The sequence below is a fragment of the Struthio camelus genome, chromosome 7 (assembly GCF_040807025.1).
Source record: "Struthio camelus isolate bStrCam1 chromosome 7, bStrCam1.hap1, whole genome shotgun sequence".
NCBI lineage: Eukaryota > Metazoa > Chordata > Aves > Struthioniformes > Struthionidae > Struthio > Struthio camelus.
The window spans coordinates 43,453,363-43,597,541 of record NC_090948.1 but is presented as its reverse complement, the minus strand read 5'-3'; the positions used below and the strand labels follow the sequence as shown (position 1 = coordinate 43,597,541).

General features: G+C 43.8%; 2 protein-coding genes across 6 annotated transcripts in view; one reads left to right on the top strand and one right to left on the bottom strand.

Moving 5' to 3' along the window:
* Positions 1–13,114, bottom strand: part of LOC104149532 (lipase member M) — a 16,846-nt gene extending 3,732 nt beyond the window's left edge. Inside the window, exons 1-9 of one of the 3 annotated variants that reach the window (XM_068951126.1) lie at positions 9,695–9,836; positions 7,317–7,437; positions 6,527–6,692; positions 4,877–5,075; positions 4,252–4,361; positions 3,620–3,756; positions 2,442–2,585; positions 1,235–1,306; positions 232–378 (exon numbers count right to left, since the gene is read on the bottom strand). In XM_068951126.1, the coding sequence (XP_068807227.1) occupies positions 232–378; positions 1,235–1,306; positions 2,442–2,585; positions 3,620–3,756; positions 4,252–4,361; positions 4,877–5,075; positions 6,527–6,692; positions 7,317–7,421 (1,080 nt within the window). In that variant the 5' untranslated portion in view covers positions 7,422–7,437; positions 9,695–9,836. Of the gene's footprint in view, positions 1–231; positions 379–1,234; positions 1,307–2,441; positions 2,586–3,619; positions 3,757–4,251; positions 4,362–4,876; positions 5,076–6,526; positions 6,693–7,316; positions 7,438–9,694; positions 9,853–13,034 lie in introns of those variants that run through there. The other 2 variants (XM_068951127.1, XM_009683190.2) reach the window with 2 other exon arrangements.
* Positions 13,115–33,149: 20,035 nt separating this feature from the next.
* On the top strand, positions 33,150–125,486 carry RNLS (renalase, FAD dependent amine oxidase). 3 transcript variants are annotated; one of them, XM_068951124.1, is made up of 7 exons: positions 33,150–33,271; positions 33,396–33,507; positions 35,242–35,384; positions 36,576–36,734; positions 98,602–98,775; positions 118,823–118,998; positions 125,200–125,486. In XM_068951124.1, exons 1-7 carry the CDS (start codon positions 33,160–33,162, stop codon positions 125,350–125,352), a joined length of 1,029 nt encoding a protein of 342 aa, XP_068807225.1. In that variant the 5' UTR covers positions 33,150–33,159; the 3' UTR covers positions 125,353–125,486. The 3 variants fall into 3 exon arrangements, with proteins under 3 accessions (XP_068807225.1, XP_068807226.1, XP_068807224.1); XM_068951125.1 differs by having other exon boundaries at positions 33,155–33,246; XM_068951123.1 differs by having other exon boundaries at positions 33,160–33,271; positions 36,573–36,734.
* Positions 125,487–144,179: the final 18,693 nt, after the last annotated feature.

Genomic DNA, 144,179 nt, shown 5'->3' with positions numbered 1-144,179 from the left:
CTAGGCAGGAATAATCCCATGCACCAGTACAGGCTGGGGACTGACCTGTTGGAAAGTAGCTCTGCCGAGAAGGACCTGGGAGTGCTGGTGGACAACAAGTTAAACATGAGCCAGCAGTGTGCCCTTGTGGCCAAGAAGGCCAAGGGGATCCTGGGGTGCATTAGGCAGAGTGTTGCCAGCAGGTCGAGGGAGGTGATCCTGCCCCTCTATTCAGCCCTGGTGAGGCCTCACCTGGAGTCCTGTGTCCAGTTCTGGGCTCCCCAGGACAAGAGAGACATGGCACTCCTGGAGAGAGTCCAGCGGAGGGCTACCAAGATGATTAGAGGGCTGGAGCAGCTCTCCTCTGAAGAAAGGCTGCAAGAGCTGGGCCTGTTCAGCCTGGAGAAGAGAAGACTGAGAGGGGATCTCATCAACGTGTACAAGTATCTGAAGGGGGAGTGTCAAGAGGATGAGGCCAGCCTCTTCTCCGTGGTGCCCAGCAACAGGACAAGAGGCAATGGGCAGAAACTGAACCACAGGAAGTTCCATCTGAACCTGAGAAAAAACTTCTTCACTGTGAGGGTGACAGAGCATTGGAACAGGTTGCCCAGAGGGGTGGTGGAGTCTCCTTCGCTGGAGATATTCAAAACGCGTCTGGATGTGATCCTGGGCAATATGCTCTAGGTGACCCTGCTTGAGCAGGGAGGTTGGACTAGATGATCTCCAGAGGTCCCTTCCAACCTAAACGATTCTGTGATTCTGTGATTCTGTGATTCTGTCTCTCTGCCACCCAAGGTGGTATCCAGACTACAACCAAGAGCTATTTTCAAATAAGGTGTAATTCAGGCCTTTGGGCAAATTTCCCTTGACTGTCATGGTGAATGTCTACAACAGAAGAATATGCATCAATGTATGTTTTCAATGGTTAGTAGCTATTAATAATGACTCTATTGACCCTCAGCTCCTAGCCTTTACTCTAACATCTTGTGTTGGTTTATTTGCAGTCTTTTGCTTCCAGCTCCAGCTCCAGCCAGCTCCAAATACTCTGGGTCATCTTTTGCTGAACGTCATGGTCAAAAGAGCTGCATCTGCACCACCATTTCATGTCAGATTTCCCTTTTCTCTCTAACGGTAATATGCAGAGAGAGCAGTGCAGGAATTATACCTAAGTGTTGAGAAGACATTGTTGGTAGCACGGAGAAGAAAACCTGGGCCCTAGTTGCACTTTATCTTATTCTGCAGCAGGAAATATTACCTGGCGCCAATGTAGCATGGTTTTTAGGGATGTTGAATCTGGGTAGTGGGACAGATAGACATCTATGCGGCTCTGCAAGAACACATTGGAGAGAATTATTCTCTGCATGGAGAAGAATCCCATTTGAACTAAATTTGACCCAATTCAGTAGCCACAAAATGGATCTTTCACTCACATAGGCTAGCTGGATCTTTTATTCACACAAATCACTTCATCTTAGCTCTGTGAAGGCACCACTCAGCCACACTCCATATGAACACAAACTGCAGACAGCCCTTGATATTCCAGTGGGACCGAAAGAAACAGTCTTTCCCCATGTGCATGGTGCCATCCAGGACAGATCCTGAATGATGGAGGATCTCTGTCCTTGGGCCTAGACTCTCCTGGACACAGCCCTGAGCAACCTGCTCTAGCTGCGATGTTGGCCCTACTAGAACTGGGGTCAGATCACAGACTCCCACCAAGGGGTGCCTCCAGCCTGAATTATTCTATGACTCTGTATTCAGTGCAGTGGAGCACAGGAAAAGGCTTATATTTGGGGTTAAATATGTTTTAAGGGATCATAGTCTGAAGAATCTGAGGGCCTACCTCTCTTACCAGTCAACTGAAGGGGGAAATTAATTTCATAATAACTCATTTTGTTATTAAAACATCTCTGAGCTAACAAACTGCTCAGTGAAAAAAAACAAAACCCCACAGAAGTCCCGGGAATACTGAATTAATTCCTGCTCTCTCCCCTTCTGCATCATCCGCTTCAGCAACACAACAAGCTCAGTGAACCCATGACTTTATGTGCGCTTTGGGCTTCCCTCTTCATGTCACTGTGGTGTCAGTGCAAAAGCATTCCAGCCTTTCAGAGCAGGTGTAAAAGGCCAGATTTTTTGCCAGAATGAAAGATGTAAAAGGTCAGGAGAATGCAGCTAATTTACAGCATTGTTTAGCTGCATTTGATGCATTACGTGGTTCAAGTCTTTGAGTCTTTCGCATGACTTACAAACCAATAGGTCCTGGAGCATCCCATCCCATCTCTATTCTGGGATGCCTGCAGTACAAAGTTAGCAACATTGCCAACCCAGAAGTCTGTCCCATTTTTGAAAGTGAATGAGAACAGAATACTTATTCCTTTCCTGAAGTTAATTGCACATCCACATTAGGCTCAAACAATGAGAAACTAGGTCACTTAAGAAGGAATCTAGAGTATACATACCACATTTAAGTTGTTGGTAAACCCACCAGACAAGTAAAGGACCAAGGAGCAAAAGCTTTTAAAGATCGAATAGCTGCACAGATGCGAAGTCACCTGCTGCAAGATCTTCCCCCTTCCGAAGATTACGGTGCGTCCTAAAATGAGCTGTGCAATCCAAAGGCATTATCAGTTTGGTTCATGTAAATCCTTCACGGCACTCAGAGGAGGGCCCACAAAGAGAGGACAAACCTCTGGAGATGGTTTCCCAAGATAGGAACCTAGGCCCTGATGCCATGTGGCTGACCCCGACACAGGCTGTTCTGGGACATGCTGTGAGCCTTGTGGATCAGGAAAGCTGTGGCTGCAGCTCTGTCTACTGGGACATCTCAAACCACCCGAACTCGCCCTGCATCTGCCTTTGATTGGTGTCTGCATGATACGCTGTGCCATTAATGTGTAACACAGAGACAGCTTTGAGCACTGAGTATATATGCTCCCACGCCTGCTGTGTGAGCATGACAGTTGGCCTGGAGGCAAGACTGGCGGCTCCCTCTCCACCCTTTGAATAGACCCGTGCTCTTAGCTTCCAGATGTTTCCCAGTTCTCTGCTCATTCCTGAAAATTTCTGTCTGCCTTCCCATAGCTTTGCCACGCTTCATAATTCTGTCTTTTCTGACTTTTCGAAAATGATCAGGGCCCTGAAAGAGGGTGGTTTATCCTAGCAAGAAGGATCCAGAATTCATATCTAGAAATAGCTCTTTGACCAGGGCTGGACAGCAAGAGGTTTCATATGGTTTAATGCATCATAGTCTCAAGAGTATAGGTACAAATTTAGCCTTTTCAGAACAAATGAACTCAAGCAAAGGGAATACAGAGGGCAAAGAAATGGAAGTGACATATAAATACTGTGCATCTTGGGTGCTGAGACCTTCACGTTCCCACCTTCATCCACTTATTTCATATGCTTCTGCAAACCTTTACTTCTGCTGAGACCTTTCTGGACTGCTAACTCTAGAACTGACCACCAGTCCAAACTTTTAGACCCTTCTGCTTTCTTCTGCCCAAAAGATTCCTGGCAATAAAGGGTAATGCTGTTCTTCATTCTCCTTCACTAATGATCTCCAAGTCATTTCCTGCCTGGCCTTGTACTATAGGCCCAAAGAAGCAGCAGAGTCAGTGAGTGTATGAGGAGGACATACCTTAATCAGTGCCTCAGGAAGGTCAAACACCTTCACCAAGGGTGACTTCACATTTGAATTTGTGGTAATAGGAGCCAGCGCAAAGAACATCTTGATTTTGCGATCCAGCTCAGGAATGGAAGAAAATGCAATGAAACCTACAAGAGTGAGAAGGAGTCAAACCTTGCCCTGTTATTTCTGAGTGGGTTATTGACTCCTAGATGTATGTGCTGATTGGAAGTACCACTGCAGGCTGCCATACTTTGTCAGCGCTACAGCAGATTGGTGATGTGACCTGAAACCTGTGTTGCCAACTCACTTCAGCTCCCAGCTTGATAGTTCACTCCAGCTGCAGCTCCCACAGGCCCTCTTAAACATACCTGATACCAGATATCTGTCAGATACCTGTCAGAAAACAGGTATCTGACAGCAGTGGGTTACGTCAGAAACCTTTGCTGCAATTCCTTTTAAATTGCCTCCATCAAAACTGCTCTGTTAAAGCAAACCAGGATTTTTATCTGCTCTTCTCCCCTCATTGTTATGATGTATTATGATGTTTATCTTCCCCCACTATGTTCTCAGGGAAAATACTCCCATTCATGAGGTGCACGGCTTACACAATTCTGACAGTGCCCTGATTTCCTTATAAATACCTGTGGTGGTGCCTTGAGAGAAAGCCACATAGTATAATTGCTCCTGTCCAGTTTTCTGTAGAATGTAGTTGATTGTTGCTGGAAGGTCGTACATGGCCATTTCATGAAAACTGCAAAGAAGATGGGCACATAAAAAAATCACTCTTGCTGGCCTTGGGTGTTGAGAGCACCACGCACTACATGATAAATAGTGTTGTTGAGCATTCCCACTGGCATGAATATTGGATTTGTGCTTCATCCTCTGGATTGCAAAATCAATCTGCTATTGTCTTAGAAGATTTTCACTGGAAAATTACCATTTACGGTGGAAATTACCATTTGCTTCTGTCATGTGGAGGAACCCTAGAGGCTGGATGAACACCATTTGAACATGAATCTGTATTCTGTTTGCAGGAAAGAGCAAAAATGCTTGTCTATGCACTTCACAGCCTCACTAGGAAGGAATATTTGGGGATTTGTCTAGGGCTCTAGCACATATGGGCGCATATCTTGTCATGGTGATGTAAGTGTATGCCCACCAGTAGATCATATAGCTCCGTCAGTGGTGCTCCAGTCTATGAATGTACTACCTTGTGAAACAAAACAGGCAAATCTACTGGCATTTTTGCAGCTTCCTTGAAAATACCTGTAAGCTGAATATTCCTCCTGGTGAAATGCAAACTCTTTGTGTTTTCTTGACCAGCTGTTCCCTCTGCTGTTTCCTATCCAGACATCATAGCCAGCATCTGCGAGGATGAAGCCGAGGCTGCTATTGGGCAAGTTAATAACCCAGTTGCTTCCCTCCAACATTAGGCCATGCTGCAAGAGCACCACAGTCTTTGGAGCTGAAGAAAGAAGAAATGGATCATTTTCTCTCCTAGGTAACGTAATAGACCATTCACACTCCACATATCACTTTGGCAGCACCCAACTTGGGTTCAACTGCACTGTGCACTCAGCTTCTTCAAAAAGGTATTTTCTTTCTGGTGAATGAGTAGGCTGTTTGGTAATCCCAGGGCAGAAAAAAATGATATGCTGGAGTTGAAAAATAAGGTGGGACTCCACACTGAATGGAGCATGGTGAATCGTGCTCCCAGGAACATAACTGGACATTGAGTGTGCCCCTTCCATGGAAACCTCCTTCCTCATGATGCCTTTTCTCTGACCCAGGTACTCTTGGGTCTGACCAAGAGATATTGAAAAGCCAGCACAATCTAGGCTTGCCTCCCTCATGCATGTTTCTCTCATGACACAACAAACACCCATCCTGCTCCACTGAAAGAGATACAGATCCTGGAGGCATCAAGAACACCTTCTCGAGCCACTTCTGCCCACTTCAAGATTGCAGCACCTCAGGACGAAATTAAGACCTCTTTTTTCACAAAAGACCAAAAAGCCTGATGTGCCATAGGAAGAGAGTGGAAGAGATTTAGTGGTTAGTGGACTGAAGGAGAGAGTGGAGAAAGATTTAGGTTGGAAAGGACCCCTGGAGGTCTGTACTCCAACCCCATACTCAAAGTGTGTCCAAATTCCTAGTTACAGTAGGGTCATCCTAGGGATATCCAAACTCATATGGTAGAGCTACAACCAGGTTGCAGCATGAAAAGATTGGATTAAAAGACCCTTTTTTCTGCTTTTCCTTTGTTCTCTCTGTTTTGTTATTTCTTAGACCCTCAGCTTAAGACTTGCATTTCCACCATGGACAGCTGAAGACAAAAAAGTAACCTGAACAGAAATCTGGATTATTGCACTTACTTATCATGTTCATATGCCAGCCCTCATATTTCACAGGAGAGGGAGGTCCTGCCAGGTATGCATCACTTTCTCCACTCTGAAATAGTGGTTCAATTCAAGAGCCAGAAGCAGTAGAAAGGGCAAGATGGCATTAGATTTGACAGATGATTTATTTTTACTGACAAATGGCTCTTAGCTATTCCACAAGGAATTCCTTACAGATGCATGGGCCCATATTCTAGCTTCCCTTGTACCTTAGGTCATGGATTGGGCTGACTTTGAACAGGTGTAAAATCTGGGGCCAGATTTCTCTGTTAGGTTCACTCTCCTTATCTTCTTCCTCTTGTAAAGAGTATCCTCTTAGAACAACAAAGCTGGTATGATGGGCACATACATTTCTTCTGCTCCTGAGGCTAATCCAACAGGGAAGGATGTCTCCTTGAGTACCCAGTCTCCCCTGGCTCTCTGAATCCCATGATGAAGCAGCCCTGCCAATGGCCTACTCTACCCAAGCAAAGCTTTCAGGGCCCTGGGACCAAGCAGACTTTCTTCTGGCACTTACTGGGGCAGAACATGCTGGAGCCTTGCGACTCTGCTTCATGGGAGGTAGTTGTACTTCCCAGGTTGTCTCTGCCATGAGGAATTCTCTGCACGATGAGGTAATAGCCATCATCTGTCACGACTTCATGTTCCTCGTAGGGGTATCCATGGTAGCGAACAATTTCACCCTGAAGGAAGGAAAGATGAGTAAGACAACCACCAGGCAGGCGGGGGATCTCTATCCTGGGGGCTTTCAGTGCTTGGCTGGGCCAAGCCACAGCCATTCTGCCCCAGTTCTAGTGACTCCTGCTGTGGGCAGGTGGAGTAGGGACCTCCCAAGGTCCCTTTCACCAATGCTTGCTGTGATGTCGTGATTCCAGCTAAAATGATTGGCAGGTGTGAGTTTCCTTCACTCCCTGAGCATAATTCATAAAGAAAAGCACACAGTAGATTTGTATTCTGTGACCAACATTTCTGAAGAGCTGAGCAGCAATGAGAGGCAACCTCCAAGCCTGAGAAGGCTGTTTTGGCCTAACTCTCCCTGGACTCAACTATCCCATAAGCCTCTGCTCCATACATAAGCTCAGGGAGAAAAAAGTTCTAATAAAACCTAAACCAAACCCTGGTAAAGATATGTATGTGGAGACTGTGGGTTTTGGAGACCGTGGGTTTTGCCCAGTGTAGAAAGCTGGTGCTTATATGCTGATACATATTACGGCACCATAAAGAACTTGCATGCCTAGCTTTGAGCTTTTGGGGGAGGATGAGAGGATCACATAACATGAAAAGAATGGGCAGAAAACACGACTTACAACATCCATGAACGCCTCGGGGCTCGCATCTGTCATTCCAATCAGTCCTTCTGACTTTTCAGTACTGCACATTAAACAAGCAATGGTAACAAACAGCCACATCATGGTTCTCTGCAAAACACTGTTAACAGGGTGAGCATTACAGACATTGACTTTACTGACACAGAAGCCAGGAGCTATGTGTATTTCATTTGATATGCATCATGCTTTTATTAATATGTTAGCTGACCATATGACCAGTGGAACAATTTTACATTTGAAATCCTGCAGTTTTTTAAAAATGTGCTCATATTGCTTATTTTGTAAAATGCCAGACTCCGTTACAGTTTAACAACACATTCTCCATCAGATCCTCATATTCAGAAAAAGAATTTATGTGCATATATACATATACGCCCATACCAATACATACACCAATACATCTTCACCGCACCAGCCTGTGCATATTTGTTCTCCAAGGAGGTAATTGCAGAGTATTCATTTAAAGCAATAGCTAGGATAGTCAGAAGAACAGATTATTTGGTTAAACTGTTAGCTGGATGAATCAGAAGTAAATAATCTCAGTTTCATCATCTGGATGTTTGGGGTTTTTTATTCTTAGTATTAAATCAAATAATGCATTTCATTTGGGCTGTCATTATGGTTGAAAGTAAGATTGTAGGGACTCCAGAATGCATCTGAGCTAATTTTGTAAACCAAAGAAAACTTCTGTCCCAGAAGACCTGCTGTTCTTCCTGAGAAGGATTTGTTCTGGCATGTTCCTACCACACCCCCATTATTATCATTATAGGGGTTGGAGATAATCCTGGAAATAAAAATTTGTAGCAGAAATATAGTCAGAGTCTTAATGTGACATGCTTAACTACAACCTTTCTCCACAAATACAGTCCACTTCTTGTTATCCAACTTATCATGTGAGTGGAATAAAGAAGACAAAGAGGGTGGGTTGAACCGCGCCCTTCAGGCGAGACTGCATGGGGGTCCCAGTGCTCCTGGGTTTGGGTGGCTTTTATAGCACAGGCATGATTTCTTTGTATTCAGAGCTGGAAAGGAACTGAGACTATGCCACGGTCAAACTGGGAAGGCACAGAGCCCACAGCCATGAGTCAAATTCCAGCTGCATCCATGTGTCTGTGCTGGTTTGCATGTGAAGCAGTGACCACAGTCAGGTGCCAGTGGCCTGTACTGAAGCCCATGTAGGTAACTTACAACCATCTCTTTGCAACATATCCTCCTGGTGAATGGAAGGAAGACTATAAGTGTATTTCTGTGGTTTCCTAGCTAACCCTAGTTTTCCGCTCTCTCTTCTGTTTGAAGAACCAGCTTTCCTTGCTGTAGGAGGTTGTTTTGAAGCAAGGGAGCAGCAGCAGCTCTGCTGCTCCTGGAGCACACGCATAGAGGATCATACAGTCACTGCAGTGTCGGTGGAAGGGACCTCAGGGAGTCCCTACTCCACCACCCACTTACAGCAGGAATCACTAGCGCTGGGTAAGGGTGACCGTGGCTTGGCCCAGCTAAGCCCTCAAACCCCTCAGGATGGAGATCCTCCACCTCCCTGGAGACTTGTCCAAGGGCTGCTCCACCTCAGGAGGGAAAAGTGTTTTCTCACTTCCAACCTGAACTCCTGAGGCTGCGATCTGTGGCCTTTGCCCCTTGTTATATAGCCTGTCACTGCTGAGAAGGGTTTGGACGCCTGCAGTGCAGGGCGACTCTCCTTTCCCACAGAAAGGATAAGGGGTCATTTTTGTGATACTCCTAAGGAGCACATGAGTCACTGAGACACTCTGGAAGAGAGGGGAGATACAGTGGGGCAGCAGCTCTGTGTGGTGCAGTCAACTCTCAGTGCAGCTTTCCTGCAGCTGCCAGGCCCCAGAAGACTCTAGCCTCTAAGTTTATTCTAAGTCTTTGACTCTTAGCAGAGCAGGACAAGATAGAAAGAGATAAAAAGCATTTTTGTGGTGGAATGTCATGAGAACAGCATGCAAAATCAAGGGACAATTCTTACTTGGGATGACCCTTTCCTCACAACAGCCAACCTGGAAAAATAATCCCTTTGTGAGGTCCCAGGCAATGGATACTCAGCTCAGCAAATTGGCTCATTTAAAGCTCCTGGTGATCTTTTGAGAGTTGCAACAGGTCAAAATCTCTTGCAATAACAGACCATTTCCTGATTCCTGAGCGTTCTCACCCCTCCTGAGAGCAGTAACAAGTTTCCTTCAGACAGTAGGTTCCCCAAAGAAGTCTCACCATCTCATCTGTGGGACTCTTCGACCCATCTACAGCTCTCTCCTAGTATCCCTGGGGACGGCCTGTCTCCAGGCAGCCCATGGAAAGGCAACTCAGATGCTGTGTTGTCACAAAAAAGAGGAAGAGATTACCAGTGGCAGTCCGGCTGCAGCAGCAGAAGGGGTGCAGATGCCTTCCTTCCTAAGGTCCGTGAAGCAGGAAGGAGCCGCGAGAGCACACCACTCGCTCCCACCACGCATCGGGCTGCTATTCCTTATGCTCCACTCATTCCAGAGCGTCACAGATTGCCACTCCCTCTAATCCATTCTCCTGCTAACACGTAATTTACCTGAGGGCTGGCAGAAAGGAGACACCCTTCCTGCCTAGGCTTGCTTGTGAATATTTTTGTGGTGCTACAGAACAGCTGAGAGTCATACAAAATTGGTTATTTCTATCATCTGACGCAGCAGAGAGCGATCTGACATTGCCAGTGACTTCTGTAGGCTGAAGAACGTACTGCATACGGACTGCTCTGCACCTGCCTTGGGGCTGGTGTTGGCACACTGGGGCACCGTGTGGAGCAGGGCTTGTAGTCAGACAGCCTACGTGAGTCACTCCAATGGGCTCATGCCGGAAATCTACCTGTCTCTCTCCTGCTCGTCTCATAGCTTCCCAGTGTGCAACCAACAGCGGCCTGGAAAAGGAAAATGTCTCCTCTAGCAGTGTCCGAAATGACTGTTTGAGTGTATTGCTAGACCTTGTACTAACAAAGAAGGTCTAGTTGGAGAGGTGAAGGTTGGGGGCAGCCTTGGCTGCAGTGACCAGGAGATGGTGGAGTTCAGGATCCTGCAAGGAAGATGCAGGGCAATAAGTAGGATCGTAACCCTGGACTTGAGGAGAGCTGACTTTGGCCTCTTCGGGGACCTACTTAGGGAAATCTCATTGGGTAGGGCCCTAGAAGGAAGAGGGGTCCAAGGAAGCTGGTTAATATTCAAGCATCACCTCCTCCAGGCTCAAAATCGGTGCATCCCTCTGAGTGGGAAGTCCAGCAAAGCGGGCAGGAGACCTGCATGGATGAGCAAGGAACTCCTGGCCAAACTCCAGCAGAAGAAGGAAGTACACAGAATGTGGCAAAGGGCACAGGCCACTTGGGAGGAATACAGGGACGTTGTCAGAGTGTGCAGGGATGCGACAAGGAAGGCTCAGGCCCAGTTGGAATGAAATCTGGCAAGGGATGTCCAGGACAACAAGAAGGCCTTCTTCAAATACATCACTAGCAAAAGGAAGACGAGGGAAAATGTTGGCTTGCTGCTGAATGGGGCGGGTGCCCTGGTGACGAAGGATACAGAGAAGGCAGAGTTATTGAATGCTGCCTTTGCTTCCGTCTTCACTGCTAAGGCCAGTCCTCAGGAATTGCAGACCTTGGAGACAAGAGAGGAAGGCTGGAGAAAGGAAGACTCTCCCTTGGTGGAGGAGGATCAGGTTAGAGATCTTTTGTCCAAACTTGACATCCATAAATCCACGGGCCCCGATGGGATGCACCCACGAGTGCTGAGGGAGCTGGCGGATGTTATCGCTAGGCCACTCTCCATCCTCTTGGCAAGGTCCTGGAGATCAGGAGAGGTGCCTGAGGCCTGGAAGAAAGCCAGTGTCACGCCAGTCTTCCAAAAGGGCAAGAAGGAGGAGCCAGGAAACTCCAGGCCTCTCAGCCTCCCCTCCAGCCCTGGAAAGGTGATGGAACAGCTCCTCCTGGAGGTCCTCACTAAGCATCTGGAGGACAAGAAGGTGATCAGGAGTAGTCAGCATGGATTCACCAAAGGGAAATCATGCTTGACCAAGCTGATAGCCTCCTAGGATGGGATGACTGGCTGGGTAGATGAGGGCAGAGCAGTGCATGTTGTCTCCCTGGACTTGAGCAAGGCTTTGGACACTGTCTCCCATCACATCCTCCTAGGTAAGCTCAGGAAGTGTGGGCTAGATGAGTGGACGGTGAGGTGGCTTGAGAACTGGCTGGATGGCCGAGCGCAGAGGGTTGTGGTGAATGGCGCAGAGTCAAGTTGGAGGCCTGTGGCTAGTGGTGTCCCCCAGGGGTCAGTCCTGGGTCCAGTCTTGTTCAACGTATTCATCAATGACCTGGAGGAAGGGACAGAGTGCACCCTCAGCAAGTTTGCTGATGATCCTAAACTGGGGGGAGAGGCTAACACAGCAGAAGTCTGTGCTGCCATTCAGAGGGACCTGGAGAGGCTGGAGAGGTGGGCCGAGAGGAACCTCCTGGAGTTCAACAAAGGCAAGTGCAAGGTCCTGCACCTAGGCAGGAATAATCCCATGCACCAGGACAGGCTGGGGGTTGACCTGCAGGAAAGTAGCTCTGCAGAGAAGGACCTGGGAGTGCTGGTGGACAACAAGTAAAACACGAGGCAGCAGTGTGCCCTTGTGGCCAAGAAGGCCAATGGTCTCCTGGGGGTGCATTAGGCAGAGTGTTGCCAGCAGGTGGAGGGAGGTGATCCTGCCCCTCTCCTCAGCCCTGGGGAGGCCTCACCTGGAGTCCTGTGTCCAGTTCTGGGCTCCCCAGGACAAGAGAGACATGGCACTCCTGGAGAGAGTCCAGCGGAGGGCTACCAAGATGATTAGAGGGCTGGAGCAGCTCTCCTCTGAAGAAAGGCTGCAAGAGCTGGGCCTGTTCAGCCTGGAGAAGAGAAGACTGAGAGGCGATCTCATCAACGTGTACAAGTATCTGAAGGGAGAGTGTCAAGAGGATGAGGCCAGCCTCTTCTCCGTGGTGCCCAGCAACAGAGAAGAAAGAGGCAACAGGCAGAAACTGAACCACAGGAAGTTCCGCCTAAACCTGAGAAAGAACTTCTTCCCTGTGAGGGTGACAGAGCATTGGACCAGGTTGCCCAGAGAGGTAGTGGAGTCTCCTTCGCTGGAGATATTCAAAAGCCGTCTGGATGTGATCCTGGGCAATATGCTCTAGGTGACCCTGCTTGAGCAGGGAGGTTGGACTAGATGATCTCCAGAGGTCCCTTCCAACCTAAACGATTCTGTGATTCTGTGATTCTTTAAATAGTAAAAAAAAAAAAAAAAAAAAAGCCATCCCCAGGGGATGGAAGAAACTAGGCACAAAACTGTGTTTCACTCTCACCAGTCATGGGGAGCAGTTTCAGTGGAAAGTGGTGTCTTTTCTTACTGCTCATTAAAGATGCCTGTATGGACCACAGCAAGAGGTTACTTTTTCTGCTAGGTGGCTGTACTCAATCAACTTTCAATTACCTCCATCTAGCCAGTTATCTCCAGGTACCTGTATGCAGTTACCACAGCCCCCATTAGTTAATTTTGGCATGCCCCATAGCTCTCTCTTGGACTTCATCATTTTCCCGGTTGGCAATGCTTCTGGCCAAGCACTTGCCACCTGCTCCCCAGTGGCTATGGAGCTCTCTGCTGAGAGGTAGGCAAGTAACGAGCACAGACTGGGTGTATTTTCTGCAGGGTTACCTTTCAAGCCTCCTCTCAGCGCTTTGCAACATGCCCACACACTTGCGAGTTCCTGCAACACAGAGCTTCCTTTGCTGATGCAGCACAATTTGTGCCTTGGTCTGATTCCTGTCTTCTTTCCTGATGTTGATACCTGCCAGGTCTGGCCAAAGCAATGATAGCTAAAAAGCAAATATGGGTTCGAAGTGAGTTGAAGTGAGACCACCTTGATTCAAAGCCATAAATTCTGGCCTTCACCAAAGACTAGCCTGAGGCAGTTAAAGTCCTGGCTCAGGCCTGGCTCACCCTCTCCACATGAGTCCCTCCACATGAGGAGTGACTCAAACCTGAGTCTGACTCTTTCCCTGGTGGGAGAGGAGGAAAGGCAGAAAAAGAGGATTAAATATGGTGAGACAAGAAACCACCCCCCGGTTTTCCCAGCATACACAGACACCAATGTAACTTGCCTTCTATCCAGCTATGGCCACTCCTGGCCTCTTTACATCATGTCTGGGGACATAGTACTTCCCCTCAGCTGCGCTTGATAGAGAGAGGTGCAGAGTAGGAGCTGAGTGTTAGGCGCGCTCTTCTCCAGTGACTTTCAGGCCTCCATGTGCAGCTTGGAGGGGGCTCTTGCTGAAAGGAGGAGACTTTACAGAAAGAATCCAGCACATCTGCAGAGGCTTCATACACTGCTGGGATGAAGCGATTTCTCCTGTCGCCTCAACCTACATCTGCACCAATCTCAGCTGGCATGTCACTATTGCCAGTACTTCAGTCGCATGGATACTCTCTGCCCCTCCCAAAGCACTGATAAAATCAAGTTGGACGGCCCCCAGAATGACCTCAATTCACGATGAACTGTTGCACAGAATATTAAGCCATGAATGAGCCAGTTAAAGCAGCCAGAATCAAATCTCTTGAAGCATCAGCATTTCTGCCTCGGAGGCTTATCTGCCATCAGCTGAAATGAGACATGTGCATGCTGCAACCTGTAGTTCATGGGACATCTGGGCTACATTTGTACCCCCAGCCACTCAGAGTTGCAGAAGAGTTTTATGCTAGCGGACTGCTAGCTTTGGCCAGCATCTGACAGTGAATAGGGATCTGTGGCATTCAGTATGTATCAAATGATGTCCACTGTGATTCTGTGTGATTCTGTGAAATGTCACCTGATAAGGGAGTTGGTGTAGAGGCCTTGCCTTATTGGTCTCACCATCGCACCACAGAATCCACATTTCCAGGCTTAAAAATGAAGATCCTTATTTTCCAACTGGCAGAGGGTAAATTAAGATCTGTTTTTATCTGGGAAGAATGCATCCTATGATTTTTAATTTGGTTTACGAAGAGATGTCTAAATATCTTCAAACAATGACCTTTGCTCTTCTCCAGGTATTAACTGGGAAGCATGAGGGTGAAAATTTACATTTCTATATCTCTCTGATCCCTCATGGCATAGCACCAGGTCTGCCGACGGGGGGTCTCTTAACATCAGGTGAACTATGAGTACTGTCAGGTTACAGGTCAGATTTGCAGTCCCTCCAGCTGTCAAGACTGCTGACAGGAAACATGCAGAGGCTTTAACCCACCAGTTGAGCCCAGTCTTCCTCACAATAGATTGTCAGCATGGCAATGTTCAGCATGCCTAGTCCGTGGGACTCTGCTGTCTTGAATGTTCAATGAAATGTTGTGCTCCTTGAGACAATCTTGTGAGTAACTTCCTGATAAAAAGGCATGGGCTCTGCCCGGACCAGCTGAAGCAGGGAAGAGGACCTGGCCTTGCATACAACCTACCGTCCATGCAGAGGCAAAAGTAAAATGATTCAAACTGTAGCATTGAAATTCAGTCCCACAGTTGTTCCCACATGAGCAAAATTCAGTAAAAAGATGCTGCTGGGATGAATATTCTCTTTTGACAGCTGTGAGTGAGTGAGTATATCCTAAAATGTTCCCTGCACTGGCATTAGGAAGAAGGGACCCACCCAGACATCCGTCTCATAATCTTCACTTTATCCACTCGCTGATATTTTGATTTTTTTCTTTTCCCTTCATTCTCCTAAAAATATTTTACCTTATTTTTCCTATTAGCTGTATTTGTCATTGTAAAAATAATGTATTTTTCTTATCTGTCTGAAAAAAGAAGGAAAAACAATGAAAAAACTCACTTACAAAATTAGAATAAAAATAAAGAATTCTCAGCAAAAAATATTTTTCAAATATTTTTAAAATTATTTTATTTTCCTCTTATAATGACAAAAATACACTGAAGGGGAGAGGGAGGAGGGAATTACTCAGTAGTAACTGCACTACTTTTTATCCACAAAGTATCATTGATGCTAAGGTTGATATTGGATCCCAATAGAACTGGCTTGAACATAGTGCAAGCCGCAGGTGAAAATGTCCCAAACACTTAGATTTTGTCTGCAGATAGTGCCAGAGGATGCAGTTTCTGTCTAGCTGAAGTAGAATAAAAATATTCTTCTACTTTGCAGGCACTCGGAGGTCAAATAAAAGTCTGAAGGTGTTGCTGACCTGCATGATCGTCACAGAGGAAAGATGAACTTTTGGATTTTTCTGAGCTTTGAAATGGAATTTTTGTGGAATTTTAAATTTCTAAAGTTTTATTTTTCAAATTTTCATTTTTTTGAGTTTTTCAAATTTTTGTTGCCATTTAAAATTGTTTTGAATGATTTTTTTGCAAGATGTATGACCTTAGAGGAAACCCCTAATGCCAGGTTCTATTTGTTTTAGCAAAAATCAAGTTGCATCAACAAAACAGCAAATTTAACAAAGCCCTATGCTCTCACAGGAGCTTCCTGCAAAGGCATCAGCACCAGAAAGCAGTAGGGGAGTCACAAGAGTTTGGAGAGGGAAGGGAACCGAGCAGTCTCACTACAGAATGAAGTTGTAAGGCCCAGCTCACAAGTTATAACCACCCAGTGGGCTTTCAAAGTATGATTTTGAGAACATCCTTGGGTGGCTGCACGGCCTTGGACCATTCTCCTGTGGCACATGGCATGGTAGCAGCTGTGTGCCCAGTGACTCCTGCTCACCCCTTTCTGCAGGTCTCCTCAGGCAGCGATAGGCTCCATGCAGGGACCCAAGGGTCTGCCTCGGAGGAGGATGCCTGGTGGAAGCCAAGAGTGCTTCCCTTAATGCTTGTCAGCATCTTTTCCACCATTTACAGCTTCTCCAAGACAGACATGAGAGTGGGGATCCCCTCGGAGCAGCTCTGTCCCTTGATAAGGCACTCCCTTCATGGGCAGGCAGGTGTAGGTCACTGGGGAGCAAGGGAGGTGGTGTGCCCTGCACTCACACCCCAAGCCCCCCCTTCATCCCCACCTGTTTCATACGGGCCATCTCACCTCCCTGCTGCAGCACAGGCTGTTTGTATCCTACTCTCTCCCCTGTTGCGATGAGAGGCTTGCCACCCTCACATGACAGCATCAGTTCAAGCATTTGATAAAGACGGAAGATGGTCTGGGTCGGCAGCAAGAGACTAAGGGTCTGTGATGTGAACAGAGTTCATTTGTGAGAACGTAAAGCCTGGAATGCTATGAAAAGGCGTTTCAGCTCCACATCTGCTCAGGAGGTTATCTGAGAGTAAGGATATTTGATGTAGATGCATGCATTCTTTTCCCTTCTCATCTTCTTGTGACACTGCTACAGCCAGAAGGCTAGCAACTATTGCAATGCAGGGAACAGGCTCCAATTTTAATTGCAGGTACTCTTTCCTAAATTGCTTTGGGTTGCTTGATCTTCAGTTAGCTCCTTTCGGTTATACAAGCATGGACTTCTGAGACAAAATACTGTATGTGGGCCAGTGCTCCCTTTCAAGAAAAAGGGAAAGTCAGGGCAGCAGAGGGTGCTGTGAAAGTATTTGTGAGGTAAAGAATCTCCTGAGCTCTCAAGGTAGCATTTCTATGTATTTAAAAAAGTTGTCCACTTCCCCTCAAATTTGAGGTATAGTTACGTAGCGCTCTACTGACCCTAGCAGAGCTGTGGTCTTTACATCCAGAGCATAACCCTCCGGCACTGGAGCTGAGGCAGTGATGGAGAGCAGCAGTACATGGTCATCTCCTCTGTGGACCATTTGCATTTTGGACATGGATCCCACAGAGAGTGGAGGAGCTCAGAAGCTTGGTGCTCTGGAGACCAGCTCAGACTCCTGAGGAGACTAGGTGCTCTTGGTTATGGCTCCTCCTGGACTTTGTGGAGTCCCAGGGAGTTCCGTGCCTATGTTTGGAGAGTGCCCAGGGACACATCCACCTGCATGAGCAACCACCAGCAGAGTTTGTTCCCCCATGTCTACCGTTCACAGCTGCGATCGAACTGCCAGGGCAGGGGGACACTCAGCACAACGTGCAGTTGTGAGCTAGCTAGGGTCTGTGGAGCCCACAGGAGCACAGCCTACTCTCCACCCTACTGAGGCCCACGGGAGAAGTGGAAGAGAACCAGTGGTTTGGGGAGGCTGACTGCCCCTGCCCACATAGAGGAGTGAACCTCAGGGCAGAAGCACTGCAGTGATGGAGCCTTCTGCTGGAAGAATGGGGAAATGCCAGCTCTGGTTGGGTTCAGCCCTTTCACAATGCAAATTATTAACTGTAACTCCACCGACAGTGTTTATGCTGCTTTGTCTGGGTTCGATGCATTTTCTTTGCATTTATTCCAATGCTCTGATAAGTTATTCTATTGTTTCAATACCATTAACCAGCACTGGGTGCAAATGACTCTACAGGCTCACTTTCCAGGCTCCCATGTAGTAGACTCGGGTTTCACTGGAAAGCCAAGCTCAGCAGAGGTGCATAAGATGTTTCCAGTGGGAGCAAGAAGATTTTTATCTCCAGTGATAAGAAGCCTGCCTACAGCCTTAATTTGCTCTAGGCTTTCTGTTCCAAAAGATCTTCTGTTGCAAGAGACTTTCTAGCTCTAAGGGGAAAATGAGAATTTGAAGCTTCTTCATTTCTAGGCATGTAAGCAGTTCTGTTTCACTCACAGCAGCACAAAACATGAGCACTGTGTGCTAGGAAGCTCTGTGAAGGCTTCATTTATGCTCTGAGCCCTGAGCAACGTGCTGTACCTCTGAAGTTGGCTCTGAAGTGAGCAGGGGGTCAGACAAGAGACCTCCAGAGGTTGCTGCCAACCAGCACTTCCTGTCTACTCAGCAATGGTGAGACCACATCTGGAGTGCTGGGTCAAATTCTGGGTTCCACAGTACAAGAAAGACATAGACCTCTGGAGCAAGTCCAGTGAAGGGCCACAGAGATGATTAAAGGACTGGAGTATCTCACATGAGAAAAGGCTGAGAAAGCTGGGATTGTTTAGCCTAGGGAAAAGAAGGCACGGGGGGGATCTTATCGATACATATAAATATCTGAAGGGAGGCTGTAATGAAGATGCAGGCAGACTCTTTTCAGTGGTGCCCAGTGACAGGATGAGAGGCAATGGGCACAAACTGAAACACAGAAAATTCTGTCTAAATACAAAAGAAAAAGCTTTCCTACTGTGATGGTGACCAAGCACTGGAATAGGTTGCCCAGGGAGGTTGTGGAGTCTCCATCCTTGGAGACAGTCAAAGGCTGTCAATGGCACACAGTCCTGGGTAGCCTACCCTAGGTGATCCTGTTGATTTGGAGGGGTAGACTTAAATTTCAACCATTATGTGATTCCGTGATGCTATGACTGACTGCATTTCTTTGCCACAGGGTTGTGGGGAGGTGGAACAGGGAGAGAGAAGTCTCTCTAACTGGTGTCTCCAGCATGTTTTCTAGCTGGTTATGAAATGTATTGCTGTTCTTTTTCATGTAGATCAGGTGAGATGTTTCTTTTTGCATGTGTGTCAGCTGTTGAGTTTACTTTAGCAAAATTCTTGAGCTCAGATTTTCCCCTTTGTCCTGGGGATGAGTGTAAATTCTGCTACTGATAACCAACGGAGCATGCCTCTGTCTCTGCCTTGCTCTCATCCTTTGTCACCAGGGGAGAAACAAGGTTTTGTGCTTTGTGCACTGAGCTCCATTGTTGCGTTATCATTTTATAGGTAATGTGACTAACCTACCCTTCCCTCCCCTTGAAGCAGGTTTGCAAACCATGGCATGTCAGAAGCAGGGTGGAAACATGGCATTACTTTCACAGGTGCAAGGGCAGGCAATTGTCTGCTGAATGCTGTGCTGCAGAGTGCTAGAGCAGTCTCTTGTCAGGGTCCTGCTTAGATGGCAAGATGTATGGCATGTGGATGTGCTGCACTGGCCAAGGGGCAGGTAGAGCCCTGGTGCTTCATGTTCCCACACTCCATCCTTATGTCACACCACGGCTCTCAACTCTTGCTTGGTAAGAGAAAGTGCACCCCTGGGCTGGGTCTCTGGTCTGACCACAGCTCTAACAGGGCCAACATTGCAGCTACAGCAGATTACTCAAGGTGGTGTCCAGGCGAGTCTGGGCAATCCCTCAAAATAGAGATCCCCCACCCCTCAGGGCCCTACCCCAGGGAAGCACCATGCACATGGAGAAGGACTGTTTCCTTAGGGCCAGCTGGCATTTCCGATGTTGCAGCTTGTGCTGATGCCTCTGGTGCTTTTGCTGTGCCTCTCTGAGCAGAATCTGGCTCCATTGTCTCTGTAACCGCTTTGGGCAGTGGAAGATACAGTTGGATCCCCCTTCACCTTCTTTTCTCCTGGCTGAACAAGCCCAGCTCCCACAGCCTCTCCTCATGCACCCTGGCCTCCAGCCCCACCCTCGCTGTGGCCCTGCACTGGACTCACTCCAGTTTGTGGATGTCTCTCTTGTATGAGGGAACCCAAAACTGGACAGTGTCTTGATTTGGCCTTGCCAGTGCTGAACAGAAGGAATAATCCCTTCCCTGGGCTTGCTGGATGTGGTCTAGCCAGTTTGCCCAGCATCCTTTGAAGATTCACCATGTGTGGCATGGAGGAGGCTAATCAAATTGTCTTGGCTGTCGGCCCAGCTGTTAAATACCTTACACAAGTTCAAGGAAGCAATCTTTCTCTTACTGGGCACCTGAGTAACCCTTGTTGTGGGCTCTCTGTGACTATAGCTGTCTGTTCAGGGTGTGCATTTCCTTCCCTTTTAAAGGAACGGCAGGGCTAGGTGAGGAATCATCCTTCCGTTGGAGCAGATGAGTTTGTCCAGGGAAAGAGTTTAAGGAGGTGGAGCAGAGGCTGAAGAAATAATGGGGTAGGTGTAGGGAGAGCTGCAGGCTCATAGCTTATGCAGCGAGATGCTGAGAGGAGCAGGTATTTCTGAAGAGGACGTGAGAGGAAGCACTTCTGAAGGACACAGGAAGACTAAGCGGGCTTTGCCGCAACTCACAAAGTCACTGAGTTAGCTGAAGGTGAGGCTGGAAGCAAGAACCTGCCTGGGAGGGATCAGTGAGCATGGGCAGAAGTGGGTCTAACTCTTTTTTATCTGCAGCTCTTGGGGTGGACTGTCTTTTCCAGCCCCCTGGTGGAAGCTAGCTCTGCTAAACCTGGAGGCTTTCTTGACAGGTCCCAGTAAGTGAGGTCTCATTGTAGTGCTGCCTCAAAGCTCTGTGCTTAAAACCCTTTTCTAAGGGTTTTAAGAGTCTCTTCTGTCTAAGCCAGTTCTGGTGACAGCAGATAACAGAGGATGGTCTGCAGAGACCTGCAGCTTGAAAGATGTGAGCAGGACTGGGCTAGGGAGAAGCAGGGTTTGGGAGGCAGCCCAAAGAGGTGGTAAGTCTTTCAGGTATAGCTGGATTAGTATCAGACCCTTGAGCTCTGGTGGTGGGAAGCTGAAGGGGAAGACTCTGATGTCACCTCTGCTGGGTGGTGGCTGTTCCTGATGCTGGACATGAAGCAGGAAAGGCAGCTCTGTGTTGGGTCACTGCTGGGAGCAGTGCAGTCGTTAATGATGCGCTGTTCCAGGACTGACAGTGTGCCTAGCAAACCAGACCAGAAAAGCCTCCGAGGAGTCTGGCAGTGGTCTCCGCTGTCCTTTGAAAAGAGTGTACCCCCTTCAAGGGTGAAGGAAGGGGCACTAGAGGTTTGCCACGCAATCCTTGTCCTCGCTGAACCCCTTGAAGTATCTGTATGGCAGTAATGCAATGGACAGCATCACTACTTGTTGCACAGCAGCCATCCCCTCTGTCCCTGCCTGTCCTCTTCCCCCTGGCTGCAGCAGGTCTACCATCTTCCTCCAGGACTGTTTTGGACCCCCTGGGCAGAAACACCCCAGAGGGATGTTTGTGGTTTGTGGGGCTGGGCTGCAGGCCAGGTGTTGCCAGAAGTTGAGTGAGATGGCAAAGGCCAGGTCTGGTGAATGCTTCCTGAAAGCTGCGATGAAGAGTAGGAGGATTTGTTTCCGGGCAGGGACCTGCAGCCAAAGCAGGTACAAATACGTGCACCCAGGACGTGACTGAATGGATGTGACTCACATGGAGTGAGCATTAAAAGTGAAAGCTCAGAGTTTGAGCCTATGTTTAGAGGAGGAAGGTGCATCCTGGCACAGACAATTCCATGGACCAAGAGCTGTGGGACAACTGAAGTAAGCTGGGTCATGGCTGTCTGCTCACACCCAAGTAAAGATGGACAGAAGTTAAACTTAACTTTAATCAGCCAGAAAACACAGAACCCTGGCAGTTTGTGTACTAGCTCAGTGGTTTGTAGCATCTGGTCCTAGTGTGCTTGACCCAACAAGGGCGGCTCTCTGGTGGATCCTCAAACCAGGACCTTTCTAGGACCAGTCAGTCAGTGTAGGACCTCAGCAAGCAAGGTCAGACCGGGTGCCTGGTGCCTTGGTCTATGAACAGTGACCAAAATGTAAAAGATCTTTTCAGCTAATTGGTATGAAGTGGGCAAGGCAATCCCCAGGTCTGAGTCTTTTCTCCTCTCGTTGCTTGTGATGTTTGCCTTAGAGGGAGCAGTGCATCTTTTGGCTCCTGCTGATGCTCCTGACATGCAGTCTTTCATCGCACCACGACCATAGCCCTGTGCCTTTGAGCAACTAATGGTGGCTTGAGTCCATGTCCAATTCTGAGTGTATGGCCAAGAGCAGGCTCAGAAATCTTCAGCCACCACCAGTTGCTAGGAAACGTGCTCAGAGTATTTCCTCTCTTGGGACGCAACCCTCATCCTCTGCTCCAGGAAATATCTAGGGAAGTGGCTTTCCCCCACAGGAAGTGCCAAAGCATGGTGCCAAGAAACCAGCCTGACTCCAGCAGCCGCCAGGACCTCATATTTGTGCATATCGGAGCAAGAAACATCCTATAGTCTGGCACAGTCAGTGTGAGCAAATTCAAGAAGGACAAGATGTCTGACCTGCTATTTGATAATATAACTTATGTTCTGCAGAAAACAGCTCCAGAGTCGTCAGAGGTCATTCTTGTCATGACGGCCAAGTTGCCAAAGGTTACCTGCTCCTTTTAGGTGGGAATTACCAGCTGTGCCTTGCCATCATCTTTTAAGGCTTAACTGGAGAATGAACTGATCCTTTGTAGATACTAAGTCACTGTGATCTGCTTTTTCTTGGATGCTAATTTTGTTCCTTCTGGAATTTTTGTCCCTTCTGGAACAAGAGAAGAAGTAGTCTTTGAACCTGGTGCTACAGTACGTTACTGGGCTAGATGAGTTTTAACACTCCCTCACTGTACCAGTGGGTTACTGAAAAAGGCCTCCCTGCTGTGCACAGGCTTCTGGAGATATCTAAAGGCTGGGCTTCGGACTGAAGTCTAACTCTAGGAAGGCTGTAATATGGATGATGTGCTGGAGGGGAGCGTGTCCCAGAGGACTCATCATTACCGTTGGACTTTGGTGCTAAGATGAAATCTTGCAAGGTTTTTGTCATGAGTCAGAATGGGAGCTGGACTGTGGGCAGAATTCAGGGTGTTTGCTATGTCCTCCAGCCCTGCAGGTGAGGTGATAGCAAAAGCACCGGCATCTCAGTAGCCTGAGCTCTCCATCTCTGAGCGCTTCTGCTGTTTCTCAGTTTCCTCAGGGTCTTTCACAGCCTCCTCAGCCCCGTGGACTGTTAGCTGCCTGGCTCCATGCTGGGCTGATGCTCCTTCAGGGTCCTGCTCTCTCATCAGCCCTGTTTCCTGTCATGCTGCTGCGATCCTTAAGGCCAGGATGACCGTGAGAGAGGTCAAATGCAGGCCTTCAGCAGTTGTGGAAACCTGAATACAGCTGCCAGGCAGATGTGGCTGCTTGGCAGGTTTGGGGGGACCTATGAGGAATAGCTGCCACTCTTGATCCACCTAAAACACCACCGGATGCCTACTCCTCATTGGAGGGTTTGCACAACCACATGCAAACACAGTATTATTCATGTTGCTTATTCGATGGGACCGAAGCCTGAAATTTCTGGAGTTATTTTCCCTGATGCAGAGTACTTTACACTACACAGACACAATGGGGATTAGGTATCATCAGAAAGCCAAGCTCTGCACCAGGGAATCAGTCATCAATGCTGCCTTACAGAGATCTAGCTGTTGATACTATACCTTACAGGAGGCATTGTAAGCTCAGAAGGTCTCAGGAGAAGAGGTAAATGTGAATCCCAGACAGTTCAAAGATAATGCAAGTTATTTCCCCACTCTCCATTTCGCTTAGCAGTTCTTCCTGCTTTGGCTTCATTCTGCCAGGCCTGCTCAAGGAAAAAAACATTCCTGGTCCTATCTTTGCAATTGACAGCCAATAATTAACCAGACCAAACCCACCCCACACTTAGAGCTGTTTTGACCCCTTACTACCAGTGAGGAGTGCTGGGGCACCAGCCGAGGCTTCAGTTCCCTGTGCCAAAAGCTCTGTGGATCACTGGCAGTGTAAGTGAGTGATTTCACCCCATGTGAACCGCTTGTGAAGAGGCCTGGACGTAGAGGATGACATCTGGATAGGGACTGGCTGATCTAGAAGACAGCGGGACGTTTCTGTTAAGCAGGAGGAGTCTGAGGATTTCAGGCACATAGATATTTGCTTAACTGCTGCAGCTGGTGCCTATATATGTGCACCCTCCTTCACAAAAGCCTCTGTTGGATCTGAGTTGCTGTAGGACTCTGCTTTGTGGAGAGTGGGTGGCTTGGAAGAGTAGTCTTTGCTGCCTAGGGTTGTCACAATCCTGCAAAGCTCCTGGTCAAGTCCTTTGTGGAGATTAGTCCCACCAAAGCTTCTGCTCAGGAGACTTCCTCGATGTCCAATGTCTATATTGATCATACAGTCTAAATACGGCATCTTTCTTCCTGTGCTTCTGTTCTTCAGCCTTCCTGAGATAGGCGTGCACTTTAGGTTGAACAGATTCCTGGAAGTCTCTAGTCTCCAGCTAGTCTCAAAGCAGGCTATTTTCCATCTAGATCAGGCTGCTCAGGGCCTTGTCCAGTCCAGTTTTAAGCCATTTCCAAGTATGGAGCTCCCAGCAACAGCCTGGGCATCTGTCCCACTGCTTAACTACCCTTATTGAGATCTTTCTTCCCCTCTAATACCTGCCTGAATTGCTGGATCTTTCAGAAACTGTTGATCTTGTTCTGTGGAAAGTGGACAAGAGATAATGCATTATGTTGGCTTTCACAGGACAGCACTATAGGCGTGTTGAGGCAAGAAATATCATCTCTACAACTCTGTAGGGCAGAGTAGAAGTCATTAGAGTGTCTGCTCTATACAAAAGCAGCTTGCCCAAAGTGAAAAGCTGTTGTGAAATCTTCCCCTGCTTGGCACCCAGTAATATCTTGCATGCCTTCTGCTCTAGCAATTGCATGCCAGTGGCTTTTGCTGCCACTTCTTAACCTTTTACTTGTATTTCACTCTCCATTAGTACCTGTGGTTTATGCTTTCAGTCCAAGGTACAACATCCTGCATAAAAGGAGCCTTGAATCCATTCCTTGGTCAAGTCAATGATTAAATGCCTACTTTACTCAATAGCACCGTTCACTATTGTTTTCCCAGTCTTTTTTGTAGGAAGGCCCACTTTTGCCTTGGGATGTGAGGTCTATGACTGGCACTACCTGAAAGGCCACTCAGAGTTGGGGTCTTTGCATTGGCATTCCCAGCCACTTCCCTGTGTATTTTGCCACCTGTACATAGCTATTTTCCAGACAGCAGAGGCTGTGAGCATGGTTGTCCAGGTAAAGCAGGAGTGCAGTGAACAGCTAGGTAGTTGGTGGAGATGTCTGTAGGCGCTTGAATCAGTGGAAGTCTTTCTGCAAGTTTTGCCCTGCCAAACCGTACAGACAGCTGGAAGTAGCCTCACAATCACAGGCCCTGGTGCTCATGGGAGACTTCAACCACCCTGACATCTGTTGGCAAGACAGCACAGCTAGGCACAAACAGTCAAAGAGGTTCCTGCAAAGCGTTGATGATAATTTCTTGACCCAGGTGGTGGAGACGCCAACGAGGAGAGGTGCAATGCTAGATCTCGTACTAACCAACAAAGAAGGTCTAGTTGGAGATGCGAAGGTTGGGGGCAGCCTTGGCTGCAGTGACCAGGAGATGGTGGAGTTCAGGATCCTACGAGGAGGGAGCAGGGCAATGAGTAGGATTGCAACGAACTTTGGCCTCTTGAGGGACCTACTTAGGGGAATCTCATGGGACAGGGCCCTAGAAGGAAGAGGGGTCCAAGGAAGCTGGTTAATATTCAAGCGTTACCTCCTCCAGGCTCAAGATCGGTGCATCCCTTTGAGTAAGAAGTCCAGCAAAGCGGGCAGGAGACCTGCATGGATGAGCAAGGAACTCCTGGCCAAACTCCAGCAGAAGAAGGAATGGAATGTGGAAAGGGGGACAGGCCACTTGGGAGGAATACAGGGACGTTGTCAGAGTGTGCAGGGATGCGACAAGGAAGGCTAAGGCCCAGCTGGAATGAAATCTGGCAAGGGATGTCCAGGACAACAAGAAGGCCTTCTTCAAATACATCACTAGCAAAAGGAAGACGAGGGAAAATGTTGGCTTGCTGCTGAATGGGGCGGGTGCCCTGGTGACGAAGGATACAGAGAAGGCAGAGTTATTGAATGCTGCCTTTGCTTCCGTCTTCACTGCTAAGGCCAGTCCTCAGGAATTGCAGACCCTGGAGACAAGAGAGGAAGGCTGGAGAAAGGAAGACTCTCCCTTGGTGGAGGAGGATCAGGTTAGAGATCTTTTGTCCAAACTTGACATCCATAAATCCACGGGCCCCGATGGGATGCACCCACGAGTGCTGAGGGAGCTGGCGGATGTTATCGCTAGGCCACTCTCCATCCTCTTGGCAAGGTCCTGGAGATCAGGAGAGGTGCCTGAGGCCTGGAAGAAAGCCAGTGTCACGCCAGTCTTCCAAAAGGGCAAGAAGGAGGAGCCAGGAAACTCCAGGCCTCTCAGCCTCCCCTCCAGCCCTGGAAAGGTGATGGAACAGCTCCTCCTGGAGGTCCTCACTAAGCATCTGGAGGACAAGAAGGTGATCAGGAGTAGTCAGCATGGATTCACCAAAGGGAAATCATGCTTGACCAAGCTGATAGCCTCCTAGGATGGGATGACTGGCTGGGTAGATGAGGGCAGAGCAGTGCATGTTGTCTCCCTGGACTTGAGCAAGGCTTTGGACACTGTCTCCCATCACATCCTCCTAGGTAAGCTCAGGAAGTGTGGGCTAGATGAGTGGACGGTGAGGTGGCTTGAGAACTGGCTGGATGGCCGAGCTCAGAGGGTTGTGGTGAATGGCGCAGAGTCAAGTTGGAGGCCTGTGGCTAGTGGTGTCCCCCAGGGGTCAGTCCTGGGTCCAGTCTTGTTCAACATATTCATCAATGACCTGGAGGAAGGGACAGAGTGCACCCTCAGCAAGTTTGCTGATGATCCTAAACTGGGGGGAGAGGCTAACACACCAGAAGTCTGTGCTGCCATTCAGAGGGGCCTTTTACAGGCTGGAGAGGTGGGCCGAGAGGAACCTCCTGAAGTTCAACAAAGGCAAGTGCAAGGTCCTGCACCTAGGCAGGAATAATCCCATGCACCAGGACAGGCTGGGGGTTGACCTGCAGGAAAGTAGCTCTGCAGAGAAGGACCTGGGAGCCCTGGTGGACAACAAGTTAAACATGAGGCAGCAGTGTGCCCTTGTGGCCAAGAAGGCCAATGGTCTCCTGGGGCTGCATTAGGCAGAGTGTTGCCAGCAGGTGGAGGGAGGTGATCCTGCCCCTCTCCTCAGCCCTGGGGAGGCCTCACCTGGAGTCCTGTGTCCAGTTCTGGGCTCCCCAGGACAAGAGAGACATGGCACTCCTGGAGAGAGTCCAGCGGAGGGCTACCAAGATGATTAGAGGGCTGGAGCAGCTCTCCTCTGAAGAAAGGCTGCAAGAGCTGGGCCTGTTCAGCCTGGAGAAGAGAAGACTGAGAGGCGATCTCATCAACGTGTACAAGTATCTGAAGGGAGAGTGTCAAGAGGATGAGGCCAGCCTCTTCTCCGTGGTGCCCAGCAACAGAGAAGAAAGAGGCAACAGGCAGAAACTGAACCACAGGAAGTTCCACCTAAACCTGAGAAAAAACTTCTTCACTGTGAGGGTGACAGAGCATTGGACCAGGTTGCCCAGAGAGGTAGTGGAGTCTCCTTCGCTGGAGAGATTCAAAAGCCGTCTGGATGTGATCCCGGGAAATATGCTCTAGAGGCCCCTGCTTAAGCAGGGAGGTTGGACTAGATGATCTCCAGAGGTCCCTTCCAACCTAAACGATTCTGTGATTCTGTGAATTCTGGGTGTCTCATAAATAATGTATTCTATTATTCTTATACTTCTTTGGGTTTAATTACATTTTCTTCAGTATCGCAGCTAACTCAAAAAAATCAAAATATTTTTACAGTGGATCCTCTCTACGTGCTTCAGAACATTAAATCTCTGCTGAGTGTGCTTTTTCCACCAAAAGCACTAGAGCTACATACTCTGGTTTGTACAAGCCATCTTCTAACTGATCACTCTGAGAGTTCGGGGACAGGACTACAAGACAAAGTCTGCAGGCAAATAAATGCTGTCCTTTGGATTACTTGAGCTGTACTGTCAGTGCCATGAGCCCTGAATTTGTCTCCTGACATTTGTGCTAAAATAAATGCAAGGTGAGCAGTCAGTGTCACAGCTTCCTAATGAGTTAGAAAACCAGCCTGCTTCCTCCAGGACCTTGGCTAGGTGTGGGGAATGATACTCAAGGGCTTTCTAATTAAGTGAACCTCTTGTAAAGTAGCACTCCCTGCTCTTTCACCGGAACATTTCAGTTTAGGAAAACAACCAAGCTATAATTCTGTCAGTAAAAACCACAGCCCAAACCAGAAATATTTCATGTTACAGAATCACAGAATCGTTCAGGTTGGAAGGGACCTCTGGAGATCATCTAGTCCAACCTCCCTGCTCAAGCAGGGTCACCTAGAGCATATTGCCCAGGATCACATCCAGACGGCTTTTGAATATCTCCAGCGAAGGAGACTCCACTACCTCTCTGGGCAACCTGGTCCAATGCTCTGTCACCCTCACAGGGAAGAAGTTCTTTCTCAGGTTCAGATGGAACTTCCTGTGGTTCAGTTTCTGCCTGTTGCCTCTTGTCCTCTTGCTGGGCACCACGGAGAAGAGGCTGGCCTCATCCTCTTGACACTCTCCCTTCAGATACTTGTACACGTTGATGAGATCCCCTCTCAGTCTTCTCTTCTCCAGGCTGAACAGGCCCAGCTCTTGCAGCCTTTCTTCAGAGGAGAGCTGCTCCAGCCCTCTAATCATCTTGGTAGCCCTCCGCTGGACTCTCTCCAGGAGTGCCATGTCTCTCTTGTCCTGGGGAGCCCAGAACTGGACACAGGACTCCAGGTGAGGCCTCCCCAGGGCTGAGGAGAGGGGCAGGATCACCTCCCTCCACCTGCTGGCAACACTCTGCCTAATGCAGCCCCAGGAGACCATTGGCCTTCTTGGCCACAAGGGCACACTGCTGCCTCGTGTTTTACTTGTTGTCCACCAGCACTCCCAGGTCCTTCTCTGCAGAGCTACTTTCCTGCAGGTCAACCCCCAGCCTGTCCTGGTGCATGGGATTATTCCTGCCTAGGTGCAGGACCTTGCACTTGCCTTTGTTGAACTCCAGGAGGTTCCTCTCGGCCCACCTCTCCAGCCTCTCCAGGTCCCTCTGAATGGCAGCACAGTCTTCTGGTGTGTTAGCCTCTCCCCCCAGTTTAGGATCATCAGCAAACTTGCTGAGGGTGCACTCTGTCCCTTCCTCCAGGTCATTGATGAATATGTTGAACAAGACTGGACCCAGGACTGACCCCTGGGGGACACCACTAGCCACAGGCCTCCAACTTGACTCTGCGCCATTCACCACAACCCTCTGAGCTCGGCCATCCAGCCAGTTCTCAAGCCACCTCACCGTCCACTCATCTAGCCCACACTTCCTGAGCTTACCTAGGAGGATGTGATGGGAGACAGTGTCCAAAGCCTTGCTCAAGTCCAGGGAGACAACATGCACTGCTCTGCCCTCATCTACCCAGCCAGTCATCCCATCCTAGGAGGCTATCAGCTTGGTCAAGCATGATTTCCCTTTGGTGAATCCATGCTGACTACTCCTGATCACCTTCTTGTCCTCCAGATGCTTAGTGAGGACCTCCAGGAGGAGCTGTTCCATCACCTTTCCAGGGCTGGAGGGGAGGCTGAGAGGCCTGGAGTTTCCTGGCTCCTCCTTCTTGCCCTTTTGGAAGACTGGCGTGACACTGGCTTTCTTCCAGGCCTCAGGCACCTCTCCTGATCTCCAGGACCTTGCCAAGAGGATGGAGAGTGGCCTAGCGATAACATCCGCCAGCTCCCTCAGCACTCGTGGGTGCATCCCATCGGGGCCCGTGGATTTATGGATGTCAAGTTTGGACAAAAGATCTCTAACCTGATCCTCCTCCACCAAGGGAGAGTCTTCCTTTCTCCAGCCTTCCTCTCTTGTCTCCAGGGTCTGCAATTCCTGAGGACTGGCCTTAGCAGTGAAGACGGAAGCAAAGGCAGCATTCAATAACTCTGCCTTCTCTGTATCCTTCGTCACCAGGGCACCCGCCCCATTCAGCAGTGGGCCCACATTTTCCCTCGTCTTCCTTTTGCTAGTGATGTATTTGAAGAAGGCCTTCTTGTTGTCCTGGACATCCCTTGCCAGATTTCATTCCAACTGGGCCTTAGCCTTCCTTGTCGCATCCCTGCACACTCTGACAACGTCCCTGTATTCCTCCCAAGTGGCCTGTGCCCTTTGCCACATTCTGTGTACTTCCTTCTTCTGCTGGAGTTTGGCCAGGAGTTCCTTGCTCATCCATGTAGGTCTCCTGCCCGCTTTGCTCGACTTCCCACTCAGAGGGATGCACTGCTCTTGAGCCTGGAGGAGGTGACGCTTGAATATTAACCAGCTTCCTTGGACCCCTCTTCCTTCTAGGGCCCTATCCCATGAGATTCCTCCATGCCCGCTTCCACCTCACTGAGACCCACTTCCAGCTTCTTGTTCATCAGCCTTCTGGCACTTACATTCCTCATCTGGATTATGAAAGCTTGTGTCACTCTTTTTTTTTTTAAGCTTTTTTCTCTGCAGCCAGGTTGGTGCAGTTTCTGGGGTCCCTTCTTTAGAACGTGGTGTTGGTCCTGAGTGGGGTATTCATTACCTTTCGAAATGGTACCTAGAACAACCATGAGTCTTGCAGCAATATTTCTCTCCAGGTTGGATGGTCAGGCTCAGACGGAGGTGGTTAATGGGTCATACTCTGCCTGGAGGCCAGTAATAAGTGGAGTACTACAGGATCTGTCCTGGGATTTGTCCTGTTTAACATCTTTATGAATGACCTAGAGGAGGTGGTGGACTGCGCTCTTGTCAGGTTTGCAGAAGATACTAAATTGGTGGTGGGAGAAGGGGCTTACCAGAAGATACACCTAAGGGCAGGAGGTTGGACTAGAGACCTCCTGAGGTCCCTTCCTACCTGAACAATCCTATGTTCCTACAACCCTATGATCCAGCTCGCATAATTCCTTCTTAGTACCATCTTCCTTCTTTCAATACAGAGCTTCTGCACAGAGCTGCAGGTCAGGTTTTGTATTCAAATCCTCACTAATATCCATGCCTATAATGAATAAACTTCTCTTCTCCCAAGCACCATGGGGAAACATCTTAAATTCTGTTATTTTAGTTCAATTCAAACATATTCAAATATAGACTCTAAGAGAATTAATCATTTCCAGAAAGTCAAAGAAAGTGATTATGCTGCTTGGCATGTGTGAGGCTGTATCTACACTAGTTGATCTAATCTTGGGCCACCCCAGTAAGAGAGAGATCGTGATATACTGAAGGGAGTCCAGCAAAGGGTCAATAAGACAGTCAGGGGGTTGGAGCCCAGGGTATACAAAGCTGAGAGAGCTGGGCCTGTTTAGCTTGGAGAAGGTGAAGTGTAGGGGCGGTTTAATTGCAACTTTCATTATCTGAAGGGGGTATTACAGGGATAAAGAAGCCAAACGCTTCTCAGTGAACGCACCAGAGGCACCAGCACAATTTGCAGCAAGGGAAATCCTACCTGGCCCTAAGGGAACAGTTCTTCAGCACATGAGCAGTGCTGCTGGGAGGCAGGGCCCCAAGCGGTGGGGGATCTCCACGCTCGGGGATTGCCCAGACTCACCTGGACACGGCCCTGAGCAATCTGCTGCGTCCGTGATGTTGGCTCTGGTGTGAGCTGCGGTCGGACTGGAGACCTCCAGGGTGCTGCCAAGCCTGAGCTTGGCTGTGATTTTGTGACTCTGGTTAAGGGCATCCTCTACTTCAAGTCTTTCTCTAGCCATCACAGCATCAGTTGATCCAATAGTCAGGTATTATACCTGTTATCTTCTGTATATCTTTTATACTTTTATGGTCATAACCTAATTTTTATTATTTTAAAAATTTATTTCTGGACCCATACCTATAACATACAATAGAACTATCCTAGGTACTTTTAAATACGCTTTTTTAACTAAGAAAATCCACCACATCATTAGAAACCTATCAAGTCTCTGCATAAATTTCATTGATTGAATGATCTGTTTTTTAAAACACAAGCACCCAACCCTTTCTTGAAATAAACTACTTGGAAGCAATCATACGGCCAAGCTACCATTGGAAAGGTATGATGAAGTGTAGTCCTGCAGTACTACCTTACCTGTTACCTCCCTTACTTACCTTTAAAGGCCTGGGACTTTGCAGTTCTCAGATATTTCCTCCTCTTCTGCACAGCAGGACTGGTGCAGTTTGTAATCTGCTGGCCCCACCTTGTGGAGGACTTCATCTGAAGTGAGCTACATGAAGGGCAAAATTATAAACCTGGCAGCTTCATGAAAACTTGGCTTCCAGAGGGTCTCATTTTGAACCCACAGGTCACCTGCTTCCCACGTAGCCAGGCAACTTTCTCACGCAGACTGAAGACACGTTCACGGCCTGCCTTTTGGAAACTCCGGGAGGAAGAAGGAACCGACGCTGACAGGAGCTCTCAGCGCTGTGAATGTATTTGCGTGCCACCTTTGAAGAGGTCTCCTCCAACTCGGGAAACCTTTCAAGCAAATCTTTTAGCCTGAGGACAGCGCGCTGACCTGCACAGCCCCTCTCATGTTGCTGCGCTCCTCTTGCAGCTTCGCCCAGAGGTGAGCCCTCGCGGCGTTGGTGGATGGCTTTGAGAAAGCTTGGCGAGGGGCAGAAATGGAAATGCTTCGGCATGGCTGACTCAAGGCTCTGCCCCAAAAACGCCCCTTGAAGGGGGACTTAACACCTTCTGTAGGCCCCATGAGAACGCAGGCGCTAGCGTAGGCGCACACCCCAGCCCGCACGTGGCTGCGCGGCAGCGCGTCTCAGCTGCGGTCCACCCCAAACGCCTTTTAACGTGGGTGCACAGACCCAACACGCACGTGGCTGAGCGGGAGCACAAGCTTGTGCAGGTGCGCACCGCTGCACAGGCAGACACCTCTGTGAGGGAGCATGCCGCGCGGGCGCGTCCGCAGGTCTGTGGGCAAGCAGTCGGCCCCCGCGCAGGCCCCGCGGCCGAGGGCCACCTCCCCGCTGGACCTGCGCGTTGCCAGGCGGCAGCCCCGCTCCGCGCGTGCGCGAACGCGCGCGTGGCTCCGAGCCCGCACGTACGGGCGGGCGGTGCCCCCGCGCCCGTGTCCCGCGGGGGCAGACCCACGGCCGTGCCCGCCCCCGGCGGCGGGGCGGGGCGGGGCGGGCACGGCCGGGCCATGGCGCGGGTGCTGGTGGTGGGCGCGGGGCTGACGGGCAGCGCCTGCGCGGCGCTGCTGCGGGGGGCGGCGCCGGGCCGCCTCGAGGTGTGGGACAAGGCCCGCGGCGCAGGTGGGAAGGCGGGAGAGGGGCAGGGGCAGGGGGACGCGCGCGTGCGTGCGTGCGCGCGCCTGCCCGCTGCTTGGCGGGGCGGGGCGGGGCGTCACGGGGCGCCGCCTGACCGACTGTCGCGCAGGGGGTCGCATGAGCACGAGCCGCTGCGCGCCGGACGCCGCCTGCGCTGGCACCGCCGACCTGGGCGCGCAGTACTTCACGCTGGAGCCCGGGCGCGCGGGCCCGCACCGCAGGTGAGCTCAGCGCAGCTCCGCCGCGCCCCTCCCCACCCCCCACCCCCGCCCGGGCGGGCGCGCGCGCGCGCTGGCCCTTGGCGGTTAGCCATTGGCCGTTGGCGGGGCGCGCGGCCGGGCCGTTGGAGGGGCGTCCGTGAGGCGCAGCTGCGTCTCCGGGGGCCCCTGGCCCCGCGGCATCGCCCAGGGATGGGGCGTGTGACCTGTCACCCCTGGCGCGTCGGAGGAGCCCCGTCCCCGGAAGGTTCAGCATCTTCCTCCAAGTGAAATAGAAGCTTCCTTCAGATCCTCCTGGGCTGCCTGGCACAAGCAGAGAAGTGGGTGTCAGGCGCATCTGTCCGTGGAAACCTGGAGGGTGTTTGCCCGCAGGTGCCCATAGATCCATTGTCATGGTGACGTGCGGCCTGTGAATGCCGGCACCCTGCTTTTGTCACCCCGACCTCGCTTTACCCTGTTCTCCCAGATGTGTGTCTGGCCCTGAAGAACTCTGCTTGTTTAGCATAGCTAAGATGCCTGCAGCAATGCAGAAGCGGCAGCCTGGATGAAGTGCTGCAGCATCTGTTGTCCTCCTGGGGCTGACTGCCACTGATTGACTGATTGTGGGGTGAATTTTGCCCCCAGCTGTCCCTCAGTTTGCTTTCATTCGCTGTTCATTTTTGAGATTCCTTCATATCAGCAGGTCAAGCTCCTGGCTGAACATAACCTTTTTTATGTACCTGTCATTGGCAACAGGGAATACAGTTGCGAAAGTCAAGGACAAAGCAGGTGACAGCAGGCAGGGAGACCATTGTTGCTCAGACAGCAGGTTCAGTTGTGAAAAAACCTTCCCAAAAATTTCAGGCTCTCCGTTTGATTCGTTTCATGTATGTTGGAAGACATCTTTGATGAATCCATCCGCTGTAAGAAATGCAGAGGGGTGCAGCCAAATGCCCATTTTTTTAGTCCATAAAGATCTTTGCTTTCAAGAATCAATGTGCCTTGAAGTCGCTGAAACATTATGGTAAAGGCTGTCGATGACAGAGAAAAGCTAGGTATGAAAGAAAAAGCATGAATTCTTTTATTTAGTCTCTTGCTTTGCGGAGCTCTGAAATCTCTACCTTTAGAAGAGCTGTCACGTTTCTCCAGAGATGGAGGAAGATCATGTTTTTTCTGATCAGGGGCCTGTTTGAACTTGCTCATTGCGTGGGACTATTTACAGTAGATTTAGGAAGGGGGTGGTGATGTAATAATGATGGTAAGTTGTAGGCAATACAGGGTGTTCATGCTAATACCAGTTTGCATGAAAGTTGTGTTTCAGACACCCACATCCAGCTCCTGCAATTTTCCTGCTCTTCCACAGTACAGGAGTGGAGAGTCAGTGTGTACAAACACTCAAAACATTAAATAACTTTCCTTCACGCTCCTTCCACAGTTAACTCTTTCAAATTCCTGGCTGAAGGGAAACTTTCCAGTCAAACCGCTTTCTAACAAATTTGTATTGCAGGAGCTGTAGGTAGGGTTGATTTCTTATAAAAAGCCAGCCCCCATAAAATAGCAAAATAGTTTGTCTTTTTATAGCTACGGTTAGTGTTCTTGCATGGTCTGAGTTGAAACACAGATTGTAGGAGGCAGGTAAAAACTGTTCGGTAAACTCAAAAGTTATGCCAGTCCTAGCTTCAGTTATGAAAAATGACGACACCTGCTCTGGGTTTTCATGCAGTGCATTTCTTATCTGTGTTGTTTGCTCCTTTTAAGCTTCTATGAGGAACTTTTGTCTCATGGCATCTTGGAACCACTGACTGCACCCATTGAAGGAATGGTAGTGAAAGAAGGCTCTCGCAATTACATGGCACCCCAGGGCACCTCGTCAATTGTCAAGTATTATTTAAAACAGTCAGGTAATTTTTGGATGCCATTATATGAAATGAAAGTTTTAAACTGTGTTTTCGATGGCGTTCTAGAACTGTTTTTCAAATTTAAATTTCCAATTAGGATGTTCAGGTTCTTTGTTTATGTATGTCTTGAAGTTACCTGAATGGGTAAACACATCTGTAAGCTCTATAAATTTCCAAGTCCTATAAGCACTTCACTGACTTCAGCTGCCCTGCTGGCTTGTGGAAATGTAATGTACAAGTCTAAAGTCTGTAGGATCAAGGACCAAGCTTATGTTTATACTGTTTGGGTTAGCGTATGAAAGTCAGATCTAACACAACTAGGACAGTGATAGTTCAGTGGGAATGGGACCATACAGTGTTTGCATAGATGATTAAGAAGAAATTTGAGTTGCATAAAACTTCCGTCAAGTGAGTGTTTTGGTTTTTCTCGTGATTGTATTTAACTACGCTGTTTAACTGAGTAGCTGGGAACATGGTTGATGAGCTTCATCCTGTGTTCAGTAGAAATGAATGCTTATACGGTATATAAACCTGCTGTGCTGAAAGTTCTTTAGAAGAGACTAAGAAGAAGATCATCTGCTAGTTTAAACTGCAACTTCTGTATTTGGTGTGACATGGCAGAACTATGTTATAGTGTTAAGTGACTAGCTTTACTCTAATTTAAAAATTGATGTTAGCTTTATGGACGGTCAAGCTGTGCACCTTTCGTGTGACTTTTTTTAGACCCTAATTTTACAAATAATTATATGTGTTCCTGTCTTCTGATATGTGAGATATGCTAAAAGGGGCATCTTTTCTAACCTCTCTTTTGCAGCTCCTGGGTGTGTGCCCTGATCACTTACCCTTTGCCACCTCCTGTGCTCATCTGATTTCACTCTCTGTTGGTTCAGCTCACTAAATCTGCAGAAAACTAACCTGACAAAGAAAGGAGCTCATAGTTTTCCACCAGTTTATTGAGCTGAATCATGTCAGCAAAGAATCAGATGAATACCAGCCCTAGCATGAGGAAGGGATGAGAATTTTCAGGTGATGAGGATCTTTTTTTTGATGTCATACACTGGCTGTTAAATTGAGTCAACTGAATTTGTGAAACATTGCATGTGTGCAGCCTTCCAATTATTAAGGGAAACTACTGTGCATTTTTTCTGTCGAATTTCCTGTTACATGTATTTAACTTTTCCTTTTTTGAAGCAGGTGCGGATGTCTTCTATGAACATCATGTGACTGAAATCTCTCTTCGAGGTGGGAAATGGGAAGTCTCCAGGAAAATGGGATTGCCAGAACAGTTTGATATAGTTATTCTCACAATGCCTGTTCCGCAAATTCTTCAGCTACAAGGTGACATTGTAAACAGTAAGTTCATACCTCAAAACTGCGGGTCTTTAACCTAAAATGACAGTTTAGCATCTGATATGGCAAAGAATCACTCAACAGTCTAAGCTGTCTTTTACTTTCCCCCAGAAGAGAAAGAAGTTGAAAACAATAAGAGAGAGGTAATTTTAAGGTTCTTTGAGCAGTAATACCTTTAAAGCAAAAATTTTTGAAGAGTTTCTTTTTTTCCATGAGACAGTTTTTCATCTGATCTTTTCTGTGTGCCTCAGAAACAGAACTAGTCTCACTGTAACTTGAAAATAGCAATATTAGTTTTGGTAGTTAATGAATCCATTAGGATCCTCAGCTGGTCGCCAAGTGGTGGTTTCCTTGTTGCTATCTCTTTCTCAAGATCTCTTGCTGGTTTTCAGTGTTACCTTCAGTATATTTGCAGTAGGAGTAACGCAGGGGGTAAGACTTGAATAACATCTGTAGCGTGGGAAAAATAACTAAGACATTTCAATGAGACTAAAATTGTATGAGCTAGAGGGGAGGAAAAGAGCCAGAGCAGAACTTTTTGGTCTCAAGTTTATAAGATGAAAGCTGCTCAGACCCTCCAGCTTTGCAACAAGTGGTAGCTTGTTTGCTGTTTCTGGCTGCCCCCTGGGGGTTGTATTCCCCAAACACAATTAGATCTCTAGTTATTCTTTGGTGATTTATCTGGGTAAATGTGTTAACAGCGCCTCAGAGTCTTAGAAAGAGCAGTTCCCTGCTGAGAAAAGAAGTGCAGCTTCAGGTCTGGGCAAGTTTACTGGCTTAGGTGCGAGTAAAGGGCCAGCCTTGTTCTGAACATTTGCATGTTATGTGAAGCTGATCTTGCTCAAGTAAGCTCTGTGCAAAGTCAGTGTCCATCTGCAGCGTGCTCCCAGCAGTGTGGTTGCTGGGAGGGCTTATTTGCTGAGGTACAGCCATCCTTGTGAGCAAATGTGATATATTTGCCATGAGATTTGATCCAAATTAAGGAATCCTTGCAGAAGGGGGACTGTGAGGATTTACAAGGCAGAGCTCTTGTTGTGACTCTACAGGATATGACTCTGAGTGCTGATGCTGAGGAGAAGCCAGCAGACCCAGCGAAATCTGCGCTGACTCTGGCAGAAACATATAAAGTACACTGAACTCTGGATGTATCACCTCAGGTGCAGCATTGTACAAGGACATGCTGCCTCCGGGTAATAACTTCTCTTTGAACTCACCATGCTGGAAGCAGTGCAAGGGCACCCGCGTGGCTCTATTTGAGTCCATTCTGGTCCGACAGGGTTTATTACCTCCTTGCTGCCAGCTCTTGAAGTAGACACTTCAGTGTATTTGTATTTTTTTTTCCACGATCTGGGCTATAGCAGTTCTAAAGATGAAGAGCTGACTAATGCTTGGCTTCCTGTTCTCTGCTGTATCTTGGATTTTAATGTGTTTAAATATGTGAGTCTGCTTTGGATACTGTCTGTCTGTTAAAAGACATTAGAGCAGTAGGAGAGGGTGATTAAAGTGAGCCTCCAGGGCCCATCTGAAGGTGTTTCACAGTAAACAGAAGCTGTATGAGAGAAAACAAGAGAAGAAAGTAGGGGAAAAAAGAGAAAGAGAGATGGCAACAGATCTTTGAACTTCAGGACAGCATCTTAGGGTAGCAAAGGGAAAAATGATGTCTGATCATGATAAGGAAGAGGAGTATTTTTATTACGATCTCTTATTTTAAGCTTTATTGTCTGAAGAGATAATTCTCTGCTATTTATTGTTTTGTATACTCGTCATTTATCTTTTCTTTTACCATAGTAAGTAATGGTATCCCTATTGAATTGTCTTGGTTAGATGAATGTGCCTTTTTGCTTCATACTCTGAATCATATGAGCAGGGTAAATGCATAGGCATCTTTTTTGTAATTATATATTTCACTAGTATTTGGGTTTCAGTGGCCGCATGTGCATTATTCTGCAATATAAAGATATAATAAACTAACGTTAAAAAAATTGTCTGACTGGTCACTAACTGAAGCATGGCTTCACAAGCTTTAGAAGGTAAAAGGAGAGTGATGTATAACAGATGAAAAGAAAAGATGAGTGTTAGGGCACGCTCCTCTTCCCAAGGAGAGACATGATCCCTGGTTTTGGTAGGCATATTATGACATTAACAACATAGAGTATTAAATGCTTGGAGATGTTTGCAGTCATGGCTAACTCTCTCAAGCTACTTCAGTCTGGTGAGCTCAGCTCAGAGCAGATATGAAACCTCAATAGTCCAGACTGTACAAGTGCATTGGGACAGGCATAACTAGGTGGCAGTTTGATTTTTTACTAGTGCAATTAATGGGAGTAATGACAGTGGTAGTGGGTCTGACAGCGGCCCATCCTGTCCAGTGTCCTTTCTGACGTTTGTCAGCGGTGAACGTCCTGCTAAGAGAATAGAAGTAGAGTAAGTGTGTAGTAACGTTTTCTCCAAATATTCCCCTAGGTTCTGCCACTCTGCATCTCAAGTCCTTCCTGAATCAGAACTGATGTCTCTAATTCCTTCCTCCCCCCGCCCCCCCCTTGCTGAGTTGCAGTAACCTGTCTCTTGTCCATTAGTTGTGAAAGGAGATTAGGGAGGCTGAGCCAGGCACGTGCAGTTGAGTAGTGTGAATAATTATCTAGGAAATGTTGTACATCCTTTCTCTAAAGGAAAGCTGTTTTCTTTCCATACTTCTTCCCTAAAGAAATGTCACATAGTGTCTTAATTAGGAAAAACACTTGCTTAACTTCAGAGTCCTGTGGAAGTTCAAGTTCCCTTTGTGAAGCAGAAGTGTTCTAATGAAAGCTGTTTCTGCTACTTACTCAAGTTTGAATGCGATAAATTCCTTTACCTTCGTGATGTTCGTCACCAAACCTGAAAACTTGTTCAGTCCAACTTAAATATTTTTATCTTACTGTATTATCATTAACTCCTGGATAATTACATACTTGCTGCCTGGGAGCCTACTCACACCATGTTACCTCCAGAGAGCAGTGTCTAGAAGGATGTGTTCGAGGCTTGATTAAATTCTTCACTTTATTAAAGCAGCAAGTGAAACATGAGAGCAGACAGACTGATTCAGTGAAATACTTACATATTTCTTGGCTTTCTCAAAAGAAGTTCTGATTTACATGAGTATGTAAAACATTAACATTTTGAAATAAATTCACTGTAATGCACATTTAATTCCCATGAAGTTTCAGTAGATGGGGTGGTGGATGATGATCTGCATATGTGCATCAGATGACGTTCTGGGTGTTTTGGGGCTCTTATTTTGGTTGACAATTCTTTAAAAAAATTTTAAAGTAATAAAAATGATTTAAAAAAAAAAATTCCAGAAACCCTTGGAAGCAGAAGACCTCTAACTGTGTACCAGCTGTACGTTTCTGCCCTCTCTTAGAAAGGTTATCATGACAAACTGGTTTCTCCTGTGGTAGTTAAACCCTTTCATGCACAAAATGTGGGCAGGTCCCCTTCAGAAGATAAGGTGAACAGTTCATTTCAGTTGCTCCCAAAGTGCTGGGACTGTTGGATGCTTTCCTCACCGTCCTTTTCTTAATCTTCTTTATAACTGCAGCATTGACTTCTATCTGAGGGAGCCCAGAAAGACATTTTCTTCTTCCCATCTCTCTCCCTCGCTCAACCTCAATTCTGTGGTAGACTAGTTTCTTTGCCTAATACAGACTTCAAACCAATTGTTAATTCTTCATCTGAAGCAACAGGGTTGACTCTCTGTACCATGAAGTTTCCTAACATTGGAGCTCTTATCTTCCTTATTGCTGTTTCTTTAGGCCAAGAGGTGAAAGGGGAGAACGTAAGGGAGATTTTTAGAGCCTCAATGAAGGGAATTTCGGATTCTCTTAGACTTACGAAGGGCCCGGATACCTCACTGTATCTCTGATTCTCAGCCTTATATTGGTTGTATGTTGAAGAACTGAATTTAGATGACAGAGAATAGGCATTTCCTGGATCCACCTCTTCTGGGATTTAAGATGCGACTTTATGATGAGGTTTAACCTCTTTAAATGTGGATAGCTCCTGAAAGTGATAGCCCTTTCCCCTCCACAGTGACAGTGTCCTACTGTTGCCCCTCTGTCAGCACTAGTAAAGTGGGTAGCCGCACCGTGAGTCAGATCAGCTCCCTGTTCTGACTCAAAACTGATTCTGATAGTGTAAATGAATGTTGATTTTTTTTCACTTGGTTCTGCAAGCTTATATGGCTTGCTGAGTGACTGCCTGATGGTTAGTGTTGCTAGCCCACAGATCTGCTGAGGCTGCCTCCTTGTACTTAAAGCAGGTCAGTTATTTGTATGCTCTGATGTGCCAAACGCAGAGACAAAATTTGATGATTTCTATTGGAAAACACATTTGTACGTTTCCATTGTACAAATTGGCAATTCCAGCTACTGCTGAAGGAGGAGAACCCTACTCCTGGTTGTGTATTTCCCCCTTGCTGTCGCTCAGGACTGGAGAAAGCACTTTACTGTGCCGCTGTACTCATGACAGCTGAAGTGAAGGATGGTGTAAGAGGAAAGGGAGGACTTTCTCCTTCTGGCAACAGCAGGCTGTGAAGTCAGCTCAAATATCAGGTGTAACTCTGCTTGAGAATATTTAACTGCCTAAATAGTTTCTTTTTGAGCAGTGGTCCCATAAATGATCACCATAAGCTGCTAAACATGCAGCGTGTTTATTTAATACCAGACTAGTTTGGACACCTGTGCCAATGTTTTCAGAGATGTGTCCTGAAAATTAAGCTCCTAAATTTGTAGTTAGGTGCTTCAGCAAAAGCGTCCTACGTATGTGCACATTGTGGGTTCCTTGTCATTGCAAAACTGGTATGTGTGACTCCACTGGACTACGTGAATGACTAGGACTTGGCAAACAAGTTACCGTAATTTAGATGCCTTTGTGTCCGGTGGCAAATCTGGCCTTAAACTTGTAAATATTTACCTATATCTTTATTTAGAGACATTTAAAAGTTTAATGTCCTGTTGCAGAAAGTCATTGAGATCAGGTTTATAAATTTGAAATAGTGCACAATTTTACCTTCAGACTTACTAGTTCTTGGGTTTGTCTTTTGGCTTTAAGGGTGAAGACTAGCAACAGGGGGAGTCACAGACTCCCCCTGAGGGAGGGGGGACATCTCTCCCCTCTCAAGTTCTTGTTTCATTTATTTACATGATGCTCAGAGAATTAAAATTATGAAATAATGAGGGAGATATATCCTCCCCCACATCCCCCAGATTTTCTACTCAGTGTCAAAGTTTCCATCTTAAACAGTCTAGTCTGCAGACCTTCAAGTGTTATCAGGTTGATTTATTAGTTTCAGACTTTTTCTGTCTTTGACATTTTAGATGAGACTTTAGACTGAATTGTGAAGCTGTGTTTAGGAGAAGACAGAGCTACATGGCCTTTAGCAATCTAGAACTACCATTTTAAACAGGTTACGGGAGAAAAGGCTGTTCCAGTTACTTCACTTTGGAGGGGCAAAGCCAAAACTTGTTCTGATTGAAGGAGAGAGATGTGTGTGTGTGTGTGTGTGTGTGTGTGTGTGTGTATGCATGCATATATATGTGTGTGTGTGTATATATATATCCACACACACACCATATATATATATGTATCTGCATGTATGTATGTGTATATTTAATAGATAAAATATTTTGTTCCATTTGCTTTTATTCTTTTGTTCCGTTTATTGGTATTCTTTGGAATGTGCCAACATTTATCAACTTTTATCTGAAAGGGAGTAGGGAAGGCAATGAGTTGCCTGTGGCCAGACTTTTCGGGGAACTGTCATATTCATTTCTTCTACAGCTATTATATCCCAATAGACTTACCAGTTGGATATTTAGCAGTAGCAGACATGAAATAGTAATGTTGATGGAAGTCATAAGGTTTGAAATCTGTTAAAATGGAATTTTTGTTCAATTGGTGGTTTGTGAAATAGGCATTCTTACGGCTCTTTGATACTGGTATCTGATGAAGTTACCCTTCACTGACTTTGTTTTGGTTGGTTTCCATTAATAAATTTTGTGTGTACTGTGCTTACTTGAAGTTACAGTAGAAATACCAAACAAAATTTTTCAAAAAAAACCTTTGTGTAATGTTTTCATTTTCCCCTGTGTTCTCTTCTTCTTTATATAACGCATGGTATGTGAAAGGTTAGTAACTCTATAAGCATTTTAAATAGTTAAAGTTTAGTGCTAGTATTCTGTTGAGGCAGAAGGATAATGTTTAGCTACTTGCAACGTGTTTAGAACAACAATAGATGGCAGCAAGCAAATAATCTTTAGGATATCTAAATTGGAAGGACTATTTTAAATTTAGTGCACTAATTTGTATTTGGGCTTTGTATATTTTTATAGCGATTACTGTGGTTATGCAGAAGGTAAAAAGAAAATGAATAAATGTGTGTTTGAGTTTTGTAATGTAAATTTAGTGCCAAAAAAGGATAAACTGTTGTAAAAGCAGAATCTTTGCAGATTGAAGGACTAGATTTTACAAATATTCATCATCTAATGAGTATTTCAGACATATTGGGCTGCTATATTGGCTGCCATTGTTAGAATAATCCTAGAAGTTTGCATATGATCACTACATAGTCCTTTTTTGTGTGTTTTCCAATGAGATTGGTGAACATATTTATCAGTTCTGTTTTTCTTAAGACATTTAGTAATGTAGCAATTAAAGACTGCAACAATGTGTAGCAATTCTTATCTTTGTGTTCAGAATGTGTTAAGTTGCTTTACTTGGAATTAAAATTTACGGTTTGGCATAAATAATCTGCTAATAAAAATGAATGCATGGCTTTTGTTTCAAGCTTGACCTATTTTTTTTTTCATCTGTGTAAATGTCCCACGTGCTTTATAAATAATACAAGCTGATGAGAAGATGCAAGTAGGAGAGGAATATGTTTCCTTAAGGAAGCTTTAAAATCTTAAACTCAGCTTAAACTCTGAGTTTTCACCAATCTCAAGTTCTTGCTAAGCGCTTTCTATGTACATGTTTATTTTTTGATAGAAGGATGAAAATTCTACATTTTGTAGGTCTATTTCCAAACAAACTTAGTAGGGCTTATCTGGACTTTGAATTTACTCTCATTACCTAACATATCTAAAATGTCTAGTGTAAACATGTACACTGAGTTGTTGATGACTTATCAGACCTTAGGGATTGAGGTCAGACAGCACAAATATTTGTGCTTTCTGGTAATACAAGTAATTATTAGTTTTGAGTGAGTGTAGCTGTTGATATTAATGTGATGTTTTGAAAACATTTCACTTATTTGAAATAGAAGCGTCCTACTAGTGACTGAGGTTGTGAAAGCGGAAGGATCAGTGTTGGCAGAATTGTGTGATACACTGATAGAGAGCACTGTGCTCTCTCCCTTCTGCAGTTCAGGTATAGCCCTTCTTCTTAGGGAATACCTTTAAAAAAAAAAAAAAGACTATTGAAGCTGAAATTTTGCATCAGGAAAGATCAGAGTAGGCTGTGCGTGGCCTGAAGACTGTTTGACTTACCTAGCCTATTTACAGATGTTTCTTTGTCTAGAGTACTTACTACAGACTTTTTTTCTGTAGTTACTAAACACATTGAAAGCCTATTAAAAGTAAAATAAATTACCACACCAATTCCATTGACCATCTTCATTTGAGAAGTGTGATGATCAAACCAAATCTGTGTCAGCGCAGGAGGTTCGAAAAGGAGAGAGTGAAGTAGGACCTATACTAGATGCAGGGCTGCTTTGGATTTTACTGTTGTCAGTTAACACTGCCTGCTCTTGTCTGGTAAAAAACTGAAACTTTGATTTGACAGATATCAGAATAAAACTGAAGAAACCAAGATACAGTGCTGGAAGAGAAAAATCTTCTACCTTTTGTCAATCTGGAGACTATAAGACTTCAGACTTGGAGGGAGTAGGGCAGCTGCTTCCCACTAGTTCATTTGGCCTGACGAGCATGACAGCTCTCAACAGAAATCCTGCACTACCTCAGAGCATTTCTTTTCAGTGCCTAGTAACATTATAGAAATGTTTCTTCCAGGCTTTTACCTTACCAGTACAACTGTCTGTGGGACCACATGGATTAAAAATACCGTCCCTCCCTTGCCCCCCCTAAAAAAGTGGGGGAGTTATTTTTAGAAGGATCAGTTGTGTGATCTTCAGTCACCATGTGGCCCACAGACAGTTGTACTGGCACAGTTTGTGGTTTCAATGAGGGGAGGAGAGCAGCACAGGATCTGTGCAAGTGATTGACCCTCATGAGCAAAGAAGTGCTCATGAATGTATGGTTTGAATTAGAAGCTTAGGTTTCCTGTGTAGTCCCAGAAGAGATTCAAAGCACCTGTACCTCAAACTGGCAGCAGATTGTGCCAGTTTAACTAAACTGATTTAAAAAAAAAATTACTTTTGATGTGTAAAGCAGTGCTGCTTTCGTGTATTGCCACATGTAATTTTGGCTGATCTGGCTATCTGTAAATACTGTAGCCTGGATCTGTTTCTCTTCTGTCCCTAATGTGTATGCTGCAAGGTAAAGGGCTGGCTTGCAGAGTGCTTCTGCACCAGTGGACTTTCAAGTAAGTAAACACGTGAACTTTTTTTTTGATGTTCGTTTGGCTGCTTTGTGCCAATCCAGCAATATATCTCAAAATGGAGGATGGGACCCGAAGAATATCAGATCATCTAAACTTGAGTACATGAGTATATGCACACACGTTAGTTTTTTCCTAAATAATAAAGATGATGGTATTTGAATACGGGTCATACTTGGAACAGAACAAATAAATGCTCTAAAATTTGTTTATCTGAACAATAAACACAGATACCTTTCAGTTTTTCCTAACAGCAGACAGTCTTTGGTACTGTTCAGGGATTGTGTTTAGATAGAGAAATCTTTTCCAAGGCTGCTCTTTGCCATTAGCCTGAAAGAAAAACAAAAAACGTTCCCTGCCAAACAATGTGAACAAACTGAACAATTCTGAAACTTTTTTTCTCTGTCTTGGGACATGCATTTAATGAGCTGATGGTTTCTGTGTTGTAAGATGGCCTGGATGTGCTACTGAGAACTTACTGTTCAGTAAGCCTAGTTAAGGTATTTATATTAAACTTGAAGTTTTAGCCCGTGAAGGTAAAAATTTTTAATGATTGATTTGGGGAAACAGTGATAATCTACATCTCATCTCTCCCTTTGATTAAAATCTCTACTTTGCTTGAAGCTTTGTTTTCATTTTTACGTGATGGGGGAGGGAGAAAGGGGAGTTAAAATGGGTTGGAAATGTATTTGGAAAAGTGCTCTCTCCTTTCCTTTTGCCACACCTGCTCAGCATACTAATGACTGAAATATGTACAGATGACCACAGACTGATTTTGAGGACTTAGCAGCCTTGGTTTTAATATGAAATCTACAATTTGAACTATTGCTTTATAGAGTTGAAAACCTTTTAAAAGCGTGGTGCAGGCTTGCAAATAGTCCTGACATTTAATTGCATGCTTTAGGACTTTTAAATTAGTGCTGCAAAAATAAGCAGACAGAAGTCTTCGCAGAAGCACTTCTTTTTTTTTTTCAATGCTACGTGCATTTTAATACAATCTCATAACTTAGCCAGTACCTCTAGACTGAATGGTTTTTTACGGATTTCTAGATGTTTTTAATAGTTGCTGGCCGCTCACACCACTGTAACCGAGACCATTCTTTATAAAAATTATCTTTACTTCACATTGATACATCTGCAAATTTTAAATTCAGTTGCAGTCCACACCTGATTTAGAGCAGAGAAAGGAATAATAGTCATTTAAACTTAACAAGATTCTGGCTCCATTGAGTCAAATGTGAAATTTGCATTGAGTTTGCAGTCAGCTTTTCACCCTTGGCATCATAATTTCCAGAATGTATGGTATGCTGTTTTATTAAATATCAGGAATAGTTAACTCTCAGACACTCTTTATGAAAACTAAATTCTGTTCCCTTTCCTGTGCCATCAGAAGGGGGGGGGGTTATAGATTGTAGAGATATTACTATTTTGCAAAAGTATTGCCATGTGCATTGTTAGTCTTAAATGCTTGAGTTGGGTCAACACTGATGTGACTGAAAACTAACAGTAGGGGAAAAATCACACAACAAAGGCGGTCAGTGTTTGTTTGGATCAGCAAGCTGATCTAACTTACTCGGTGGTTGTGTGAGCTCTAGTGCTGAGCAAACTTGAAAGAGAAGGTGGGAACCCCCCCTCTCTTTAGAAATCTGCCATCAGATCAGTTTAAGCTGACTGTGAAACTTCAGGATACAAACGTTTTTCCGTTGCCCCCTTTCTTTCTGCCTCTTCTCTATTCAATACCAGTTTAAAACCTGGATCGGTTCCTTGATACTCTTCACCGCATGGCTAACAGAGAGCTGTATGAACCCAACTGAAATAGGGATAGAGGGATAGCAGTGGAAAAGCCCAGACAGCACTGACAGCAGCTTATGCTGGCAGAGAAGCAGAGAAAAATGGCCTTTTTCTTCTGCAATTTCAATCCAGAATATTATAATATCCTATTAGTATTTCGACTGTACTGTGTAAGGTTTTCTTGCATTGCCTTACAAGCCTGCATTTACTGTTGGCTGAACTTCGACTTCCCTAGGATTTGAATTCTCAGAACCAGTAAAGGAAATCCCTGCCAAATCCACTTTTCCAGAGACACTCACAGCACTGTGTAGTCTCCTGTGACTCTATTCTTTACAAAAAAAAAAAAAAAAAGCCTTGATAAATTTTGTTCAGACTGTTCGAGTTCTCACCTCATTTCAAGACAGAATCTGATTTCCTATCCAGTATTTCAGAAGTTGTCAATAATACTGCATTCTTCAGGTTTATTGGCGTTTCCAGTACTTTGTAACATCATGAGTTGTCTTTAAAAGTTGGGCAAAGTTTGTGGATTTGTCCAAATGACCTCTGATCCAGGGCTTTTAATCATAAGATCGTATCTTCTCTTCTGACCCACATGAGTTTCCCCAAAGCTAGCAGATGATCATCAGTTGTCACCTGACTTTTTCATAGATCAGATGACAGGGAGTAGGGATTGAAGTTTGTGCAAATGAGCAGGCTTTGTAAAATAGCTTGCCTGGAGGTAAAGTCTTGCATTTGTCATTTATCTTAATGGTTTGTTTCAAAAATGTAAATATTGTTTGAGCTTTATAATAAATAAAGTCAGATGTGAGACTTCCCAAAGCTCTATGGGTCTTGTGTTCATTAATCATAATTTGTTTTCCTTAGCAGCTATTTTAGTATCTGCCGTCAATTCTTCACCTAATCACATTTTCAGGATTTTAAAACGTTATTTCACATGTGGTTTGCAGAACAACTTTAAATATTGCTTCACTCTTTTTTTTTAAATTCATATCATTTGTAGTGGCTGGAAATAGCCAATGAAAGTACAGCAGTTGAATTCAGTAAATTTCAAATATCTCCTAGGGTTTTGGGGTTTTTCTTTTGCACCTAATTTTATTGACAGATCTACTGAAATTTTAATCTTTAGTGTTATGAATTATCTCACTCCACATAAGAAGTCTTTGTATATGTAAAACTTGATGGGAAGAAGATTTAAAGCGCTTGTTAGTAGTGGTCAGGTGGGTGATTGAAAGCGTTTGGACCTTACTGATCAGGATTGGTAGAGGTACTAAATTGACATTTGCTGTTGGGGTGATCGGGGGGCTTTCAATGTGGTTAAGTATAGATCAGGAAGCAGCGTTTACGCAGTTGTTTTACCAGCCTGCTGCTGCCCAGTGGGGAAGCAAGCAGTCTCACGGTCCCGAAGCTTATTTAATTTAGGAAATGGACAGAAAAGAAATATGCTAGGTGAGAAACAAAGATGTGATTGGTTGACTTTATTGATGTGACACCTTATGTTGTAGTAATGGCCTCAGCTGCTATATAAATTATTAAAAATATAAAGAACACATTACCTTATTTAATGGGATTAAAGCTATCCTTTCACTTCGTTTATTCAAAAGAACAAGGGATATGAAAATGAGGGGTTCCAGAGTCAGTCCCGAAGCGTCAGTAGCCTCTGAGTCTATTCCCAGAAGTAATGCTTTAAAAATACAGCTGGACTCAAATATGGCTGATTGGTTCTCTACCTTAAGATAGATAAAAGAACATAAGTGTATACCTGTACGTACGGGAGGATTGGTTGATCTTTTTCTCAGTGGATTTACTTTAAGGAAATGGTGCTCTTTTGTTTTAAAGAAAGATAAAAAACCTGTTAAGAAATAATTTCATGAGACTTTTTAGATTTTGAGCAGTGATCCAAAATAAAATGTATGTGGAGTTCAACATCTGATACTACTTTATCTGACCAGTTGGTCACCTAGATCTCCAGTAACTGCAATCATAACGTGGCTATATGTTTCAAATTCAGTGCCTGCCTAGTACAGAATAAGCAAAGCAAATACTGAAGTGTAGTTGAACATTGTATTTCTAAAATTACATACGGCAAAGAAGTCAGTGAAAGTAACTGCAAAAAATGGTGGTCAGAAGGGAATGGCTGTGTATGGTGCATGCACTAGATAGAGGCTGAACAGAATAGCTGCCCATGGAAATGTAGGAAAGCAAATTTGCTAAGATGAAAAATATGCACAGCAAGTGGTTTGAGTGTCTTGGTGTAGCACAGCAGAACAGGAAAGTTGCATACATTTTTGTAAAGCATAAAACAAATGCACTTTCTGGCTGTTTGCATATCCTTTTCTCATGAGCACAGAAGGAAGCGTGTTTTGGAAAAGTGATCAAAACCCTTTCATCTGCGTTGAATTAAGGAATAGTTGTTGCAAATGAAATCAGCCTTCCCATTTTATAAGGTATGTTGTGCTCCAATACAACTTAAAAGCAGGCAAAAAAACCCCAACTTTGAAATGGTTGGATGCTTCCAAGTAATTGAACTACTTTTAGAATTTGTGACTGACCTAATTGAAAAGGTTGGGCCTTTCCATCAGATACAGTTGCCTAAGCAAGAGCTTAATTTTCTACTCTGAAGAAAATGTCATGTAGTTCTTACTGAAACGAGGAAAGTTGCATCAAATTTGAGTTTTGAATTATTGTTTTGAATTTATCTGCAAAGAATCATTGGAAAAATGAAATACTTACTCAACTGAAATTCTTAGGGCCTCAATGTCCCTTCCCATATTTATATTTGAGCTCACATAATTTACAGACCAAATGCTTATTTAAATTTAAAAAATATCTTATAACTTTTAATATTTTGTATGTAATATTCCTTTGCATTTACAGGAGGTTGTCATCTCTTCATGGTATGGCATGAAATCTTAAAATAAATCCTTTAAAAGCCTCTCAAGGTTGAGAGACAAAGGGAATTGTTTCTGTGTGTGTAGAAATTGAATAGTTTGACGTTTTTTCATCTGCAGTATTGTTAGCATTTTATGGGTTCCTGGCGCTTCCCCAATACTCCTGAAGGTATCCTGTAATTGATGCCTTTAGATGTCAGTGTAAGTCTGTTTGTATCATGCTTGTACAATACCTTGGTGCGGCTAACATCTGTAAGATTGGAAAAAGGTAGACTAACGAATTACATACCTCTGGGGCTGTCAAAATGCTCCTAGGAAGGCGTTCTACTCTTAATATCAGTTCTTTTTTTAACATGTAGGAGGTGGTAAAACGCTATAGTAATGCCACAGGAAAAAGTCTGACAGTTCCTTGTGAATCACTTCGGTTCAAGGATTGTTAGGAATAATGGTTAGCTTTCACATCTTGTATGTGCCCAAAAAATGTTGTAGTGTGGGGTTTTAGAAGCAATGTAGGGATGATTTTCAGATGACCTGCTAGCCTGAACTGAAGTCCGTATCAACACCTTTTTAAGGGTTTTGGCTTTGTATTTTTTACACCCTCATTAATCTCCTGGCAGTGAAACTGTGCTGCTGCTCTGCGTGTGGCTACAGGTGCTGAGATGCATATTAGCCTGATTTCTTTTAAATTCATTTTTTTTCTTTTCTATCATGTTTCCTTTGCCTGTAAATGATATTTCCCACCTTTTTGGAGTGTCAGCTTGGCAGTACTTACATTTTACTGTAAAGTGATACAGTGTCAAAATGCTAGGTATTATAACTGAGTTGCTGGGGTTTGAGATTAAATTTTCAGTGAGTACCTGCATTTTCATTTATGGAACTTTCAAGGCAGAGAAGCCAGTCTCTAAGCAGCATTTTGTGAGATCGGTATTTGTGCTACTTTTGTCTATGTCAGATATAACTGTTATAGTGAAAAGTTACCATCAATGGTAGACAAATGCATATACAAATTAACAAGGAATAGCTTGTTGTAATAAGGGAGAGGAGAGGTTAACTTTTGAGTACAGCATTTGGTATGATGTATCAACAGCAACAAATTCTTTTTTTTATTCCATCTGCTACTTTTTCATCAGGTAGTAGGTTGCTGCTGATCTGCCAATAAATTGCAAGGAACCCGTTTCTTTTTTCATTCTGTATTACATTTTGAGCACAAAAATTCTACAGCAGTATCTTACTTTCTTATAAGTAGAAAGAGAGACCACGGTACCAGGTATTTAAATTGTATAGTTGATTGTATGTCTTAAATTTTGTGCATGGTATGCACACTGTAATTTATGAAAATTGGATAAATTATGGCAGAGAGGCCATTTGCAATCAGGTACAATTTACTTAATTTGCCTGTACTTCCACAATATGTGCTATGCATTTTCAGTTACATGCCTAAATCCTTTGGAAGGTCTGAAATGACAGCCAGGATGAAAAATGAAAGAATGTGTGATAAAACAAAAGAAATATAACAGATAAGACATCTGAAACATGATGCAGTGGAAGCCACGTGAAACAGCTCACTGATGGTGCGTGAGGCATTGTATGTTTAAATAGCTTTAATTTTTTTAGCCTTTCAGGCTGTTTTCTGTTAGTGCTCATATTCTAGATGTATCTGAATATCAGGCAAGGAATTTGTTTGCTTAAGAAAAACCCCAAAACCCTATGATTGATGGAAAAGTAGTCTAACAACCACTGTTGTCAGAACATGGACCTGAGAGCTCCTTAGTGTGAATGTGGTTTGTATGCCAATGCTGTTTTCAGCTTTGAGGAAAGCTTAATTTCTCTTTATCAGTATCTCAACCTGTACAAATGGAGGTTAATAGTTACCACACAGATAAACACTGAGGGTAGCATAGGAAGGTTCGATTAGGACTTGATTTTGAGACAAGAAAGCCTGTCTGGCGCTTTTCCGCTCTCTAGCTCTGCAAACTGGCACAGTTCTAGATAGTTAAGCACTGAGACATAGCATAACATTTAGTAAAATATACTCAGCTTACTATATATATTTTTATATTTAATCTACAGGAACACTTCCCCTTGTAAAATGCTGTGGCTTTATCAAGCTCTCTGTGGTATTTTCTGCTCTCCTTCTCACATATTTGAATAACTTTCTGATTGCTTGGACCTGCTGACTTGCTTTCCTAATATTGATTTTTCCGTCATTGCAGAACTGCACTGTTCAGAATATGTTGCTTTCGCAAAATGAAGAGAATCCTTTTACCAGGGCCAATAGTAATGGAAGGTGAAACACAAAAAGGATGGGAGAAAAATACCTTGATGGTAACACATAGCCAGCTTTGTATCTATGCACACTATCAAGGAAAGAAGACTATTCACAGGAGAGATCATTGCATAACTCAGAACTGGAAATCATATAGGCTCCTATAACACTGAGGGGAATTATAGCACTTCCCCTTTGGTATGTTTTAGATCACTAAAAAAAGTCATGATAGAAGAGAGAAATGAAGTAGTTTATCTTTCTTCACTATGCTTTGTGTTAGTCTTCCTTTGTCACCAAGGCATGTATTGTTAAAGAAAATAAGGAAGAAAAAAGAAGAACATGGTTTCAGTAAAGGCAAGTATTACTGCTGCATGCTGGAGGCATATTTTGCAAAATGTTACGATATCTTAACAAAACTTCTGTTCGGTTTCATAGCTTTTCTAAGGAGTGCTGCACTTGTACCAGTTAAATTTTACTACCTAATCGTAGGTAAAACTACAGAACTCTGTATCTGACTTAGAATAACTTTGTTATTAATTCAGTTATTTTTATTAGCACATTGGATTGGTGGTTCCCCCTGCATCATCATGAGGTATGTGCTCTGAAAATCACAAACAGTAAAACGTCAGATCTGTCACAGGGAACCAGCTAACACCAATCGACAACTGTTTCAGTGAGAAAATGTGAAAGAAGGTCAGATCATAAAATTCTTGTTAACATGAGGTGTCTTGTGCACTCACCCTGTGCAACTAGAGAAATCATTCTATTATGTATCAGTTTCTCTGCAAAGCTTAATGCGCTTGTGTATGCAGACTCATACGTTGAAGTCTACCCTGGCACTTCCTTCAACACACAGTAAAAGGGAAGAGATGAGAATTTCTTCTAACAGCATATGGTTTTATTTATAACATATTTCACAACGGTGACATTCATAGAAGGGGCTCACTTATGTAGTACACTCCCACTTCTTCAACTCTGCAAGCAAGCAAAAACTTTCATGTGTGCACTCACATTTCTTAAAAAAAAAAAAAAAAAAAAAAAAGGATATGGAAGTAGGTGGAGCTTTACTTTATTAAATTGAAGATAAACATTATTACACTACAGTAATGAAAACGGTTTTTTAGATAGTAAAAAAAATATGCACTTCTTAACTGGAAGTATGCTTCTTTACACAATAGCAGGTAATTCCTAAGAGATTTCGATATGTAGAATAGTGCCATATTTCCATCAGTTGTCAATGTGGAATACTTGGAGAATAAGTTGAGGGAGAGTGATCGAAACTAGTCCAAAGACAGGTATTGCAGTGCGTGAATGAAAAAGAATATCTGTCCTTAAGTGAACATAGTAGCTTGTTTGCTTTCTCCACTATGTGATATTTAGCTTAAAAACTCTGATAAACTAGTCTCTTGCCCTGATCACATCCAAGTGATTCATATCATCTCTTGGAACTGTTGAAACAGTTTTTTTTAATTGGTTATTTAAAAAATTATTTGATGTTAATGTTCCCTTTTCAGCCTTCTTTGACGTTGATGTCTGTAGCAGATATGATCTAAAAAGGGAAGTACAAACATTTCAAATATTGATGTTAGTGTTAAACCTGCTGGCAATTTTTATGGTGACTGTTACACAGCAGTAGATCAGTAAGGGTAGCACAGACTTAGTGACGTATCTATGTGCTTCCCAGAGTGTTCTTTCTGTTTTAATTTATAAATGGAGGTATTTATAGATTCATTAAATGCAAGTAAAAAGTCAAATACTCTCAGCTGTGACCAACTCATGGCTTTTTTTTTTAAAACAAATTTCTGTTTTTTTAATGACTGCCACTCCATGCTTACAGGAAAACTGGAACCTTCTGGTCTCGTCAGCTTGTGTGGAACGAGGTCATGATTTACAGTCCATATAAAGCTGGGGACTTTCTGTGTTACGTCCCTATGAAAACAAATAGAACTATGGTCACATTCCAGACAGCAGATTTTGCCGTTTCCTGTGCAATATGGACTCCATTTCAAAGTGAAGACAAAAGCTTTTGTTCTGCTGAGTCACACTCCCGAACAGTAGACAGCTACAGAAAAGTTTGTACGCTTTGTTCCCAGTTCCAGTTTTGACTTTGAAGTTCTCCCCTCTATTTGCGTCTTTCTTTTTTTTCTTTTAAGCTGGAGTTGCAATATGATTTAGCATGCATGCTCCTGCACGCATTTTCTCTGAGCTCTGTTTCCCTTGTTCTCCCTTTTGATTACAGCAATACTATTGACTGCTAGCAGTTTGCAGGTTTTGCCTACCTCACATAAAACTGTTTTTTGAAAGAGGGAAGTGGAAAACAATGATAGCTTTCATGAGTCCAAAGCGTATTATCTCCCAAGGTGATGAGTAATAATAAATTGTTATTTTTGAGGTGTATAATTCTCTATTTGATTGCTTTGAAATACAGCTGACAACTCGTTAAAACATATTTGAGGGATACTGGCTTGCAGCCAGTAGACTATTATTGTAATAACAGGGTATGATCCATGAAGAAGGCCGTATAACATATATGTTATGATATGCCTGGAGCCCTCATGGGCAAATACCATTTGAATCTTTTGCAATACTGGTAGAAATAAATTGTGATATAGCCTAACATTAAAGCCAATGAAAATTACGGTAGATTTAGAAAAGTGTTTAATTGTGGTATTATGAAAAGTGAGGGAAGTGAAAGAAAGGTAAAAGAAAGGACGCTGTGGGAGTCATCTTGTTCTTGCACCAAATAACAGTGAGATAGGAGGACCTGCCATCTGTTCAGCCTTTTAAAAGCTGTAGAGTCCAAACTTTATTTTTAAGGAGCATCGTGGTGTCTACTACCAGCAACGGTATTGCAAGCTTAAGTTAAATTTGTATGATGCTGTGATCAATTAGATCTGTGTCCCTAACAGAATACTTGGGCTGCTGGTAGTGTGGAGAAAGTGACCTGCTGAACAGCATTGAAATGGGGAGAGATTAAGTTTTTCATTCGAATGCTCAGTCTAGTCTCTTGGTAAATTGCAAATACACAAAGTGTAAGCTATTCCCATGGAAAATTTTAAGGGGGTATTGAAGGCTTTATCAATTTCTTTTTGAAACTTCTGACACCTTACCTTTTGTTACAGCCACTGCTTGCAGGTTCATAATATTGTATGTTTAGCTCTAAGAAAAATCTACACTTCTTTAAGGTTTTTTTTTTCCCCTATTACCATTATTAGCAATTTTTAGTAAGAACTAGAGCTGAGTTTCCATGATATGGATTGGCTAAGATGTTTGAAACTCTTGGAATCCAAAAATGCAGGGTCTTTTAGAATGCAATAAAGAACTAAGGTGTATGTTCCCGTGAGAAAGTGTTTTAAGCCCCCTCCTTATCTTTTTATTGCTTTTGCACACTTTATAGCATATCCTTCACTGAAAAAGTGCACTGCAAGGTTTGGAACATGTTTAGCTATTAATTTTGGTATATGTATTTTTTTTACTCAAAATTAATTTTAAAACAAGTTGCCTTACCTTGTGCAAGGGACACTTTAGATCAAGTTGATAGGAGAAAGCACTAATTGAATAACTATTAATTTCTGGCTGTAGGTAGTTGTTTTGGGAGAAACTTTGTTGAATGCAAAAAAGACAAAATTCAGGAACTAGACACAAAAAAAATTAGAATGAAAAAGAGGAAATAAGTATGGAATCCCTGAACTCAGGAAAAGAGGGAAGAAATGAGAAGTAGTCAGCAGAAGAAGCTGTGGTTATTAAAATTAACAGAAAATGTTAAGCATCTGAAAAAAGCAAAGAGATTCACAAGTAAATGCTGTCTAGTTACGCAAAGATCCAGTATAATATGTACCTTCTCAGCACCGTTATAAAGAAGGGATAAGAGGATCCTGGAAGAGGTTTATAAAGAAAACCTAAATTTACTGTTAAAATAATACTGCCACACGTTCATCACCAGCAAAGAAAGAGGATGTTAGATCTCAAGTTTGTTCAGCTCTTCCTGCTCAAAGTTGATAGCAGACTTTCCATTGATTCTTTTATCACAGCTAGATTTTGCCTCAGTTGCATTCTTCAAACATACTGAATGTTGAAAGATACAATTGCCTCTTCTATTTCTAAGACAACTTGAAAGACCAATCATGAAGACCTATATTTTCTGAAGAAGGAAATGAGTTTTGCAGAGCTACTGAGAATGAGAAGGGGATAAAATAAATCCCGCTGAATATAGGGAAGGAAAAAATGTAAATTTCCCAGGAAAAAAGTGGCTAAAGTAGAGTCTGGAGGCTGTGTCCTTACATGCAGATGTGCTTGAGGCTCCCAATGCAATTTACAAGATTCATACACCTCCCAGTATGGAAAAGTATGTCTGATACCCGCAGACTGCCTTGAAGAACTTGATTGTGTTTGCTAGAGAAAAAAACACTAGAAAAAAATGAAACAAACCTCATAACCTCCTGCTTACAGATGCATGGCTATATTTGTCAGGCAAACAATTTGAAAGAAAAGGTAGTTGATGGCTGTATAGTGAAAGGATGTTAGCGAAGAAGAAGATGATAAATGCATTAGTCTTACAGAAGAGAAAGATAATTACCACCAACCACCATCTTTTTATTTTTCCAAACTGTTACTTGATTAACATAATCAAGTTACAGTCAGAGCAGTTGCTCTCAATTGGTATTTAGTGTGCCAATTATGGCTTCTATTTCAGACTTGAATAAGGCAGGCAAGGTTAGTGAACCTGAAAGTTTCTGTTTCTTCTATACTTTTATCAGTTCAGCTAACAGAGGGTATGACTTCTCCCAACAGCCTGTACCTCACTTGTACCCTTAAACAATCAAAGGTTCAGTGACACTGTTATTTAAGATACCTTCATGTCTAAGAAGATTTAGCGCTCTTTCTTGGAACAGTTTTAAGTCTTCCCTAAAAAGACACTTCAGAATAAATAAAAACTAATTTAGTAGACCTGACAAAACCAGCACAAAAGATGGCATGACTGTGAACTGATTTTGAAAAATTCCTTAAAAAGAAAACTTACCTTCTGTAATGCTGAATATTTACCAGAACAAGAAAGTCATTTCTGTTATTATTCTATATGAAAAACGCTAAAGTGTCAGGTGATGATGGCTGACTTTTTTTTTCTTTTTTCTTTTTTACAATGGGTGAAGGAGGAACTTCCCATTTACTTCCTGATCACAGCGCATCTGCCTGTGTTCCAAGTTAGCAGGACATAAGCAAACTGATCCAAAAGTTATGTAGTTTCATGGCAAAGTGACATACTTGGCTGTCACAGGATGCTCTGCTGCGAGAATTCTGGATTGAAGAGCAGTCGGAGGGAGCTGATGTTGTTGCTAAAACAGTTGTTTTGTTGTTAGTCTCTGAGTCCACAGGTACCTTCTCTCATTTCTCTCTGCAGTGTTGATAAAGGATATGCTGTAGTCCTTTCCCGTCTTCTGCGCTGTGCCTATGCGAGTGCATCTATTGCCATTTCAATTCCTTTTAACCACCCTGTTGATTCAGGATGCTCTACTGTTTTCAATTTTGCTGCATAGTCCCTTTTCCGTGCTTGATTGGCATTCAGTGCTTTCTCTGAAAGCTTCTACTAGCTATGAAGGTTTATCACATCTTTTGACCAGCACTGCAGGTGTTTGTCCTCTCTTGGACATAGCCACATGTTGGATAGAGACAACAGTCCTGCTTCATTCTGCTTTGGATGAAGTGTGAGCAATAGCTCAAACTTTGGGGTTTCTTGCAGTATTTGAAGGCTTCCTCTGGCCCTGGAGCCAGCAGTTCCTGTGACACTCAGCCACTTCGGGTCATTTGTCTCCATTGTCAGTCTTTCCTAAGATCTCCAGCGCAGCCTTGCTCCAGGGAAGGCTGCCTAAAACATGTCCTGCAAGATATCCATCTTCCTCTTGCCTTTTTGCAGGGCTACAGTTAGCCAAGACCTTTGGGACCCACACAGCTGCTCTGGAGAGTCATCCAGAAGTCAGGCTTTCTTGGACACTACTCCATGTGGTCAGTTCTAAAGCAGAGCCTTGTGAGATTGAGCTATCTACATTTTCTCCAGGGTCAGTCTGCCGTAGAGTGGCATTGGTTGTCGAAGCGCTATGCTTTCCAGTGTTGTTTTTGTGCTGTAAACACTGAGCCATGCTGACTTTATATCTGCAGGCTGGTCTGGGGCTTTCACCTACTTTTCTGCCTCTGCTCCTGCCAGTGTTGGAAACAGTGTGTGTAGCACTGACAAGCCTTGCCACCGTAGCATGCCGTTAGTTCTGCTGTTCTTCATCTCTGACATCATCATCTTGGCACCAAGAGGTGGGGTTCCCATATGCTCTGAACTGTCTCCTGCAAAGCAGAGAAATTTGGACATGCATGTTCTACCCTGACTTCTTATTTGCTGCCACTGTCTCTGTCAGAGTGAGTCTGCATTATACCTCTTCTAGCGCATCCACCACCGTGCAGAGCTTTGGGTGCCAGAAGTATCAACCTCTCTTCTTCAGGATGTTGCTGGGTTCTGAGGCTTTCCAGCTCTGGGTTTAAAGGACTGGTACCTTCTGCTGGTTCCCTAGCATATGGGTAGCTGCCATTGCTTTTCCTTGGACTATCATGTGTCCTTTTGGATAAGGGAGGAACCAGACTTAAGTTACCTAGAGAACCAGGGATTTTCCTCTGGCTTTTCAGCAAAGCACATAAACAAATGCTGATAGGTACTCAAGGACTTTGGACAATGATGTGTGTATCTAGTGTGCTTTCCCTAGATGACTACTTCAAAATAATGGTAGAAGAGCATGCACTGGTTATTACTAGGAGGCAAGCTGAACCTCATGAGGCTCATTCCTCTGCATCCCTCCAGTTCTGATGTGTGAAGTGTTGGGCATTGTTTGCAAGATAGAATATTTAAGTTTCTCACCTGACTTCTGTGAAGATTTGGTGGCTGAGATGCAAACCACTTTGCAGCCAGCACAGCAGGCCATGTGTGACAGTAGATACTGTATCTTTTTGGGTGCTTGCAGCTTATATCTCCCAAATGCCTTCCTGCTTTTAGCAGGAATTGCTTAGATTGGAGAAGAATATGAGCAGTCTACCTCAAAGAGCACATCATGAGATGACCTGCAACTGGTGTTGCTGAGTGTGGTCAGAAAGATCTGCTAACACAAACTTTCTGAGGTTGAGCCTGAGATGTATAATTAGATAGATGAAAAGATGATGAAGCTTGCTGTTTTCTCTCTAGAAAGATTATAGGAAAGATCCCCCAGAATTATAGAGTGGCTTTTGGTTTCTTAAAAGAATGTATGACTTTATACATCTTTTGTCCGAAGAGGCTTCCCTAAGCAGGTAGTTCCTCCACAGGGACCTCTGTCTTTCCTTGGAGATGCCAGGACCTTGCCTGCTCCAGCATGCGTGCTGTGCTTCGGGTTCCCATCAAGAGACAGCACTGCTGTTCTTTTGTTTTTCCTTCGGCTTGGCCTTGGCATTTTCAAAGGCAGGGCTTGTTTTTCTGTCCGTGCAGTTCCCAAGGGCTCTACCTCTTCTTGTGGACCTTTTGTCCCAGCTCGCCAGCTGAAAGCTTCACTGTGCCCTCAGGACCCTCTGTCTCACAGTGTAGACGGAGGGTAGCTCTCTCTGCCTGACTGCTTATGCTTCTCCTCTTCAGGTGACTTCTGCTCATTCAGGAAGGTATCTGCTAAATGGATGTTCTCAGCTAAGTGGATGCTGCTCTCAGCAGGGTGTGTTGGCCATTCTCATTTTGCCTCCAGCACACTGGTCCTGTCTACTTCGATGCTGAAGGATGCAAGGATTTCTCTTCTTCCTGTGAAAGTGCTTCCAGGACACCCCTCCACCCACTGTCTTCCAGCTCATTAGACCTCTGTGTTTTCCTAACTAGAGTCACAGGTCCTTGAGGGGTTGGTTTGGATGCATTTCCCTGGCCATGAATTTGGCACCCCAAGGGGTTTAAAATCTGGTGTTTAGGGTGCATATGCATGAACCATTGCAAAGGTACTTTTCCTGTTGGGTTTTACATCAGTCAGGACACCGGAGATTCAGGTCCGTGTTGCAGGTCCTCTGTATGGTACATCCCTCAGACAAATGGTTTCCCTCCAGATTTGCCCTAGTTTTCTGGTGTCAGAAATACTTCTGTCTTCTAGGCCTATGTCTCTGCTTCACAGTTCTGATGTCGGGAGTCTTCCTTCTTTTTCCTTCTCAAGTCTAGGCTCTTGGGAATGTCTCAGGTTATTGATTCTCTAGTGGTAAAATATCAAGATCTCTGCTGTCTCTGTACAAACATTTTCCAAATGATTTTCTCGCTGTGGGTAGACCTATTCTGGAACAGCAAAATTGCAATTCCTGACAGTGATCAAAGCTCATTCTGCCAGATCTCAGGCTTCTTTGGTAGCAGTCCTTTACAGTGTTTCCATTCTGGATGTTTCCTGTGTTACCACTTGAGACTGTTCATGCCTTTACCAAGCACAGTTACTCCAACCTCCTGCTCAAAGCAGGGTCAGCTCTGAGGTCAGATCAGGTTGCTCCGTCTGGTGCTGAAAACCTGCAAGGAGAGAAATTCTACAGCTGCCCTGGGCAACCTGTTCCACTGCTTGCTTGTCATCATGATGGAAAGGTTTTTATTTATATCCAGTCTGAACCTCTCCTGTTTCAAATAATGCCTGTTATCTCTTATCCCCCCACGCATATCACTGTTAAGGGTGCTTGGTCTTCTTGGTGGCAGGCAGTGGAAGGCTACTAAGAGATGTCCCTGAAGCCTTTTTTTCTCGAGGCTGACTGAACAAGCCCAACTCCCTCAGCGTCTCCTCCTAGGGCAGGTGCTGCTCTAGCCTGCTGACCATCTTAATGCCCTTCATTGGCTGCAGTTAGCCGAGGTCTTTTCTGTGTTGGGGGGGGTCCCAAAACTGCATGTAGTATTTGAGATAGGTCACACAAGTACTGTGTGGAGGAGAATAATCCCTTCCCTCAATCTTCTGTCTATGTTCCTGTTGCTACAGCCCAGGATGCTGTTGGCCTCCTTTGCTGCCAGGGCGCACTGCTGGCTCCTGTTCAGCTTGCTGTGAACCAAGACCCTCTGGGCCCTTCCAGCAGAGCTGCTCACCAGCCAGTCGGTCCCCAGAAAAATTTGCCGATAGTGGCATTTGCACCTCCAGAAGGAAGAAAGCTGAAACTACACAGAAAGAAGAGAGCTGAGCTCCTTCCCTCCTGACCCATAGCAGTTAGCATTGTTAGCATTGTTGCTACCTAGCAAGTTAGCATTGTTGCTCAGTGTAAAAATGATGGTTCATGTTTCTCTCTGTGCAGAATGTGCTTCTCCTAAATTCTAGCTTGTATCAAAATTACTTTCTAATTTTGGTTATTAGGCAGTCTCCAGTACCAAGGTTTTAACTTTACCATCGTGCTTTGGAGTCTGTGCTATGACTCCTTTTTTGCCTGATTTAACCAGTCATGCTTCTAATTTTAGTATTCTGCATCTCAGTTATTATTTGTCCTCATGGTACATGGTTGGCAGAAGCTAGTGGGATTTAGTCAAAAATTTTAAATACTCCGTTTGGCCAGACTGACACTTTATACAGAGAAAACTTTTGTTGTTTTTCTGTAAATAATCATTTTTCAAACATTAATCTATAACTGAGAACTTTTGGTCAGATAGGTCTTAAGCCAAATTCTACCAAAGCTGAGCAACTAAGATTTTGCTATTGCAGTATCTACTGTTGAGTGAAATGCCTCTGTCAAGATACTATCTGTAACACTTATCTGTCCTCAACAGCAAACAAAAAGACTGAAATAAAACAAATACATTGTTAAGATAGATGAGTAGTATTCCACACAAGCCACACTTCCTGGTTGGTTATATTAGTTCTTTGTATTTTTGTATGATCTAAAAATGTTGTTCCTTGCTTTTTTTCTGTTCAGGAAAATCAGTTCCCCCTTTATGTGGGAACAGTTGCATTCAAAAACCCTGCTTTTGATATGCAGAAATGTTCATTTCAGGGTGATGCAAATACTGCTTTCTGTGGCTTGGCTAAGTTACATCACTTAATTTAGAGTTTTCACAGGTATTATTTTACGCTGTAGAAAACTGATCTTTAGGGGAGCATTAAATCAAGTGGCTCACTGAGGGTTAGTGTGTGAAAAACATTGCTGAATTTTGCAGTGGCTGCTGTAACAAGTACCTTTAGGAAATAAAAGGTTTTACTCCTCCCTTATTATGTCTACTGTCTGCATGTGAAATGAATCTGTGCGTACAGGTGTCTCCAGGATGAGTCCCGAATGGTTTAACAGATGTTCCTGCTTAGCTACGAACTGTATTTTTGAAAGGAGCAGTGCTCTCAAAGGCTATCATGCCAATTAACAGCTCTTACTGCTCTCAGTGTCATGATGTTTGTACTCTGTCGGGGAAAATAACTGTATAGCCTCCAGACCAGTTCCTTAGACCCTTAGTCTCTGTGATACAAGCAGGTTCTGTTTCCATCAACATGTGAAACAAAATCTAAGCATCACATGATTCAGTGATGGATCATTGGTCATCAACATTATCAAAATTTAGAAGAAGAAAATATAGGTAGGTGCACGAAACACTGTTTATGTTTTGTTTTTCTGTGTATTACATCGGTGTCATCAACCCTGCAGTAAAATTAAAAGATAATGGCTGTAGTATTACTGTCCAGTTGAATCTAAGATCCTTTCTCATTTCAAAATGTTGTCCAGTGTGATTATAGAATTACAGTCTCTTTATCACCTTTTGTGCTTAAAAGCATGGGAGGGAAACTCCAGTAAAAATAAGTCAATAGTAGTCTAGCCCAACAATTTCAGTAGCCTCTGCAGGAGAAATTTAACGGTTAGAAAGAATCCCATGCTTATATTAACAGAAGTGTTCCCTGTGTTCCTACAGCACAAACAAATTAGCTGTGCTGCTAATGCGAGGAGACTACTGGGGATGTAGTACCATGTGCTGGTAGCATATGACCATTAATAACAAAAGGCTCTTTGGTAATCTGAGTACTGCAGCACATCTAACTATCATAAAGAAATACAGCTCGAAGAGCGCACCCTACATTTTAACTCTTATCCCAGTTGGCTAATGTTTCACTTCTAAGAGGCTGTGGAACACCTCAGAACAACTCCAGAAAAGTGGATTGGATCCTGCTACACAAACAGACTCTGGTAATATATGTTTTAAGATCGCCAGGTTCCTATTCTGTTGGCAGTTTGTTGTCTGATGTATTGGAGTGGCAGAGAAACAAGTTGTGCCAGTACATGAGAGGAGCATTGACTCGCCTGTACAAAGCTAGTCTGTGTTCTGCAGCCCGGGCACTCTCCAACCTTCCTTGCCTCTCTGTGATCCCCAGTGCCATGCATTGCTTCTGGGTGCTGTCTGAACGCCCTTTTCCTGTGTACTGGCTTTGCTTCATGGGAAATAGGATGAGAGAATTGGCAGGGAGGTGGGAGAAGTTCAGAGAACTGGGCCTGATGAGAACATGGGATATGGAGCGTGGTAGCATGAGCAGTGTGGGAATATGGAGGTAGGACAAGGAGAACATGAGAGCAGTCCAGGAAGAGAAGGACCCAAGCTCTGAGTAAGTTGTGTTAGATGGCCTTCGTTCTCTTCAGACGGGCGTATATCATCTAGAGGACAAAGTTAACCTGGTCTGCTTGATGATGTATCCCAGCCTCTGGCTCATTCTGTTATGACACCACTCATCCAGGCTGATCTGTTCTCCTTGTGACAAATGTCCCTGTTGAATTCATTGTAGTCCCGGTGCTGTTCCTGCATTGTCACCCTGCAGGCTGCATGCTGAGAACTACCTTCATTTGCAGAATACAGTTAACAAAGTGGGACCAAGCCCAGGCAGAGAGACAGAAGTTACAAAAAGCAGTGAAGGGGACAGCTTGCAGCCAGGCTTTGTGAGTCGATGTTAATTGTTGCCAAAGTCAGAAAGGCGATGGCAGAAGGGGTGTAGATCCTTGAAAACAGGAGCTCTAGGAAGGTAAAAAAATGTCGGGGAGATTGAATTCTGAATCTTTAGTGCAGAAGGCTCCAAAGCGTAGATGCTTAAACTTTTCGAAATCAGGCAGTGTAGGTTTTTCATCAGGGGACCCACTACTCCTTCAGAATGGGCTGGAAGAAAGAGGGACACTGGGCCCTTACTGAAGGAATTAGTTTTGAATTGTGTTGATCTTCAAGGTGACTCTAAATGCAGAATCTGATTTCACACAAAAGTGTATGCTCTCTCAGGATGCTTTCTAACAAAATAGGAAATAAAACGGTACTGCACAGGTGTGGTAAACATGTTTTTATAATAAATGGTTATGTGTAAACTAACCAGCCCTAAATGTCAATGTTTTTACAGATGCACACTAATTAATTGTTCGTTACCTGTTGAGGTTTACACGGGATTATACTTCAAAAACTATGAACAGAGTTTAGAGTGTTTATTTCTCTTTATAGTTGTCTAATGGTTGTGATCATTTGTGAGATGCGCTTTCATTGCATGGCAGCTAGAAAAGTCTTCTCATGAAAACTAAAGAATTAGTTGTAAATCTTCTGCTCTGAAGAAAGAACAAAACTGTTGCAGCTAGTAAGTTTTTCATGGGGCCAGTTATTAGATTAGAGTTTTAATACTCTGAATACTGCAAAACTACTTATTTTATTAGAACGTTTGCAGTGGAATGGAAACCTTCTGTTGAGTTCTCATCGAGAGCTTTTTTTAAGTATAGGAACCCTGGTAATTCAGACACTCCTAATTAGAACACATATCTCTATTTCTGTTTTTGAGAACCAGTTGGCTAGCTAACGATAAATGGACATAATTATCATGCCAGCTCACCGTTGGCAGTGATTTTGATGTCAGCAGTCTCACTTACTGAGGCTACGAATCCTGAGTCATCAGTTTTATTAGGATTACAAATCTTGCACAAGATTTGAAGATGTTCACTTGATGATTTTCAGCTTCCTCTAGATATTTTCAGAACGATGAAGAGCACATTGCATGTTCTTCATATGCACAGACATTATAGGAGATTGCACGTTTTGGAAACTAGAGCAAAAACAAATTTCAGGTTAATTTTTTTCTGACCTAGTCTTGTATTATAGATCATTTACATACGTGCGCTTGTGTCCAGGCAGTAGTAGACTGAGGTTTAATGTCCAGAACAGGTGGCTGGTGTGACAGTTCACTTACAGTGCAGGAACAGAGTAACGCTTTAGCAGTCTTTATTTGTGAGCATGGAGGCAGACACCCCCGGTTCCTCTCAACCTCTTTAGACATTCCTTGAGCCTTGGTAAGAATTTTGCCCTTCCCCAATCTAGATGGAAAGCTGCCCACTGAGGTTTGTTGTTTAGGCTGTTGGAAACCACATTAGTAGGGCGTTAGGAATGACTCTTGCAAAATGAAGCACACTGGACACATGAGAGAAAACCTGTGTTTCACTTATCGGTCTGCCTTTTGCATGAAGTGACCTGATCCAGCTAAGCAGACTCCCTCTGTAAACTGTTTCTCTGTTGACGCCTGCGCCCTGATGACCGTGGAAAGACCTGGAGAAAGTAGTTAAGCCTGGCTGATTTGCACTAGCTTCAGGGATGCTTTATGGTTGCACAGTTTTAAAAGGATATATATATTGAATGTGTTTATGTATATACATATATACACATGCATATGTGTGTGCGTGTGTGTGTGAGAAGTCCTTTAAAAGTATAAGATTGACTGGTTCATTAGTGAGTTTCTCAGTGCTGGCTAAGTGTGCACATGATATTTAGAAATTACACAGTCTTACAGTTTTGGACTGAAACATTTGGAAGGTCAGTCATTTCTCATAGGAAGTTTGTTTCTGGAAGGTTCTTCACTAATCATATTACATGGCATCATTTCTCCCTTTTCTCTTTCCTCATAACCAGTATATCTCATTTGTTTCAATCTGTTCTTTGCACTGATTCCAAGGAAAGGAGAAGTAATTGAGCTCTGTCTGATTAACTAAAATCTGTTGCAGAAAGGGTTTTGTTTTTTTTTTAATTTAATCTATATAGTGTTGTTGTTCTCAGTTAATGGGGAATGGCAAGGGGAAATCCTGTATACTCTTTGATAAATTAGGTTCTGCCTATCACCAAAAATGGAGCGTGCTAGAAGTGGTTTTTCCTTGCTTAATGTGGGATCTGATAATACTTGAGGTTTTTTTCAGCTAGAGCTTTGGATGTCTTTAGCCTTCAAATAAGATGATCTGTTTTGGTTACAGTGTTTGAGTTTTTCTGTTAAGCAGATTAGATAGCTACTAACTGACTATTGCTTATCACTTGCGGACTGTTTTAAATGCAGTCCTACTGCAAGATCCACCCTTATTATAATGAGCAACACTAAGTGGCTTTAGCGGGGTAGTGCCAGGACAATGGACAGGGGGAATCTGGCTTAGTATTTTGAAGGTGAGCTCTAGCAGTAACTTTAGTTTGTGTTGGAGCTGTTGTTTCCATTCTGTTAAACAAGTTGGTAAGACACAGCTGCAGGGTAAACCAAATGTGATTACAGCAAGCTTCAACTTAGGTAATTTTGAACAGACTATCTGAAATTTTGGAATGAATCCAGTATGACTGGGTAAACAATACAGTGATCAGATCACATCAGGATGGAGATTTCATTTTAGAAGAAGCAAACCACAGTACATAGATCAGCATCTGACTTATTCATGCAGCCTTGAAATATGGGCCTGTATGGGCAAGTAATAAGAACTTTGGACTGCCTTATTGTTCCCTCCATCATGTATGCAACTTCATATTAACTTGAAAATTGTCTGTGATGTGCATGATCTTCCAGATGAAACATTGCCAGCTGGCACTCTTGGTCTGATGGTGCCAAAGCTGAGATGCAGCGATGGTATCTGTGAATGCAGGCCTTAAACTTAATTTTCAGTTGATGACAGTGCTGTCAGTTGCGTGCGAAGGACTGCCTGGGGAAACGCATGGTGTTTCAGGTAGCCTGAATTACATTCCTAGCTGTGGTCAGGTTTAGTACTTTTGCAGTCTTGCTCACAGTTGGTTTGAAATCTATGTCTTAGATTCATTCTCATTAAAATAAAAAGATTGTCATAAGTATTCATCGTTTGTGTTATTGACTAATCTGAATGCATGAAATATTTGAGATTTTTCCCCTGATATCCTCCGTGTGAAAAGACAATTTAAATATTGGGGTACAGACTGACTCTTTTCTCAAATTTAAGCCCTGTGCAAGTTTTTATAAAAGACTTAAAATCAGATTTTTACTGTAGTTTACAGCTCTTTAAATGTGCCCAAGTACTTTTGTGTTTCACAGCAACTAAGCAAAAAAATCTTCTTTACTTTACAGAGTTGTCGAATTAAAAAAAAAAGATCTAGGCCGGTGTTCTGTATAGTGTGAAAATAAGGGAGCATGGGAAAGTATGTGATTGACAGGAACATTAAAACCAATTAAACAGGAAATGCATACCTCCACAATATTTGAAGCAAGTAGTGAAGTTGTTGCCTCAAGATGGCAATGAGGCCGGCAGTTTGACTTGATAGACAGCTTCTGTGTCTGGCAAACATTCTGGGGCTTGCTAAAGGCTGGGGCTTGTTCTGACAAACCTTTGCAGGCCTATCAGGCTAAAACGGCTGTCGTGGAGGATGGAGAGATCCTTGAGCATCTGTGGGGAAAGGCTAGCATTGGCGAGGACTCGCCAGAATAAATAAAGTGAATACAGTAACTTTACAGCTGGTTCTGTACTCCTCCAAGGGGAGTCACCAGCTATAAGTTAAACAATAAGCAAGAAGAGAAGTAAGGTTTATTGACAGACTGAGGTAAGTGGGCACTGTCACTTGGAAATGATAATCCACGTAATTTCAACCAGGAAAATGAAGGATGCAACAAAGTTTTTAGAGATTCCTCTAGATTCCTCTGCTGCCACAGGTAATTGCGTGTCTTGTAAAGAGATAACACCAGATTATGTCTCTGAATAATTTTATTTAGCTGTTGTTTTTCTTTACTTTGGGGATTTGTGAGCTGTCTTCATAGTCTTGTTCATTAGATATGCTTCATTCAGTTAGGAGTGTTTCCCATATTCTGAAGTTGGTACTGAGGATTAAAAGACCTCTTCCATCCTGGTACTTCTGATCATCGCAGGAAAGATACTTACTAGTTTAGCTGAATATGTGCCCAAGCCATAGAGCTCTTGTGAGTGTGCTCCCAGAGATGGCCTGAAGGCGTGCACCAGAGAAAACCAAAATTAGCTTCCACTTTGGCTTGCTTCCTTCTGTCATGCAGGTCCAGATGAAGTGACACCCTACCGTACTCTTTTGTGATAGTTCTTTTCATTCACAAACGTAGGGGGAAGAGTCCTGTTCAAGCTTCCACCCGCAGAAAAATTCATCCTTCTACCTGTGGAGAGGGTTTTACTGGATCAGTCAGGATACACAAGGGATAGAGCCGTGCAAGGGGGAATGAGGCCAACAGCAGGGTTTTGTTGTGGAGGTTTCTCTTAAATATCCCCAAAATATAAAATCTTTGAGACAGACAGAGAAAATGAGCTCTGACCCAGCAACTAGCCGAGTTTCCTCTGGGAAGTTGTTCAACGTTTTAGCATCATTTGGCCTTACTGTGGAGTTCCCCTCTAGGGCCTTTCCCAAATACTAGAATCTGGCCACAAAAATTCCCTTTCAAATCAGAGTTCCAGGAAGCTGGGGACAGCAGGACCATGCCTGCACTTGTGCATAGGGAGAGGCTGCCACTGGCTGAGCTGAGACTCCAGTTTCTAGGGCGCACGTACCACCATTTCTCTCTGTGGGCTGACAGCACTGCTTCATTTTCAAGTTGACGTGCTCCCCACATACAGTAGTCTGGAGGAAATGTGGTAGGGGTGAGGCTGACATTTTTACTTCCTTTCCTTACTTAACGAACTGGATTTATTTTAAACAGGATTATCAGGTGGTTAAACAACTAGATTTGCACTTCTCTGTTTTGAGGAGTTATTAGTTTCTTTGAAATGGTAGAATTTGTAATTTAATGTGAAAAGAGCTCATGAGATTTAACTCTGTTGGAAGAACCATGGAAAATTGCTAAATGTATCGCAACTTAACCACAAAGCAGTCAGATTTTTTTCTGTTTCTGTTGTGCTAACTGAAGCGAGAGAAAATAATCATGTAGAATTTAAACTACAGTGGATAAATTATTTTCATTTTCCTTTTCTAAGACAGGCAGATATGTGTTTTGAGGAGTGATTTGCTTTTTCTTTCTTTTGAATTTCTCTTAGTTATAGTGGAGGAAGTTTATGGGAATCCCACACAGAATGACTAAAGAATGGGAATAGTTGTCTGGTTACAGGGCTGTGTGGAGCTTAAGTCCCTCATACAGAAAAGGACATGAGATACTGTAAATTTCAACTTTGATTATTATTCCAGTCTGCTAAGCTGTTACTCTAAAAAACTCAATAGTAATAAAGACATAATGTGTGGTTTTGGTTTGTTAGAAATATATGTGACTTTTTGAACTTTTAAATAACATGCACACAGGCTAGACAAGTCTTTGCTGTAATATCACAATCTGACCTCATTGAGCTATTCATTGTTTGTCTGGCTGTGAATATGCTCTTTATGTGTGTATAGTTCTTTCATGTTAATTTTAAAGGAGCTCCCACTCATAAGCTCATAAAGTACAGACATCAACGGATTAAAAGAATGACTGTCTGTCCAGAATGCTGCAGTGCTGCCTTCCAGAAAATCTTAAAGTAATTATACATACAACTCTAGTGGAATGAAAATTGGATCCTTGATATTTAATAAACAGAGATCTGCTTATTGTAAAAAAAGGAGAAGACTGCTGATTTTACAGAGTACTGAGCATTTTCATTTAGACTTAGAGCGAAAAGTGAAAATTCTATACAAATGAGGTGTCCAAGATTTGGAATTAAATGTTTCCATACTGTTTTTATTGAGACTGTTAAATATACTATTCAAGTGTTCTTTTACAGTTTTTTTTCCTAGAGCCACTATGGAAAAACCTGAGCAAATATTCATTTTTTTTAATCCATTTTTTACAAATTAATTTGATCATTTCACCTTATCTACAGTTTTGCACTGAGCTCACTTTTTTATCATCAGTTACATTTCTTTCTCATGGCAGGCATTCTTTTGAAAGAGATACACAAGATGAAAGAATCTTTTGTCTGTTAATCTTACGTAGGATCAGAGAGAGACTCTGTTGTCTGATAGGACATTGCTGAAAAAATGCATTCTTCTGCCAGGTTGATTTATTATTATCATATTTTATAAAAATCTACCAAATCATTTGGAAGATGGGGCCAGTTCTGCCAAGTATGAAGGTTATTGAAATCACGCTAACATAGCAATGTCAGGCGCATAAAAGAGTCACTTGGCCACCTCCACTCTGGCAAGCGCACAAGGAATTAAGAGTGATCAGAAGAAGCAAGCTGGGTTCAGTTAAATGCTGAATGTAGAGACCAGGTTTAGGCACCGTTATTCAGCTCGGTCCCTATTTTACTCACAAGAGTTTGTCAGTGGGAGGGTGGGACCTGTGTTCAATTATGTATATTCTTAAATAAGATATCACTAAACCTAACAAAGTGGATACATATTTCGCTCCCAGCCTTTGGGAGGAAACTGAGTAATGGAAAAAGAAAAATCTAGTGGCTGGATAAGGGAATAGGCTGTCTTCACGTATTCTGAACAAGCAGTATTACTACATTTTCTTAGTAAATCTTAATTATTTGATCCTTTTTATGTGCCTCTTGCTGTGTCATCTGATGAATGTAATGAATCAAATATAGTACATTCATTTAAACGACCCACAGATACTCTTTCCTCCCTATATCATCCCAGCCAGCCTTAAAAATAAGTGCTATGAGTTCTTATTTACTACATCCTGCACCGCATGATACTTCCAAGGATGGAACCAAGAAGACTACATAGCAGTGCAGTTTAGTGACTGAAAATTAGGTTGCAGAGTATAAAGCCCGAAGGGAACGCTATGACCAGGTAAAACTGTTGCCTGTAAGCCATAGACTCCTTTAACTGGGACTGATCTAGAAAGAAATATCTGATCTTGGCATAAACGTTTTCAGTGATGAATGATCGAAACAATGCTTGGTATGGTAGTGGGGTTTGTTCTGGTTTTTGATTTCCAGCTTTGGGGAAGAGCAAGAAATCTTCCTTTCCTTTCCTTTGAATGATTTATTTCTGTCACTATTATAAATATCATGCTTTTAAATGAGTCTAGATTTAACTAGCCATTAGATCTTGTTAGACATGTGTCTGCCAAAGTGAAAAGCTCTCTATCGAATGTTTGTTCCTCATATTTATGGAATCACAATGGGATTAAATTATCTGTTGGCCTTCTTTTTGATGGTGTGCCTAGACCATGGCCCTTGAGATTTTCGTTAGGAGACATATTTTTCAATCCTCTGTCCTCGTACATTCCTAGATAGTTCTCATCGCTTGTACCTACTCTGCATGTGTTGCACTAAATAAACCAGAACATCAAGGCATACTTTTTACGACTGTTTTTCTCCTCCTGAGATACCTGATGTGTAGCACACTCTTAACGTTTGTCTTGAGAAGACTAAATGCAGAAGGAAGATAGCAGCGGGACATTCGCTGATGCCCAGATGGCATTTACAAGAACTGAGGGGAGATTGTGCCTGCAGTGTAGCCTTACACAAAAACAAACAACAAAACCCTCTGCAGAATTGTTTGTGTCCAGGGACACTATTCTTTCACACAACCTTCAGCATCCTGCTGCTTTCCTCCTCAAAGCAGTTTACTTGCACAGCTGACAGCATGAGTTAAACCTGGAGGCAAAAGCCCCTTTTTTCTTTATGTCCCTTTGCAGTTTAGCAGTGGCGTTGAGGATGTGGCCAGAATCACCGGAGCGGTGATGCAGCGATCTTCCCACAGTTTCCCTGGGGACAGACAAGTTCTTTTGCAATTAGCATAATTGACTGGGAAAGAATCCTGTTTGCCTCAGGATAAGGAACTGTGGGATTAAACCTAGACACATGGTGCACATGCTGAAATGAAGAAGACAGTAGTAAGATGGGAGGCACTCTGGGAACATTCCTGCTTGGGCAGGCAAACTGAAGCACTCAGCGCATGGTACTAATTGGACTAACTGCATTTTACACACACTCACTGAATTCCTTTGATAGGAAGACATTGAGATTATTTTCCCATTTATCAGCCTGTATCCATCTTGTTCCATTTAATCAGCATATCACAAATTCCTGTCATAAAGCATCACCCCAGCAGCCTTGATCTTTCTAAAGACTAGGTGATTCTCTAATTCACTTTGGGTAAAATTCGGGCTCTGCTGAAGCCATTGGCAGAATTTCCTGTGGCTTCGGTGAGGCCAGGATTTTACCTTTTATTAAAGTTTACTAAGACATATTGTTGACACGGAAGCATAAATTCTGTGTCATCTACATGGCAGTCTTGAGCCAAATTTGAATTAAATCTCAGACCTGAAAGTCTGGTTTAAAGGTCCTTTTTCATTTCACAGACAACAATGATTTCTTGGTCTGTTGTAGGCGATATATGCACATTTGTGGTTTCAAACCACTGCTGGTGACATTAGCTACTGTTTAATCTCTCTCATTTCTGTCAAGCACTCCATGTGCTATGCAGCAGGATATACAAGTGATCTCATTCAGATGACTTTATCGACAATGCTATTTGAAATGGTGGATTGAAATAAAAGCACTTAATGCAGAGGTCAGTGAGTGCCTGATGTTCTCTGCAGAATCCATTTGTTGTGTAAGCAGCTCTACTGTTGTGGCGCCTACTTTAATTAAGACTCTGACAGTATTTCCATAATAAACCGTATTTTAAAAGGGTTTATTACTCAACTGCAAAATTTGCTGCAGGCTGAGACTTGGACAAAGAAAGCTTCAACCTGAAAGTGTTTTCTTGACTTAAAAAGCTCTTTTTTTTTAAAGTATGGCTACAAAGAAACCTTTCTTCATTCATGTAGCTAAAAGTTTTATTTATAAAAATAAAATTTTTCAGTCTTATAAACAATGCAGATTTAAGCGGCCAGTATTGACCATGTTACTTAGGATATTTTTTAACCATGAAATATCCATTATGCTCATTATATAATTTGAATACTGAAGTATCTTTATTAGTATTTGTGTGATGATTGGGACCTTGTGTGCTAGACAGATTTCAAACACAGAAGAGAGAAATTGTGCTCTTTAACTCCCTTCCCATAAATCACAACAGCACAAGGGTAGGAGCGTGCACGTATTATGCCAAACGGGTGAGTATGGTGACAAACTGGAACTCTTGTTACATGTGGTTGCGATACACTTGCTCTGGTTTTTTTTAGCCAAAGGCATAAGTAGGAAATTTAGAATAACATGTTATAATGAGGCAGGTGCATTATGTATGAACTAACAGAGCAGACCATCTGTTAAGGTCCAGGACATAATTTTTGGAAAGAATTCCTTCCAGATAACTGGCTAGTTTTTCTTTGTTTAATTTTGTTTTTTTTTCTGGCTTCTGGTTTGTCAAGTGAGAAAATATGCTGCTAGCCGAGTGTCAAAAAGACCATTTAAAGCCACCTTCAAGGGAGAATGGCTTCCTTTCAGTGAGCAGTGTTTTTGCTGGAAATTAGACTGATATTTTCTTCAGTGTATGAGAACATCAGGGTCTGACCTGCGGAGTACTTTTGTGCATTACTTAATTTTAGGATCTGCATGTGATTCTGCATTTGATGTAGAAGTTGAAAGTTACCTGGGACTTACCCTGACATCTGTATTTTTCCCAAACTGAAAATAGCGGAACTGTTTTGTTAGGTAGACAGTTTAGTTTCTTGTAGAATGAACTGAATTGTAATTGAGTTTTCTTTTAGTATTTAGTTGTTCAAAGATTCTTTGGGATTTGAATATTTGAAGATTAGATTTTCCTCAGAATGATCTGAGATATCACCAGATTTTCTTGGGATTTTATTCTTCCAAAATAAGTTTATTATTTTGGGTTGTCTATTTAAGTTGAAAAGCATTGCTGTTGTTTACTGGTAATGTGATAAGATTTAGCTACTTATTCTGAATTGTATTTAAAGATGGCGTGAGTTGATCCAGAGAAGAGATGTAATATTCTAAAAAGCCTGGACTACTCACTTGAAGTGTTTCGGTTGCCTTTGTGACAAATCCAGATTCTGCAAAATGGAAGAGTTTGACTAAAATAAGTTGTTTCCCATCCTAATGATTCTGAGCGAACCATCTGAACAGTAACTTTAAGATGTAGTGACTGTTTTATTCCGCTTAGAGTGTGTTAATTGAAGACCACCTGAAATTTTTTGCCTTATTAGATATGAATTAACAATGATACAGCACATAATAAAAGGGCAGAGTTAAATGTTACAATGGAAATGAACAGTATCATCTTTTCCAATGAAGTGATGCTTCTTGCAACAGTTACTTTGCAACCTAGTTGTTTTCTCACTGTATAGCTGTGTGGTACGAACTTCCCATGGTTATTTTGGGGATTTTTATGTGAATGAAAGATATTTGCTGCCAGTTTTGGAGTGCTTGATCCAGAACATGGTCTCTTTTTTAATGTAATTCTACCCTGAAGATTTTATTTTGCTGACATAATTCTAGCGTTATTATTTACATTTTTTTCCTGTCATGAGTTTGTCTGTTTGAGTTTTCCCTGGCAATTCTCTTCCCTGCAAGAAGAACTCTTGCAACTCTTTCCCTGCAAGAGTTTTCCCTGGCAATTTCTATCAGAGAGCTTTCATTATGTCAGACAGCTATTCAAATAGAAATACTGCTTTTGCACAACTATGATAGTATTTTTCATGTGGTTACAGTGGTATCAGTTTTAATCTGCAACATATGGTAGGGATTTTTTTTTTTTTTTTAAATTCAGAGTTACAGAGTCACCTGAAATTCTTAGCTTCTTTCATGGTGTCTGGAAAATTAATTTTATACCATATGTAACTAGCAAGAGAAGTTTTAAAGTATGAACCCTGGGGCTCAAAAATTCAGAAAGCAACACAATACCCTACACTTATTTTCAAAGCCTGACCCAGGGATGCTATTACCAACATAAAGTAACTTTACACGGCACAGACTGTTGCCTTTAGTATCTTTTTGTCTGATCATTCAAGCCTAGAAATGTGAGATGATTTCTACTGCTTTGTATTTCAGTGATGTTTTTTGATGATATTCAGCTCTCTTGCAGCAGATGGCAGTGCTACCAGTGCTTTACGTGTCTGTAAACTGATGTACAAACAGATCTGGACATCCAGTTTTCTGAACACAAATGCATAATTGCTTGTGGGCTCCCATATTCCCCTTAGCCTGTTGTCCAAGTTGAAAGTGGTTCAGCAAAGGGGTTGTGTGAATAACTTCTAGGGAGGAGGGAAATATGCTACTTGTGGTACATGGTTGCAGTAATTCCAGAGGGTCATGTTTAAGTAAGTGAGAGGGTCACAACAGGTTGAGGCCAATTGCTGTTCACCTTCTCTCTTCACAGCCTGAGGCTTGTTACTGACACATTTTCCTACCAGCTAGGCAACCCAGCATAAACTTGAATGATTTTTTCTGAAATTAAAGATATTTTGTCCTCTCATTTTCTCCACTTTCTTCTTAAGAAGTTCATATAAAACTTAAGATTCCTTTTTATCTAAGGCTCCCCTGCCAAAATGGAAGTTTCCTTAGCCTGCCCATTCCTTAAGAAGAATTATTCACTAAAACCAAACAGTTACTTTTTTTAAGTGGGAGGCTGTTTGAGAGCTGTTATTAACAGCTGTTTTGTTAAATAACAGATACTTTATTTGTATGGCCTTGCATCTAATCAGTAATTCAATACTGTGTTTCATCTGCCAAAGTGCATACTGTATGAACAGCCAGAATCACTGGACTACAGTAGAGGATCACTCTTCTAGCTCTATCTGTATGCAGCCTTTCATATGTGAAAGGTAACTTTTCATATGTGGGGAAGTCATATTTTTATCTTGACTTACATAACTCATATGGACTAATCCAGTAAGGCGAAGAAGAGAGGGGAGTTATCATCCATTTCCTCAGAGCTCTTGTCTGAAGGTGCAGTTGTAAACATAGTGTTGCCAGTGTGTTCCTCTGGCCCTGAACACCCTTTGCTTACAAGAACACAGTCTATATGCTCCCAGTGCATGGATCAACAAAGCCTTTGGAAGGAAAGCCACAGTTTGAATGCTTGCCTTCCCATAATTCATTTCCTCCTTAGACGAGCAGCAGGGTATAGCTAGGTGAGTAAGCATAAAATGGTTTCAAACTCATTGAAGTTTGTGGACTGATATCAGTAGGATGGAGTTTGCACAGCTCCCATAAATTGCTTGCAGTTTCAAAGTATCAAATAGATCATTAGATCAAGTCTCTAATCCTTGCCATGTCACAGGTCATCGCCTTTCATCCAGATATATTTTGTACTGAGAGCAGTAACCTGGACAACAGAACGGTTGAGGTTGGAAGGGACCTCTGGAAATCATCCAGTCCAACCCCCCTGGCTCAAGCACGGTCACCTATAGCGTATTTCCCAGGATCACATCCAGATGGGTTTTGAATATCTCCAGGGAAGGAGACTCCACTACCTCTCTGGGCAACCTGTTCCAGCGCTCAGTCACCCTCACAGGGAAGAAGGTTTTCCTCATGTTTAGACAGAACTGCCTGTGGTTCATTTCGTGCCCGCTGCCTCTTGTCCTATTGCTGGGCACCACGGAGAAGAGACTGGCCCCATCCTCTTGACACCCTTCCTTCAGATACTTATATACATTGATTAAATCCCCCGAGTCCTCTCTGAACAGGCCCAGCTCCCTCAGCCTTTCCTCATAGGAGAGATGCTCCAGTCCCTTAGTCATCTTTGTAGCCCTCCGCTGGACTCTCTCCAGTAGTGCCATGTCTCTCTTGTATTGGGGAGCCCAGAACTGGACACACAACTCCAGCAGCTGAGGCCTCCCCAGGGCTGAGGAGAGGGGCAGGATCACCTCCCTCGACCTGCTGGCAACACTCTGCCTAATGCACCCCAGGATCCCCTTGGCCTTCTTGGCCACAAAGGCACGTTACTGGCTCATGATCCACTTTTGTTATCCACCAGGACTCCCAGAGAGCTCCTTCTCTGCAGAGCTGCTTTGCAGCAGATGAGCCCCCAACCTGTCCTGGTGCCTGGGGTTATTCCGCCCTAGGTGCAGGACCCTGCACTTGCCTTTGTTGAACTTCAGGAGGTTCCTCTCGGCCCACCTCTCCAGCCTGTCCAGGTCCTTCTGAATGGCAGCACAGTCTTCTGGTGTGTCAGCCACTCCTCTCAGTTTTATATCATCAGCAAACTTGCAGAAGAGGGACTCTATCCCTTCATCCAAGTCAGTAATGAATAAGTTGATCAAGACTGGACCCAGGACTGACCCCTGGGGCACACCGCGAGCTACAGGCCTCCAACTTGACTCTGTACCACTGACCACAGCCCTCTGCGCTCGGCCATCCAGCCAGTTCTCAAGCCACCTCACCGTCCACTCATCTAGCCCACCCTTCCTGAGTTTACCTACAAGTGTCCAAAGCCTTGCTGAAGTCCAGGGAGACAACATGCACTGCTCTGCCCTCATCTACCCAGCCAGTCATCCCATCCTAGGAGGCTATCAGCTTGGTCAAGCATGATTTCCCTTTGGTGAATCCATGCTGACTGCTCCTGATCACCTTCTTGTCCTCCAGATGCTTAGTGAGGACCTCCAGGAGGAGCTGTTCCATCACCTTTCCAGGGCTGGAGGGGAGGCTGAGAGGCCTGGAGTTTCCTGGCTCCTCCTTCTTGCCCTTTTGGAAGACTGGCGTGACACTGGCTTTCTTCCAGGCCTCAGGCCCCTCTCCTGATCTCCAGGACCTTTCCAAGAGGATGGAGAGTGGCCTAGCGATAACATCCGCCAGCTCCCTCTGCACTCGTGGGTGCATCCCATCGGGGCCCATGGACATGTGGATGTCAAGTTTGGACAAAAGATCTCTAACCTGATCCTCCTCCACCAAGGGAGAGTCTTCCTTTCTCCAGCCTTCCTCTCTTGTCTCCAAGGTCTGCAATTCCTGAGGACTGGCCTTAGCAGTGAAGACGGAAGCAAATGCAGCATTCAATAACTCTGCCTTTTCTGTATCCTTCGTCACCAGGGCACCCGCCCCATTCAGCAGCAAGCCAACATTTTCCCTCGTCTTCCTTTTGCTAGTGATGTATTTGAAGAAGGCCTTCTTGTTGTCCTGGACATCCCTTGCCAGATTTCATTCCAACTGGGCCTTAGCCTTCCTCCTCACATCCCTGCAGACTCTGACAACGTCCCTATCTTCCTCCCAAGTGGCCTGTCCCCTTCTCTGCATTCTGTATACAGGATGTGTACGACACCAAAGCATACTTAGGTTTCACTGAAGCACTTTGGGAAAGAAATTCATTCTGAGTTTGCAGAAACCACCAAAGATGAAGCATCTATTAGTTAACCATCTATGCTTTTGAAAACTTTTCTCTTTGGTTGTTGGCTCTTTTATTGTTTTTCTGGAGAAAGCTGCAGATCCTCCAGGTAATGGTAATTCTCTGCCTAGAGAGGTGCTGAGCTTCTTTATTTATCTCACCTCTCAGACATCTTTTTCTTCAGATCCTTTTAAGATCAGTTGGGTGCCGCATTTCAGTATCCGTTTGATCAGTGCTCTTCACAAATTTAAACTCTCCTCCTACCTGATACTCTAGCTTGCTGCATAGTGATACAGATCATGCATGCCTGCTCACTCAGACTTTGTGCCCTCAGCAAATTTCATTGCCATTAATTTTTCAGAAATTAAATTATAAATATACTTATAAGTGTCTTACCGGTCTCTGCAAACACCCGCTAGAAATATGCACTGACGGTTGCTCTTTGAGACCTGCCAGCCAACCTCCCTGTTCTTAATCCATTTAAAATGTGTTCTGTCAGTTTTGTGTGATACTCTCTCTTAAGCATTATGCCATGCAAGGCTAAGTTATATACTTTACAAAATGTGTGTATTGCCTGCATATACTTACTTTTATTAACCAAACTGGCAACCTCTCTGAAGGGAAGTGAAATTTGTTCACAAAGAGCTGTTTTGGACTCACATCATTAATTCTGTCTTCTTTACTAAGTGTCCTCCACATCAGATTTTGCATCACTGTGCTTGGGACTGATGCCAGCCTAATCTGCCTTTCTTCCTCTATCTATCTGAGTCATATTTCTTTGTCCTATTGGCACAATATTCAGACTCTTCCACATCTCTGTAATTTGCCCAGTATGCCAAGATATATTTAAAAACTACATGAAACAGGCCCCAAGGAAATTGCTTGAGCCAGCTGTTTTAAAACTTTTGAGTGGAAACTATCCCTGCATGCTGGTTGTTGAGCCTTGCGTATAGTAAGTGCTTTCTCAGTAAGGTACTGCAAGATACCTTATCATCCATCCTTACATGATGTACAAGTACTCATTCTTTGGTTCTATGTTTGAACGATAATACAAATGAACTTTTCTATCTTGCTTATATTTTTAGTATATTTTACCTTTGCATCTGCTTGTGGGCCTGAATCATTTTTTAGGTTTATTCTGTGATTTTATTAGCCTTTTAATTTGTTTTGTGCAAAGGTAGAACAAACTCAAAACTCGTTGAACTATCTGTTCATTTAAACAATATAATTTTTTAAAGGTATTTTATGATAGAGAGATCTTTTCTGGCATGGTTCTGCAGTTCTGAAGAGTAAATCACAGCTCATGTAGCATTTTAAATAGGAGAAGAAAAGTAGTTCCCTAGATTAGCCTTGTCATCAGTTCCAGTGGAAATCCTTAAGGAATTTTTTAAGTTCTGCCAATGTTTCCTAGAGTTTGAGTTTCATCTGTTTTGAGGGAAGCAGAGTGTATCTCTGTTTGATTTATATTTTATATATTCAGAAATATTAGGTTATAGAGAGCAATTCAGAAAAATCTTAACAAGTATCTCTGCTCAGTTTATAGGAAACCAGAAGTCAGTGGATATCAACACTTGATCAAAGACAATTAACAGTTGTAACCCTGAACCATAAAGATGACAACTAGTCTACTAACCCTCTGGTTGATGTGATAGAGGTCCAGCATGAAGTCTATAAACCGATTAGCTGTTTGAGCTCTGAGTGCATAGCTAACCAGGAGCAATGTAAGCAAAAGCTGCCTGTGGAACATACCTTGGGAGGCAGAGCAACGTTTGCCATAGACTTGTGTTAGCAGTAGCAGCATGGTCCATTGAGGTTGACGTCTAGTTTTCAGAAATTGCAGGCCACCATGCATTAGATGTTGAGTGCAGCATGGTCGACGGAGTTTAAGTTATGTGAGACATTTTAAAAACAAATGTTACAGTTTTTCAACTAAGTTAATTGTAGAAAAAAAAAAACAAATTATGATCTTCTCCTTTTTTCTTAAGGATCTAGTGATATCTGAGAACCTCACTTAAAAAGCCTACATTCTGATGGATTCCATGTCTAGTAACTAATATTGTTGGTAACAGTATCCAACAAACTAGAGTTATTTCACCAGCACATCTTTTGTGTCCCTTATTGCAACATCAAATATTTGTTTAAATTCCAGTGTGAAAACACCAGGAGCTAAAGAGTTTGCCTATTTATGTGGCTGAAGTCTGGACCTGAAGAAAGTGAGCAGACCCTCAAATTGGCATCTGAGGTAAAATATTGGAGGGAGGAAGAAGAAAGTAAAAAAAAGATTTTACCATAAGCAGGATCTGCAAAAACCACAGCACCCACAGTGAAGATACCAGAATATGGCTGAGGCTTTCAGACATTTAGCACTAGCCAGGGCAACTTCAATTCTTAAACCATATCATCGAAAATGAAGTATCCTGCCAACTCAGTAAAAGGATTCATCCTATTGTCTTTTCTAAATTTAGGGAGATAGGACATCTGCTATGGAAGTGCACAAAAGTATCTATTAATCTTAGTTTTGAGCCTTCATTCCTGTGTGCCTCTGTCTTAGTTCAGTTCTGTGTTTTCCTCCTTTAGTTCAAGTTTCTTTTGTTTCATCCTTCTCTTTCTCTTTGAAAAGTGATTTCTCCTTAAACTTTTTTTTTGCAAGACCTTTACCTCTACTATATTTTCCACTGTTTTTTCCTCCTGTCCTATTGCCTTGTATTTCAGGTTGTCCTCCTTCTGCACATGCTGCCTTGTACTTTGATTCTCATTTGTCTTTCTAGTTCTCTCTCTTCCATCTCTTTTTCAGTCGTAGCTTCTTCCCTTCTCTCTCCTTCTTACCCCTTCCATGCCCTTCAACAGTCTTACATCTGCAGTGCTGGAATATGTTGGAAGAGCTGTTTGCCCTTCTCCCCCACCCTTTCAGTTACTGAGATATGTACATAAGAATACAAATATGTGTCTAAAAATAGTAAAAGGATAAAACTGTTTGTTTCCACTTTTCATTCTATGCTTTATTAGAATTCCTGTGAGGAAAGTGCCATGAAGTCTATAACTAAATCAGTTGCAGGGAAAAAAAATTAGAAAACTCATAGAGAAGTACAGCCACAATCTTATTTGATTAAAAAAATACAAATCTCATGTGCACTTTACCCACGAACAGTATAGCCTGTGTAGTTCTAAGTGGCATTTTATACCATAGATCTTTTTACTTCTGTGTGGGGATTACTGTGTACTTCGCAGTTCTGGCAAATGATGTTAAAGTTAACGCAGCTTGGTGCAATATTAAAAGACAATGGTTTATCTGGAGAAGTTTTAGAGAAGATATGACTAATGCAAGTTTCGAAAGATGTGGTGGATGGGAAACTTCTTCCTGCAGGAAATGTTTGCCCAGGGAGGTAGTTGGGTAGTCTTGGTGCTTCCCACTGTCCAAGAGACTGTTCTTCCCCAGCAAGGGGATTTGCATGATATTTCAAATCTACTTAGAGATTTCTCAAATGAAAATGGGTGGATTGGTTTTTTTACGTGTTGTACAAAAAGTTGTGGATACTAAGCTTTAAATTATATCCACATTTTGATCTGTAAATGTAGGTGGTATGATTGCAAAAAGCATCATCCCTGCGACGCTCCCCTACTATGTAGCTTTATGTTAGGATATGGATTCCAGAAACTACATGTCCCAAACTCTGTTGAACTAATTATTGTAGTGTAGACAGCTTCTAAAAATAAATTTTCCCATCATGTAGTATGTTTTATGATAATAAAACTTGCTCTTCAGAGAAGTTTTATTTCCCTCTTGAATGGATAAAGTTTATGGTTTCGTTTCCTTCCCCACAACCCCTTAAAATACTGATAAACCAGGCAGGTGAACTGTACATTTGGTGGCTGCTTTTTAAAAGTATTTAGAGTGAATTAAAGGTTTCATAAAAATCCTCTGCGCCTAGGAGCATTTAGACATCATTGCACAAAGTGCTGATAAACAGCAAATGCTGATAATTGTGTTAGGGAGTACGGGCACTGTGTTTGCACATGGTGATTCATATTGGATTACATTTGTCATCTTTTTTTTTTCTGGTAACTAGATGAGGAACTAATGTCTTTGCCTCATGTGCTCCATCGTTTTTCTGGATGTCATTCACACTTTCTATCTTAGCTCTTCCTGTCTTCCTCCGGATACCTATTGCATCTTTCCACTTCTTGCATTGTGCATAACAATATTGACAAACCAAGCAGAGATCTCTTCGTCTTTTCTTAGTGGAATATGAGCACAGTCCCCTACAATAATTTCTATGCCTTCGAAAACATTGACTTGAAAGCCTCATTGGGAGTTTAAATTACATTTAAATGTATTCAGTGTTTAAGCTTATGATGAGAAGATTTCTACCAACAGCAGAAAATCACAGACTTCCTCTGAATATAATTTAGTCTTTTTTTCATCAAATATTTGTGTGTGATTTGCCATGAATTTTCTAGCACCTTGATATCAGTATGTCTGTGCAAGTGCCTTTCCTTCCCTTCTCACCAGTAGTTTTCTTATCATCGTCCTTTTGCCTTCTCGTTAATAGACATGTTCCTTAACATATGTTAAAATGAACAACAGGAACTGCTATTTCTTGGGTTTTCAGCTTACCAAACATGTGAGAAGGCAAAATTCTGTCAAATGGGGAAAACCATCCCCTTGCAGCAGCTCCACCTCTCCTGAATGGTTTTGTTCTGGTTTGACAGGAGTAATTATACTAAAGTTCACTTCAGAACTCCTTTTAACTTTGAGGTTTGCTCTCAACTGCTTTTTTGTTTGCTTGTTTGCTCTAATCTTGGTCCCAGCTTTGCTGTAGTGTAGGCAGAATAAGCAGCTGATTCCTATGCGCTCCATGAGGGAATCATTATTTGCAGGTTAAAAAAAAAAAAACACTACATCATATTCATGTCCATGTATATGTTTGACTGACTGTACCATCATGGCTTACACCTCTTAGAGAAATCAGGTTTCCTACCTACTTCAAGGTTTCACAGAATCAATAAATATAGTGTCGTTTATGTTCCTTCACTGAAACAGTTCATACAGACAGTGTGATTTCAAGTGTGACTAGCCATTCATCAGGAGAGTAATTTTAGGAGAGCACCATTCTTCTCTGGGTCCAATAAAGCTCAACACTCTCCTTTCCAAGAGATGTACCAGCATGCACTGTGATCCTCATAAATAGATCCAGGTTTATGGAAGCAGTAGAGACTAGAAACCAGCGGAGCTATTAGATGACCTATCTAAGGACGATAAAACGTATATGCAACTTCAGGCCAAACTAATAAACTAAGAAGTGGCTCAGAAACATTTAAGCTAAATTAGGTGGCAAATAGAAATTTATGATCATAATGTTAAAGGAAGGAGGCAGTTTATGATGAATTAAGAAAACAAAACTTAATATTGAGAACTGACAGTAGAATCACGTCCACAAATTCCCTACAGAAGTATAAGGTCATTTAGTTCCCCAGTAGCCATTTTTCTTAAATTATCAAAGCAGCAGACAGATCCTCCAACATCTGACACTGACCAGTAAAATATATATGGAAACTCAAGCTGTATTATCACAGGAGACGGGGGCGGTAGCTAACCACTTCTTGACTATTTGGGAGCTATTTGCATAAATAGAACAACTTTAATAAAACTTAATACTTTGGAAGGATTTTAGTCTTCCAATAAAACTGATTGATTGATTAATTCCCACAACATTATGGGAAAGGTCATTATAATTACCTTCATTTTAGGACTAGAAGACCTGAGTATAGGAAGGTTACATGATTTGTCCAAGGCTATGTTGCAGATAATGATAAAGGTGAGGAAGCCCAACAGAACTGGCCGCTCACATGCCTGTTCATATTTCATTAGGCCTAGCTCCTTCTGCTTGTATATTCCTCATCGGAATAATGTACGGAAATAAAAAGTATACTAAATTTGCAGTACCAAGGTAATGGCCATCAAAAGTTCTCGTGATGGACTGGCATGCCCTCTGAGCTGTTGGGGTTTGGCTTTCTTCAGAGAGCTGTGGTTTAGCTCCTTTATCCCTGTGTCAATAAATATATTGGATGCACGACATTTACAAAACATGAAACATTTCTGTGCTAAAGCACCAGTGGTAGCAACTGTAACATACTGACACTGGGTCTTCTTCGAGATGGAAAGCCAGGTAGTTAACCAGAGAAAGTGTTATCGGAAAGGGTGGAGAGGGGGAAATTCCCTTACTCTAGAATTGCCCTTTTAATCATGTAGTTGCGTAGTTGGCCTAGACAAGTGTGATGCCAGTTGATTGGCAAGTCTTCTGTATGCATTCTTTCACTCATTTCCAAAATTCTTGTCAGCATGATGCTTCCAACACTGCCCGCTGTTACCATGATACATCAGCTCCGTTCAGATACGGGTTTAGATGAGTACAAATACCAATCCCTATAGTGCGTTCTGTATCTTTTCATAAAGGGCAATGTTTTGTTCTTTCCCCCTTTCATCTTGATGATCAGAGCTGTAAATGTGTAAAGTGTGAGAGAAATCAATGCTAACTTCATACATCAAAGGATGAGACCTGATCTGACCATGACCAGGCCTGAGTGAGAGCTGGGGCATCCTATGAAAATGTAAGCTTTGGATGCCATTAGGGTCCTCCATCGTAGTCAGTGGGGAGCTGCAGCCCAGAAGCCAAAAACATCAGGCAGATCCAGATCTAGTTCAATTTATTTATGTGTTTATTCTGTTCAAGTCAAAACAGAGCAGTAAGCCAACATCTTTCTCTGTTGCCTTGAAAAGCTGTTAATGCTATTTCAGCAACTAGTGTCATACTTCAAGAAAGTAAATCCTCTCACTTTATTATTCAGCTCAACCAGTGTACACTAGCTGCATAAGTTGTTTGCTAAGTGTTTTATGATTAAGTAACGAGCTTTTACTTTTTGGCACCAAACAGTGGAAGAACGTTGTGTAGTACTTGGTAACTTGATGTAAGAAGAGAGCTCTTCTAAGTCCTCTGTAATGACATGGAACACAATGAAGATGAATCTGGATTAATTTGTAAATTAATCCAGAGGGAGTATGAGGGCAAGTGAGTTTTATTTACCTTTTTACTAAACTTTCCCAAATCTCTTTGCCCAATGATAAGATCTTAGATCCATATGTAGGTCTCTAAATAAAAGCCCATGGATTTTCTCAAAGATGTCTTCAGCTTCTGATAACTTTGATATCAACCATAGAAACTAGGGGGCTTTGTCAGGACATCATATAGCAAGTATTCCTCTGCCTATAGTATGAAAATTGTATTTGCAGTTAAGCTAATGAGAGTTATATGGTAGCTTGTCTTAAATATTCTATGTCGTTACCTATAAATGGTTACAAAGTGGAAGTTGGAGTGCATGTGTGTAATATATGTGTATATAATATGTATTACATACATGTGTCTAATTTTATTCGGCCTTTGTTGCCTAATTGCTTGTGATTCTTTGTAAACGTCTCTAGCTTATAACTATGTCCAAAATCTCCTGGAAAATCCTGTGAATCTTGGTTCATTATTGGAAGGAGTGAGTCTCTGTTGGTGGCTCCACAGAGGTATTTATTATCTGTTGTCCCTCCCAATAAAATCTGGAAGAAATCCCCCAGCTAAAACACAGGCATTTTGAACCATTACAAGACTGGTTTCCCTCCCCCAGGTGGGTGGTGATGTAAACACAAGAAGAAGTTTGAAGTCTGAAAAATCAGTTATTGCCTCCTCCTTTAGTCTTACTTGTTTATAAATGTCATATCCTGTGCTTCCCAGGGTGAAAGCTTAGCTAGAGGTCCACATTTTTGAAACTAAGCTGTCATTAATTTTGAAAAATATTATGCTTTCATAAAGAATCAAAACCCATAGACACGCTAAACTACAGTGGCGTTTTCATTCAAGGATGGACAAACTGCTGTGTTGTTTGTAGACTTCACACATGCTATAGATTCACAATGCTGAAATAGCATATGCAATCCTGGTACACAAATTACTGCATTGCTTCCAATGGCATCACTAAGGAAATGAATAGATTATTGGTTAAGAATCAGCTTCTCACACTTCACCCTTGTCACTCACAACCCAGTTATCCAAATAATGAGTCTAAAAAGTAATAAAAGACTACACTAATCAAAATACAAAAACTGTGAATCTAATGAGAATGTACATATTTAATCCACCTACAAATTAGACGCTGTGTGTGGGCTGAAGAGGACAGCGTGGACACTTGAGAACAGCTTCTCAAGTGCGTATAATGTGGTGTACAGGTTAAGAATAAGCTACTGAATTGGGAAAGGAGGATAGGAGAAGTTTGTTAAATATAAAAATCAAATTATATATTTAGAAAATAAAAAAAAGATTATTACTTTGAGTTGGGGATTTTTTGGAAAAAGTATGACCTAAGCATGTGTATAAGTATAATAGGAATTAGTTTAAAGGGAGAGGAAGCAAAGATAATTTTGCAGTATGCTTCTGTACCCAGTCTCCTGCAACAAAAAATGAAAGATCTAGGATCTATTCCAGTTTGGGATGGAGGAGTTGGGCACTGGACTTGGCCTTTGGACTGGTGTCGGGGTGGGGGATGGATCAACTCAGTGAGGCACAGCCCTTTTGTTACTGTTAAATGTATGTTAGGGGAGGACTTGAAGCAGAGATCCCATGGAGTCCCAAAAGGGTCTGTCAGTGTACCAACCTGACAGACGCTCTCCCCATCCCTCTTTTGTTGGTACTTGTCCGTCTTCTAGGAGATGCTGGTATGTGGTATTCTGCATTCAGGCAGGCTTTGCCCACAGTTGTAAGAATGGTACAGTTTTGTTTCAGTGTTTATAGCAAAAGTTGATTCCAGCGCAACATGTACTACTGTAGGAAATATTAGTATAATGTTTCTTATGAAAGTCAGTGGAGGTTTTAGTTTAAAAGTGAGTGAATTGCTCTTCATTTTGTCAATAGGGGTTGACGGACATGGATTCAAGCTCAGCTCTTCTCAAAATTATTAGAAACTTAATTAAAAACTTACTTGCACTGTCACTTTTTTCAGCATCTTTTTTTTTTTTCTGCTTAATCATCTGGATTCCTAAGTATGCCCTCTGTGTTTCTTTCATGTGCCACAAACTTTAGATAAAAAAGCTTTCTAGCAAGTCAGTCTGGACTACAGTGATTTGAAATAATATTAAATTGTTATCCTGAGTCTGGACATTGCATGCATGCAGGAATAAGTGGTGTGCTGTAGTCCAAACAAGATTATCCAAATAGAAGCTGAGTGTATTAAGAACATGAAAACTATATTGCAACTGCGTTAACTGTGCTTAGTGATTATTTCAGTACAAATATAGGCATGGCTGCATTTAACTATTATGCTACTTTTTTTTGAAAGTCTGAAGCTGTTTGATAAGGAAGCTGAACTTAAAAATGTAGTCTTTCTCATAACCTCTGCTCCCTCCTACGCAAACGCAGAAGCAGGAACAGTCTGCATCTTGAAATGGTCAGCACAGTGGCAGAGGGCCAGTTGCGTGGCATGGTGTCAGCTTTAATGCCTGTACAGTGGGGGATTGCCTGAAAAGTCTGTCCTTTGTGACCACCGAACTAGAGATCTCAGAGTAGCAGCTTCTTGTTTTGGAAAACCATAAAAAAGAAAGGTCTCCGCAAGGCTGCTGAGGAAGAAGTAGTTGCCATCCAAGCAGGCTTCACTGTGTGAAGGTTATGATAATTTGCCATTCTGAATAATTCATTTCCCAAACAGAGCTACAGTAGCACTTCGTCAGCCGTGACAATGAACTGTATCTCGGGGTACTTAGCTGAGCTGCATATTCTGCTGGGTGAGCATCTTACTAAAATCTGTTAACGTGATACCTCGGCTAAAAATATCTTTGTTACCGTTTAACCACAGTTTCCTTTTTAACTTTTAAAATAGTGATGATCACTAGCTGCTTAAAAATATTGTGTCGTTGATGGCATCTGATTGACATGTTTAGATTTGCTCCCAGCATATCAAAGTGAGATGCTGCAAATAAAATCCTAAACAAAGCAGTCTGAGGAAATAACAAAACTTTTTAGAGGAGAGCATTAGTTGTAGGGTTATTGAAAGCACTGCTATAAGAATAGTACATGGTCACAGAAATAAAGTATTGAAAATATGAAAAAGGTGGAAAGAGACCTACCTATTCAAGGGCCAAATTGAGTGTTAGGGGATTGCCGGGGGCCTTGCGCACATGAAAGGTTTATTTTCCTTCCCCCCTTCCCATCTGCTGGAAAATTTGGGACGCCTACCAAGAGCCTTTAGAAATTGAGCAGGTTTTCTTAAATCCGTATGTCCAACAAAATTTTCCAGAAGGTGAGAGAGAGAACAACAGCTGACAGTGGCAGGATATTTTATCTTTCTCTGTACCGCCCTGCAGCTGGTGTGGACTGAAAGTTGGGCATGACTGGCTTTGTTTCCAAAAGAGGAAGCTAAAGTCCCAAAAACTGAGGGACACTAGTTTGTGACCAAAGATAGCTAGGTTCCTCTCAGGGCGTAAGTGCATCTTTGTGTCCATTCCTGTTCAGTTTCCCAACAAGCCTTCCAAGAGATGAGGGAGACATTTTCTTCGCAAATACTTTGAAGTGGGAATTAGCACAAAGACGCTTCAGAAGCCATAGTTACTGGCAGAACTTCAACTGAGGTTTAAGCTTGCTAAAATTCAAGCAGAGAGGAATAAAGCATAACTGTAGAAACACCTTTTCCCTCCTGTAACTCTTGTGGGTGCATGTTGGGGGCTGCTTCATCCCTTCATACAAATCACAGTATCCTTCAGGATATTTTCATTTTTACTGATTTGCTACAGCCCCAGCAGGACTGCTATGCTGAGTAGAAATCATTAGTTTCATCTAACACACCTGAGTCGCAACTGCTTGCTAGGAATGTCTTTAAAAAGTGCTAAAAACAGGTCTGCCTGAATCAGGAATTCCACTGAATTGGGAGAATACTCTGGCAAAGTTACAAAGTTGGGGCTAGGTTCTAATAGTATTCCCATGGAAACTAAAGCTGTCAGCTTACTGGAAAAATAGTTTCCAGTAAAAGAAGTGATAACTTGAAAAAGTGGTCTTTTCTTAAAAAGAACTAAAGGCCCAGCATCCTCATATTCTGCTACTTTAAAAGCACTATCATTCCTTAAAGTAGTACTATATATTTTTTTCTTAGCGCATCAGTGGTTGGCAATGTCTAGATGTGTCTAGATTGAAAAGAGCCTTACCTAGGAAGTGATTCTGACCCTATTCAGTGATAGCTGCTTGCAGTGACACAAATTATGTCTGGCTGTTTGTTGTCTTCTTTGAAGCTGTTAGTTGTCAGGCTGCAACGTCCTCTGTGTCACCAAAAGAAACTGGACAGTTAAAAATATAGAATATCTTCCCTCTCATCCCTGGAAGTCTCTCAAAGCAGGATCTCAATTTGTTTACCCAGGTTTGCCCACATATCCGTATGTACATGCAAGAACTGGATACAAGCATTCCAGCTGAGCTCTGAAATCATACGATGACTTGATTGGGAGATAAGACAAGCTTTTAGAAATACAGAATTAAGAATTGCAAACGTTTGCAGAAAAGTAATGTCTTTATTACGTCTCACATTTTGGTATCCTTTTTACCTACAGTTCAGAACATAGTTTCTCCCTGTCCCCAGTAGCTGTGGCCTACAGCGGTACACCTGTGAAACTTCATGTGAAGTTGCGAGTAACCTCTGCTTCAGTTACAAGACTCATCTGAATCCTTAACCCACCTATCATTTCTCTTTTCTATCTCTGCTTGCTCAGAATTGCAGTTACAAGCTCCAGTCCCTGCCAGAGCCTCTGAGCTCTGCTGTGAGATCATAATGGTTGGTTCAGCTGTTACCTAGCTTCCGCAGGTAATTTTTGCAGATAAGGGTGCATATTGCAATCTCCTGCCTTATCTGCTGGGCAAGTGACTAAACTTCCAGGGTTATACCTTGGTCTTCCCAGTCAGCTCTTGGCCATCATAACAGCTAGGTTTATTTTTTGCTTCCCTGGCTTTTCAGATGGTAGGCTGGGCTCAGTCCTGGACTCCTGAATGGCCAGGTGCCCATGCTTCCAGCCTGCCAACTGAAGCCTCGGCTCTCCTCTTTCGTGTTGGCCCTGATGGGATCCCTGGGTCCTCTCCTTCCCACAACACATGAGTGAGGCAGCGAGGTGACATTAAATCACTGGAACAGCAGATAAAAGGCCCTTACTATATTTATTGAGTGTTATAGATAAGTAATCCACTCTGCTGTCAGCGTCTAGAGAAACAGCAGATAAAGTATACATACCCCATGCTTTGATGTGAGGACATTTACATTAGTAGCATTCACAGTGCAGCTGCAACTAGGTTTTTCAATGGAAAATATAAGATTTTCATGGCTTTATGCATTGCTTTAAAATACTATAGCTGTTTCTTGTATGCTGGACAATTCCATGGTCTGAAAGCTGGGTTTTTTTCCAAGAAGTTATTGAAATCATCTTAACCGCTTTTGTTGGAATGGTAAACATTAATAGTTATTTTGTGGTTTCGTACACAACATTAAAACAACAGTCTGGTTTTCATTTAAACCAATAAAAGTATGGAAATTAAAAATGAAAGCGCTGTTCATGTCCTTAGATCAACTTGTTGTCCCTGCTAAAAATGTATAATGGATGGAACAGAGGGAAGAAATCCCTCTTACAACCCAGAGCATTGTTTTTGCATACAGTTCAGGTTTTTTGCTGTTGGATTTCTAAACCTGACATCGCTTTATTGCCTGTCTTCTCAAGCCATAAGAACTTCCTCTGTCTTGTAAATATACAGCAATTTAGAGTCTAGTGAACCACAGACCTTATTTTAAACATCCTAAGTAATAATTAAGCCAATTGCTCAGCAAATATATGTCAGTACCTGAATTAATATAGTGTTTACTTTTGAGATATAAACCTGAATGTTTAGGACAATATGTATTAGCCATTTCTGGCTTATGATAAGGTCAGAAAGAAATAGAAGTAAAACAATCAATGGAAACCTTTTTCACAATAACTACACTAATTTGGAGGACAGCTGATATATGATTGGTCAGGGCTGACATTTGGAAGTACTCCGACAAGCTGGAGAAGGGGGCACGAAGGAGCCTCATGATGTTCAGCAGCGACAAAGCTCTGCCCTGGGACAGGGCAGCCCCATGCCCAGGACAGGCTTGGCCTGACTAGGGGAGCAGCTCAGCAGACAAGGGCCGGGGGGTCCTCGGGCACAGCACGTTGGCTGGGAGTCAGCAGTGCGCCCTCATGGCAAGGAAGGCCAGCCCCCTAAGGGGCTAGGGTAGCGAGAGCACAGCCAGCAAGCTCAGGGAAGGGGTTATTCGTTCTGCTCAGCACAAGCGAGGCCAAATCTGGATATTGTTTCCAGTTTGGAGTCCCCACTGTAAGAGGGATGTTGACAAAGTGGAGCAAATCCAGCGCAGGACCACGGCAATGGTGGGGCTGGAGGGGAGGGCATACGAGAAGAGGCTGCGGGAGCTGGGCTTGTTCAGCCAGGAGAAGAGAAGGCCAAGGGGGATCCAACTGCATCTTCCACTGCTCAAAACGGTTACAGAGATGACAGGGCCAGACTCTGCTCAGAAGGGCACGGTGGAAGCACCAGAGGCACCATCACAAACTGCAACAAGGAAAATCCTGACTGGCCCCGAGGAAATGGTCCTTCCTTGTGCAAGTGGTACTGCCCCGGGACAGTTCCCCAAGCACTGGAGGATCTCTGTCTGGGGATTGCCCAGATGAGCCTGGATACAGCCCTGAGCAACCTGCTGTAGCTGCGACATTCGTCCTGTTGTGAGCTGGGGTTGGACCAGAGATTCCCGACTGGGGTGCCTCCAGCCTGAGCTTGGCTGGTAATTCTAATGTATTTTTAGACACGGTTCCACTGGGTGTATAGGATACAAAATAGTAGTGAGCATCCCTGTGAATAGGAATGGGAAACAGAACTGTGGAAGTGTCAAAGGAAAGAGATGTAATATGCTTGAGGAGGTGTATCAATTTCTAATGTGTGGGGCAGAGGGAGAATGGTTAACGTCACAGGACTGCTCCTTTGATTCCATCTCCTGTCTTGGGACAGACTCCCTTCAAGCTATGGTTTGTCTTTGTGGGTAAGCTCCCTGATTCAGTGTCAGATTGCTTGTCATGTTCATTCCTGAAATCCCAAGTACAGAGCAGGAATTAGTCTGGAGAAGTTGCTCAGTGTTTGTGTTTTACTTTCCTCTGGGACTAGCAAGCAACATGGCCACTCTGACCAAAATACCTCCAGATTCTGGGCAGTACAATCTCGTGTCCTTAGCCTATAAATTGTTCCACTCCTGAAGGCAATGAAAATGGAGTTCTTTTTAAAAGCTGTCCTTCTGTCTTTGCGGTGAACACCCAACCCTAGCTATATACAGCCCTTTAATCCATTAACTCACAGCTCTGTGACTTCAGGTTGATGCCCACACTCTTGAAAATGTCTGCCCTTTCTCATCTCCTCTCTGTTGGGCAGTTACTCAGCTAGGTTCATTACCTTCCTTCATCTTCTTTCTCCAGCATTCCCCTGCTGAGCTCAACATATACTGATGTACTTGAAGTCAGTAGAGTTGTTACTTATCTTTGATTACTGCACCACTGTTCAGCATCCCCAACGACCCCTAACCCCTCTTGAAACTTTATCGCTTGTGAAGGCAGGTCCATAAAGTGATGTCAAGTCTTAAATGAGGTGCTTACAGCCAACTGGCTGGCTCAGCTTTGGCAATACTTACATTGTGAAGGTTATATCTACTCAAGTGCTCCCAGTAATAAACCACGCCTAGGCAAGTTTATACCCACAGTTCAGTTCAGCTGCAGCAGCCAATATGTGCTGCAGACCAGAGGCAGAATGCAAAATACAGTTTAGCTTCCACTGGGCCATGCAGTCCCCAAGACAGGGAGTTGATTTCTATCATCTCAAATGTATTTCTGCAGTCTAAAGATTCCTATGTGCTGAGCTTTGCCAGGGGAATTTGCTTCTCAGGATGAAAGAGATTTTGTTTATTTGTTTTTCCCCCAAAAGAGAAATAAGTTGCCAAACTAACCTGGACAAAGAATAGTGCTTTAAATGGGATATTGCAGCTTTATATTTATTTGCTTGTTTATAGTACCTTTATATTCTGTAAGAGCACAGCAAGAATGCATAATCCATTGTGACTATTTATCATAGCTTTAAGAAAGGGACCTGCTGTCAATGGACTTTTCAGAACCCAGCTGTATAGAGCTTTTACCTGAAAGAAGTGACATCTATGTACGTCTTAAGAAGTGACATCTATGTACGTCTTGGACAGATAGAAAGGTTGAATGCTAAGCCAACAAGAGAGCAAGCATTGTGTGAGTTATTCCCTTTGAGAGGGTGTTAAATAATGAGAAGGATGAAGAACAGGAAAGGAAAAGGGGCAAATAAAAAAAGGAAGGGAAGAAAGATGTGGAGAAGTGTGGCTGAGGTGTGTTGGGACCAGCAGTAACATGTTGGCTGAAAGAGTCACTAAAAAGAAACATACAGTCAAAGCCATAGACAAGTTTGGTGACATCGTTATTGGCCCTTCTCTTGTTTAAATTACTTTTGGAGCTGCTCTGTACCTAAAAACAAGAAGGGATCTGCTGGGCCATCAAGTTCAGTCCTATGCTTGCAGCCATCGCGTCATATGATCCCTCCCCTGAATTGGTGGTACTCCAGGCAGCTTGTTTTCCCAAGGTAATGCAGTATCGGTGGGGGAGAGGGAAGTGTGAGATCAGTGGGGTTTGTGGACTAGATCTGTCCCCTCCATTGTGTGGTGTGTGTTTAGCATCTGCTGTGTTCCCTGCCAGTGCCCTTGTGACCTGCCAGGAGGAATTGGGACAACAGTTTCTGAAATTGCTAACATCGCTGTTTGGGCTTGGCAATAAAGAGCACCACTCAGACAGTTCCCGGATGCTGGCCCACAAATGGCTGCAGTGTTAAATTCACAACTTGACTTGGGAGTTAGCACAGGCCAGGGAACATTCCTGGTAAGTCAGGATGTACAAGGCCCTTTCGTGGTGGTATCCTTTGCACAGGCTGTGCCAAGCAGCAGTGCTACACTGCAAAAATTCCATGCCTGGGGGCTACAGAAGCTGAAAAGAGCAATGTGGAAGAGGGGAAGGAGATCACATCCTGCAGGAGACTGTCGCAGAGCTAGGAGATTCTAGCACCCAGCAGCAGAGGCCTGTAAGCACACAGCCTGCCAATGCCGAGGTAAACGTAATACCTTTAAGTAACGTGAAAAGCTGGGATCAAAGTCAGCACTTGAGTACAGCCTAGTATGGTTGCCCTGCCAGGCTGCACTAAAGATATAGCAGGGGTGAGGGAGTAGCAGAGATCCCCTGCTCACCCGTAAGGGGCCCGGATGCTCTCCTCTGCACCACCCACCATTATCCCAGATCCTGGGGAAGCAGCCCAGCCTTTGAGGAAGGAGCAGAGCATGCCTGGGAAGGACCCTTCTCCACACTGTGGCTTTCAGCCCTCACCATCTGCCTCAATAGAATAAGCCCATCTCTGGCAAGTCAGCAGTTAGTTTCTCCAGAGGTGAGAGAGAAAGGAGGAGGAATGGGGAGGACATGGACATGTTCTAGTGGTAGATGTTGTATTGGAGACATTGGGCAGCACACGTAGATGGGAGGTCCAAAAAACATCTGACGGTCTGAGATGAGACGGGTGCGCTTGGTTTCTCAGCTAGGACATGCTCAAGGTCAAGTGGAGAGATGTGACTTTGTAGAGCAGCTCTTGCAATAACTACTATGTGTTTTTTTTCTGACATGTTCTGCGTGTGTACACATACTGCAGCAGCCATTCTAGGTGGTAACATACCAACAGCAGTCTCTATATCAGACTATTCCTGGGTCTTGATCACGCATCAGCAGTATGACAAATGGGAACCATACCGTACCATAACTCCCTTGGAGGCGTCTTTACCAAGGGAAGGTGACAACAGAACACAAAGGGTCATTGGCTCAATACTTAGAGCAATTCCTGAGGTCCATGAGGAGGAATGGATCCTCCTTGGAAATACCTACGTCCAGGGGCAGATGGCGAGAGGCAGCTGGGCCCCCTCACGCCTTCTCAGATGGGACATCGGACTGGAGAGGGGAAGTTGCTAATCTGCATGAAGTGCAGAGGAAGAGAGTAGAGAGACATCACAGGAAAAACATGCAACTAGAGAAATGAGAGGCAGTTCATGGAGGGTAAAGACCCCTCCTCCTCTGCACCACCAAGTCCCAAAACAAGGTATCCCATCCCAGTCATGTGGAGCCTTTCATGTAAGACAGCTCTACTGGGTTAAGAGGCAGAGGGTATTCTGTGTGGGTCAAGTTGGTGGGCAGGGCTGCCCACCAGTGTCCATGCCAGCACACTTGCAGCTGGGATGTGGCCATCCTTGAGTTTGCTAGTGGGTGACTGGCCGCAGTGCTGGAGAACAGTCTCAGGCACGTTTTGTTTACCAAAATAGACACAGCATATTAAAACAGAAGCCAAAGCCCCATCAAATCTTCTACAATGCTGAATAGACTCCTGACTTCAGCAGCCTTGATGCTGTTTGACGAGAAGGTAGTTTACCAGTAGAAGTAACGGCAATGTACCCTAATGCAGAGCAGTAGCATGTAGGCTTTTCAAATTTAGTGGCAATTGTTGCAAGGACTTCTTAGTATGAATGTGCTTTTAAATGCGCATCCGTTTGGAAAATTCTCTGCCAGCATTGCTGGATTCCTACCCCTGACAGGCACTGCGTGAATCCGGAGTCCCTGCATTATGGCACTGGATTCGGAAGGTTTGATTTATGGCCATGGTTCCTAAAGTCTTACCTTGGCACAGCAGGAAGTATCAGTTCCCAGAGAGAGAATGTGTAATGGTGTAGTGTGTGATGAAACCTTTCTGGTGATAAGTTCTGAAGACCAGCATTGTTCATGACAGCAAGGTCAGTTATGTCAGCATTTTTCTTTACTGCATGTTAATTGCAGTCAGAGGTAGGAGGCTGTTGTGTGGACAAGATACACGGAATCACACAACCACAGCCAGGCTCGGGCTGGAGGCACCCCTGGGTGGGGGCCTCTGGTCCAACCTCAGCTCACAGCAGGGCCAATGTCACAGTGACAGCAGGTGGCTCAGAGCCATATCCAGTCAAATCTCAGCAATCCCCAAGGATGGAGATCCCCTTTAGTGAACCATGTTAGTGACCCTTCACTGGACTGTCTCCAGTTTGTCTGTGTCTCCCTTGTACCAGTATGGGTTCAGTGGGCCAAACTGAACAGTTTCCAGATGTGACATTACCAGTGCTGAACAGGGCAGAATAATGCCTTCCCTTGATCTGCTGACTGCACTCATGCTTGTCCCTATGAATGGGGCTGGTGTGTTCCAAGGTAGGATTTTGCATTTGTCTCTTGCTGAGCGTTGTGAGGTTCCTGTCAGCCTATTGTAGTGCCTCTGAATGGCAACCTTCCTCCATGGCCTGTTGACTGCTCATCCTAGTTTGCTGTCATTCAAAAACCTGTGGAGGGTGTACTCCATTCCGTGGTGCAGGTCATTGATAATGATGTTAAACTGAGTCAGCCCTAGTGTTGACCAGTGCTGATCCCTCACTCAGCACTTGGTCTGCTGCCCGTGATGGTATGAACAGGGAAGTGCGACACTGGATATAATCATTAGCAGTGTCTGCTAATTTCTTCATGAAAGACATTCATTATGTCAAGACTGACTGAATTTAGCATAAAATTAAGCACTTTTGTGTTTGTCTTTTGAATCTATAAACAAACATAATGGAAAGTTCAATTTAATATACAAGCAGGAGACCTCTCAGATTCCACCTTTGCATATTCTACAACATTTCTCAAAAGCATTGGCCATCTCTTTGGTGGTACAAGGAGAGATGTAGTACCTAATTCCATGAGTTGTCAGCCTGATTTATTTTTATTTTGCATGAAATAAAATAGTATATGAGTGCACAGTGGGACTAAAAGTACTTTCTGCAACTTTTTATGAAGAATAGAAAGTTAAGACAAAAAGCATAGCTCACTCTAATTAGAAAATAGGAATGTTAATCACAGAAAGAAATGGATTCAGGGTTGCTCTGAAAGTTTCTAAACGGCCTTAAAATACCTACAGCTAAAGGAACTGAGCTTCACTGTAAACCTTTTGTGTGGTCTCCTCATTTCTGAGAGTTTCCCAGATTGTCCCTATTGCTATCTTGTTTAAAAAAAACAAAACCCTTATTAGCACAAATTATCCTCTTGTTCTTGACCACAAGCCTGCTAATAATGTGGGTACTTCAGTATCCCTCAAGAACAGAGTACAGTGCAAAAGTGCTATGCCATAGGGGTTTTTTTATCTCCTCTTCTCATCCATTTGAATTGCAACACAAAAATTGCAGGGCCTATATGAAACTTTTCCCTAGACATTCAAGAGTTCCTATATTGATTCCATTGATATGTTAAGTAATTTGTTTCTTTGCCAGGTCATAAAATCATTTACCTCATATGTTTGAGGCAAACCCAAACCTCTTAATCCCACCAAGACAGTCTTTGCCCATTGAACGTAGTATGGGAAAGGATTTGAGAAAAAGTCACCTGTCATGGAAATTTTGAATCAGTGGCAACGAGCAGAGACTTAGGAGATAAACCAGTAACAGATGGGGGGAAGTGCGTGTGAAGGACATATTCTTCGTAAATGTACCATAAAACTTCGTGAAGAGATGTCTCAGAAAAAAATTAGAAAGCGCTAGGCTTATTGTTAAAATCTTAAAATTTGAGCAGTACGGTCATTTTCAGGAAGGATTCATCAGCCTAATCACAGGATGCACACATTTAACGTTCTGAGAGAAAAAGGCTCGTCTGATTTATCTTTTTTTCTTTTTCTTCTACAGTAATTAATGAAAATCAAAAGCAGCAGCTGGAATCTGTGAGCTATTCCTCTCGCTACGCTCTGGGACTTTTTTATGAAGCCGGAACACGGATTGATGTCCCCTGGGCCGCTCAGTACATCACCAATAATCCCTGCATACGCTTCATCTCCATCGATAATAAGAAACGCAATATAGGTCAGTGCTCCCATTATTTCCCTTAAACACAGTGACAATAGAGGGTGTAGATCATGAAAAATGCTGTTTAATTGAGTGTTGCTATTCTGAACAGAGCAAGTATTTAACTCCAAGCCACAGTGGATAGCATTTAATGTCACGTTTGGCCTGTAATAAAATACACAATGAAAGCGGGAAGGTCCTCAGAAAATCACCATCCAGCACATGGTTTACGTTACTGCATTTTTGAAACCAATGTTGGGGGATTTGAAACATCGAAATGTTGCTATTCCAAGGAAGAGCTTGAGTTCCTTTGCTTAAACTTTAATTCATACACATGCCAATTTCTCTCTCATCATCCATTATTTTACAACTCCTGTTCTTTCCACTAAGTATGCTTGCAAGTAGTAATGAGTTATATAATTGAGACTTTTCAGTCTAATTCAGAGTTAGCTAGTTTGCTTTTATAATCATGGAAAATTCTTGAAATGGCTGCACATAGCATAACTGTTTTACAAAGTCTGGAGAGCATCCCACAAGGCAGACACTTCTCATCTGTTTCTGGAAGATGGCAGTAAAACAAATGTATGTTTTATTTATTAAATGTATTTCATATACCAAGAGGTCTGGGAAGTATGTTGGCATAGATTATCTTAAGATTAACCACTAGCATTTGGGTTTAATCAAGTTAGTTAGAAACTAAATATGCTTCCTAATTCTATTACTAGCACACATTGTGATCATGATCTAGTTAACCGCATCTGTGAAGCTGGGATAATAACCTACCCACCTTTGCGGCAACCTGAAAAGCGCAATGACTCACTGTTGCAGCATAAGGAAGTATTTTCATAATCAGATGCTCCCTAATACAAGAGATAACTATTATATATTACCAAATTTACTTTGCTGAAGCATGTTCAGATGCTTAGGATACTTCTATTTCTAATCTTTCTTGTTCAGTCAGGGTTGATTGTTTCCTGTCTGTTATTAATAAAAGTTGTGTTAGTACCTGTTGGGCAATGCATTCCAAACCTTTCCATCACCCTTAACATCTAAACACCGTCATCATGCTAGAAAATAGCCATAAGGTGGGATATGCCTTTCTTCTCTTACACCATAAACATGCAATTGAATATCATAAGCTATCATGAAGGTGTGTCATGGAATCATAGTAGTGCTAGTAGACGGGACCTTTGGAGGTGTCTACTCCAACTGCCACTCATAGCAGGACTGTTGCTAAGTCAGGGCAGCTGTGGCTTGTCTAGCTGAGTTTTTAAAAACCTAGGATGGAGATCAGCTGCCTCACTGGTGATCTGTCCCTGGGCTGCAGCCCTATTCAGGTAAAGAATTGTTTCCTTATCTCCAATTTGGACTTCCCGAGGCATAGCTTGTGGACATTGCCTTTTTTTATATTGTCTGACTCTACTGGTTAGAATCACAGAATAATTTAGATTGGAAGGGACCACTGGAGGTCATCTGGTCCAACCCCCTATTCAAAGTAGGGACAGATGTGAAGCTAGATCCAACTGTGAAGTTCGATCACATTCCTTAGGGCCCCATCCTGCTCTTGTTTGAATATCTCCAAGGACTGAGATTCCAGCACCTCTCTGGTCCCCTTTTCCAGTGTTTGACTACCTTCATTGTAAAAAAAATGTTCATAATTCTTAATCAAAATTTCCCTTGTTTCAACTTGTGTCTGTTGCCTCTTGTTTTTTCTTTGTGCACATCAAATTAAAATATGGCCCCACCATCTCTGTAACCCTTTCAGGCAGTGGAATATGCAGTTGGATCCCCCTCCACCTTCTTTTCTCCCAGCTGAGCAAGCCCAGGTGCTGCAGCTTCTTCTGGTATGCCCTGTGCTCCACCTCCCACCATCTCAGTGACCTCCCTGGACAGTATGTCAGTCTTGCACTGGACGACCCCAAATGGAGCACAGTATCCAGTTGTGATCTCACAGGTACTGAGTAGGAGTACTGAGGATGCCACTTCCCTTGGTATACTGGTGATGCTTTGGCTAGTGCCACCCAGTATGCGGTCAGTTTGCATCATTGCCGCAAGGGCACACTGCTGATTTATGGTCTACTTGTCATCCCCCATGCCCTCCAGACCCTTCTCTGCAGAGCTGCTTGCTATTCTGTAGACCTCAGCCTACACTTTTGCATGGGGCTATCACCTCTCAGGTGCAGGGCCTTACATTTTCCTTTGTTGAGCTTCATGGTGGTTGGTTTTATAGTCTTCATAACTGGTCTTAAAATAATTGCAAGCTGCTGTTAGACCCCCTGCTCCATCAACCTCCCCTTGGCCTGATCCAACAAGTCCAGCTGCTTCCACCTCTCCTTTTAGTTGTGTGCTCCAGATGCTGATGAGTCTGGTAGCTCTTCCCTTGATTGTCTCCAGTTCTCCACATCTTTATTGAACTGGGAGGACAGGAGGCAAAACTGGACACAACACTGCAGGTGCAGCCTCGTAGAGGGAGATAATAAGCAATTGAGATCTCCTGGCCACAGTCCTCATGATGTAGCTCAGGATGTGGTTTGCCACCTTTGCACTGCTGGCTGATATTCAGAGTTGCATCCACCATAACAATCATGATCTTTTCAGATAGATCTGTTGCTCAGCCGTTCAACTGATGCATGGGGTTATCCTGTCCCAGTTGCAGGAGTTTGCATTCCTCCTTATTGAAACTCATGAGGTTCCTGCTGGCCCAGTCTTCAAGTTTCTTGTAGTCCCTCTGACCTAAAACACTAATATTTTGTGTCAGGCACTTCCTCTAGTTTAGTGCCATCCTTGGACTTACTGAGGGTGTGCAGTATATCATCTTCCAGGCCACTGATGAACAGGTTGGACAGTATTTTTCCCACTATCAACCCATGGGGTATTCAGCTCGTTACTGACTGCCGGCTGGATGTAGAGCCATTGACCACTCCCCTTTGAGTCCAGCCATCCAGCCAAATAAGCCCCTCTGCAGTGCGGCTGCCACTGAAAAGCTAGTGCCTTGAGATGGTCTTATATTTCATTCAAACAGCTCCAAGGCCTGAGTTCTACGGTTTTCAGCTATTAAGGTACAATGTATGTCAGAAAAAAGGTGTTTGCCCTGGTCTCACAGTTTTCACAAGAGCATTATATCTCTTGTGTTCCTAAGGAAAGCTGGGCCACACAGAATGACCATCCTGAGTCAGCCCATAGGCAGTCGTATGAGGGTTTGTCCTGAATTCCTAAGTGCCAGGCAGATGTGCTCACATCTCGCTGTGCTCTTTGCGACATGCTTAAATATCCTGTCCTTTATTTCCAGCCCAGGTTAGCAGTAGCTGATTGTGCTAGGCTTTCTGTTTTAGACAGGCGAACTGACATGGCAAAGACCCTATAGGAATTACCAGCTGGGGATGGCTTTACTTATTTCAGGACCCGCCTAAAGGCAGAGAAGCCAGCTGGACACACAAGGTTCCACCTCACTTTAGATGTCTCCAATGTAGAAATCTCCGTGTGAGCTCAGCACACAAGAAATCTTCTACAATCAGTAGGGAGAAACCAGTGCTTTATGGAATGATTCATCCAGACAATTTCAAAGATACTCTTTGGGGTGAAATGTGTTCCACCTGGAAGTGTCTATTTCTCTCCATTCACTGAACTTAGGGTGGATTGCTGGGAAGTGGGCCTCTGTATTTCGTCACATAGTCCATGGCTTGCCTTGGTGATCGTACTTTGTCTCAGTCAGGGACTAACAGTGCAGTTCAAAACAGCTCTTCCAGATATGCCCTTCTTTGCACCCAAGCCACCTGGGTATCAGTGGCTCTTAAAGTGCCTCCAGAAATACCAATTTATGCTTGGAGCAAGAGCTGAAGAGGTGAATAAACTCTCCACTGTTAAAGCCCAGTTTTGATATTTCTCCTAAGAATTTAGCTTGTTGGCCTGAAAAGAGGGAAGATACAAGAAAAGAATGGCTGCGCTGGCCAAAACAAAGATGGACCCCCCCCCCCCCAAACAGGATCACCCCTCTAACAGTCCAACCCCCTGCTCAAGCAGGGTCACCTAAAGCACGTTGCCCAGGACCCTCTCCAGATGGCTTTTGAATACCTTCGGGGAAGAAGATTCCACAACCTCTCTGGGCAACCTGTTCCACCCTCACAGGGAAGAAGGTTTTCCTCATGTTTAGACAGAACTGCCTGTGGTTCATTTCGTGCCCGCTGCCTCTTGTCCTATTGCTGGGCACCACGGAGAAGAGACTGGCCCCATCCTCTTGACACCCTTCCTTCAGATACTTATATACATTGATTAAATCCCCCGAGTCCTCTCTGAACAGGCCCAGCTCCCTCAGCCTTTCCTCATAGGAGAGATGCTCCAGTCCCTTAGTCATCTTTGTAGCCCTCCGCTGGACTCTCTCCAGTAGTGCCATGTCTCTCTTGTATTGGGGAGCCCAGAACTGGACACACAACTCCAGCAGCTGAGGCCTCCCCAGGGCTGAGGAGAGGGGCAGGATCACCTCCCTCGACCTGCTGGCAACACTCTGCCTAATGCACCCCAGGATCCCCTTGGCCTTCTTGGCCACAAAGGCACGTTACTGGCTCATGATCCACTTTTGTTATCCACCAGGACTCCCAGAGAGCTCCTTCTCTGCAGAGCTGCTTTGCAGCAGATGAGCCCCCAACCTGTCCTGGTGCCTGGGGTTATTCCGCCCTAGGTGCAGGACCCTGCACTTGCCTGTGTTGAACTTCAGGAGGTTCCTCTCGGCCCACCTCTCCAGCCTGTCCAGGTCCTTCTGAATGGCAGCACAGTCTTCTGGTGTGTCAGCCACTCCTCTCAGTTTTATATCATCAGCAAACTTGCAGAAGAGGGACTCTATCCCTTCATCCAAGTCAGTAATGAATAAGTTGATCAAGACTGGACCCAGGACTGACCCCTGGGGCACACCGCGAGCTACAGGCCTCCAACTTGACTCTGTACCACTGACCACAGCCCTCTGCGCTCGGCCATCCAGCCAGTTCTCAAGCCACCTCACCGTCCACTCATCTAGCCCACCCTTCCTGAGTTTACCTACAAGTGTCCAAAGCCTTGCTGAAGTCCAGGGAGACAACATGCACTGCTCTGCCCTCATCTACCCAGCCAGTCATCCCATCCTAGGAGGCTATCAGCTTGGTCAAGCATGATTTCCCTTTGGTGAATCCATGCTGACTGCTCCTGATCACCTTGTCCTCCAGATGCTTAGTGAGGACCTCCAGGAGGAGCTGTTCCAAGATGACACCAAAGAATGTCTTGTTATAACTCCCTGCTATGGGAAATGAGCATCTCCAGCCAGATGCTTCAGAAGATGGATTTCCATTCAGTTTCTCAATCACTTTGTGAGACATTAGGTGGTGAAATCCAACCTACAGTATATCAAAAGAATGACTATATTTTTGGATTTTTTTTCTTCTTAACTCTGAATTCTATATAGAGCGTACATTGTCAAATAGCTAAATACAGTCTTTGTTGTCTCCAAAGGCAATTTAACCAAATAGGAAGCATATTATTTTGGGCATATTGTTAACCAATACCTAGAGATTATCAAAACATCAGTGTTGACACATACCTATCTCATTGAAATTTCCCCCATGTCACGGGAGAGATCTCTTTATGCAAGTGATTTTTTTCAAGAAGAACAAATCGTATACCTTCAGAGGGTTGCAACAAGCTGGGGGCCATCAAACAAAGTTGATTTGTCTCCTGTAAGCCCTCTTCATGACATATAAACAGCCAACCAGCCGTCTTGACTCTGCTGTCTTTTCTGGTGAACTTTCACTTTGTAGACTTGAACTTTGTTCGAGGAAAAGTAGTGCTAGGGTGAGAGAGCAGTAATGTGGCTGTGAATGTCCCTGCTGAGCACAGGAGGACTGAAAAGCATGTGTGTATCCTGTTTTGTAACAATATCCTAACATACAATAATACAAAAAGCTAAAGAAGAAACAAGAACAGTCACCTAGCGATATTCTTTTCTTCAAACACATGCACAGTCCTTGTAATAATAGGTAGAACCATGCACACAAACACACACATACTGAACAACACGGGCAAGGGAGACAACGTGAAATTTACTCACATACAGACTGCTGCTGCCAAAACACTTGATTATAAAGTTCCTTTACATTTGTTTTAGCAAATATACAAATGTTATGCATTTTTTTTTCTCTCTCCATGCTTCTTACTGACCTCCACAACATTTCAATAGGAAGCACACTATCCTAATGTCCCTTATTCACAGTCTGTTGTTTTGGGATTGCTGATTCTGTAACACCGTGATCCACTCACTCGCATTGTTACCCTTTTTTTCCATTCTTCATCCTTTCTTGATCTTGATTCCTCTGAGGAAGATGATGACGACAATGAAAATGTAAGTGTTCAGAAAGAGGCAGCAGGAATGCTCAGACTAAGATTTATGTTGGGCATTCAGTCTCATGTGTGAAGCAGTTGAGATCTTTCAGAATTGTATTTTCCTTCCCAAAAAGCTGGCACCTTCTCCAGCTGATGCCTGACTGGTCCTGCTTCCATCTTTCCCTCCTCTATGCCATACACACTATTCCTGTCTATTCAGCTGTGCCTATTATTTAAGTACCTGCGTGCACCCCTCCCTCCATTACATTAATTTTAACAGGAAAAATTGCTTTACTGTCTATCTGATATATCTGTAGTGCTTTTCAGGAATACGTAGTGGAATATGGTTGCAGTGCTATAGGCAAAGTAAAAGCAACTAACAGATTGGAGGCAAACAGAAATTTGATTTTTCGGGTGTTTCTGCACCTTACTTTGTTGTGTCCTCAATAAATGGAGGTTTATCCAACGCTAGTTCCCATCTCAGATAATAACTGTTTAGTAAATAGCATTGAACTGTACTAATCCAACGGAAATAACTTCAGCCTTCTGCTAACAGACTCTTTGTTAAACACATTGTTAAACAAAAAATAGCTACATCTATAAAGGCAAATATATTTCTAGCTGTTAGAGTCTAGCTTTCATTGTGAACGTCCAAACTGTTTGTTTGTTTGTTTGTTTCTATGAGTCTTGGTAATCCCGACTTTGTCTCATATAGTAAGGTAAAGATGTAAAACTCTTTTTGTGCAAGTTTCACAGTTTATCAGTGACATACCTGAAACAGCCTCATCATTATAATCACAACAGGAGCAGTTTGTTACCAAAGCTAGTGAGTTGGAAATGGCTGGGCAGAAAGGGAGGTCATTAATTATCCAGAAGTATAAGCCTTTCCTTGCTTACAGAACAGTGTGCTTCCTTAAGGACAGCTCTTACCTTGCTGTGTTGTGATGAGGCCTCTGAGTCAGTGCTTACTGCATGGCATGTAAGCACTGTAAGCAATTTCTCTTCTTTCTAGGAGATATGGCAGTGTACCCTATCTTGTTTTCTCCTTAATTCCTTTATGTAGCCTGCCCCCAAGTATTTCCTGTTTTTTTTTCAAAGATTTGTGCCTTTGCAAAGTCCTGGGCAGGGAGTTTGAGCAGGAGAGCAGCTGGGAAGGGAACCCTTCTGACTAGTTCATTCCCTTCCTGCCTTTTATGTTGACTCTGAAATTCCTTATGTTGAACTTAAGTTGACTGTTGTTAGTATTAGGGGACTCAAGCCACAAAAAAGAGGGGGCAGAACAGTCCCATGACATTTAAAATGTAATGTTCATTAAATGATAAGTCAGAATCTCCTCATTCAACATAACCCTCATCAGCATGTCCTCTGGACATATCTAATGGAGAACAAGCCTTGTGACCACGCCACCTTTCTGGCTGTTGGAGTATATGAGAAATGGCTTCGTCCACAGAGATAAACACACTCTGAATAACTTGAATCTGGATTTCTCACATAACCAGTGGCCACAGACACTTTTCTGAGTTTGGATTCTGTTAACACTGCCAGAGGAATATAGTCTTCTGTCGTGGAGTGGCCCTCATTGTAAGGGACAGGAGATAGTGAGCCTGACTGATGCAAGGCTGAGTGTGTCAGGGAAGGGATGGGGCACTGGTACCCAGAAAATCTATTCTCATGTCTTCCCTATCAGGACTTCCGGGCAGCACAAAATGCATAGGATAGGCTTTGCAGGGCAGGACTTGTGTCTGTGTTTCAGAAATTGCTGCAGTTTTGAATGCTACCATTTATTGGCTTCAGCATGACACCGACTAGTTGCTTACTGATAACTACAGATGACATCTGGTTTCTTCCCAATTTATGCAGAAGAATCAATAATAAAGCTGTTTCTCTGATACTGCCAGTATCAATGTAATCTGGAGCACGATAAGCCATTACTAGGCCTCAGAGAAGCAAGGCTTTTTCCTTCAGCTGAGGATCTCAGCTACTGTTTGTAAAATTTGTCTCCATCTGCAGAGGTAATACGCTTGAACATTGCATAACAGAAGAGCCTACAAGAAGTATATGTTGAATTCCCTGTGTGGTGTGTATGAATATTAAATATTTGTGTGATTGGCTGCCTTAAACACTCCATCAATATTTATAACTGGTTGGGGGTACAGTGGGAATTCTCCAGCATAAATTATTCCAACCCTCATTTCTGTAATACTGCAGTCTTTGCATTTCTTTGCATTATGGAGAACTAAAGATAGATGACACATAAAAATGGAACCAGTTCCCTTCTCTTGTTTAAGCCTTGTGAGGTTATATAATTTAAAAGGAAGAGATTCATTTTACAGGTTTTCAGGATCAATATAACTCCTAAGTATCCTTTTTATTTTTAAAATGAAGATCCCTTTATCTTCTCAGTACAAAAATAAGAATTTTTAGGAAGATGTAAAAGTTACAGTTATTTACATTTTCACCTCATTATATGGCCAATTTCTTTATAGTCTCCCATCTACCCTGCTCCCTGCTTGCATTTTAGGAAACTATTCAGAAATTGTCTGTAAGGCTAAAGAAATACTGAATTTCTGAATATAAAAGATTTAGCACTGTTCTTTACATGGACGCTTCCAAGTAGTGCCTGATGAATTACAGCACTTTTTATTCCATGGGGAGAATAAGAGACCTTACAAACCACGAGAACTTTTAAGGCTAAGTCAGGAAGCTCTCTAATCCTTTTGCAAAATAGCAGAGTGGCATTTTGAAAGCAGATCTCCGTCTCTCTTGTTTATTTCTAGGCATGAGGAAGGCGCTGTTCTTTTTTCATTCTAGATATAGTTTTATTAAGTCTATATGTTGACTTCTTTTCCAGCAGGGAGTATCAGCCATTCCAAGCAGCAGGGATACAGCGCGTCTGGAAGTGTCCAGCTTCTCTGCTGCTTTCAACATCAACTGAACAGTTGCAGCACACTTTCTTTACAGCCTAGCTTTTATGGTTTATTTGGCATGGTAATGACAAAATCCTTTCCCTTCCTCTCATATTATCCAGAATCAAAACGGGTTTTGGATAACAAAACACGTTTCTCCATTGAGATTGAAAAATCCTTTAGGAAGCAATCAGTCAAACCTTTTCTTTTTTATTGGTATCTGTTCTGATTCCAGGTTTTGTGTCACTGGCCAGGGACATGAGAAAAATATTGGACACGGTTCCTGTGTGAAGGAAGAGAACGTTCTTACGGAAGATGTGCGTCTATCAATCACAACTATATACAGATCTCATCTGTAGACTGGTTTGTAATCCAAGGTCTATAGATTCCTTAGGAAGGAGAAACATGTTATTCATACCAACACTGGAGGAGTTCCCAGCCATTCGGCTGAACACTGAAATGATAGGATTATGATCTAACTTTGAAGATGGCCCTGCTTTGAGCAGGAGATTGGATTGAGACCTTCAGAGGTCCCTCACTATATAAATCCTGTGATTCTGAGGCAGACAATGTTCTAGTGGTTATTTACTGAACATGCTAATAAATTAACTGGAAAGCTAGTCCAAGCAAGCTCCCATGGCAAAAATAGGCATTTTCTTCAGCTTTGTCCATGTTCACTGTCCAGAGTGTTTTAAGGTCAGCTCAGCTGAACCAGTGAAAAATTTCAGTCCTCTTTGTGAACTTTTATGTGGAAGTAACTACAGAGCCTGCAAGCTGGCCTGTGGGTCTTGGCTACTTATTTTCATGTCTTTATCAAAGTAGATCTTGTTCTCCTGAGAGTCAGTGGGAGTACAGGCTTTGTAGAGCCTGTAAGCCACAGGGTGCGTTCAGGAAATGTAGAATACAGCACATGCTCCCTCACACTTCTCCACAAATGTGCTTCAGTCCTAAACCAGCACAACCACTTCTAAGTGTGAGGCTGATGGGCCTCTCTGAGCACTCTGTCCTTGGTGCCTCTGTGGATACTGAGAGCAATTATGTCAGCTGTGGTATAGGGCTTTTTGGTTCAAAGTCTTTTAGCTTAGGAACTGCACAATGTGCTCCTAGATGGCCTTAAACATGATTTTCTCTCCAATAGTATTATTATTTGGACAAATCCAATGGGCTTCTGCTTTCTTCTGTTAGGAGAAGTTGTAGCTGCTTCTCCCGTTCTTTGTCAAGACTCCACTGCTGGCATCGGTGGCAGTGCAGAAGGGCTAAAGGGTCCTTCTCCTGTTACCTTCTGCCATTAAAATAAACCACAGGAGCACTGTGATCCGTCCCTTTCTTGAAGCCTTGAAATCTCTGTTACCCACTGATCCCTTCCCTTCTGCATTTATTTATTGATCCATTATCTTCACAGAACACGAAAGATACAGAAACTGACCATTTGGCAAATGAATCCTACAGCTTACAGGCTCTGGTGGTGGTCTCTCTGCTAAAGAAACATTCAGCTTCAGACCTCTGAGGGGTCCAGGGATCACAGCTAGTTGCCCATTTAAATCTCTAAAATTTCTTTTGAATGTAGGGACACTACACCCTAAATTTGGTATAGAATTACCAGAGAGAAGTAGCTTTTGCATTTTGCAAGGCAGAAAATATTTGTGGACAGATAATCCACTGTAGGCTCTCTCTGAGAATTTCTGTGGTTTTATTTTATTGAAGTGTTTATGCCTTTTTTACCCAGAAAAATTCTGATCTGTCTGTCTGCTTCCTTCCCTGAGAGAGATGGTAAGAAGGGCACGGCCACCATAGGAGCTGACTTTACAGCCTTGGTATCATATGAGAGTTTCCTAGGGCAAAACAATGTCTCTGTGAGTAGACTTGGCACCACAGGCTTATTCATATCGTCACCATTCTGCAGAACACAGTCAGTGGGGAGAGAGTCCCGCAAGTTCTTTTATACGTTATAATAGTGACAGCTAAGCTTCTAACATGAGCAGCTTTGCTGAGGAGCTTCAGCCAAGATACCATGTTACTCCGTCTTTGAGATTATTCTGTATTAAATATGTTATTCAAGTACAGAAGAGACCTTTCTGACTCAGGATGTTCTTGAGCTACAAACCATTGGTGTACTATGCTAGGGAGGGTGATACTGGGCTCTTATCCTTCCTCTGTGCTCTTCTCTGAAGCATCCTTTTTCTGGAAGATAATGCTCCTAACAGGCTTAATCTTATATAGATTCTCTCTTCCAGCAGTCTTTCCTTCTTTTTCTTTACATACCTTGTGTGATTTCTCCAGCGCTGAATTAATGATGAGTGTCAAGACAGTCTTTAAATGTTCAGAAGCTGACAGCCTTCCTTTCCTGCTCAAAAATCAAACACCTCTCCCCTCATCCAGCTGTCTTCCTGTTGTGGAGGATCGTCATCAAGTTGTGGGGGACCCTCAAGTTCCCCCAGAGAGATCTGTACCGGCAGACTTTACTAGCCCTTAATTAACTCACTGTTGTAACTAGATAATGTACAGTCTATGGTGACCTTCCAATTTCTTTCAGGCTTTTCTTTCCTGGAGACCCCTTCCAGAAAGCTGATGTGTTCTCTGCCTGTGATAATTTGTACTTCACACTGCTAAGTGTTGAAGGTGTTCCTCGTCCCTTTTCACTGACTCGCACAATCATAGCCAGGCTCAGGCTGGTGGCACTCCTGGGGGTCTCCAGTTTGGTCCCAGCTCACAGCAGGCTGAACTTCATAGCCACAGCATGTTGCCTAGGACTGTGTCCAGGCACATCTGGGTAATCCTTGAGGCTGGAGATCCCCCCACCACCACTCTGGGCCCTGCCCAAGGGATGTACCATGCTCATGAGGAAGGATTGTTTCCTTATCTCCGATTGAGTTTTATCTTGTAGTATTTGTGCCCATTGACTCTTGTCCTTTTTTCTGTGCACTTCTAAGAACAATGTGGGTCTGTCTTCTCTAGAACCCTCCCTTCAGTATGTGGAAAATTTGCCTTTGTGGCCAAGAAGGCCGATGGTATCCTGGGCTGCATTAGGAAGAACGTTGCCAGCAGGTCGAGGGAGGCCTCACCTGGAGTACTGTGTCCAATTCTGGGCTCCCCAATACAAGAGAGACATGGAGCTCCTGGAGAGAGTCCAGCAAAGGGCTACAAAGATGACTAAGGGACTGGAGCATCTGTCCTGTGAGGAAAGGCTGAGGGAGCTGGGCCTGTTCAGCCTGGGGAAGAGAAGACTCAGAGGAGGGATTTAATCAATGTATATAAGTATCTGAAGGGAGGGCATCGAGAGGATGGGGCCAATCTCTTCTCCGTGGTGCCCAGCAATAGGACAAGAGGCAGCGGGCACAAACTGAAACACAGGCAGTTCTGTCTAAACATGAGGAGAACCTTCTTGACTGTGAGGGTGACAGAGCGCCCTCCAACAGGTTGCCCAGAGAGGTAGTGGAGTCTCATTCCCTGGAGATAGTCAACACCCGCCTGGACGCGATCCTATGCAACGTGCTTTAGGTGACCGTGCTTGAGCAGGGGGTTGGACTGGATGATCTCACAGAGGTCCCTTCAAACCTCAACCATTCTCTGATTCTGTGATTCTGTGATTCTGTGAAGTGGAGTTAAATCCTCACTTTTCAATTCCCCACATTTCTTTTTATTCTCCCTTCCTTTCCATTTCTTCCTTTTCCTTTTCCATGGATGTGGTTTCAGACTTGCTCAGAGGGGAACACACTACTAATCTGACTGATAGTGCAGCTGAACTTTGGTCACAAGTGCTTTAGGGTCTCCCATAAGGTCTTTGTGGACAAGACTTATCTGTAGAGGACTGGTGGGTCTTCCTATTCTTACTGTGAGTCAAAATCTAGGAATTGTTCATCATCCCCACTGCTCTCCTCACCCCCTGCAAGCTGCTCAGAACCACTTCAGGTTGATGCTGGTGGTAGCCAAGACATGGTGGTGGCCAAGACATCCCAAGGATGGTGGCCTTATTAAATCTGGGTCCTACACCAGAGCCTGATACTGTCCTCCTTCCCATCACCACCAACGAGCAGCTTCAGAATTTGCAGGCTCTGCACAGCCGCAGCTGATACTGCTGGTCTGGGCAGGGAAGTACTGCTGCTCGCCATTCTCCGACTTTATTGTTAGAGACAAGGCACTAGGCTGGATGAGGTAATATGCCAAAGACCACACAGTTCTTTTCTGTTTACGTGGAAGTAAAATGAATCTTGGACGGAATGTATTTATCCTCATCCACTATTTGCCTGTGTCCGTCTTGTGCAATGCAATAAAGCACAAGAAATTAACACTAAAACAAAGAAAACTAACACTAAAGCAAAAGAAACTGGTAGTTTTAGTATTCCATCTTCCATAATCCATAGGGAAGAGGAGAGTCTGAATTGTAAGTGCAAATCTGGTCCACCGAACAGCCACAGCCATATGAGATGTTACCAGCAAGCTATTAGGTCCTGCGCATCCCTTCCTGACTGCTGCCTCAACAGAATCTCTGCAAAAATCTACTTTCCTCCTAGTACTAGTTAACAGAGCCAGGCTGGAGTGGATGAGGGGTAGGCACACATTCCATTCAGCTGACTTTGCTACTGCGTTGGCATAGCATGCACTGGAAGGATAAAAAGACAGCCAGGCACAAGCTTGCTGCTCTTAGGATCCCTCAGCAACTGCGGATGCTAAGAACTCTGCCAGTACTGGCAGAGCAGCTGCTCACTAATTAAGCAGGTATAAGCTACAGCCAACTCTGCAGTCTCGTTCTAGCTCTGATCTACCCGACATCCTATGCCTTCCACCACATCAACTGATTGGATTAATTGCCATGCAGCTGGGATGAGAGGGGGGAGAAAAACTGGGAGCAGATGAAAGCTTTTATGTTGCTTCCATTCGCCTTCAGATCATTACCCCTCAAATTGCAGAGAGTTCCCTGGCCTGCTACATCTCCCATGCTACTTTGTCATCTGCTAGCATGGTCCTAGATGGTTTGCATCTTGCCACAAATAAAGAAAATGAAAATCTCATGAGAAACCCTGCCAGTAGCCCTGTTTTTTAAATTAGCTGTTGCAGCCTGATATAAACGCATTGGGAAGAAAAAGCCAATTTTACTCCTGTGACAACAGAACAGTCATTCATACCCAGTGCAAGAGCTGCAAGGTATCAAGGCTGAGATTCTCCCTTTGCTTTCAGGGAAAAATCTATTTTAAACTCTTCTGTTAGCCAGTATTTTTGTAGAAGAAAGAAAAGGGCTTGAGGCTAAACTTGATCCTTGCAGTTTGCATATTTCAATACTGGAAGGCTGTGACTCAGTGGCCTCTGGAAGTTCTCCAAGCTATGAGTAGTTTGAAGGGGGAATTAAAAACTCAACAAACTGCCTGTTTTCCTGAAACTTATTTTGTACATGCTATGGAAGAGATGAGAGGTTTGAAAGAAGCAGGCCCTGTCCAAGAATCATTAGCTATAACAAGTCAGAGCAAGCAATGAATATTTATTTTATTAAAATGCTTAGACATCTTTTAATGAGCCTTTTAACCAAGCATGTGTGCAAGAATTTGCTAAAATGCCATGTACCCTATAATAATTCCAAGGTACCTAATAGGCTTCCCCATTTGGGCTTCTGTTCATGGCCATCTGTATGTAGAGAAGTCAGACTTGGAATATTGTTTTTCCCCCCTGAAATGGGAAAGAGAGACTGAGTAGTGTTTCCAGTGTTTTCCAGCTTTGAAAACAGGTATGTCTAGCATATGAAATCAGGCTTGAGGTTAGCAGGGAAGAATCTCAACATGGTGAGTCTAACCCTGGCTATTTGAGACACAGACCCAATCCAAGGTCTCCTGTTCATCAGAGCTCAGGGAAGAAGGTGCCTGCTTTGACTGAGTCCCTGCTTCTAGACAAGGATGGTCCTTGCTCCCGTCCCAAATCCTTATCAGGTAGACACCGTAGACCTGTCCATCCCTGCTGGTAGAGGCTTACTTTCAGGCCCAAGATACAGATGGCATCAGAGAGCAAAATCAGCACTTCAGACTACAATAGGAACCAACTCAAAGCTTCTGGATATTTTAGGAAATATCCACAGGGAAAGAGCTCTAGTACTTGCTGAAAACAGAACTTGCAAGCCCCACTGAGGGAGTTAAGTAAGTCATCTTATGCTCTTAGAAATGCCTCAGAGGGAAGACAAGATCTTTCAAAAAAGGGCAGCACCATGACTTGGTTTCTGTAGCCATTGCCTGTCAGGGTGCATTCCCAATCACAATCAGGAAGCATCTCCCCTCCCTTTTTACCACATTTTCCCAGTTCCTGAGAGTAAGAGTTGTCTGAACTGGCCTATCAAGGAAAGAGACTGGAGTGAGAGAATCTAAATTAAAGCCATCAGTTTCATCCTTGTTGTGAGTGCAAAGATTTGTTCCTGTTGAGCCTCAGTAGTTCATTCTGAAGTGATCAGTCCAGGACAGAAAACTTATCAGAGAAAGAAATTTTGATTGCCTTTTAGAAGCTGGAACTTATCTTCTTAAAGGAGTTGAAGACTCCTCCAGCTGGAGGAGTCCTATACTTCTTCACCAATGCAATAGAGGGAAAGATTTCTATCAAGCTTGTTACATAATGGCCAGAACTTGTCAGAAAGGGTTCCGCTAGCTCTTTCTCTATGGATTTTTTGATCAGAAAATGTTCATTTGTTGGAACTAAAATTTTTTGCTAGGAATGTGTGTGCTAGTTCAAACAGAGATTTTGTCAGAAAAGGTTTTCCAGTGCCAAAGGAGGGAATTTCTTTTTAATGGAACAAGAGGAAATCACTTAGTTTAACTACTACTTGGTGAGTTCAGACATGCAGATGAGATGCAGCAGAACCCAGGTCATGTCCTTGCTCCAGCAAATGCGTCCTGCTCATTCAAAGTTGAACAGCCCAAACAGGAAATGCCCACACAAGCATGTGCTGGATCCTCATAGTGGCTTGGCACAGGGAAATTACTGAACCTGAAAATCCTGTATTCTAGGCAAATTTTGTGAACCACTGGTTGTTGGCTGTCCTGGTCCTCATGCCCTAGTGTTGTTTTTATTTTAATTTAATTTAATTTAATTCAATTCAATTTAATTTAATTTAATTTATTTTATTTTATTTTATTTTATTGCTAGAAAGATTTAAAGGATCTTAATTTTGTTCCAATACAGAATAGAACCATGAAATTGTAGAATGATTCAGGCTGGATGCACCCCAGGGGTCTCCAGTCCGAACCCAGCTCACAGCAGAGCCAACATTACAGCTACAGTAGGTTGCTCAGGGCTGTGTCCCAGCAAGTCTGGGCAATCCCAAGGATGGAGATGCCCTATCACTTGGAGCCCTGTCGCAGGGATGCACCATTCACATGGGGTAGGGATTTTCTGTGTTGCATCTTGTACCCATTTGCACTTTTCCTTCACTCTGAGAAGAGTCTGGCTCCATCTAGGCAGATTTTTAAAATGTCAAAGAGTTTTTTGGACTACAGGAAGCCACGGTGCTCCATCCAGCTGTAGCCATGACTACTATCACTTTCCTCCTCTGCCCACAGTGCTGGAGGTTGTCTGTATGCCACTGGGACTTGTAAAGGAGATACGCAGAAAGGGAAGATAAAGGGACTGTAGTATGAAAGACTAAAGTTGAAAGGTGACAACCAGCATGAAACTGTACTGTTTCCAAGTCAGCTGGGATTACAGTATCTGAAATGCCTTCAGTTCCTCTTCTGGTACTGCAACTTAGTTTATTTTTATGGGGTAAATTCTTTTTTAACTTGTGTTCACTTGCACATATGATAGATGTTTATAAAAGGTTGATGTTCCCCAAAACTTGTATGTAGACAAACATGCATTCATTTTCTGGAAGTTGCTAGAGCTGCAAAATTAAAGTTAAATCCACTTGTGCCAGGCAAGAAGTACTGAATTATCTAACTAACCTAGCTTTGCTTCTCCTTCCCTTCTCCTCTCTATAAAAGTGAAGTACTGGTTTTATTCTTGCATTTCAAGGATGTAGATGCTGTTTGATGGCAAATATGTGACCAATCAAAATTATGGAGTGAGCAGATGATTTTCACAGTAATATAACAAACACTTTTTTTTTTGTCCTTTATTGTGAAGATATTTTTTATCTTGTGATCATTTCATATTCAGGTGTCTCATATCTCTGTGTTGCAGAAATTGTTCTGTTAGGGGTGCCTGAGATAATATGACAACTCTGTATTTCGTTTGCTTCAGTGTTGTTCATGAGATTGCTTCCTCTGTGTGTCTAAATCTGCAAGCATCTGTGATGAATGTGTATGGGAAACTTTTTGTGAGATCTTGATTGTGCTGAGTGGCAGAAGAGCTCCATGCTTCCCTCTGGGCACTGCAGCACATGCAGCTCATGGTGGTGCTGTTTGCACCCACTGTCACGTCTTGATCTCTGGGTGCTAATCAGTCCCACAGCACCATTTCTCTGTGCAGCCAGAGCATCTAGCCACAACCAGTCATTTCCCTTTCTGTTTCTTAATGACCTTTCAGCATCACTGTCCTCACTTGCTAACAGCAATTGTTCCCTGATCCCCACTCCTGTGACCTGCTGCAGACCAGAGCCTGGGGAGGAAGGGCAGAAAGAAGAGATGGAACAAGAGGAGAACATATAACAACAGAGAATAACAAGGGAGCGCTGTACATGAGAATGAGAGAGACACGTTGTAAGAAAGTGAAAGAGGTGGCGAGGAAATCACAGCTGTAAGGCTAGCAACATGTGTTTTAAATGCACAGGGGAGCACAGGGTGAATATAAATTGTATTCTTATATAGGTAGGTAAGCAAATCAGCTGCAAAGCTTCTCAAACCCCTGCAGCAAACAGCTGCGTTTGCACAGCCGTGGTATCTGCACTCCTTCTGCAGTTCAGAACGAGGCAGTGGTTTACTTACACTTTCAGAGTTTTGCGATCATTGGTGTGGTGACTTGTGTGTGTCAGACATGTGGTGTCTGTGAATGCTATTTGTTTATTTTATGTTTGGCATTTGCTGCTGTGTTCAGAAGGACTTCAAATGTCTGTAAGTGTCACAAGAGCTCCTAGCCCTTCATGATCAATCCCCACAAGCAACGGTAAGTCTGCTCTCTTTGCATTTTGCCAGGATCTGCCCCTGTGAACATTAGCGGGGTCACACACAAGAAACAGGACTGTACCAACGGGTTTTGAATTGTTTATACATTGGCTCCATAGCAGAGCTTAATCATAGGCAAATTTGAAGTCTCCCAGTGAAAAATGAGTTGTGTGACTGCTGCTGGCTGATGGGAAGTGGAGCAAAAAGGGGCACTGAAGCAACAGTATTTGGAGGATCTGCTAACACCACACATTTTCTCATCTGTGTGCTAAGACGCTGTGCCACACCGTTGTGTTTTCGGAACAGAACAGTGCTGCTTTTGCAGAAATTTTAAACCAGGTTTAAAAATTAGGAAATAAAGAAAATCCCTGCTTGTGTTTTTGAAATTTCATTTCCAATAATGATCTTCCATCTTAAAAAAGTGTTCCTCATCCAATACTCTAGACTTAATTCATGGCTGGGTGAGTTTCAGCCCAACTTGCGAAAAGGTTCCCATTTACTGTTCCCAGTGATGACAAGTCTCCTGAATTGCATTCATAGCCCTTTGTAAAGCCTCACCTCAACAAGTACAATCCAGGCAAGATCTTGTGGTTTGGCAACTGTGTCTGTGCCGCTCTGACTTCCCTGTGATTATAGGGGCACTAATTATTTTTATAGGTAGACCTAGCTGGAAAAAAAAAAACCCTACAAAACAGTTTTATTTGTTTCTCTTTCTGTTGTTCTGTTTTGCCAGTTTGCCAAAATCACAATGTTGTGCAGAGATGGTGGAGTTACAGTGACATTTGGGTGGAATGCGGGCAGGATTCCAGTAGCACTTTGTTTGCCAAGCAGGTTTCTGCTAGGGATCGGCCAGCTTCCCTGCCAACTCGTTCTCCCAAATCCCTGGCAGCCGCCTGGTTGAGCTGCGTCAGGGGCAGTGATCCTGGGGTTTCTGGGGTAGGCTTCTGAACCCAGACCTGCCTTCCTTCTTGTAGACTGTCCAAATATCTGGAGGGCAAAGGGAGAATTTTCCAACACGGAGCAACACCTAGGTATGAAGTAACAAAATCTCCCACAAAACAGAATGGCTTTTCTCTGCTCAGCTCTTACCAGCATTGTGAACAAGCAGATCCCTTTTGTGGCAAGAACTTGCCACATCTGAAAGCCAGTCATTGCATTCCTAAGGGCTTGCAGTCATACTCTCTGTCTGGGCATCTGTCTGTCCTCCTGTCCCTCTGTCTCTTTGTTGACGCTCTAATGCCCTCTTGCCGATTTCAGCCCTGTCGGGGAAAGGAAAAGTTTGCTTCGATAGAGACGTAGTTGCTACTAATTTTGTGGAAACTGGGTCTGACAGGAAGCGTAGGGGGTGAGCTCAACAGGCACATGCTCTCTATTGCCTGCTGGCCAGTCTGCCTGCACAGGCAGTCAATCGCTATATTCACAGCCTTTGCTGCTTTTGCCAGCTGCTTGTTATGGGATATGAGAATGCCTTGAGGGTCCTCTAGGAGATATATATGGATCTAAAGTTATTGCAATGGGAAATCCATCACAAATTTTGTAAAAAGCCTGAATTTCTTCTTTGAGCTTCTCCTAAACAGCTTGTGTTATTATTCTTTGTGTTGTTTCCAGCTGAAAGACAAGGGTGGTGCTGCAGATACCTACACTTTTCTTCTTATTGACTTCTAGGCTAAAGAGGCACAAATGTCAGCATCCAGGGAAGGCAAATATTAATGAGCAATCTTTCAATGGCATTTCTCTTCTTTATTTCAGAGTCTCCTGAAATTGGACCATCAGTTGTAATTCACACAAACGTGACGTTTGGATGCAATCACCTGGACTCAGACCTTGCAGAAGTGCAGCAGTTAATTCTCAATCACCTGGAAAGCATTTTGCCATCTCTGCCTAAACCAGCCAGCATCAAGTGTCAGAAATGGAGATACTCTCAGGTAATCATAGTGGGATCAGTCAGCTGAGAGATGCTGCCTGGATGATGCCATAGTACAGACTTAGAGTGCCTCACAGGAAACAGGACATCGTACAACCCAGTGGTCTTCAGAGAAAAAGAAGAAAGGGGATAGTTGTTCAATATCTATAACACATCCTTCATGTAGCCATGAACAACATCCAAAGCTGGCCAACTACAGCAAGGTCATTTCTAGTAATCTTTTAACATAGTGGACCTGGCTCAGCAGTAAGTTATACAGTGTCCCTTGTAAGTAGGAACAGCAGCAGTGTACAGGAAGGAATTAAATCCCACATACTTCAGTGGAATTTTTGTTGGTATTTAAAAATATGACTCAATCTGTCTCTTCTGCATCCTAAAGTATGTGATATTATTAGCAAAATTCCCACCCTACCACAGAGTAGCAGAGTGCTTGTTTTCAGACATACTAATTGTTATTATTTGATTTGGCCAAGTTCAATTTAACAGTATGTTACGTGAAAAATATTTTAAAGTAAACTACCTAAGGGTAATAATAGCAAAATGTGTATATTTTACAGGCTTCTCTTAAAAATCTAAGGAAACTGTTGACAATTTCCTAAAGTACTGGAGTACATGTTTACCCGAAGCCTCTTAAGCTGAATTACATTGGTGAAATTGAATGTGGAAGCTAATGCAAAATATTTACTTAAAGCAGTCCCCTTAAAATTTTTTTCCTTTTGTGAAGTCTGGAAAAGTTATTGTAGGTGACTGGTTGTAAAGTTTGCTCGTGCTCCTTGATCTGCATCCAATTTAAGAACCTGGTCTTGTTAGCACAAAGTTTATTTTACCATGAATTAGGTATTGATAGCTTACAAATCGCTTCCCAGTGCATAATATTTGTAATTGGTTGTCATATAAAAATGATCTTAACATATGTTTTAGATGCCTCACAGATTAAAATGGTGGTATGTTTTACATATTCCTCTCTATCAGTTCAGGGTTTTTTGTTAGTAACAATATTTCCATGTAGAATTGTCACTGTTTCTTTTCTGATTATGACTTCTTTTCTGCACTCTCTTTTACCTTTCTGCTTCAAACCGCATGTGAGCATGAGAGGTGCAGGTTGTACGGAGCAGAAGAATTTAATCAATCCCCAACAGGCAGATACTTGGTTAACCAGCTCCAAAACAAAGTGATAAATATTTTTTAACAAAATCCATGCACTCTTGATGCTGCTGCTACCACAGAGCTCTATCATAAAATTTGTCAAATTCGGCTACTTTGTTTATTGCTACCAGCATTGATATGCCCTTTCCTTGCACTATTCATAATTTTAGCATAGTGATGAAAGTGACATGTAAGCATATGTATCATATGTGGCGTATTCTGATTTATTTCACATGGATAAAGGAAAAGACAAGAAAGGAAGGTTTTTTTTTTTTTTCTGTTGAATAAAAAAACTCAATTGCAGTCTACCAAACAGTTATGGTTTTTGAATCCTAGCAAAATCGGTTTTTTTGATGGCCAGAGAAGATTTATTGTAGACTTACACCTATTGCTACATCTTTTAAACGTAGTTGGAACAGTGACTATAGGAATGAATTTTACTTTCCATAATTGTTTCAAATTTGTAATCTCTCTAAATCATTAGAGATATGTCCTATTTCCCCTATTGAAGAATTACATTCAAGCATAATACTACTGGAGGATGCTCTGTTATTTTCTCAAACACCAAACCACTGTACAATTTACAGCTCTTCCCACTTCCTTCTCCTGTCATTCAGTGTACAATCCTTCTCTGCGTTGCCTGCTATCTACCAAGCTGCTGCTAAGTAAAATAACTGATTTCAGCAGCTGCTTGTGTTTTATGGCCTTGTTACAGGAAGAATTATCACCAGTCTTTAATTCAGTGGATGAATGTGGATTATGTCTTAGGCTGCAAGTAAATTGGTGCAGGGCAGATCAGTTATCTCAATAAAGAGATCTCTTTTGCCAGGTAGGCATCCTATAAAATAATCACTAGCTAAATCGAATATCTGGGACGGAGCTCACTCTTTCCCTAAAGCCATCTTTACTTTCGGTTACAATAAGCTGTTGCCACAGAAGCAAAGGGAACTGATAAGATGGATACATCTTTCCCCTGACTCCTTTAGACAAGATTTATCTTGCTTGTTAATTAAATCTGGCTGCAACGTCCTTTATATGGCCAAACACAATCCTGGGATTAAAATGAAGACATTACAATTATCCATGGCGGATGAGGGATTAGGACTTTGAAACTTCTACTGACACTACTTCGCAGCACAGCTGCAATTCTGTGTCCTCTGCTTTAATTACAATAAGACACTCCTAGCATTCAGAGTCAGCAGCTTCCCAAGCTGTCATGTCCCTTTGACAGTCACTTTATATGTGGGGAAGGGAGATTGGGAAAACGCAGAATAGAAACATTGGTGGAATGGGGCCTCTTCAGATCTCTAGTCCAACCACTTGCTCAAAGTAGAACTATTGCCCACGCTAGATGAGCTCAACCATGGCTTTGTCTAGCTGAGTCCTGAAATCTCCCAAGAATGGAGATCCAACAGGCTGTGCCATATAACTAAAGGTAATTTGGACTATATTTTGGACCACAGCTTTAAAAGAACAGGAAGAAGGAAGGGGATAATTCCTTTTGCCAGTCACTGTATGTGGAATGAAGACCTCTGCTGTATTGTGCACACAATATTGCTACACGGGTAGAACGATGCAGGCTCCGATGAGAAAATATGACTCTTGTGATCAGTATGACAAATCAGAGACTCTTGTACAGAGAACATAGAATAAGCCTAAGGTAGTCAAGAATGAAGGACATTCTTGCCTTATTGCTAAACCTTTCTTCATTTTTTTATGCCTAGTGGCCTCCATTAGCCTCTGACCTGAATTAGCTACTGACCTAAAATTAGTCAGAGAAACACGATCTCTGGCAGGTTTTACAGTAAATTGCTAGACTGTTCCATTAAGTAAACGGCAGAGAATGGATCACTACTTTTTACAAATTCATTTCAGATAATTTCTTCCTTTAGAGAAGATGCTAACATGCTGATAACATAAAATACGGCCAGTAACATAAATGTAGATGTTTTGCAGCTGATCTGTACTTGGAAATGCCAAATAATGGCATGGCTGTAGCCAGATGAATATCTCATGAATTTTTGCTGCTAGAGAGTTCAGCCAACTGATACTCTCAGTTCCTGCAGTGTTGCATGTCTTATTTGTCTGTGTTCGTTACTGTCATGGGAAAGCTGGTTAGCACTGCTGACCCCTTGTCCCCCATGTGTGCAGCTATCTGTGACTTTTTGGTTAGACTTGCTTAGACTTGGTTAGACTTACAACGTCTGCTGTTTACTATTTGCACGTATGCACCTTATCTCTTTCTTTCCCTTTCTGCATTTATTTATGTGTGTGCAGGCTTACTTACTGCTTCTCTACTGAGAATCATTTTTGATAGTGCAGTCATTTCTGTTTCAACTTCCTGACTATGGGCCTTTTTGGTGCCACTGGCAAACTATATTTGAGTCAATGGAAAAAATCCCCTGGACTCAACAAGGCCCCTTGGACTCCAGTTCAGTGGCACTGAGAGTTGCACAATGGGACACAGTAATGGCTTACTGCATAGGAATCCAAAGTATATCTTTGGACCAAAAATAATGCAGAAAATCAAGGAATGATGAAGAAGCAAATTGCAGTCTCGACATCATGCTTTATGATCTCTATGGTATGATATCTGTTGCTGTGCTTCTGTACCTTTTTTTTTTTCTCTCTCTCTGTCTTTCTAGATATTTTTTCTTCTTTTCAACATTTCAACCTTATGGGTCTTGTTTTGTCACTCCTTTTCTCACAATATTTCTTCCCACCTTCCTTCTCTGAGCACTTCCATCATCAAGCTTTCCTGCATCTTCTTATCTTCTTTATCCTTTCTGCCTGTCCGTGCTTTGCCCTTGCTTTTACCTTTAGACCAATACTGCTGCTGCTACCTTATCTCTGTTTTGAGATATACCAGTGCTGCTTAGAGATGTACCAATTTCGTGCAAAATGGACTTTCAATCTTTTTACATTGGTTAGAATAAGGTGTGACACAGTGAAGCATGGCAAAAACACAAATGCTGTATGCTTTTACTGTGTTGTTTGACACACAGTAACATTTGTCATAAAGCACGGTACTGAAAACAAGTCTTGCACTCCCCAGGAGTTCCAGGTACCTTCAGATTAAGAGCTACTGGCTAAAGACAATTTTTAAAAGTGTTGCATAGAAATTCTCTAGAGCTGCTACTCTGCAGAAATAAGTTTAACTGAGGGTATAGTATCAAGAAAATACTATTTAAAATGAATGCAATGCATATTTTGAGATTCAAATCAAATATTTATCAAAGCAGCCTTAATCAGACCTTGTCCCCATGCTATATACAGATAGAAAGTGTTGATTGTATCTCTAGCAGTGTCTAAAAGACCGCTCTGCTAGTCAAATAGAAAAGGAAGCCAGAGTGGTAGAGGTGGAGACAGGATGGATTGTATCAAGGGTGTAGATTGTACAGCAGTGCGGAGCATGGGCAAGTCATCATGATGATGATGACTCTGAAGTCTGCCTCACTTCCCCATTCAAGATGATCACCTGATCAGCCTGGTCATGTTGCAGGCTCTCTCAGCAATGGCAGTCTTTCCTTCCTTCTTCCATCCCATCCACTAGCTCTCAGAAAAGCCAACAGAGGGTGAATAGAGAAGGAAAAGGGATACAGAGCCAAGACATGTAAGTCTCCTTTGGGTCCTCTAGGGTTCAGTAGTGCTGACCTGCTGTCCCTTATGTGTACAGTAGTCATGGCATTATAGTGATCATAAATGAAGAAAGGTACCTGGAGTAAAATGAAAATCCAGTGGCTTGTCTCTGTTGTTGTGTTCATCAGTGGTGGCTCTTGTAGGACCACAGGAACACGCCCAACTGCTCATGATCCATCCCTTGGACTGATTTCTAGCACAGTAGAGTTGGTGCATGGTTCCTCTGCCCACTTTTATGAATTTGTAGACAGAGGATTTGGTTTGTTTGGATTAAATATCTTTGTCTGTCTTCTACAGTTTTTCTGTCATCATCCATTGAAGTGTTTTATAAACATTTACATGCTTTCCCACAGCTGTAGTCTCAGATGATGAAGGTCAACAAGGCCTCAGTTAGTTCAACTTTAGAGAAAGCAGATAAAGCCAACACCTACGGAAATAGGGTAGCTGAATGCCTCAGAATTTCTCTTTACTTAATGTATTGGTTCTGTGTGTGCTAACAGCAGTTCAGGTCAGGAGGTTTGTGGGTCGAGATCTTGGCCAAGAGTGGAATGAATGGCTTAGTAAGTCTGAGGTAACCATCAAAGATTGAAAGAGGTGCAATTATTTCTTTGCTGCAAAAGCTTTCTTAGCATTTAATATATTTTTATGTCCTGTTTCACAGAGTTTATCACCGGATTTTTTTGGGCACATTTAATGGTGGGGGGATTGTGAAACCAAAGAAATCATTTTCATTCAATGTTCCTTGGGTTGCATTGCCAAACATGAACTGCACCTGCCAAAGGGGGACCTCAGACCTGGCAGAGTGAGGGAAAAAGCGTTTGTGTGCTTATTACATGGCACTTAAGAGGCTATTCACTGTAGCCTTTATGTAGTGGAAAGTCAGCACCTGTCTGCTGGGCTTTTGAAATTTCTGTGATATTGCCTGATGTCACTGACATAATGTAGGTGTTTCTGCTATTGCAGATATCTTTGGAAGCTTGAAGTGTTGATTGTAATTTTTTTTCATTGCACTCTTGAATATGTAATGCTGCATCTCCTTGAACAGTTACATATCTAGGGGTTTATGCAAGCCCACTTTTGCCAATCGGAGATCATATGTCTTCAGACCTGTTGCCTAGAGCTCTGTAAGCCTCACCTCTCCATGGACTATCTTCATTTCTACAGAAACTGACTGGGAATAAGACCTGGGTGGGGCTATAAAGTTTATAACTTTACACATGCAGGAAAACATTATTCTAATTATTTAAACCTGGAGGATAAATATTTGACTGTGGTACTTTGATCGTTAAGGCTAGAACCTAAGATGGGGTTTGGGGAGGTGCTTCATATGAAGGCACGTTTGTCAGTGATACAGCTCTGGCATGGAATTCAGGTAAATACTTACTTTTCCTTCTTCTTGTATGCATTTCTTTTTCAGGTTACAAAGGCTGTACCAAATTGTCCGGGACAAATGATTCTTCACACTCAACCTCTCCTAATTTGTGGGGGCGATGGATTTACTCATTCCAACTTTGATGCCTGTATAGATTCTGCCATGAGCCTTGTGAAGGCTATAAAGTCTCATTTATAGCAATTTCAAAGTCATCTGCTATGTGTACATAGTCTAGATTTACGATGAATTTTACTATGTTAGATTGAATTCTAGTTCAGCATTAACATCACTGGCTTCTATTTTGCAAAAATAAATAAAGGGTTCTATTGCGATATTGCAGTAATAACGGGGATGGAATTGAACTGAATTTTCCACGACTTCTTACAAAAAAGAAACCTTTTTTTGTAAGCTTTCTTCTTACGCATGACCCTCTAACTTCAGCAGGTGTTACAAGCTGTGAGGGATACTGGATGCTTCTTAAAAAACACCATTCACTCCCTAGCTGCCTCTACAAATGTTTACATCCATTTACTGACCAGTAAATGCTCAGTCCTTGATCTTTGCCCAGAGCTCTCATTCACATCAGCAGGAATTACAGCAAGGAAGTCTAAGTCCATATGAGAAATACTGGTGGTTAGGTCCTCCCTTAGGCACTTGCATCTGTGCCTTGATTGTCAGAGCCACTGAGCTCCAGCAGTCTTACTGGGTCTGCTGATGCTTTTACAGCCTATGAAAATGATGTCAAGGGGAACAGCCTAGCCTGAAGCAACACAAAAACCCTTGGAGCTACAGAGTATGCTCTTTGATTATTTGGAATCGTCAGGTGATAGAAGGAGCATACATAATTGATCCCAGAGCTGTCATAGATACACGTGTTCATTTCTTCTGGTGCAGATCAGGATTGGTCATGTTTATCGTTGTGACTATGGTGAATCAGGGATGGGGCGCACCTTGCTATGTTTCTGAAGTTGAACAGCCTTCTTAAGGTCTAGCTGTGCCTCCAGGCATGAACAACATTTAAGTGAGGGTTAGCAGTTCTCTGCCACCCAGCTGTTTTAGCTTGCAGTTTCCTGGAGTGCTGGTTGCAGATTGCTGGTAGTATCCAGCTGTTTGCATGCTGGAGGTAGTCTAATGTGCTGTGGGTAATTTTTCCTTCTCCTTTTTTCTTCTGTGCTACATTTACTGCTAATCAAGTAAGACAGGCTTTGAATACAAAATATGCTCCAAGAGCTCGTTTCAAGTGCTTGAGGATATTAGTGGAAATGATGGTACCTGTCTGGGGTGTGGTCCAAGCAGTATTAGCCCAGCTGTGCTCATGAAAGTATGGAGAGAAGTTGAAGGAGAACATGTACGTGTTCCTAGAACTCTCTTAGCAGTAGGGCTGCTATCCTGAAGTGATCTCTAGAATAGACTTTTACATCTGGGCTGTAACATGAGTTTAACGTAGCAGAGCACGCTGACCAAGAAAATAGATGCTCTTAGAATAGTTCAAGGTTTGCCAGGTAAGGAAAGTCTCTAGTGCATCATGTTTCTCTGTTGGTCCAGGGTCCCCTGACAAAGGAGCAGCCTGATGATTGAAGAATCAGGATAGTGGCAGCAAATAGGGAAGATGATTTAGCCTCTTTAGTGATTGGCAAATGCAAAGAAAAAGTAGAGAAAGCAATTATTCTGTGTCTGTTCATAGTACCTGGCAACCTGTTAGTAAGAAAACTAACACAGCCAGTGGCCCAGCTGGGAGAGTTTTGCCACAAGGGTATTGTGGCTGGGTTTCCTGCTGGGCTATCAGTTCCCCAGAAGGTGCTGCTGTGGCAATCAGATCAGTCCATGCTTCTATAATGACCATTGCTGCTGTCATCTGTGTGACCCATGGTGATGGTTTCTGAGAACCCATCCCATCTGTCTCCCTCCATCCAAGCTCTGCCTGGAGTTCGTCTCAGTGCGCGATGAAGGATGGGGGAAAGAGGTCAGTCCTTTTCCTGTACAGGCAGGCTGTGATTTTAGGGGATCTCTCCAGACTGGCTGCTCTTCACCTGTACTGCTACTTTTCCTCATCTTCGCCAGGCCAAGTGGAGTCCTGGACTGCTCTGCCTCTCTGCCAAGATTTCTCAGAGGAGAGAGCTCACGTTTTACATAGAAGGCACTTGCTGCTACATGAAGCTGTCCTGGAAATTAAACAGCAGCCAAGCAACCCTGCAGCAAGAATATCCTAAGATGGCAGTGTCTATGGATTGGTTGGTGGTGTCACAGTAACAGGCTCAGGAACAAAATCCCATAACTGCGGACAGCCAGCAGGTTATATAGAGTCCAATGTCTGGGTGAAGGTAGCTGAAATCGCTCAGTTTGATTTCAAAGGATAGGGGTTAATACGATATTTGGGGGAGAGGGGATATTTTAGCAAAAGAAGTCAATAAACTTCAATGTATCTTTTTTTAAAACATTTGAGAACAGTAGCCCTTTCTAAAAGCTGGAGTTACTGCAGAGCACTGCAGCCTCCATGTTTAGTGGTATTTCCTAGTCTGTTATCCTTAGACCCTCCTGTGTACCTTCACCTGCAGTAATCTGCACAATGTATGAAGGTGACACCACATATGAAATCATTTGTTGCCTAGAAGCCTCTGTTCTGTCTCCTGCCGTATACTCACAAGCATACAGATACGTGTACGGGAAGTAACATGACCATGCTGTTAAAGAAAGCTTTCCTTCCCTTCCTCTGCCTTGTATGCCTTTGCTGCTGGTGTCTGCAGATGGCTTCCAGTGGAGATGTTCATGTACCTCTATACGTTTGTAACCACCTACAGGCCAGATTCTGTCATGCAGCCATTCCGAGGGGATGGGCAAGGCCAAATGCTTCTTAGCAGTGACAGGCGACATGACGAGAGGCAACAGCCGCAGATTGCAGCTTGGGGGTTCAGGTTGGATGTGAGGAAACACTTTTTCCCTTGGAGGGGGAGTAGCCCTCAGATAGGTCACCAGGGAGGTGGGGGATCTCCATCCTGGGGGGTTTCAGGGCTCAGCTGGGCCAAGCCACAGCCACCCTGACCAGTGCTGCTGATTTCTTCTGTGAGTTGGAGTTGGAGTAGGAACCCCTTCAGGTCCTTCCAACCAACGTTCCTATGACTGTATTATTTAAACACTCTTATTTTCCATTCCTTCAAACAAAGATAGGTTTGCATTAAAACGCACTAAAATTTGCCTTTTTCTCCCCCATCCCCATTAAATTTTGAATGGAAGAGAGCCAAACCACTGAAAATACAAATAAAGTTTAATTCAAAAGTGTGGGACATAACAGAAAACAGAACATGGAACATCTCTTACTGTAACTCTGCATTGTTCCTTTGACAGCTTGATAAATAAGAACGTTCCAAGCCAAAGAGTAATGATGCTTTAACTGTGGTAGAGATTTCTTATATCAGAGGAAGACTTGAATACCACAAATAACAGATAAGTAAATGGAGATGTCCCTGACCCTAGCCTTTCAGCAATCTTACAGTTTTGGTCATTATTAGATCTCAAAATATCTGATAATGAAGAAATCACACATTCAGAGATTTTAAGGCCAGAATCCTCACCAAACTTGAGTCATGATGACTTTCAAAGGCTGATTTTTCCCTTCATTCCCAATTTCATGATAGTTCATCAAAATGCTCTTTCCTATAGCTTCCTCCTAGACTAAGATAACTGAAACAAAAACTACTTGTTTTGTTAAGATGGAGTACAAATATGGAAAAAATTATTCATATTTCCTTTGTAGTATTTCTTACTCATTGAGTAAGAGAAGAAAAATTACCTGCAGCTGACAAATGAAGAAAAATGTTAATTAAATTCAATAACTGAAAGTAACTGCAAACCCTGTCATAAGACTTTAGTAGGAAATTATATCTTTGCTTAGTTGTCAATGTCCTCCTTTTATCAGTTAAACTTGCGCTGATGGGAACCTGGCTGGTGAAGATGTACTGGGGGAGGAGGACAGGTTGCGGGTCACATTTTTACAAATCTTTACAAAGCTCCTTTTTCTCTCTTTTGTCTCCATGTGGATCTCAGATGATTCTAGCCCTCCGAATTCATGGACACGTCCCTTGGGGTGAACCCAGCAGGCTCCAGACACTGGGCAGTTTAGACTCTCTACAGTGATATCTCATTTTCTAGATGTGAGCAGTGAGACAAAAATACTGACTTTCCCACACAAGACATGTAACCAGTGGTAATATTTCAGAGGCCACTCTTTGTATCCAAAAGGATGGCAGCAGAAGAGACTTGTCTGGTTGATTTCCTGAGCCTTTGCCTGGATGGACATAATTCTTGATTAACTGGCAGAGACATCAATTACAAACCATATCTCCTTGTTCTCAGACAGGGGTGATTTCTGTGTCTGATCTCCTATACGTCGCAAGCTACAATTAATGCCCAAAGACTTCAGTTCAATTAAAGCATTTCAGCTCTCAGGCGACTACATTATTGTCTTCCTTGTCACAAGGAAAGATAGGGCCATAAATGCTCAAAGCCTTTTAATTCACAATTGTATTAACTTCCACCCACTGAATATCACTTTGCTTATTTCATCAAGGCTGACCACTGGCATCCTGCTCTGCATCTAGTGCAGTCACTGCTTTTACATATTATATTCAGTTACATTAGATGAACTTTGCTGATCTCTTAACATTTAACTACCTTTAGACCTCTCTCTAGCAGCAATCCTTTCTTGTTAGTTACTGTTCCACCAAAGGCTTGCATCAGCTGTATATTTTACCAGGAAAGATTTTACATGACTGACCAAACAACGGAATCATAGATGGCGGCAAGGGGGCTTGGTAGAAACAACCCTACCTTGCCAACAGAAACCTTTTGAAACCTATGGCTTAGCTGGATGTGATTCGCCTAATATTTGCTCCATTTATTATTCAATGGAATGAAATTTTTGCATCACAAATGTCACATGGTCCTAAATCAAATGCATTTGAGAAAGCCAACTATGCTGTACCCTGTAGACTGCTGTTAGTTATCTTTGCAGCCCACTCTTGCTTCTTTGAGCTGCCAGGTGTATGTCACACAGCTCTTCCAAGAAATCAGCAAGAGGACATGATGTGCAGTGTCAGTGCCATTGCCTTGATGCCAACAGCACCAGGGCAGACCCAGCACAACCTTCTGACATTAGGGAGCGTCTGCAGTGCAAGTGCACTTGGTCAGAGCCACGATCACTCTCAGGCCCCTCTGAAAATGCTGTTTGATGCTGAACAGCTGAGGAGGTCTGCAAGTCTACAACAGCACCTATAGGGTGAGGCGTGTCATGAAGAATTTTGCAGGACGCCTTGCAGAGGATGGGTTTGAAGCTGTGACACATCCTCTCTTCCCAAGGCTGTCTATCTGACACTGTGGGCAAGGAACCAACTTGCCTGTTTTCTACCCCTTCCTGGCATCTTACCCTGACTGCAGATTGCTGGGATGGGGGTAAAAGTGCTGTGAAATGAATAAAGGATCAGACCTTTTAGAAAAAAAGTGTCATATGAAGCCATAGGACTCTGATGAGAGCCCATCAGAGCCTGCCTTCAAAAAGGCATGCTTAAAGAGCTCTCATCACTTCCAGTGGTAGATCTACAGCCCCCCAAAAGGGGAGATCTACTTATCTTGTGTCCCAGTGGTGGCAGAAACATCTCCCTTCCCAAAGGAGGGGAGATGTTGAGAGCAGATAGCACTAATCACACCAATTGCAGTTCAAAGAGGCAGACCTGGACAAGAAAATGTTCAGCTCTAGGCCTCATCTGGAAGAAGAATCCACACCCATATAGTCACCAGAGGACTGTTCAGTTAGAAGAGATTTTAATCATTGGGCAATAATCTAAGTGAATATGGCATTTAAGAATGCTGTGTGCTCTCATGACAATTCTCCCCTTGCCCCTAAAGGACCCTGGATCTCCCAACTGTTGAAGCAGTTACGGTTTTGCTCAAGACAGGAATCATCTTGCTGCAAGGCTACCTGATCTTGTCCTCTCAAGAACAATAACTTCTTCCAAACAGAGATAAGGTTTTCACAACGAACAGCCGATTGCACCTGCCTGCATGCTTGGCCTGTAAATTTTTAGGTACCGAACACCTCCTCTTTCACTGTTGCTCAGTCAGGACATCTTGATGCACGTGTACAGGTGACCATTGATTCCTTTCCACAAATTTAACTACGTCTGCATTAGCAGGGTCCTTGAACAGTGAGAGCCTAGGTCATGGCATGTGGTGAGAAGTTGTGGCCAAGCACATATGCCTCTTCCCAGCTGAAGGCCTATGTCTGCTCCTCCAATGTCTGCCATGTCCAGGGAACATGTCCCCAGTGACATGCTTACTGGCGGGAGGAATCCCATCCCAACCCCTCTGTCCACACCAGGGTTGCATCTGCCCCTATGCTGGACTGCAAAGTGAACGTCTTGTTATGAACATGTCTACATGGAGCATTTTGTTGCTGTTACTTGGGATAACTCACCAAGATCTGAAAAAGTGTCTGCAAGCCTGTTGGGGATGATATAAAGATGCTGTGTTTAATTCAATTCCTAGGAATTTAGCCCATTTCTAAAAAGAGCTACAACGAGACCACTGGTGCCCAGCTCCTTAGCTTCCATTGATTCAGGGGCTGTGAAGGCTGTAAAGATGTGGGCCAGAGTTTTACAGAATTTAACTTTTAAAAGGCAGCTGCAGATGGGGGATACTTCCCTACTGAAAAGAGATGGTGGGTTTCCACAGCCTTGAGCTGTAAAACATTCCTGCAGCCAAAGCCAGAGGAACAAGACCTGGTTTACAAAGACCAGGATTTGCTGCTCTTGGGATATCCCATTATTGCCCTGTTAACATTTGGATCATCTAAAGGGCATGTATGGTCTGTAGGGTGCAAGCGTCAGTTGGATGCAACCTAGCTTACACATTGTAATATAGATATAGATATAGATGACATATGTATACAATCAAAGCCAGGCTCAAGCTGGAGGCACTCTGGGGGTCTCCAGTCCAAGCCCAGCTGACAGCAGGGCCAACATCACGGGTAAGCAGGTTGCTCATGGCTTTGTCCAGGCGAGTCATATGAGAAAAGGCTGGGAGTGTTCAGCCTGGAGAAGAGAAGACTGAGGGAGCTTATCAATGCATATAAATATCTGAAGGGAGGGTGTAAAGAGAATGGGGCCAGACTCTTTTCAGTGGTGCCCAGCAATAGGACAAGAGGCAATGGGCACAAACTGAAACACAGGAAGTTCTATCCTATCTGTCTATATAAGAAGAAATCTTCTTTACTGTGAAGATGACTGAGCCCTGGAACAGGTTGCCTGGAGAGGTTGTGGAGTGTCCATCCTTGGAGACATTCGAGCTTTTGCTGTCTGCAGAGGGTCCTGGGCAATGTGCTTTAGGTGACCCTGCTTGAGCAGGGGAGTTGGACTAGATGATCTCCAGAGGTCCCTTCCAACCTCAACCATTCTGTGATTCTGTGAGTCTAAGCAGTCCCCAAGCACAGAGATCCCCACCACTCAGGGCACCACTTGCACAGGTAATAGTCTCCTTTCGAGCCAGGCAATACTCCTTTCAATCCTGCCCAAAGGCCCGTCTTGCAAAATGGCGTTAGTTTAATCACAAGGAATAGCATGTATAGGAAATGCCTGTATCAACTTCTGTATGCCTCAGAATGGGATACACTCTAAAATGAATTCAGCTTTCCAGTTCCTCCTCACTCCCATCCTCCATCATGAATGCACAGAATGGATGAGGTTGGAAGGGACCTCGGGAAAGCTTTCTTACTGTGAGGGTAACTGAGCTTTTTCTTATACAGTCATACAGGATAGAACTTCCTGTGTTTTATTTTGTGCCCGTTGCCGCTCATCCTGTCACTGAGCACCACTGAAAAGAGTCTGATTCTGTATCCTTTACACCTACCCTTCAGATATTCATGCACAGCAATAAGATCCCTTTGATCCTTCTCTTCTTTAGGCTAAACAATCCCAACCCTTTCAGCCTTCCTTCATACGGCAGACGCTTCAGTCCCCTAATCATCCTAGTAGGCCTTTGCTGGACTCATTCCTGTAGCTCTATATCTCTCTTGTACTGAGGAGTCCAGAACTGGACGCAGCACTCCAGGTGTGGCCTCACCAGGGCTGAGTAGAGGTGAGGGATCTCCTCCCTCGACCTGCTGGCAACACTCTGCCGAATGCAGCCCGGATCCCATTGGCCTCCTTGGCCACAGGGTCTCATTGCTGGCTCATGGTCAACTTGTTATCCACCAGGACTCCCAGGTTGTTCTCTGCAGAGCTGCTTTCCAGCAGGTTGGCCCCATCCTGTACTGGTGCATGGAGTTATTCCTCCTGAGGTGCAGAACTCTGCACTTCTCCTTGTTGAACTTCATGTGGTTCCTGTTGGCCCCTTTCTCCAGCTTGTCGAGGTCCCTCTGAATGGCAGCACAGCCTTCTGGTGTATCAGCCACTTGTCCCAGTTTTGTATGATCAGCAAACTTGCTGAAGGTACACTCTGCCTCATCATCCAGATCATTAATGAAGAAGTTGAACAGTATGGGACCCAGTATTGACCCCTGGGGGCCAGTAACCACTAGTTACTGGCCTCCAGCTAGACTTGGTGCTACTGATCACAACCCTCTGAGGCAGTTTTCAATGCACCTCACTGTCTGCTCATCTAACCTGTACTTCATCAGCTTGTCTATGAGGAAGTTACGGGAGATAGTGTTGAAAGCCTTACTAAAGTCAAGGTAGACAACTAGACAACATCCACTGACCTGCCCTCCTCTACCAAGCCATTCATTCTATTGTGGAAGGCTACTAGGTTGGTTAAGCATGATTTCCCTTTTGTGAATCCATACTGACTACTTCCAGTCACCTTCTTTTCCTTCCTGTGCTTGGAAATGGCATCCAGGATGAGCTGCTCCATCACCTTCCCAGGGATCCAGGTGAGGCTGCCTGGCCTGTCATCCCCTGAGTCCTCCTTCTCACCCTTTTTGAGGACTGGAGTGACGTTTACTTTCTTCTGGTCCTTGGGCACCTCTCTTGATCACCATAACCTTTCAAAGACGATTGAGAGTGGCCTTGCAATGATGTCAGCCAGTTACATTAGCACTCGTGGGTTTATCCCATCAGGGCCGATGGACTCATGTATGTCCAGTTTGCTTAAGCACTCCCTAACTGATGCTCTTCCACCAAGGAAAAGTCTTCCTTTCTCCACACTTTTCCTCTGGTCTCTGGGGCCAGGGGGAGGTCCCTCCCTCCCTTCCTGAGGGTCAGTCTTACCAGTGAAGACTGAAGCAAAGAAAGCACGCAGTACCTCAGCCTTTTCTGTGACCTTTGTCACCAGGGCCCCTGCCCCATTCAGCAGCAAGCCCACATTTCACTTATCCTTGTCTTCCTTTTCATACTGATTTCTTCTTGATCAAAGGAAAAACACTGCACTGTTTTCAAACTGATGCTGTATAGTATCAGTTTGAAAACACGCATCACTGAACAGTGGCACCAAAACCACATGTAATAATGACAGACGAGTTCCTGTTTGAAAAAAGAAAAGAACCCGACTCTACACAGCCCAAACTGTACACTTTTGTCTGGATCACTGCTCACAGCCTCAGCTCAGAGTGAGCCCTGCCTTGAGTGGGAGGTTGGACTAGAGACCTTGCTCCCAAATGCAGGATTTGTTAGTTTATGAATAAATGCAGCGTTTGCTTGGTTGCTCTGTGTTCCAGCATTCAATGCAATGAATTTCACATGGCTTCAAACTCAAATAATGAGCAATGAGGTTGGTAACAGGCCATTAGGAAGCTGAAGCTGGGATTAAGAGTCCAAACACTCTCTAAGAGATGAGGGCATTTTCTGAGCTGTTGAGTGAGTGCTTTGAGCTGCTGTGCAGAGATTTCTGAGAGGCGAGAGCTGGTTTTGTCTCTAATCCAGGCTCTGGCTCTGATATACTATTCGTAAGCTGCTTTGCGTGGCAGAGCTGAAACCCTGAAATACCAGAGCCTTCTGCTGCTGTTCTGCCTGTATTGCCGCACAGTCTCTCTATATTAGCCTTGTTGAGATTTTGCCGAATTCTCACATTTGAGTTACACCTTCGAGATCAGCTGGTGATGATACAGTGGTGGTATTTTGAAGCATGGCCAGTGCTTGCAGTCACAGTGGAAGAAACAGCCTTACAACCAAGTAGAACAGGCCATACCAAAAAAGGAACGAGAGAGACCCTCTATGAAAATGGACGAGGAGAGCACAGCATTCAGGACCAGAGATGAGGTACCTCTGAGGGCAACCCATGATGGGGTTATGTTTGGTTTGTTGGTCTTGGCTTTCTTTTCAGGATGATCTGAGCAAAGTTTCTCATCTGGAAACAAACAAATGGAAACAGGTGAAAAATACCCCAGGGAAGTTATAGCCAAATTGGATATGGGGGGATTTAACATTCATAAAAGAGGGTGCAAGGCAGGTTGCTGGTAAAGGCAGTTGCTATTATCTTAGAGGCTGTGGTGCTGTAACCCTTGGAGTTCCTCAGAAAGCCTCCAACTCTGCCGAGCTGCATAAAACAGTTAAGCAACACTATAACTAGGTGGTTTGGGCATCATCCTAGAGTGGCTGGGGTCCAGCCCCTGCTCCAAAGCAGACACGGGCGTTCACAGCCATCCAGCAGCCTCAGGCAGAGGGACGGAAGGAGTCCCAACCCTGTTCATGCTGGTGACTCCCCCCGCTGGATGCCAGCGGGGGCAGATAGGCAGAGCCTCTGCTCCCACTGCCTTCCCGCAGCAGGAGGCAGAGGCCGTCATTTCCTCCCGCTGCTTGTTACGTGTGCCGGCAAGTTGCGCTCCCCAGGTGCCCCCCTGCTTGGGAGATGCAGGCAGGGGAATGCCTTGGTGGCAGTCCCCCTGGGGATGGCAATGTGGCCCTCTCCCGCTCTGCCATGCCAGCTAGTAGGACGTTCTGCCCCTGCCAGGGACCCAGGCAACTAGGGACTTTGCCAGCAGAAATGCACCATCAAAGACACTTCAGTGCCACGCGGGCTGGGAGATCTGAGACATCCGGTCTTGTCTGGATTGTCACTGAACGGGAAGCACTCCCAGCTTTTTTTGCACTGAGCTTTCTGTAGATTCAGCCCTTCTGTCTGGTTGTTCTGAAAATCTGGATAAGGGGTTGTGCTTGTTTCCAGTGCAATCCGGGGGCGGGCGGGCAGCTCTGCTCGAGGAATTAAACACACAAGTGTTTTCCTGCCCCACTTCTGAGAGCTGCAGTCACGAGGATGAGCTGAAAGCTGAAGCTTCGTTCAAGCCAAGATCTGAAATGCAAAAGCAACTGCTTGTACAGGCACAGAGCATGTGTGTGCGTGTGTGCGCCTCTACTGTGGGAAAATGAGCCTATTCCCCGTCACCCCTGCCATCTGACCGCTCAGCTGATCACGAGAACACTGCGGTGAACCACAGCTCAGCTTGAAATTATCTTTTCAGCACACGGTTCCTGTCAAACTGAATGGCACCTCCTCCCTCACCTGTGCCGGTGCCGAAACATCCTTCCTTTCTCAGTGCTATCGCCTGCTCAGATCTCTCCCCGTGGAGATCACGCACTTCAAAATCTTTAAAGCAAAACACGCCCTTCTGCAAGGTCTGAGGTCTTGCAAGACGGTGAGACCACTGGCATGAGTCATTTCAGATCTGTGGGAACAGAGGTGTGAGGAGCTGTGCGCAGAGGGCATGTGAAGAGCCTTGGGCAGGGCAGGGGGAAAGCAGCTGAGTAATTTGATTTTGATTTTTAAAAATATTAAAAGTATGGAAACACAAAGGCTCTTTCAAACCAAAAAATAATTATCATAGCAGTCAGATTCACAGAATCACAGCCAGGCTGAGGCTAGAGGCATGTCGTGGTGGGGACCTCTGGTCTGACCCCGGCTCACAGCAGGGCCAATGTCACAGCTACTGCAGGTTGCTCAGGGCTGTGTCCAGGTGAGCCTGGGCAATCCCTGAGGACAGAGATCCCACACCACTCAAGCACCTGTCCCAGGCAGCACCACTTGCTTGGGGAAGGACAGTTTCCTTAGTCAGGATTTACTCCATTATAGCTCATCTGATGCCTCTGGTGCTTTTGCTGTGCCCCTCTGAGCAGAATCTGGGCCCTGTCATCTCTGTAACCCCTTTGGGCAGTGGAAGATGCAGCTGGATCCCCCTTCACCTTCTCGTCTCCTGGCTGAACCAGCCCAGCTCCTGCAGCCTCTCCTTGTATGCCCTGGCCTCCAGCCTCACCACTGCTGTGGCCCTGCAGTGGACTTGCTCCAGTCTGTGGATGTTTTTCTTCTACTGGGGGTCCCAAACTGGACACAGTATCCAGATATGGCCTTACCAAGTGCCAAGCAGAGGGTAGTAATCCCTTCCCTCGACTTGCTGGCTGTGTGCATATTTCTTCTGTAGTATCACATTGTGAGCCTTCACTTCCACCATGTAAAATGGCTGTGCTCTTGTTTCAGTGCATGGAAGTCATGCTCACGCTGGACACATAGAGCCATGCACAGACCTGGCCAGACCTGGCCATACTCTGCCTTTTTCAGCCCAGCTTGGGGGGGGAAAAAAAAAGTACTGACCAGTAGCGCACTGCTCAGTGCTGGAATATAGGTCACAGCCTCTTCCCAGACAGCTGCTTCCATTGCCCGGAGCAGAGGGAGAGGGAACAAGCCAATAGGTGAGGCGGGGCTTAGCATCTGTCCTTCGCCATCCCAGACAGTGCATATCAATTCCTGCTTAGCACCCAAAAGCCTAGTGAAATGCAGCAGGAAAGCAGCAAGGCAGAACACAGGAACCTGTTAGTTGGTGCATCTTTATTTGCATCAGCCACCAAATGAGTGGTAAATGTTCATGTGGCCCTTCCCCATCACAAGAGAAATTGAGTCACTGAAACACTCTTGATATCTTCCGGTAGATTTTTTTTTTTTGTCTACAGCTACTCACAAATGTGTTGTATTAACAGCTCTTGGCTGTGTATAATTATTACTCTTTACAGGGATACAGTAGAGGAGTTCTGACCCAAAACACAGACTACCCGCTCTTTCTGTTTTGGATTTGCTCTTTCTTAACACACCTAGCCAGTGCAAATTCTACTTTTCATTTTCAAAAGACAGCTTTGGAGAACAACTTGGGACTGTGAACTGCAAACACAGCAGAAATGAAGCACTTATAAATAACCCCCCTACTATGTCAAACCCCAGCATTTAAGCCAATTTCCCAGGCCTTGTAGGTGTGACAAAGGCTTGCTGAACTGGTGTTTGCAGAACACAAACAGCCTCTACTGTGTGCTAACTCAGTATTACTACTAACCCGGTGTTAGGAAGATGACCAAATTTTCCAAACATCACATGGTTAGATATGGTTTCTGGCTGTTTTTCTGGATAAAATGGCTGGTTGCATTTGCACCCCCAGGACCGTGCACTGGAAATGGGAAGTGAAACAGCAAATGAAAGCGACCCATCTGGTCCCTGTTCCTTTACAGCTCTGCAGACTCATAATGGGGAATTAACCCCCTTGTGTGTGACAGCTGCTTGTGAGGAGGGTACAGCTGGTTATAGGTCAGCTCTTGTCCTCGAGTTCCCCTGTGCTCTGCTTCTCATGTTTCCCTGCTACAGCAATAGGCACGAGTGCCATTCATTGACTCACTTCTTGAGTGCCAACTGTCCACTGTCCCAATTTGAGATAAACCCAGACTGACACCACCTTGGCATTGCCAATCTGGCACAACCACCATCTAAGGTCTTTGTTGGCATCACCAACACCTTCCTGGGAGCATCTGAGCTCATGCTCAGACCCTCCCCTCCTTTCCTCCTCATGGCCTGGAGGCACAGCAAGGAGACAAGGAGGGCTGCTGCTGCTGGGCAAAGGGAAGTACAGCAGAGCGAGGCATCTCTCCACAGCGACATGGGGTTGCCAGAACAATCGTGTGCTGGATGTCCTCTTTCATAGCACACTGTGCACAGGGGAGCAGCTCTCATCATATCTGGTGGGGCTGCTCCAAGTTCACACTCCGGTAGCATGTCCCTCCACCCAGGGCACAGATTCCCACTGGACTGAAGGCAGATTACTGAATTTACCTTGGATATATAGACCCAGTAGATATAATTCAGTTTTCTTTAGTGAAATAAATGATCTTCAGCAGGGAGAAGAGCCAGTAAAAAGCAGATATAAGACCCAGCTATGCATTTGCAGATCTTTGGGATCATTTTTCCACTGCAGATAGCAATCAGCACATGCAAGTGTGCTCTGGAGGAGTCTTTGATGCGCTGGGCAGACTCAGAATACAGGAGTTGGTTTCCTGCCATGGAGTGGACATTGAACTATCTCTGGAGCAAGGGTTTACTCCAGCTACCCTTGAAGAAGAGAGCTTGCTCTCGTCACTACCCAGTGCAGAGAGAGCAAAAGCAGACTGCACATAAGGCCTCCCAGAAGCACTGCAAAGAGCCCAGAAATCTATGGACCTTTCACGCTCTGCTGATGAAAAAGAAAAGGGAACAGACAAACTTTCCAGACATTATGAAAACAACAAGAACAGTAAAAATGGCTGAGAGCAGAGATGACATCAGCTGCCTGCAGCTGGAGAAATGCACTCCAGAGCAGGCTGCAGTGCTGCCCTGCTAGCTCTACAGCTGTAATTTTAAGAGCTGCTTCACATCTCTCTTATGTGGCCCTGCGGCAGCATTTAGACAGCATTATGGAGATATAAAACCAGCTGAAGAATGCCATGGAAGCCAGGCAAAGCTGCCTGCTGCTGCTGGGACAGTGGCAGCATCCCCTTATAGGATAGAGAGCTTTTTTTCCCCCAACTGGCTTGAAAACATTTTTGCTGAAGTATGGTTAACCCATCCAAGACGTCTTACTGTGCCACAGAGGCCAGCAAGTTTCAACATGTGCAGGCCATTTGGTGAGTGGATTCATCCCAGAAAAGATGTGGTTTCAGACCGTCAAGACACTAAAGAAGGAACCTGCAGAAAAGAAGCTGACACTTCATCTTTTCCTATTGTAGATGGCAGAAAAGGTCTTGCATGAGATATTAATGAACTCAGCAGCACAGCTCACCTTTCAGACCCGCTCTGAAAAAATTTTCTGGCATCACTGCCTGCTGAGAGCACCATGGAGTAGAGTTCTACATTGGAAAGGGGCCATGGAAGAAGCACTGCTGCCCTCCACCACGTTGCTCCTTGCATACAGTTGGATGTGTCAGCTTACTCCAGCAATCAAATAACTCTTTGGTACTTTTTATTCCTGCTAGTTGTGCACAGCTGATAAGCCTGCTGCTGGCGTTTGTGCTGGTCTTTGCTCTGGTTCTCGTAGCATTTGTGCTGTGTCCATGCTGCAGTTACAGTACTGACTGCAGAGAGGTGGAGCTATAACTCAAGGTGGAGCTATAACTCAATACTACCATTGAACTACTGCCCTGGAGACCAAGAGCCCTTGGCACAAGCTGTCAAACCTCTCTGATGAAGAGATTAGAAGTCAGTCTGCTCTAAGCTTAGTGCTGCTGAGTAGATGAAGGCTACTAACCTCTAGCTAGTTCGAAGCAAGACTAGGTTGGTTTCTGTCTGGTCATCAGGAATGGCCCAGCCAGTCTCTGCTCTCAAACAAAGATTTTGCCTACCAGCAACCTGCAGAAGCTTCTGCAAAATGTTGCAATGAACTATGAGCATAAAAAAGTAGCTGGACAGATGTCTCCTATCGCAAGTTGGCAAGGACAGGCTTTAGAAGCAAAAAGCCTTTTTGTATCTAAGATAATTTCAGCATAGGAAAGCATCTGGGTTAAGACGAACTGGGGGTTGACCTGCAGGAAAGCAGCTCTGCAGAGGAGGAGCTGGGAGTGCTGGTGGACAACAAGTTAAACATGAGCCAGCAGTGTGCCCTTGTGGCCAAGAAGGCCAAGGGGATCCTGGGGCTGCATTAGGCAGAGTGTTGGCAGCAGGTGGAGGGAGGTGATCCTGCCCCTCTCCTCAGCCCTGGGGAGGCCTCACCTGGAGTCCTGTGTCCAGTTCTGGGCTCCCCAGGACAAGAGAGACATGGCGCTCCTGGAGAGAGTCCAGCGGAGGGCTACAAAGATGATGAGGGGGCTGGAGCATCTCTCCTCTGAAGAAAGACTGCGAGAGCTGGGCCTCTTCAGCCTGGAGAAGAGAAGACTGAGAGGCGATCTCATCAACGTGTACAAGTATCTGAAGGGGAGGGGGGATGTCAAGAGGATGAGGCCAGCCTCTTCTCCGTGGTGCCCAGCAACAGGACAAGAGGCAATGGGCAGAAACTGAACCACAGGAAGTTCCACCTAAACCTGAGAAAAAACTTCTTCCCTGTGAGGGTGACAGAGCATTGGAACAGGTCGCCCAGAGAGGTAGTGGAGTCTCCTTCCCTGGAGATATTCAAAAGCCGTCTGGATGTGATCCTGGGCAATATGCTCTAGAGGCCCCTGCTTGAGCAGGGAGGTTGGACTAGATGATCTCCAGAGGTCCCTTCCAACCTAAACGATTCTGCGATTCTGTGATTCTATGAACTTACAGGACCTCTTCCCCCTGCAGCGGAGCTTTCCAGGGTCACTGCAAAGGTGGGGCTGGAGGCCAGCACATGCACATCTTCCACTGCCTGAAGGGGTTACAGAGATAACGGGGCCAGATGCCACTCAGAGGGGCACAGTGAAAGTGCCAGAGGCACTGGCCCATGCTGCAACATGGGAAATCCTTCCTCGCTGTGAGGAAACAGTCCTTCCCCATGTGAGTGGTGCATCTCCAGGACTGTGCTGCTCACAGTTTCTTGGCCGCCTGAGATGACTTCAGCCAGGAGACAGAAAGTATTTCCTTGGGAGTTGTTCCTCTTTCCAGATTTTTCAGAATTTCAGATTTTCCCACTGAGAATAAAGGAAACCTCTAGCAGATGACATATTCCCTGTCCTAATTCCTGAGAAGTCGAGACTAGGCAGCAGACTTCCCCCTAACCCCTCCATGCGACTGCATCCTTGTGGATCCATGGTTTACAAGCTACAGATAGTCTCAACAAACCCCTATTTCTAACCTTCTGAACTGGGATAGGTGTCTGTTTAGATGTGAAATGCTCCTGAAATTTTCCTTTGGTGCTAAATTCACAGGTATGAAACAAACTGAGTGAGCACCTGGGCTCCAGGTGGAGAAGTTTGATCAGGCAGGGAGAATTTCAGGAATAATCCATGCTTCAGCCAAGTAACCAGGAGATGTGCATTCATGAACAGAAGGGGACACAATTTGCCTTTGTTGTTGCAAATACCATATTACTGTGGCAGCCCTGGCTACGAGGCCAGACTGCAACATGAAATGAGATGGGCCTTTTCCTGCAGAGCCCATACTGGAGGTGGATGTGTCCCCCAAGGAAACTTGAAGAGAGGAACTGAACGTCCCTCTCCCAGACATCAAGCGGGGAAAAGCTTCCCCCCATGGCGGGGGGAAAAGCAGATTGGCAGGGTTCCTTATTGGGGCTCATAGCCTCAGCGGGCAAGGGTCAGTTCTTGGGCAGAATTTGGTTACATAGAATTAGAGGGAATCACAGCCAGGCTCAGACTGGAGGAATCCCAGGTGGAGGTCTCTGGTCCAACCCCTGCTCATATCAGGGCCAACATCGCAGCTACAGCAGGTTGCTCAGGGCCATGTCTAGGTGAGTCTGGGCAATCCCCCCAGTGTTCATGGCCCTACCCCAGGGACACATCACTCATATGAAGAAGACGACCTACATCCTCTCCTGAGCCAGGCAGTGGCCTCAGAAAAGGAAATCACCTGTGGTCCCCCCCCAGTGTAATTTGCCCATGTGGTGGGCTCTTAAAAGCGTCAATTTAATTGTGTGTGTTTTTATTTTAAAAGCTTTAAAATCCTTACAGAACACTGTCCAGATCCTCCCTTAAAGGCTTTCCAAAGCATAGGTGCAAGGGAGAGAAGAGAAGTCAAAAGATTGAAAATCTGGCCCCACTAATATCAAAGTTGCAAAGAGGGGATTGCATTCATATCTTTGCCTGGCTTTGTGGTGTAGTTTAGCAAGCCGCTCACACAGGTTCAGTGTGCTGCAAGAAGGTCAGACAAGGAGTTGCATGACGGGCTTGGAAATAGGTTTATCTGCCATGTAGCACTCATACTGCTAGAGGAACATTGGACCAGAAAAGTGAGGAAAACATTTTCAAGAGTCATTGAGTTTTGCTTTTAAATTCAAGGGTGTTCAGTCTGGTTTTGGTCTCATAGAAATGCTTCTGGGGTCAGCTACCCACACTATGGAGCCAAACAAGTAAATAGTATAGGCAAATAGTCACCATTTAAAGCACCTTTCACTAACAGTTGCAGGAATGTAGTTATGTCTTGCATTTCTGTGGGGGGTCCTTTGCTCTAATCTACCAGAAATACCTGGGAGACATTTTCCCATGGGACTCACCTTCTCCTCCTGCGTCTCCTTGCCTTCTTGCCTCCAGCTACTATTTCTTAATTTGGTCAGTAACACAGTAATTAGTTTATTTATGGGTAATTTTAAAAAATGTATGGTTTCTTGCAGTTGATTTTCCCTGGAGGTCATTTTTTGTGGATGAAAATCCCAAGCCGTAACCATTAATGCAGTGCAAACACAGAGGGCATCATATTGGGCCACTCCACTCTGGCCTAGCGCAACTAGTAATTTTTGAAGCAAAAAAACTAGCATATTTAAATCACATACTAGTGAGAAAAACAAAGACATAACACTGTGTGGCACACAGAGATTTTCTGCATGTGCCTGTGAGCACAGATGAGCAAAATGTACATCTAAAACTCAAGGGCATTGAAGAAACCTCTGCTAGGAAAGCGATCAGAGGGTTAAATTTCTCTCTCTCTTCTCACTTACTTTTTTCTTTGAATAATGAAATTAGTTGTTCCATACTCTCTTGAAGGCTGAGCTTAGTCTTCTTGCAGAACAATACATGCTGTGCTCTTGATGGGAATGCACTTATGGTGAACTTTGAGCTACACATCTGCTATAGAGAAGTAACTCTTATTCCCAGTTGACCATTACTAGCAAAAGATTCAGGCTTCATCCATGCCTT

Coding starts and splice junctions, on each gene's coding strand:
- RNLS (XM_068951123.1), top strand. CDS start 33,160: ATGGCGCGGGTGCTGGTGGTGGGCGCGGGGCTGACGGGCAGCGCCTGC. Junction 33,508..35,241: donor CGCGCGGGCCCGCACCGCAG/GTGAGCTCAGCG, acceptor GCTCCTTTTAAG/CTTCTATGAGGAACTTTTGT. Junction 36,735..98,601: donor ACAAGGTGACATTGTAAACA/GTAAGTTCATAC, acceptor TTTCTTCTACAG/TAATTAATGAAAATCAAAAG.